Consider the following 144,179-nt stretch of genomic DNA (forward strand, 5'->3'; position numbering starts at 1 on the left):
CTCGACTCTCATTTTCAAGAGGATATAGTATCCGAGGTGGTTTAAAATACAAATCCGTGATCCACAATAGAAAAAGGAGAGAGTGTGGAATCCAATGAGCCAGCTTGTACCTAAGTTACGGTCAGAGCGAAAAAAGATACGTCCTGCACTGCACTCTAGTCCTTCACTCTCACGTTCCTCATCCATGAATCTTTCATCCTCACTCAAATTAATGGGGTAATCGTCGCTTTCTCGGTCCGAATTGCTCTCGCTGCTGGTGTAAACAATAGGGAAATGTGAGGAGCCTTTCAACCTGCGACGTCACGCTACTTCCGGTACAGGCAAGGCTTTTTTTATCAGCGACCAAAAGTTGCGACCTTTATCGTCGATGTTCTCTACTAAATCCTTTCAGCAAAAATATGGTAATATCGCGAAATGATCAAGTATGACACATAGAATGGATCTGCTATCCCCGTTTAAATAAGAACAATTCATTTCAGTAGGCCTTTAAATTGCCTTTCAAATGTCTATTCTTGGTGTTGGGTTTTATCAAATAAATGTCCCCAAAAAATGCGACTTATACTCCAGTGCGACTTATAGTCCGAAAAATACGGTATAAGCATACTAGTTTTAGCTATTTGGCTGTTCTAGTTTTTATTTTTATTTATTTTTTTATTATCTTTTTATTTTTATTTTTTTAATACACTGTAGCACTTTGAGGTTGTTTACTCAATGTAAAGTGCTTTTTACAAATAAAATCTATTATTATTATTATTATAGAGAATACTGTACTTTCTGGGTTATAGAGCGCACCGGTATTCAAGACGCACCTACCAAGTTTTAGAAGAAACACATCTTTTTACTTATACTAGCTGCACCAGACCATACACCGCAGATACACACCCCAACACCCGTGAAGTCACGTTGTGTAAATGGTAAATAAAGAGAGAATACAATGATTTGCAAATCCTTTTCAACTTATTGAATAAACTGCAAAGACAAGATGGACATGTGACTTGAAGATGATCTGTAAAACATCATCTATGCAACATTTGGACCAAAGAACCACCATCACATGTCATGTAGACCACAAGGAAGTCTTTTATATTTAGAAAATAATCATAATATGACCCCTTTAATGCGCCTTTTGTATGAAAATAGACCAGTGCGCCTTATAGTCCGGTGCGCCTTATGGCCCGAAACATATTGTACACTATTTGTGTCTCTGAAGAACCTGTCCTATCATCAAGTGTCAAATTACACCACCGAATACCCTTTTTTGTCTGCTCTTCACGGGGCAGTTTGAAGAGGATTTTTAAGTGTGCTGTCATTCTTGGGCCTTAGGGTGTTTTGACAGAAGCATATCAGACGTGCATTAGGACACGCAGGAAATGTTTTCGTCGGTTAAAAAGTTGCACGGTTTTTGTGGCCTCAGAACACTTCCTCAGCTATTTCCGCTTGCCTGGTTGCCAAGCTGAGTGTCTTCACTTTTTTCACTGTTCCTTACTGTGACTTAGTAAAAAAAAAAAAACACTCAAAATTAACTTACATTTTGTGATGAAAAGCTTACATTTAAAAAAAACAACAACATTTTTTTAGACAGTTCAGCTAAATGTTAAGTTTTATGTACATATATGAATCTAAAGTTCTGCCCTACATCAAACATCTTCTGCCCATGTGCTTACTTAGCCTCAAAGCAAGAGTGTTAAAAAAAGAGCGTGACACAAGAGGAAGTTGAATAATGTAACTACAAATCTTTTTACGCTCGCGTCGCAATTAAGAATGTTAAAAAGTGAGACTTTGTGTTTACTTTGAAATAACTGGGTAACGTTTCTGTTACACCTGTACGGCAGGAAAGTAGGAGAAATAGGGTTTAAAATGTAGTGGCTCTGCGGTTGAGTTTGTCGTGACCCCAGGACGCAGACACGGACGGCGACGTGCAGGTAAAATAGTTTAAATAAACTGGGAAGAATTAAAAAATGTAGCCAACATCAGGCGAGTGCAGAGTGTGCAGTGTCACTCTACAATAGTCTACCGATAAACCAGAAGGAACTTAAATAAGCCTAATCACCAATTAAAAAGAGGCGCGCTGGAGGGAAAGAGAACAGAAAATGGAGAACCCTCTAGCACAGGTGTCAAACTCAAGGCCCAGGGGCTAGATCTGGCCCCTCACATCCCTCTTAATGGCCTGCGAAAACCTAGAAATAATATTTGTCAATAAAGTACTTTTCTTACTACCGTATTTTCCGGACTATAAGGTGCACTTAATATCCTTTTTTCCCCTCAAAACTCGACAGTGCGCCTTACAACCCGATGCGCCTAATGTACGGAATAATTCTGGTTGTGCTTGCCGACCTCGAAGCAATTTTATTTGGTACATGGTGTAATGATAAGTGTGACCAGTAGATGGCAGTCACACATAAGAGATACGTGTAGACTGCAATATGATGGCAATATGACTCAAGTAAACAACACCAACATTTTTTATGTTCCATTGAAAATATAGAACATTACACACGGCACTCAAAAATCTATCAAAATGTTTTAGTACGACTTTGGTACGCTATGACTGGTGGACCACGTTGAATAACATGGCGGACTACACAACATGACGTGGCGGGCCACCATAAATTATGTGGCAGACCACATTTAATGATGTGGCAGACCACATAACGATGCGGCGGGCCACAATAAATGATTTGGCAGACCACAATTAATGTGGCGGACCACATTCAATAACATGGCAGACCACAATAAATGATGTGGCGGCCCACTTTGAAAAACATGGCGGGCCACAATAAATGATGTGGCTGGCCACAATAAATGATTTGGCAGACCACAATTAATGTGGCGGACCACATTCAATAACATGGCGGACCACAATAAATGACGTGGCGGCCCACTTCGAAAAACATGGCGGGCCACATAACATGATGTGGCGGGCCACATAACATGATGTGGCTGGCCACAATAAATTATGTGGCAGGCCACATTAAATTACTGGCGGAGCACATTAAATGATGTGGCGGACCACATAACGACGTGGCGGGCCACAATAAATGATGTGGCGGACCACATTCAATAAAATGTCGGGCCACATTAAATGACTGGCTGACCACAATAAATGATGTGGCGGACCACATTAAAGGACTGGCGGACCACAATCAATTTGATGGCAGACCACATTGAATAACATGGCGGACTACATAACATGGCGGACTACATAACATGACGTGGCGGGGTCATGATAAATGATGTGGCGGACCACATTAAATTACTGGCGGAGCACATTAAATGATGTGGCGGAGCACATTAAATGATGTGGTGGACCACATAACGACGTGGCGGGTCACGTTAAATTACTGGCGTAGCACATTAAATGATGTGGCGGGCCACATAATGACGTGCCACATTAAATTACTGGTGGAGCACATTAAATGATGTGGCGCACCACATAACGACGTGGCGGACCACAATAAATGATTTGGCGGACCACAATTAATGACGTGGCGGCCCACTTTGAAAAACATGGCGGGCCACATAACATGATGTGGCTGGCCACAATAAATGATGTGGCAGGCCACATTAAATTACTGGCGGAGCACATTAAATGATGTGGCGGAGCACATTAAATGATGTGGCGGAGCACATTAAATTATGTGGCGGACCACATAACGACGTGGCGGGCCACGATAAATTATGTGGCGGACCACATTCAATAAAATGTCGGGCCACGTTAAATGACTGGCTGACCACAATAAATGATGTGGCGGACCACATTAAATGACTGGCGGACCACAATCAATGATGTGGCGGACCACATTGAATAACTTGGCGGACTACATAACATAGCGGACTACATAACATGACGTGGCGGGGTCATGATAAATGATGTGGCGGACCACATTAAATTACTGGCGGAGCACATTAAATGATGTGGCGGAGCACATTAAATGATGTGGTGGACCACATAACGACGTGGCGGGTCACGTTAAATTACTGGCGGAGCACATTAAATGATGTGGCGGGTCACATAATGACGTGCCACATTAAATTACTGGTGGAGCACATTAAATGATGTGGCGCACCACATAACGACGTGGCGGACCACAATAAATGATTTGGCAGACCACAATTAATGACGTGGCGGACCACATTCAATAACATGGCGGACCACAATAAATGATTTGGCGGCCCACTTTGAAAAACATGGCGGGCCACATAACATGATGTGGCTGGCCACAATAAATGATGTGGCGGGCATTAAATTACTGGCGTAGCACATTAAATGATGTGGCGGACCACATAACGAGTGACATCATTTATTGTGGCTGGCCACAAATAAATGACGTGGCGGGCATTAAATTACTGGCGGAGCACATTAAATGATGTGGCGGACCACATAACGACGTGACATCATTTATTGTGGCTGGCCACAATAAATTATGTGGCGGGCATTAAATTACTGGCGGAGCACATTAAATGATGTGGCGGACCACATAACGACGTGGCGGGCCACAATAAATTACGTGGCGGGTCATGTTAAATTACTGGCGGAGCACATTAAATGATGTGGCGGACCACATAACGACGTGGCGGGCCACAATAAATTACGTGGCGGGTCATGTTAAATTACTGGCGGAGCACATTAAATGATGTGGCGGGCCACAATAAATTATGTGGCGGGTCACGTTAAATTACTGGCGGAGCACATTAAATGATGTGGCGGGCCACAATAAATTATGTGGCGGGTCACGTTAAATTACTGGCGGAGCACATTAAATGATGTGGCGGACCACATAACGATGCGGCGGGTCACAAAAAACTAATTAGCCAGCAGTTTTCTGCACCAAGTTAATATTATTATTAATAGAGTGAGTTCCCAGGATCTGTCTTTGTCATCCCCAGGGGGATCTTGGAGGTGAGAGGACCCTTCAGAAGAAGTGGACTTCCTTCCTGAAGGCCAGACTGGAATGTCCTGTCCTGGACTCTCAGGTCCCGCACGTGATCCGGGACACGTACCGCTGGTGTGACCCCCGCCAGCCCTGGAAGGAGTGTTTGTTCTTCGCCGTCTTCACGCCACAGTTGTACGTTACTTCTGTGCTGGATGTTCCCTGACAGGAAGTGTGCGCCTCACCCTGCCTTTGTGTGTCCAGCGACACGTCACACCTGTCCGCCGTCTGCGCCTACCGCGTGGCGGACATCACCAAGGTCTTTGCCGAGGGCAAGTTCAAGACGCCGGTTGCCGTGGAGACCTTTATCAAGTGGGTGATGTACAGCGGAGATGTCCCCGTGCCTCGGCCTGGAGCTGTGAGTGTGGCCCCTCCTTAGAAGTCCTGGAAAACCTTTTTGACTTAATCCTTTCCTCCTCATCAGTGCATAGACCATGAGGCTCGCCAGGCAGGCATCACTCAGTCCCTGGACCTCCCAGACCGGACTCTGCAGTTCATCCAGGACAGGCCCCTGATGGACCAGGCCATCAAGCCTGTGGGGGCCAAACCTCTGCTGGTGAGGAGAGGATCCGCCTTCACCTGCATCGTAGTCCAGCAGGTGCAGGCCGCAGACGGCCAGAAGTACCATGTGATGTTCATCGGCACAGGTGTGTCTTCTGTGTAGTTTATATCATGTGTTGTAGTTTATAATGACACTACATGGTGTGTTGTAGTTTATAATGACACTACATGGTGTGTTGTAGTTTATAATGACACTACATGGTGTGTTGTAGTTTATAATGACACTACATGGTGTGTTGTAGTTTATAATGACACTACATGGTGTGTTGTAGTTTATAATGACACTATGTGGTGTGTTGTAGTTTATAATGACACTACAAGGTGTGTTGTAGTTTATAATGACACTACGTGGTGTGTTGTAGTTTATAATGACACTACATGGTGAGTTGTAGTTTATAATGACACTACGTGGTGTGTTGTAGTTTATAATGACACTACGTGGTGTGTTGTAGTTTATAATGACACTACATGATGTGGCGGACCGCATTAAATTACGAGCTGTCCACGATAAATGATGTGGCAAAGAAAACGGCATACATTAGCACCACCATTTTATTGGCCACAGGTTTCAAAGAGTAGGAAAAATGTGGCGTCTTATACTCTGTAATTTACGGTGTTTATTCCCTTGTGACTTTTTCTTGTATAATTACAAGTTTCTTCAAGAACATTGTACACACAACACATGTAGTTGTGTATTTGTGCATACAACACATGTAGTTGTGTACGTGTACATACAACACATATACTTGTGTGTTTGTAAAAAACCCTGTTTCCATATGAGTTGGGAAATTGTGTTAGATGTAAATATAAACGGAATACAATGATTTGCAAATCCTTTTCAAGCCATATTCAGTTGAATGCACTACAAAGACAACATATTTGATGTTCAAACTCATAAACTTTATTTATTTTTTGCAAATAATAATTAACTTAGAATTTCTTGGCTGCAACACGTGCCAAAGTAGTTGGGAAAGGGCATGTTCTCCACTGTGTTACATGGCCTTTCCTTTTAACAACACTCAGTAAAGGTTTGGGAACTGAGGAGACACATTTTTGAAGCTTCTCAGGTGGAATTCTTTCCCATTCTTGCTTGATGTACAGCTTAAGTTGTTCAACAGTCCGGGGGTCTCCCTTGTGTTATTTTAGGCTTCATAATGCGCCACACATTTTCAATGGGAGACAGGTCTGGACTACAGGCAGGCCAGTCTAGTACCCGCACTCTTTTACTATGAAGCCACGTTGATGTAACACGTGGCTTGGCATTGTCTTGCTGAAATAAGCAGGGGCGTCCATGGTAACGTTGCTTGGATGGCAACATATGTTGCTCCAAAACTTGTATGTACCTTTCAGCATTAATGGTGCCTTCACAGATGTGTAAGTTACCCATGTCTTGGGCACTAATACACCCCCATACCATCACACATGCTGGCTTTTACACTTTGCGCCTATAACAATCCGGATGGTTCTTTTCCTCTTTGGTCCGGAGGACACGACGTCCACAGTTTCCAAAAACAATTTGAAATGTGGACTCCTCAGACCACAGAACACTTTTCCACTTTGTATCAGTCCATCTTAGATGAGCTCAGGCCCAGCGAAGCCGACGGCGTTCCTGGGTGTTGTTGATAAACGGTTTTCGCCTTGCATAGGAGAGTTTTAACTTGCACTTACAGATGTAGCGACCAACTGTAGTTGCTGACAGTGGGTTTCTGAAGTGTTCCTGAGCCCATGTGGTGATATCCTTTACACACTGATGTCGCTAGTTGATGCAGTACAGCCTGAGGGATGGAAGGTCACGGGCTTAGCTGCTTACGTGCAGTGATTTCTCCAGATTCTCTGAACCCTTTGATGATATTACGGAGCGTAGATGGTGAAATCCCTAAATTCCTTGCAATAGCTGGTTGAGAAAGGTTTTTCTTAAACTGTTCAACAATTTGCTCACGCATTTGTTGACAAAGTGGTGACCCTCGCCCCATCCTTGTTTGTGAATGACTGAGCATTTCATGGAATCTACTTTTATACCCAATCATGGCACCCACCTGTTCCCAATTTGCCTGTTCACCTGTGGGATGTTCCAAATAAGTGTTTGATGAGCATTCCTCAACTTTATCAGTATTTATTGCCACCTTTCCCAACTTCTTTGTCACGTGTTGCTGGCATCAAATTCTAAAGTTAATGATTATTTGCACAAAAAAAATGTTTATCAGTTTGAACATCAAATATTTTGTCTTTGTAGCATATTCAACTGAATATGGCTTGAAAATGATTTGCAAATCATTGTATTCCGTTTATATTACATCTAACACAATTTCCCAACTCATATGGAAACGGGGTTTGTACATACAACACATGTAGTTGTGTATACAACATGTAGTTGTGTATTTGTACAGAGGATGGCATGCTGCTGAAGGCGGTCAACTACGATGGAGAGATGTTCATCATTGAGCAAGTTCAAATCTTCCCGGCCGCTCACTCTGTTAAGATCCTGAGGTTTTCCGACATGACGGTAATGTTGGGGTACTTGTTGTCACTTGTGTGTGTGTGTGTGACACTGACACAACAATCACACACACGTACAGGATCATCTGTACGCAGGCTCGGACTACGCAGCAGTGCAGGTTCCTGTGGTCACCTGTGGGAGATCCTCCTCCTGTTTGGACTGTGTCCTAGCCCGAGACCCCCACTGTGGTTGGGATGATGTCACCGGGAGTTGCATCACCATTTCCAGTACACAAAGGTAGCTTCTTTTTTTGGTTTTTGTTTTCTCCCCCGTGTGAGGAGCATTATGACCAAGTGACATGATGGTGGTCTTCTTCAGAGGACTAATCCAGAGCGCGAAGGAAGGAGACGCTTCTCTTTGCCCAAAAGCTGGTGAGTTGCACTATACACCTTTTTTTATATTAATCAATATGGATAATTATTGATACTTTTATGACTTATTCAAGCCTGCCAATAAATACAACTTACCAACTTACCATCTTTTTTTTAGTAGTAGCCAGTCAGCTGGGCTGAGGTGATACAATAATTAAAGTAGATCTGAGTGTAGTTGCCGCTTTGAGACACTAGATGGCGGTGCTGCTCAAGCTATTCAACATTACACAGACTGGGAAGCTTCTCATGTCGTCGCACCGTCTGCATTAAAACTTCTGAAACCATGTTGTGATTAGCTATAGTGTTGTAGACTAATCTGGATAATAACTGGACGTAGAAAACTCTTATTTCTCAGTTTAGTCTGGGAGCTCTTTATTTATTTTACCTCTTGTTCGAACACCGGCATTTCCTCTACTTCCGGTTAGCGAAGCGCAATACATCCTGTTACAGCAGTGAGGATACAGACTTTCACAATAATGGTTTAAGCAGCAAACATTACAACCGGGGGTTGATACATGTCGCCTGTACTGTATAAAAATACAAAATAACGAACACTGAGGCTCCAGTTACTTTATTTCGTTTGTTTTCAAGGCCTCCGCTCCACAACAAGTGTCACCACTTCCGCTCTTGGCGCCTTCAAAATAAGAGCTCAAGGCATAGTTATAGGCTCAGTTATATTATAACTGTATAACAGCTTATAACAGGAACTTGACATCACAAAGAGGCAAGTCCATAAAAATAAGTTACACCAACACAACTAAAGACAAGTTTGTGTTATTGAGTTAATGTATCAATATATTATTATTATTAGATGTTTCTCTTGTCACTCCGTGCAGTTAAAAACACAGCTAAACAAAAAGGCGGGGCAACCAAACCCTTTGTCGCCGATACTGTCACGTGATTGGCTGTAAGAGTGTCCCTCCCATTGGTCAGTGTATACTGTCACCTGATTGGCTGTAAGCGTGTCCCTCCCATTGCTCAGTGAATACTGTCACCTGATTGGCTGTAATCGTGTCCCTCCCATTGCTCAGTGAATACTGTCACCTGATTGGCTGTAAGCGTGTCCCTCCCATTGCTCAGTGAATACTGTCTCCTGATTGGCTGTTAGCGGGTCCCTCCCTTTGCTCTGTGACACTTCCTGTTTCCTGTGGTCCCAAAGCGCGAGTGACCTTGTCACGCCAAATTTCTTCCCATTACAAAAACTTTCCTATCCCCAATTTACTTCCGGGGTAATTTCCTCCTACGTCATTTACTCTTACTTACGTCATTGACAACGATCGATAGCACTTCGGCTTTGACTGCCCGTCGCTGGTTTTGAGCCTCATAAAACGAATCTTGCTTCATCATTTCCGGTTTCTGCCTACCAATATTTTGGTACCGGTACCAAAATTATTTCGATGTTTTTCTAAATAAAGGGGACCACAAAAAAAATGCATTATCGTCTTTATTAGAAAAGAAAAATGTTAGTGTACATGAAACATATGTTTATTATTGTAATTTAGTCCTTAAATATAATAGTGAACATACTAGACAACTTGTCTTTTAGTAGTAAGTAAACAAACAAAGTCTCCTAATTAGTCTGCAGTAACATATTGTGTCATTTATACACCTATTATTTTGTACACATTATGAGGGACAAACTGTAAAAATTTATTATTAATCTACTTGTTCATTTACTGTTAATATCTGCTTATTTTCTCTTTTAACATGTTCTATCTGTTCAAATGTAATAATCACTTATTCTTCTCTTCTTTGGTACTTTACATTAGTTTTGGATGATACCACACATGTAGGTATCGATCCGATACCAAGTAGTTACAGGATCATACATTGGTCATAATCAAAGTCCTCATGTGTCCAGGGACATATTTACTGACTTTATAAACATAATATGAATTTGAAAAAAATGAAAGAAGATGTTGTGATGCCAAAAAATATCGACGTAATCATAGTAGTATCGACTAGATACGCTCTTGTACTTGGTATCATTACAGTGGATGTCAGGTGTAGGCGTTTGTTTACATTGTGACGCTGGTGAGCTATTGTATCCTCCTACGGTGTGTAGTAAAGCATGTTTAGCTATTCCTCGTCCTCCGGTGATAATGATACTTGTAAGAAACATACTTTATTTGTTGCCATGGAGACGAGGATTAGTGATTTAGAAGTAGCTAAAGCACCTCTTCCTGAGGGCGTTTCAGTGTTATAACTTCACCTTTATCTTTACTTTTTACACCAAAATGCGTCCGTTCTCCCTTTTCTGTCTACACACTGTGTCTGCTTGTATGTACTCTGTGTGTGTGTGCGCCGCCGAACATGCTCCTCTGCTTGTAAAACCAGCGATGTCACGACGTGATGACGACAACGGGGGGTTTGTGGGGGCCCGGTACTTTTTAGAGGCGGTATAGTACCGAATATCAGTGTGAGAATGTGTGTGTGAATGGGTGAATGAGGAAATAGTGTCAAAGCGCTTTGAGTTCCTTAAAAAAGGTAGAAAAGCGCTATACAAGTACAACCCATTTACCATTTACCATATGATTCATTAGTATCGCGGCACTATACTAATACCGGTATACCGTTCAACCCTAGTCCCAATACTTTTGTCCTTATTGTATAGGTGTTTTTGAGGTTGAATATAGTGAGGAGTCTTCCATTTTGTTCGCAGCCCCTGTTCCAGTGGTGAATCGGTCCATATCCCCCAGCGAGAACGTGAAGCTTCTCTGTGCCTCGCCGTCCGACCTGGCGACCAGCAGCTGGGAGCAGGACGGCCGCCACCTGACCTCCTCGCGCCACCTCCAGCTCCTGCCAGACGGGCTCCTCATCCTCAACGCCACCGAGTCCGACGCGGGGCTCTACCGCTGCGTGTGGGCGGAGCGGTCCAAAGGGGGCGAGTACGCCGTCGCCGTGGTTGAGTACCAGCTGAGCGTGAAAGCCGATTCCGGACCGGCGCCCGAGCCCCGGCGAGCTGGCGCCTCCATGGCGGGATGGCAGACTGCCGTCGGGGTTCTGCTGCTTCTTCTCCTGGCTCTTTTGGCCTGGAACTTTTACAGCGGCCATCTACCGCTGCCCCGGGCGTGCGGCAGGACGAGAGGACGAGAGGACGGGTCACGTGACCACGCGTCCGCCGACCCGGACGCTCTGAGGTCCGGGCGGGGGGAGGACAAGATGCTGGTGCCTGGAAGTCACAACTTCAGGAGTAACAACAACCACACGGATGGAAACGGCGGGGAAGAAGACGACGCCACCAGAGTCACGCTTTCCTCTTTGCAGTTTATCAACGACGAGTCCGAAATTTAGGAAGCTGTGTGGTCATGTGACCTTTTCAGCTGTGTGGTCATGTGACCTTTTCAGAGCCAAAAAAATCAATTGTCGAGGTGTACCCCAACTTGTGACGCACTCTACTCTGTATAGAAAAGGTATAAATAATTATGGGTTCAAACGTTAATATTGAGGAATCTCCATTCTAACTACTTGTAGATATTTACTTTTTTTTTTTTTTTTTTAGCAGGATTGTAGCAAGTGTTACTCCTTACATCCTCACAAGATGTGACTTGCCAAGAATGTGAAGAACATGTGGACGTAGTTCCTCAGTCACACCAAATCTTGCCTCTTCTGAAATACCTGCACTCGGTCACTGCCGACCTTGATTTTTGTCCTTCTTTTGGTTTGCGTTGCATCTCTGGTCATGTCGTGCCTCGCAGTTAAAGTTTGTTGTTTGGTTACTTTTTACACGAAATGCAAAAGTTGCACAGTAAAATGTGTCGATGCAACAATGTCGTATGTGTTTTTGTTTCATTTTATGAGCATGCTCGTGGGTGAATTGTCGTAAGGTTCAAACACTGATGACATCTATTAAACAAGACAAGAAGCAAGGAATTAAACAGAGACAGAATTAAATTTGGCTCAATGAGGAGAGCGCGTACACCTGTACCCTGTTCCACCACGCTCTGACGAAAGATTGTACGCCTCCTCTTTTATTTTGGACTTTCCCCGATTACGTGGCAACAGCTGTTTCTAAGGGAGGGGGGTCGTAAACAGCCATCGCCTTTGTTACAAAACAGTTCAAAGAAAAGGTCGTAGAAACAGTTCAAAGAAAAGGTGCCTGGAGGGGAGTCAGGCCCTGCTTCCTCTACGCTTTGTAAATCTCGGGTCAAGACAAAATTGTCCTGTGGATTACAATAGAAGAAAGAAACTGACGCCTTCATGTCGCTTCCCAACCTTTTTTGAGCCAAGGCACATTTTTTGCGTTGAAAAAATGCGGAGGCACACCACCAGCAGAAATCATTCAATAACGAAACTCAGTTGACAGTAAAAAGTCGTTGTCGCAATTGTTGGATATGACTTTAAACCATATCTAAGCATGCATCACTATAGCTCTTGTCTCAAAGTAGGTGTACTGTCACCACCTGTCACATCACACCCTGACTTATTTGGACTTTTTTGCTGTTTTCCTGTGTGTAGTGTTTTACTTCTTGTCTTGCGCTCCTATTTTGGTGGCTTTTTCTCTTTGTTTGGTATTTTCCTGCAGCAGTTTCATGTCCTCCTTTAAACGATATTTCCCACATCTACTTTGTTTTAGCAATCAAGATTATTTCAGTTGTTTTTTATCCTTCTTTGTGGGGACATTGTTGATTGTCATGTCATGTTCCGATGTACTTTGTGGACGCCGTCTTTGCTCAGCAGTAAGTCTTTGCTGTCGTCCAGCATTCTGTTTTTGTTTACTTTGTTGCCAGTTCAGTTTTAGTTTGGTTCTGCATAGCCTTCCCTAAGCTTCAATGCCTTTTCTTACTCACTCACCTTTTGTTTATTTTTGGTTTAAGCATTAGACACCTTTTTACCTGCACACTGCCTGCCGCTGTTTCCCACATCTACAAAGCAATTAGCTACCGGCTGCCACCTACTGATATGGAAGCGTATTACACGGTTACTCTGCCAAGCTCTAGACAGCACCGACACTCAACAACAACACATCATTTGCAGACTATAATTACTGCTTTGCAAAAAATATTTGTAACCAAATAGGCAAAATTACATAATCTCCCACGGCACACCAGACTGTATCTCACGGCACACTAGTGTGCCGCGGCACAGTGGTTGATCAACACTGGTGTAATCTATCAGAAGATGAAATTAGTAATAATATATTTATCAAATGACAAGATTTTATTAATGTGATTTACTTGTTTTCCTTAACTGATGTATGGTGTGGTTTATTCTGTACATTATGTAGCATTATCTACAACAAAACTTGTGAATTTGGACTCATTTCCTGTATCACACATGAAGTTAGAAGGAGAATATTTTATGTGCGCCCAGGAAATGTGTCCCCAGTCTTAAGTACAATGTGAAATGGTTATCAAAAGCATTTTTTTAGTTTTGAATTTTATAAACCTTTATTTATAAACTGCAACATTTAAAAACAATCGAGAAATAATAATATTCAAAATAAGTACAAAAACTATCGAAAGCATTTATTAGGGGAAGTAAGTAGGTTGTTTCCAAACACGGAAGTGTTTAACACGGCACATAGCTTCCGCCCCCTCTGAGGTCATGCGCGGATACAAAGCATTGTTGCGACACCCAGTGGACACATTTAGAACAGCACTTTTTTTCATTCAAAATGCTCAGCTAATGTTTTATATTCAGCAAACTCATCTCACGGGCCGAATAAAATCTGTTCGCGGGCCGTACATGTGACACTCTTGGCGTAGAAGATGAAGAAAGAAAGGAGAGGATAAATATTTTGGCAGTTTTTACGGCTTATTTTGCTCGGATGTGTGTGGGCGAGCAGTCGACAGGAGTGGTGGAACTTTCACGTGAGTTCCTAGAACATTATTTTCACCTGTTTTCTGCACAGTTGTCGACTATTTATTTAACCACTGTCTGTTTTTGGAGATTAATGATGACGCTTACCTCTTTTTGATGACGTTCTGGTCGGATGAACGCGACCTGAGCGTCCACATTGAGGACTCATCGCCACATTATCCGATTTATCTCCACATACGAAAGAGGCCAGGGTCGGGAAAAAAAAATCGGAATTCCACAGTTTGCATTCCACCAAAATTCCCTTATGTTTTATTTTATTTCTCTATTAATATTATTAATTTTTTTTTTTAAAAGCAAATACTTCGTTTTGGTAGCATTTGTCATTTTATTTTGAAGTCCTGTCTTTTTCCGGTAGTGACGTCGTCTATCTGCGTCTGCTGTTTAGACATGCCGTCGCCCCCCTGGCGCTGTTTTGTACTGTTTTTGTACTTATTTTCCATCCATCCATCTTCTTCCGCTTATCCGAGGTCGGGTCGCGGGGGCAGCAGCTTAAGCAGGGAAGCCCAGACTTCTCTCTCCCCAGCCACTTCGTCCAGCTCCTCCCGGGGGATCCCGAGGCGTTCCCAGGCCAGCCGGGAGACATAGTCTTCCCAACGTGTCCTGGGTCTTCCTCGTGGCCTCCTACCGGTCGGACGTGCCCTAAACACCTCCCTAGGGAGGCGTTCGGGTGGCATCCTGACCAGATGCCCGAACCACCTCATCTGGCTCCTCTCGATGTGGAGGAGCAGCGGCTTTACTTTGAGCTCCCCCCGGATGGCAGAGCTTCTCACCCTATCTCTAAGGGAGAGCCCCGCCACGCGGCGGAGGAAACTCATTTCGGCCGCTTGTACCCGTGATCTTGTCCTTTCGGTCATAACCCAAAGCTCATGACCATAGGTGAGGATGGGAACGTAGATCGACCGGTAAATTGAGAGCTTTGCCTTCCGGCTCAGCTCCTTCTTCACCACAACGGATCGATACAGCGTCCGCATTACTGAAGACGCCGCACCGATCCGCTTGTCGATCTCACGATCCACTCTTCCCTCACTCGTGAACAAGACTCCCAGGTACTTGAACTCCTCCACTTGGGGCAGGGTCTCCTCCGCAACCCGGAGATGGCACTCCACCCTTTTCCGGGCGAGAACCATGGATTCGGACTTGGAGGTGCTGATTCTCATCCCAGTCGCTTCACACTCAGCTGCGAACTGATCCAGCGAGAGCTGAAGATCCTGGCCAGATGAAGCCATCAGGACCACATCATCTGCAAAAAGCAGAGACCTAATCCTGCAGCCACCAAACCAGATCCCCTCAACGCCTTGACTGCGCCTAGAAATTCTGTCCATAAAAGTTATGAACAGAATGGGTGACAAAGGGCAGCCTTGGCGGAGTCCAACCCTCACTGGAAACGTGTCCGACTTACTGCCGGCAATGCGGACCAAACTCTGGCACTGATCATACAGGGAGCGGACCGCCACAATCAGACAGTCCGATACCCCATACTCTCTGAGCACTCCCCACAGGACTTCCCGAGGGACACGGTCGAATGCCTTCTCCAAGTCCACAAAACACATGTAGACTGGTTGGGCAAACTCCCATGCACCCTCAAGGACCCTGCCGAGAGTATAGAGCTGGTCCACAGTTCCACGACCAGGACGAAAACCACACTGTTCCTCCTGAATCCGAGGTTCGACTATCCGGCGTAGCCTCCTCTCCAGCACACCTGAATAGACCTTACCGGGAAGGCTGAGGAGTGTGATCCCACGATAGTTAGAACACACCCTCCGGTTCCCCTTCTTAAAGAGAGGAACCACCACCCCGGTCTGCCAATCCAGAGGTACCGCCCCCGATGTCCACGCGATGCTGCAGAGTCTTGTCAACCAAGACAGCCCCACAGCATCCAGAGCCTTAAGGAACTCTGGGTGGATCTCATCCACCCCCGGGGCCTTGCCACTGAGGAGCTTTTTAACTACCTCAGCAACCTCATCCCCAGAAATAGGAGCGCCCACCACAGATTCCCCAGGCACTGCTTCCTCATAGGAAGACGTGTTGGTGGGATTGAGGAGGTCTTCGAAGTATTCCCTCCACCGATCCACAACATCCGCAGTCGAGGTCAGCAGAACACCATCCTCACCATACACGGTGTTGATAGTGCACTGCTTCCCCTTCCTGAGGCGGCGGATGGTGGTCCAGAATCGCTTCGAAGCCGTCCGGAAGTCGTTTTCCATGGCTTCCCCGAACTCCTCCCATGTCCGAGTTTTTGCCTCCGCGACCGCCGAAGCCGCACACCGCTTGGCCTGTCGGTGCCTGTCCGCTGCCTCAGGAGTCCTATGAGCCAAAAGAACCCGATAGGACTCCTTCTTCAGCTTGACGGCATCCCTCACCGCCGGTGTCCACCAACGGGTTCTAGGATTACCGCCACGACAGGCACCAACTACCTTGCGGCCACAGCTCCAATCAGCCGCCTCGACAATAGAGGTGCGGAACATGGTCCATTCGGACTCAATGTCCAGCACCTCCCTCGTGACATGTTCAAAGTTCTTCCGGAGGTGGGAATTGAAACTCTCTCTGACAGGAGACTCTGCCAGACGTTCCCAGCAAACCCTCACAATGTGTTTGGGCCTGCCAGGTCTGTCCGGCATCCTCCCCCACCATCGCAGCCAACTCACCACCAGGTGGTGATCGGTAGAAAGCTACGCCCCTCTCTTCACCCGAGTGTCCAAAACATGAGGCCGCAAATCCGACGACACAACTACAAAGTCGATCATGGAACTGCGGCCTAGGGTGTCCTGGTGCCAAGTGCACATATGGACACCCTTATGTTTGAACATGGTGTTCGTTATGGACAATCTGTGACGGGCACAAAAGTCCAATAACAAAACACCGCTCGGGTTCAGATCCGGGCAACCATTCTTCCCAATCACGCCTCTCCAGGTTTCACTGTCGCTGCCAACATGAGCATTGAAGTCCCCCAGTAGAACGAGGGAATCACCCGGGGGAGCACTCTCAAGTACTCCCTCGAGTGAATCCAAAAAGGGTGGGTACTCTGAGCTGCGGTTTGGCGCGTAAGCACAAACCGCAGTCAGGACCCGTTCCCCCACCCGAAGGCGGAGGGAAGTTACCCTCTCGTCATCCGGGTTGAACTCCAACATGCAGCCGGGGGGCAACAAGAATTGCCACCCCAGCCCGTAACGCCAGAGTAGAAGAGAGTCCAGCCCCTCTCGAGAGAACTGGTTCCAGGGCCCTTGCTGTGCGTCGAAGTGAGTCCGACTATGTCTAGTCGGAACTTCTCCACCTCGCGCACTAGCTCAGGCTCCTTCCCCCCCCAGCGAGGTGACGTTCCACGTCCCAAGAACTAGCTTCTGTAGCCGAGGATCGGACCGCCAAGTGCCCTGCCTCCGGCTGCCGCCCAGCTCACATCGCACCCGACCTCTATGACTCCTGCTATGGGTGGTGAGCCCATTGGAGGGGGAACCCACGTTGCCTCTTCGGGCTATGCCCGGCCGGGCCCCATGGGGACAGGCCCGGCCACCAGGCGCTCGCCATCGTGCCCCACCTCCGGGCCTGGCTCCAGAGGGGGGCCCCGGTGACCCGCGTCCGGGCGAGGGAAATCTGGGTCCATAGGTTTTATTTTTCATTGAGGTCTTCGAGCTGCTCTTTGTCTGATCCCTCACCTAGGACCAGTTTGTCTTGGTAGACCCTACCAGGGGGCATAAAGCCCCCGGACAACATAGCTCCTAGGATCACTGGGACACGCAAACTCCTCTACCACGGTAAGGTGGCAGCTCAGAGAGGAGTGTACTTATTTTGATTATTATAATTTCTCAATTGTTTGTAAATGTTTCAATTTATAAATAAAAGTTTATAAAATTAAAAAATAAATAAATAAATGAAAGAAGAAGAAAAAAAAGACATGCCGTCGCGAGTTCAGAAACCCTAGCATTTGATTGGTCGCTGCAAAGTCTCTTCTTCTTCTTCTACGCTGATTTTTCATGCAGTGCGCCACTTTTGCCCCCATGGGTCGCTGAGGGGAAATGAATGTCTGTCTTGTTCATTATGACACCTGCTGAATGAAGGAAGCATGCTGAAGGTAAAGATTTGTATTTCTTTTTTGTATTAATGTATTTATTGTTTTGTGAATTTTATAAACCTTTATTTATAAACTGCAACATTTACAAACAATCGAGAAATAATACTAATCAAAATAAGTACAAAAACAGTACAAATCAGCACCAGGGTGTTGTAAACTCAATAAAGTAACTAAAATATAATGCATAATATATATAATAGAATGCATAGTATATATAATTAAAATTTGGAACACAGCATCATCGTTTTCACAGCTTTTTGGCTTTCTGAAGGTAAAGATGTGATGAAAAGTTGACACTTGTCATCATGACAAATGTGCACACTGCCAGCAGCCAGGAAGCAGGAACATCCACTTTTAGGGGTAGTTTAGACCATTAAATTAACACTTAAATACCATTCAATTGTGATTGCCAGCTGCATGCTCTAATAAAGGTGTGTGGAACTTGTTTTCATGGAGGGCCACATGGCAATCATGGCTGCCCTCAGAGGGCCGCTTGTCACAGTGAATGTAAGAATATAAAAGTATAATTATATTATTGCCTGTGCATTTAGTTATTTGATTTGTGTACGTACAAATTGATGGATAACTTGCTTTGAAATGGTAAGTCAAGGAGATATTTGAGTATTTATATTTACTGAACTTGTGTGAGCCTATATGGCTTTGCACTTTGTTTTATATATATATATATATATATATATATATATATATATATATATATATATATATATATATATATATATATATATATATATATATATGTATTAGGGGTGTGGGAAAAAATCGATTCGAATTCAAATCGCCATTCTCACGTTGTACGATTCAGTATCGATTCTCATTTTTCAAAAATCTATTTTTAAAATTTTTTTTCATTTTATTTTTTTATTAATCAATCCAACAAAACAATATTATCAACAACAGTATCAATACTAGTAACAATTTCAACATAGCAGTGATTAAAAATCCCTTATTGGCATTATCATTAGACATTTATAAAAATAATAAAAAAGAACAATAGTGTGACAGTGGCTTACACTTGCATTGCATCTCATAAGGTTGACAACACACTGTGTCCAATATTTTCACAAAGATAAAATAAGTCATATTTTTGGTTCATTTAATAGTTAAAACAAATTTACATTATTGCAATCAGTTGATAAAACATTGTCCTTTACAATTATAAAAGCTTTTTACAAACATCTACTACTCTGCTTGCATGTCAGCCCTTTGAGACACTTGTGATTTAGGGCTATATAAATAAACATTGATTGATTGATTGATTGATTGATTGATTGATTGATTGATAGATCCTGCTGAAATCCTATGTATTGAATGAATAGAGAATTGTTTTGAATCGGAAAAATATCGTTTTTGAATCGAGAATCGTGTTGAATCGAAAAAATCGATTTATAATCGAATCGTGACACCAAGAATCAATATTGAATCGAATCGTGGGACACCCAAAGATTCACAGCCCTAATATATATATATATATATATATATATATATATATATATATATATATATATATATATATATATATATATATATATATATCATTCTATTTTAGTTACTTTATTAAGTTTGCAAGCCCCTGGCGCTGTTTTGTACTTATTTTTAATTATTATTATTAGTTCTCAATTGTTTGTAGATGTTGCAATTTATAAATAAAGGTTTATAAAATTAAAAAAATATTTTTAAAAAAGTATTTATTGTTATTTTTACAAACCATCATACGGTATATAATAATTAAGGGTGCTAAAAAATATTTTTTTTAATCACATTTGAATCCCGATTTTTTTTTGTTGTAATTTTCAAAAATCTAATGTTTTTTTTGACAGATTTATTTGATTTTATTTTTAAACATTTTTTTAGGCCATCTCTATGCTTACTTGGTGCACGTTAGCAACCAAAACGAGGTTTTGTAACCTGTAAGCTGTTTTGTTAAGGTGTTGTTATTATACCAAATAATACATTGCAAAAATCAGTTTGAATCGAGTATCGACTATGAATCAAATACCCACCCAAGAATCGGAATCGAATGGCGAGGTGCCCAAAGATTCACACCAATAACAATTGAATATTTGTGTGTATATATATATATATATATATATATAATATATATATATATATATATATATATATATATATATATATATATATATATATATATATATATATATATATATATACAAATTTATTTTTCTGTCAAAATGGAAACAATGAATAACATTTAGTAAGAAAGATGCACATTATTCCCAGGCTTTCGGTTAAACAATATAGTCATCTAACGTTAGACATTCTCTTAAGATTGTTTTCTTTCTTTCATCATGGAGATCGCTGTTAGGAAAAAGTACAGATTTCGGCCATTTTGCAATTTTTTGCAAGTAATGCACGTAATCTATGAATAAAAGTAGAGTTGTGTTTCCTTCAGTACTCAAAGCACAAGCGAGAGACTGCAGCGACCAATCAAATGAGCTCCCGGGGAGCGGGGGGCGTGGTCACCATAGACATCTTCTAAGGGTGCGCAGCATGGAGCGCTACTGCCTACTGGCGCTGACGAGACGCGGGGCCGCCATCTTGGAGTGGTGATCCGCTCCACTCAGTGCAATTCATTTGGCAGGAGCAATGAACTGTCAGCGCATTTAATTCATTTTACCTCACTGAATACCACTGATTTTCACACGCTTTTTTTTTTGTCATACGTGTAGCTATAATAAAGGACACATGTTTTATTATTCATAGTTTGCTTAACAGTAATATAATATTCTTATATGCTATAAGTGACCAGACGTCCCAGATCATAACTGGGAATATAATCCCAGAGAAGGGGGAAAAAACGGTCAGCTATTTTTATAAATTGAAGAAACAATATGATTAGGTTATATATACATGCTACATAAACAATGTATGAATACATTAGATATCTATATATCTTAAGGACCTATAGACTGTATCAGAGTTTATTCTGTCTTAACACTTTGCATTGATATTTTGTATTACATTCTTCCCTTAAATGATCATGTTTACAGTGATTGTTTTATATGTATTTTTTATGTATTTATATGTACCCTAACCCCCCTACACAATCTGGACTGTGGTCCTAACTTATACCCCTGTTGGCTTTTACAATCTTTATCTTCATCATTTATTTCAACTTTATGATATTCAAGTATGACATTTTTAAATGTAATTAATTTAATTGACAAGCAATTCTATTATGGTCATACTCTTGTTTGCTAGTGGCTACGATTTCTGTACTATTGAAGATCTTTGCTCCTCCTCAACTCTGTGGTAATATTCTTTTCACAAAATACAACCAATAGTACGTTAATGTTAAATCTTACTTGTGAAAAGTAATCCCCAGATTCCTATTTTCAACAGTCCGCTTATTTGAGCAGGAAAACTTTGTTTTCTACCTGTCAACTGTCAGTTGAGGCTGCTCGCCGGCTCCTCATCACCACTTCAAGATGGCGGCCCAATTTCTCGCGTCACAGCAGTCAATGCTGCGTCTACTTATAAGTTGTCTATGGTCTGAACAAGGTACAAAGCTCCGCCCCCGCGGTGGGGGATACCAAATACTTCAGGGATACAGTATTTCCCACGACACCGGCTGATCAAAAACTGTACTCCATCCATTTTCTACCGCTTGTCCCTTGGGGGGTTGCGGGGGGTGCTGGAGCCTATCTCAGCTGCATTCGGGTGGACTCATGATGGGAAAACCGTAGTTGTTGGCAGGTATGGCGGTGGAACTTTAACGTGAGTTCCTAAAAACATTATTTTCACCCGTTTTCTGCTTCGTGGTCAACTATTCATTTTGTAACCGTTGTTGCGTCAACCAGCTCTTCCTCCCTGAGAATCGAAGTTACTGGTCAATCCCAAGTTCTTTCGATGACATATATGCCGAGTAAGAAGGACCATCAAGACAGAATTGGAATATTTTTAAGTTTTACTAAAGCTTTAAGAGGTCAACTTAACCAATACATTCATATCGGCTACTCTAGTTGACCTGGGGCCGTACTTATCAAGCTTCTTAGAATTACTCCTAAGAAGTCTGCTAAGAGTTGACTTAAGAGTAAATAAATTCTTCGCTGAAAGCTGCACTTAAAAGTTAGTTATCAAGCGTCTTACTCACACTTTCAGCGAAGTGTAGGACTGAATCTTAAGTGTCACACTCAGAGCTGAATTACGACATTACTATGTGCCGTAAACGGAATTTTAGGTGACGTCATTTCTGTGTCCATAGAAATGACCAATCACGGAATGGAATCCCTTGTCTAAGAATAAAGAAATAGCTTGGAAATATTTAAGTGGACAATGGGAGTGTATATTTTGACAATAAACTACAAAATAATACAAAACAAACTAGTCCCCGCCGGCACTCACGCTACCGCTCCCTCTCTTTTATCGCCCACACACTCACTGACGTCACTCACCTCACGGCCACACATACGCTACTGTCATAACATTTTCTTTCCAATTCATTAATTAGGCAACTAATTTGAAACTGGTGTGGGTGGCTCTATATATACTAGCCCACTGCAGACACATGCAGAAATCAACAAGGAATCGAAAAGTATTAAATCTGTGACAAAAATAATATCCGCTCTGTCTTAACGATACCGTTTGATCAGCTGCTCGTCATCAAAAAAAACCAAAACATTGTTCCGTTCCCTGAACGTTCGCGCACGTCTCTCTCGCCGCAGTGCCATCCCCTGCTGGCAACTCCTAACCACTTAAGACACCTCTGAAGGTCTCTTAAATATCGTGGAGAGTAGAAGTGATTCTTAGAATTAAGAACGTTGATAAAAAGCTTTTATTCTTAAGTTTGAGAGTAGGACTAAATTTAGAGAAAATCGCAACACTCACTGATAAGGAAGATTTGGGGGTTTGGTTTCACATTCCTGATGGTTTAAGACACTAAACAGACAATCTGAAGACAAAGAGAGACTGGTAGAATATACAAAGGAAAAGTACTAGCTACTCTAAACATGGCTATGTAAAAAGAAAGAACTCTTAAACATATGTGCATCCTCCACACCGTCTATTTTGGTGAATAATTAGGGCGCTCATCTCTTTTTGGTGACGTTCTGGTCGGATGAATGCTACTGGAGCGTCCACATTGAGGACGCATCGCATATACCTGCTCAGTGGGCTAGTGGTTAGAGTGTCTGCCCTGAGATAGGTTGTGAGTTCAAACCCCGGCCGAGTCATACCAAAGACTATAAAAATGGGACCCATTACCTCCCTGCTTGGCACTCAGCATCAAGGGTTGGAATTGGGGGTTAAATCACCAAAAATTATTCCCGTGCGCGGTCACCGCTGCTGCTCACTGCTCCCCTCACCTCCCACGGGGTGAACAAGGGGATGGGTCAAATGCAGAGGACAAATTTCACCACACCTAGTGTGTGTGTGACAATCATTGGTAATTTAACTTAATATATCCGATTTATCTCCGGATATGAAAAATTCAGAATTACACTGTTCACACGGACGTGGAAAATATCCGATACAGGTGGCAGATGGACAAAAAACTGACGTGCGGAGTGAAGAAGATGCTAGTTTAGTCTTGTGGACAAAACAAGAGCAATGGTGAAAAATGACATCTTTAATGAATGTATATTTTTTAGAATTATGTAAGAACTGTACAGCTGCTGTAGAGTGGACCCATACCAAGCGGACTTTTGGAACCGATGACTTCATCTTCTGTAGCGGTACCTCTTGAAGTGGAACCACAGCTGAAAGATGCCGTTGGCAAACTGACAGCGGAAACCGTGTCGGTGCGAGTACTCCCACTCTCGGTTAACGATCTTAAAAGCGATGTCCTCGTACGGCGGCCCGGCGTGGAACCGTAGGATCCCAAAGTCTTTGTTGTCGGGACTGGGTTCCAGGAAGTACTGCGGGGTGGAGCGCTTGTTGATCAGGTCGGGGTAGAAGATGTTGAACTTGTAGCCCTGCACGATCTTGGGGGGCGGGTTGTCGAAGTCGTAATGGGTCTGGTTGTATTTGTTCCACTCGAAGCCGGTGTGGACTCTGTTGAAGAAGCGGGGCTTCCTGGGCCGGTACTTGTCTGCCCACAGGTACATCTTGCCCGTCACGGGGATCTCCACGCTGAACTGGGCCTCGTCGGTGCCCATTCCCTCTTTGGCCCGCCGCACGAAGACGTCCTCGGCGCTCTCGCTGGCGTCGCCTGATTAGAAAGGACAATCAACCGTCGTGGCGATGAGGTTTTGGTGCAAGGCGGCGTCGTACCTGTCACCTGCAGCTGCTGGCGTGCTAACTGCAGCCGGGTGGCGTCCTCCTCGGGGGTGACGGTGTGCGTGTCCAGCGGCAGGTCGGAGGTGGTGAGCAGTGCCGGACTGTAGCGGCCCGAGTCGTACTCGGCCTGGCTCTGCTGGATCAGATCCTCCTCGGTCAACACGGCCTCCGCCTCCTCATCCTTCTTGTCCCCGCCTTCTTCCCCCTGCTTGTCCTCCGCAGTGGACGTGGACGGGCCCTCGTCCTCTCCTGCCGGCCCTTTGTCTACGTTTTGGCTGGACGAGGGCTCTGCTGATGATGCCTCTCCTGATTGGTCTGGTGCTCTGTTGCCATGGTTACAGTGTTCAGGAATGATTGTGAGCGGTTTTTAAAGAGTAGCACAGTCAACCTTCTCAAAAACATGACGCTTTTTTTGTTTGTTTTCTGCTCAACTCCAAACTGAACTAAAAATCTCTTCTTTTTTTTAAAATTACTGAAGCTTTGTAGATTTGAAAAAAATTTCTTAATACACACATATATATATACACATATACATATATATATATATATATATACTGTGTATGTATATATATATATATATATATATATATATATATATATATATATATATATATATATATATATATATATATATATATATATATATATATATATAGACACACATATATCTATGTGTGTGTATATATATATATATATATATATATAATGTCATAACATTTTTCGCATTCAATCAGACTTTATTGTGAGGTTTTGTATTAGTTTTCCTAAAAATAGATATACTGGCCCCCAGATAAATTTTTTTCTCTAAATTTGGTCCCCCGAGTCAAAATATTTGCCCAGGCCTGGTTTAGACTGTCCTAATATTAAAATGGCCAAGCATTTTATGAACGCTTGTACTTACGTGTCCTCGCCTGCCGGCTCCTCCTTAATAATGGGGAACAAAGGTTCGCTGTCCACGCCTTGTTCCTGCTTCAGCTTGAACAGCTTCTGGCGCAACACATCCTGGTGTCGCTCTCTCAGCCTGTCACACAAACACACGTTTAATCAACATCCAGCTGCTACTTATTATGCTACAATTAACGCTTCAAGTAGCTGTGGTTTCCTTAACCCTTGTGTGGTGTTCATATTGTTGTTACTCAGCCAGTATTTGTGGGTCTGATGGACCAGTTGCATTTTGTGGCTTTTAATGCCTCACAATCAAACACTTTTATGTTAAAATACTGACTTATCCCAAAAAACATCTGTAATGAAGTGCTTCGAGAGGCTGGTAAAGGAATACATTGTCTCCAGACTTCCCCCCACATTCGACCCATACCAGTTTGCTTATCGCCCTAGCCCAGGGGTCGGCAACCCGCGGCTCCGGAGCCACATGCGACTCTTTCACCACTCTGATGCGGCTCAGCTGCATACTTGCCGAACCCCGATTTTCCCAGGAGACTTGTGGATCTCAGTGCCTGTCTAAGAAATCTCCAAGGGCAATTATAATCCTATTTTCACTCTAATCACTAAATAAAGGGCATGCCCTAAATGCACTGCAGTAATTGTCCTCTACAGCATGTACTAACAGCGTGCCAACCCGGGCACATGTTGTATGTAGCTTTTACTTGCACACGTATTAGACAGCAAAGCATACTTACTCATCAGCCACACAGCTTACACTGACGGTAGTGTAATACAACACAACCAATACCCAGAATCCCATGCAGCCCTAACTCTTCCGGTCTAGATTATACACCCCCGCTACCACCAAACCCCCCCCACACATCAACCCTCCCCCCCCTCCGTGCGTCGGTTGAGCGGAAGAGTTAGGGCTGCATGGGATTCTGGGTATTTATTGTGTTGTGTTTATGTTGTGTTACAGTGCATATGTTCTCCAGAAATGTGTTTGTCATTCTTTTTTGGTGTGGGTTCAAAGTGTGGCGCATATTTGTAACGTAACAGTGTTAAAGTTGTTTTTGTACGGCTACCGTCAGTGTAAGCTGTGTGGCTGTTGAAGTAGTACCCTTGCTGTCACTTACGTGAGCAAGCTGAAGCTGCATTCTACATGTGGTCGAGCAGGCACACTGTTTTGGCAGACTGTAGAGGGCTCCAAAAGCAGTGCCATCACGCCCTGATATTCGGGAGTCGACCGGAAATAATGAGAGGATTGGCAAGTATGACGCTATCAAACGCCATTCATTCAAAGCTCGTGGACCGCGCTAACATCAAATTTCCATATTAAGGTGCGTGCCGGTGCGTGTGTCTGAGACCCCTGGTTAACATAGCACAAAGCAATTTAAGCTTTGTATGCGTTGTTTTTCATTGTAAATTTAATTTTTTTTTTTGTGGCTCCCATTATTTTCTTTAATTTGTGAAACTTGCCAAAATGGCTCTTTGAGTGGTAAAGGTTGCCGACCCCTGCCCTAGCCGCTCCACAGAGGACGCCATCTCCTCTGCACTCCACCTGAGCTTAGCACATCTGGAAGGAAAGGACACACACGTGCGGATGTTGTTTCTGGACTTCAGCTCAGCATTCAACACCATCAACCCGCAGCACTTGGTGAGCAAACTGGCCCCCCTTGGATTCAGTACCCCCCTATGCAACTGGCTGCTTGACTTCCTCACAGACAGACCCCAGTCTGTGAGAGTGGGCAACAACACCTCCAGTGCCATCTCCCTGAGCACCGGCTCCCCCCAGGGCTGCGTCCTGAGTCCACGTTGATGACCCATGACTGCTGCGCCAGGTCCACTACTAACCACATTGTGAAGTACACAACAGTAGTGGGCCTCATCCGTGACGACAACCACATGGACTACAGGGAGGAGGTGAAACATCTGGTTGACTGGTGCAGAACCAACAACCTGGTCCTGAACGTCGACAAGACCAAGGAGATAATTGTCGACTTCAGGAAGCACCAGTCCAGCCACGCTCCACTCTTCATCGACGGCACAGCGGTGGAGATGGTAAGCAGCACCAAGTTCCTGGGGGTGCAGATAACTGACAATATGACTTGCTCCTACACACCGGAGCTCTTGTAAAAAGAGCTCAGCAGCGCATGCACTTTTTGCGTGGGATGAAAAGAGCACAGCTCCCTCCCCCCATTCTCAGCACATTCTACAGAGGCACTATAGAGAGCCTGCTGACCAACTGCATCTCTGTCTGGACTGGAGCCTGCAGTGCCTCAGACTGGAAGTCTCTCCAGAGAGTGGTGAGGACGGCGGAAAAGATCATCAGGACTCCTCTTCCTCCTATCCAGGAGATCGCAAAAAGCCGCTGCCTGACCAGGGCTCAGAAAATCTGCAGAGACTCCTCCCACCCCCACCAAGGACTGTTTTCACTGCTGGACTCTAGAAAGATGTCCGCAGCCTCCGTAGCAGAACCTCCAGGTTCTGTAACAGCTTCTTTCCTCAGGCCGTAAGACTCTTGAACGCATCATAATAATCCCCTCAATTCCCCCCAAAAATGGATGAACTCGCTGGAATATAAAGACAATATAACATAAACGTAGATGCATATGCAAAAGTGCAATATATTTATCTTTACAGTAATCTATTTATTTATATCTGCACCTTATTGCTTTTTTATCCTGCACTGTCAACCAGCTAATGCAACGAAATTTCGTTCTTATCTGTACTGTAAAGTTCAAATTTGAACGACAATAAAAAGTAAGTCTAAGTCTAAGACCCACAAACGCTGGCTGAGTAACAACAATATGAACGTTGCATGGAAATTTCTCTGCCAGTTTCTGCATCCCACAGGGATTCTTCTTTTGTGTTTCTGCACCTGCGGTTCCCACACAAGGTTGCAACATTGTTTGTCAACACTGTCTGCGCTCATTTTGTCGCACATTTGACCCTCTGATGTTCTGTGTACCTACACTCTGTCCTCCTCCTGTCTAGGCCTGCTGTGTGTGTGTGTGTGTGTGTGTGTGTGTGTGTGTGTGTGTGTGTGTGTGTGTGTGTGTGTGTGTGTGTGTGTGTGTGTGTGTGTGTGTGTGTGTGTGTGTGTGTGGTACACAGAACATCAATTTCCACACTTCTATTAGCCCTGGGTCCAGTGGACCCCGGACATATTATATGTAATAGAAATGTGTAGGGGGTATATGGTGTGTGTTCATTAAATATGTATTCTGATATATGTTCTTCACAGAAAATGAGCCAAAGCCAGTGAGTCTCAGTTTGAAAAATTCATTAATTGTATAATTTTTCTTTAAATAAAAATCGAAAACGGGTCCCACAGACCCGAACACCACACAAGGGTTAAGTCGCCGGGTGGTGTGAGTGACAAAAACAAACCACTAAATGGGTCAAAAAGGATTAACTGCTGCGGCTGTAGGCAACCTCCTGATATGTCATTTTATTTAACATATTTTCCGGACTATAAGATGCTACTTTACCACCACGCTTTGATCCCTGCGGCTTATAAAATGGTGCGAGGAGGCTGTGATATATATCCCCATACAGTTTTGAGGCCATATCTCGCGTCCCTTGTCCCGAGCTGTAATCAGTGTCATACCTTGCTTTTGCCATAAAGACTCGGACCTGCTGCAGCAGACTCTCCCAGTAACCGATGTCCAGGTTGGATCCCCCGGCACGGATCTTGCTCTCGATGTTGAGATGCAGCGCCTGCAGCTGGCTGTACGTCTTCCCTTTGAACACGATCTGCACGTCGCTGCTCACCGCCGTGTTGATGCCGTCACGCCGGTCGCCTGAAGGCCATTTCGACAGACGCTATTGAGCTTCACGGACCCAAGGTAAGTTCTAACACATAGCCGGTGGAATAGGAAGATAAAGGCGGTGGAAATGACGTACCAGGTCCTTTTCCTGTGGCCTCCAGTTTTCTCAACTTGCTGATCTCGTCCTCTGTGATGGTGGTCATGTCTCTCCAGAAGTCCACGTTCTTGCCTTGTTCCAACTCCATGTAGACCTGATGCACAATGACACTCGTGTTAAAACTGAGCATTATTTCTAGGGATGTCCGATAATGGCTTTTTGCCGATATCCGACATTGTCCAACTCTTTAATTACCGATACCGATATCAACCGATACCGATATATACAGTCGTGGAATTAACACATTATTATGCCTAATTTGGACAACCAGGTATGGTGAAGATAAGGTCCTTTTTAAAAATAATAATAAAATAAAATAAGATAAATAAATTGAAAACATTTTCTTGAATAAAAAAGAAAGTAAAACAATATAAAAACAGTTACATAGAAACTAGTAATTAATGAAAAGGAGTAAAATTAAGTGTTAAAGGTTAGTACTATTAGTGGAGCAGCAGCACGCACAATCATGTGTGCTTACGGACTGTATCCCTTGCAAACTGTATTGATATATATTGATATATCATGTAGGAAGCAGAATAGTAATAACAGAAAGAAACAACCCTTTTGTGTGAATGAGTGTAAATGGGGGAGGGAGGTTTTTTGGGTTGGTGCTCTAATTGTAAGTGTATCTTGTGTTTTTTATATTGATTTAATTAAAAAAAAAAAAATTAAAAAAAAAACGATACTGATAATAAAAAAATGATACAATAATTTCCGATATTACATTTTAAAGCATTTATCGGCTGATAATATCGGCAGGCCGATATTATCCGACATCTCTAATTATTACCTCTGCCAGGAGGCTCAACTATTCTGTATGCAGTGTTTCCCATAAACTGCCAAGATACCTGTGGTGGTGGGGGCGTGGTCACCATGACATCATCGAGTAATTTGCATAATTTACTACAAAGATATGATTTTCTCTAAAAGGCTCAAAAAATGTCTTCTTACTAATTAATAATAACAGTTTTGTTTTAAACGTCCATCCATCCATCCATCCATCCATCCATTTTACAATATAATTACAACACTTTATGTACATATTTATATACAGATTTGAACAATAAGTTATTCACTGAAATATATTTATTAATTGTGGTTCTTACAAGAAATATATCTTATAAAATATAAAAGCTAAAATGTCTCTTAAAGCTCTGCCCCTTTAATTAGTGCATACTAAATAATTTAACTTTAGCCTACTACTACAACCATATTATTTACCAGCAACATAAAGTGAAACAGAGGCAGAGGTGTCCTGCCACAGTCAGTAACAAATAAACAGAAAACAGTAGTGGTCAAATACAATTAAGGCAACAAGAGAAGTATCCTACACTTCTCTTTTGTAAAGTAAATCTGAACAGCTTATATGGGCATCTACATCAACTATATGATTTGCCTGAGAAGCTGGACAGGACAACAACAAAAAAATTAAAAAAATTAAAAATTAAAAATGTTTTAATTTTTTTTAAAATTTGTGGCGGACGTAATTCTTTCGTGGCGGGCCGCCACAAATAAATGAATGTGTGGGAAACACTGGTATGTGTATGCCAGAGGCTCTGCCTCGACCCACAAAGGAAGACAAGAGGGTTCACTCTGATATCCAGGCATGTGAGCACCAGGAAAAAATAAGGAAAAAAGAGGAACGTTTCAAATCAAAATGTAAAAAATCAAAACTACCGTAATTTCCGGACTATAAGCCGCACCAGCTAAATTTAGGGGAAAATACAGATTGCTCCATATATAAGCCGCACCCGACTATAAGCCGCAGGGTTTTGATGTGTAATTACCGTAGTATATAGGGGTTCCTGCTACCACGGAGGGGATTGTCGGGACAGAGATGACTGTTTGGGAACGCAAAGCGTCCCATTTATTAACAATAAATCTTTCAATCGTTCAATCAAACTTTCACATCTTTGACATGGCGAACAGCATTCGTGCAGAGTACAAATAATACAACGGTGCAAAGTAATACAAAGTGCTCGCCTGTACGTTATCAAAATAACCAGCCTACCGGTATATGAAAAGTCAGTCTTTAATCATTGTGTCATCGTCTTCCTCCTGCGTACTAAAACCACCGAAATCCTCTTCGTCGGTGTCGGAGAAGAACAGGCCGTAAATAAGCCGCACCCCTGTATAAGCCGCAGGGACCAGAACGAGGGGAAAAAGTAGCGGCTTATAGTCCGGAAATTACGGTACATTTCCTGCAATTGGGTGATCTACATTTTACCTTTTAGATGTATTCTTATCTACCAACCTCTTTTGGCTGTCTTTTTTACATTTACATGTCCCATGTAATGTACCACAGATTTTTAAAGTTATTTTAGTAGATAACTCACTGACATTATTATTAGAGATGTCCGATAATGGCTTTTTTGCCGATATTCGATATTCCGATATTGTCCAACTCTTAATTACCGATCCCGATATCAACCGATACCGATATATACAGTGGTGGAATTAACACATTATTATGCCTAATTTTGTTGTGATGCCCAGCTGGATGCATTAAACAATGTAACAAGGTTTTCCAAAATAAATCAACTCAAGTTATGGCAAAAAAATGCTAACATGGCACTGCCATATTTATTATTGAAGTCACAAAGTGCATTATTGTTTTTAACATGCCTCAAAACAGCAGATTGGTATTTGGGACATGCTCTCCCTGAGCGAGCATGAGGAGGTTGAGGTGGGCGGGGTTGAGGTGTGGGGGGGTAGCGGGGGGTGTATATTGTAGCGTCCCGGAAGAGTTAGTGCTGCGAGGGGTTCTGGGTATTTGTTCTGTTGTGTTTATGTTGTCTTACGGTGCGGATGTTCTCCCGAAATGTGTTTGTCATTCTTGTTTGGTGTGGGTTCACAGTGTGGTGCATATTTGTAACAGTGTTAAAGTTGTTTATACAGCTACCCTCAGTGTGACCTGTATGGCTGTTGACCAAGTGTGGCTTGCATTCACTTGTGTGTGTGAAAAGCAGTAGATATTATGTGGCTGGGCCGGCACGCAAAGCACGCATTGGCGCTCTGTACTTCTCCCTACGTCCGTGTACACAGCAGCGTCTTAAAAAGTCATACTTTCTAAAACCGATACCGATAATTTTGAAACCGATATCACATTTTAAAGAATTTATCATCCGATAATATCGGACATCCCTAATTATTATCATTGTAAATGTCATGTAAAATTCTATAACATGCATGCAAAGAACTCTATCCTGTAGCCACGCCCCCTTGGGTAATATACTTCCGGTGTTGTGCATCAAAAATACACCATCTCGCTGGCTACTAATAAATGCTCCAGAACTACACCTGGTTCGGAACTAATAGTGTTCAGGCTGTACTCATCCAAATAGGATTAGCAGCAAAGTGGACAGCCATCAACGTTGTGGCTCGGAGAGGGAACAGACATCTTATAAGTAGACGCAGCATTGGCTGCTGTGACGCGAGAAATTGGGCCGCCATCTTGAAGTGGTGATGAGGAGCCGGCGAGCAGCCTCAACTGACAGTTGACACAAAGTTTTCCTGCTTAAATGAGCGGACTGTTGAAAATAGGAATTGGGGGATTACTTTTCACAAGTAAGATTTAACATTAACGTACTATTGGTTGTATTTTGTGAAAAGAATATTACCACAGAGTTGAGAAGGAGCAAAGATCCTCAATAGTACTGAAATCGTAGCCGCTAGCAAACAAGAGTATGACCATAACAGAATTGCTTGTCAATGAAATGAATTACATTTAAAAATGTCATACTTGAATAACATAAAGTTGAAATAAATGATGAAGATAAAGATTGTAAAAGCCAACAGGGGTAAAAGTTAGAACCACAGTCCAGAGTGTGTAGGGGGGGTCATATATGTTAGCTAACTAGACAATCAGATGGACAGTTTTATATACATATACATACATATATATATATATATATATATATATATATATATATATATATATATATATATATATATATATATATATATATATATATATATATATATATATATATAAATAGCCTATTATTTGTGTACTATTGACAAGTGATGCACCGAAAATTCGGTCGTCTCAAATTGACTTTGCTCATGGAAACCGGATGTTATGATAATATATCCATTTCCGCTGGCGACTGCGTCTTTCTCGGCGCGCACGAGTGACATATCTCGCCCAAAGATGAAGAAAAAAAAAATCACATTTAGGTCGCATTGCGTTTAGACTGAAGTCACATTTGAAAAAAATTCAGGACTACCTCCTGATGTGGCCTGAGTCTGATGCCAAAAGATCAGATTTGAAGCACTTTGGAGCGTTTAGGCTGGCAACAAAAATCAAATCTGTGTCACTTGAGGACAAAAAAATCTGATTTGGTGTGCAGTGTAAATGAGGCCTTAGTGTTCTTTTTGTATTTATTATTATTATCGTTGTTATTAGGGCAAAATCCTTGACAAAGCTTGTTGTATTGGATCTTATCAGGGTTTGACATATTTATTTGTGAAATTTAACCTAAAATTTTGCCGAGTGGTAGATACATTTTTTATGAAATGCATGGTTGTAGACCACCTACAATTGTGTAATATAGGATAGGATAGTACTTTATTGTCATTGCACAAGTACAACAAAACTATGATTTCAGCACAAACCCGTTCAGTTTAGACAAACAAACAGTGTACAGGGTTACAGAACAGGAACGCTGATGGGTCGCCAAAGGCGTAAAAGATGAGAAAAAGGTAAAACGCTGGGGCAGAAGATGAGTAAAAAAATACAATCTAGACTGGGCTCCTAAGGGGGCCTAGTCTGGAGTGGGAAAAAAACCTCCATGCCATGCACACATAAACATGTTACATATAATCACGACAACTCGCAACAGAGGGGCGGGGAGTTGGGGCCCTGGAGGTCGACTGCTGCTATGAAGCGCTGCCAGCCGTCCATCACCCCGAGGGGAATCAAGCGGTGGTGAAGGCGTGGGGTGGGGGAGGGGTGTGTGTGTGTATATGCCCATTGTCTTGGGTGTGTTGATGTAGTAATATAGTACAGTAGTACCCTGGTTTTCATACTTTTCCAAGGATTTGGTTTTCGGTGAACATTTTCAGACTGTCATCTTACCAATGCAATACATCGAAATCAAGTTTTTTTTACGTGGTAATTTGATTAAATATTTGAAAAATGGCTGCCTTATTAACAGTTTAATTGTGCACAGTTCTCTTATAAAAACAGTCATGAGAAACCCAGCTCTACCGACGCACCTTAATGTCCTCCAGCAGGTCGTCCATGTCTGTGACGGTCAGCCCGTTGAGGAAGGTGTACGGTTCATGCATTTCAACTGCAAGATCATCATCTTCTGCACTGATGTACTTTGCCAGGAGGTCAATAGGCTTTGCACGGCCGTCACGGATTCTAATCTTAGACCTGGACACACACACACAATACATTTTGGTCAAAACAGTCGACTAGAACCACATAATGTTTTCCATACATTCATTAATTTATTCAGGGCAACTCGCCATGAATAGATTGATTGTTTGCCCTTGCTCATACACACATTATGAAGCACCTGCTATGCCCGAGAATAAAACAGAGCAGGTGTGATCATTAGTGTTGCCAATTTTTCTACTTTTTTGCTATATTCAGGGAGTAATCAGAACCCTCTAGATCAGGGGTGTCAAACTTGTTTTCATTGAGCGCCACATGGCAGTTATGGTTGCCCTCAGAGGGCCGCTTTTAACAATGAGTAATTATGAATAAACGTGTAATTGTGTGTGTATATATATAATACATTAACAATATATTTTTTACATAAACTGCAATATAATTATTTAGATTTTACTTTCAAAACTGGCAGCTCAGTCACCAGAATTTTACAGTAAAATCAGTGTTTTTACAGCATATAAAAAATGTTTATAAATGGAATGTAATGGAAAAACAATACTACTGTTTTTAGCGGTAAAATTCAAGCAACAGAGCTGCCAGGTTTTTTTTAAATCGTAAAATCTTGTTGTTTTAATGTTTTTTTGGTTTGTTTTTTAATGTTTTAGTGTCTTTCTGTATATGGGAAAAAAAACAGTACCAAAGTTGATTTTACAGTAAAAAACTCAGTCGGCGGAATTTAACCGTAAAATCTATTGTCAATTTTACAGTCTACAATTTGATTGATATTTTGTTTTGAAATCATAAGTCAAGCAGATATTCAAGTACAGTATTTAGGGCCCGCACGGCCCATGTAAAAGGAATCCCAACGGGAGTCCTTTTGCATTGGGACGAAAGGACCTATTGTTATTGTAAGGTTTATTATTATTATTACTATTATTATTATTATTATTACGCAGCTTTGCGCACTACTTTGCCCCCCTTAACATGCTTCAAAACTCACCAAATTTGACACACACATAAAAAACGCGAACAAAACTCTTTAGTCAAAAAACCTAACCCCAAAAATCAAAATTGCGCTCTAGCAAAAACTTCCTCTAACTCCCAATACGAATGTCGTAGAGACATGAAACTAAATTCTCTTTGTAGGTCTCACTTAGACTTACATTTCATTAATTAATTTTCTCGGGCAAAAATCAACAGGAAGTTGGCAATTCCCCCTTCAAGACAAACATTTTCTAAAAACACTAATTTTTGCCTCTTTCAGCTGTAATTTGACCCCCTTAAAATACTTCAAAACTCACCAAACTTTTTACACACATCAGGACTGGCTGAAATTGCGAGCTAATAAAAAAAACGAACCCCAAAACTCAAAATTGCGCTGTAGCGCCCCCTAGGAATAAAACACAGACAAAACTGCTCCTCGGAGGAAAACACAGACAAAACTGCTTGTAACTTCCGGTAGGAATGTCTTAGAGACATGAAACAAAAACCTCTATGTAGGTCTCACTTAGACCTACATTTCATAGATTGACATGCTAACACTGGACAAAAGTATTGGGACACTTAGGACTACCACTGGACAAAAGTATTGGGACACTTAGGACTAATATTGGACAAAAGTATTGGGACACTTAGGACTAACACTAGACAAAAGTATTGGGACACTCAGGACTACCACTGGACAAAAGTATTGGGACACTTAGGACTAGCACCAGCCAAATATGCGGGCCCGACCAACGCTGCTTGCAGCTTTAATTATCTTTATTTTAACAAAAAATATTTTTGGAATACATTATAATTATAATATTTTGATGATATTTAATTTTAAAATATATGCAATTGCATGCAGAACATGATTTTTAATGTCAAAAGGGAAAGAACAAATATATTTAGTAAGAAAAGATTAAGCATTTTATTAACGCATACTATTTCCAGGCTTTCGCGTGCCACATAAAATAATGTGGCGGGCCAGATTTTATCATCGTAAAAATCCTGATTAAATAAAAACAAAAAAATGTGTGTTCTTGTCTCTCATAATGATTGTGAACAATACGTACAATTCCAAAAAAGTTAGTCAGTTGACTGGCTAAGGAAGCGCTAAAAACTACAACAAAGATGATGGGGAGAGGACACTATCGAAGTGGAGGCACGTAAATAAAACGCTGTACTGCTGAAGAGACGGTCAGGAAGCTTGAAAAGGTCTGTATAACATAATCTTTGTAAAATGTTGACCAAAGACCCACCATTACATGTTATGTAGAGCACAAAAAAGTGTTTAAATGTAGAAAAAACTCATAATGCGCCTTATAATCCGATGCTTTTATATTAAAAAAAGACCCAAATGGACCCGTTAATAGACAGCGCGCTTTATAATCCGATGCTTGTTATGGTCCGAAAAATATAGTAGTAGGTTTAAATAAAAATGTGAAAAAAAACATTCTTATAAGCACAAAAGGTTGAACACCATTGATATCACATAACATCTCAGAGCAGGCAAGTATTTTACCAAGACCTGCTTTTTAAGTCTTAAACAAGTCAAATATGTGTGCAGTACAGTTGTTATGTCATCATCTTGTAAACAGATCCATCACGGTTTCTATTCATTAGTTACAATATAATTATTTGTTTGACATTCATGTGTAGCGCAGAGACCTTTTACATTAGATTTCATATAAAATATACAATATAAATCAATACAATCAATTAGCATGTTAGGTGGGTGTGCATTTAAGCAAAGTGTGTTTTGATGCCACGCAAAGGTGATGGAGTCACGCCAGACGGCGACAGGAGGCCTGTCAGCGGATGCTATCTTGCTTCAGACCAACTTTATGGATTATTATAGAATAGAATCAGCAACACAGTTCGCTCACAATAGACAAACACTTGGGTATTTTTTACATGTGAATAATATAAATACAGTCTATTATACAGCATAATTCACATGTAAATAACATAAATACAGTCTATTATACAACATTATTCACATGTGAATAATATAAATACAGTTTATTATACAGCATTATTCGCATGTGAATAATATAAATACAGTCTATTATACAGCATTATTCACATGTGAATAATATAAATACAGTCTATTATACAACATTATTCACATGTGAATAATATAAATACAGTCTATTATACAGCATTATTTACATGTGAATAACATAAATACAGTCTATTATACATTATTCACATGTCAATAACATAAATACAGTTCATTATACAGCATTATTCACATGTAAATAACATAAATACAGTTCATTATACAGCATTATTCACATGTAAATAACATAAATACAGTCTATTATACAGCATTATTCACATGTGAATAATATAAATACAGTCTATTATACAACATTGCTCACATGTGAATAATATAAATACAGTCTATTATACAGCATTATTCGCATGTGAATAACATAAATACAGTCCATTATACAGCATTATTTGCATGTGAATAACATAAATACAGTCTATTATACAGCATTATTCACATGTGAATAATATAAATACAGTCTATTATACAGCATTATTCACATGTGAATAACAAATACAGTCTATTATACAAGATTATTCACATGTGAATAAAATAAATAGTCTATTATACAGCATTATTCACATGTGAATAACATAAATACAGTCTATTATACAGCATTATTCACATGTGAATAATATAAATACTGTCTATTATAGAGCATTATTTACATGTGAATAATATAAATACAGTCTATTATACAGTATTATTCACATGTGAATAATATAAATACTGTCTATTATACAGCATTATTCACATGTGAATAACATAAATACAGTCTATTATACAGTATTATTCACATGTGAATATTATAAATACATTATACATTTACAGTACATGTACAGTCAAAAGGAACATATGCATTATATATATACATAAAAAATTACTTCAATTTTCACTTTTTTGCCCGAATGCAGCTGAGATAGGCTCCAGCACCCCCCGCGACCCGAAAGGGACAAGCGGTAGAAAATAGATGGATGGACGATTGGATTAATATTGGTTTGTGGATTACTGGATCGCTAGGAAGAAGATTGATGAAGCCAGGTAGTGGTGGTCGTGAGTAAATTGCATTCACCTCAAACTGACTAACTCTTTTGTGTGGTGTTGCTTCCTTATTTGGGATTATTCCAAGCTGCTTATCAGGGCCCACCCGTGTCTTATTTGATGCGTAGTGACGGAACCTGAAATGATTGTGACTGCATGTCATAATAACGACAGCGTGCTGGATTACAAAAACACCAATGGCCGGATCATTTGTCCAGAATCTTAACGGTTCAGACACAATTAGGAACCAGTGCCAAAAAATACCGGTGCTCGGTATACACCCCTAGTGACAGGTACATACCGTAGTTTGGCCTGGTGAAGATGAAAGTTGTCTTCCTGTTCGGCCCAGGTCTTAAAATGCTCCGCCTCTTTTTCTCTCTGCAGCATCTCCAGCTCCGTCTCCCTCATGGCCTTCTCTCGCTCACGCTCCAGACGCAGCTGTTTCACCTACGGCGCAGACACACACGGTGGTTACACACTCAGTGCAATGCTTGTGTACGGACAATAATATTGAAACAAATACGTAATTCCTATAATAAAGTTAAAGTACACTGATAGTCACACACACTAGGTGATACTAGTGATACAGAGAGCCCCAAAAAAGTCTGCAGGCTATAGAGCCTTTTCTATTGGGGCTCCAAGACTCTGGAATGTTCTACCGGTAACAGTTAGAGATGCTACCTCAGTAGAAGCATTTAAGTCCCATCTTAAAACTAATTTGTATACTCTAGCCTTTAAATACACCCCACTTTTAGACCAGTTGATCTGCTGTTTCTTTTCCGCTCTGCCCCCCTCTCCTTCGTGGAGATTCTGTGACCACAGAAGACATGCTAGCTGTCCAAAGTCGGGATCCAGGGTGGATCACTCATCTGTGCATCAGTTGATGACGTCTCTGTGCTGCTGACCTGTCTCCACTCAAGATGATCTCCTGCTGGCCCCACTATGGACTGGACTCTCACACTATTATGTTAGATCCACTATGGACTGGACTCTCACTATTATGTTAGATCCACTATGGACTGGACTCTCACTATTATGTTAGATCCACTATGGACTGGACTCTCACACTATTATGTTAGATGCACTATGGACGGAACTCACACTATTATGTTAGATCCATATGGACTGGACTCTCTCACTATCATGTTAGATCCATTATGGACTGGACTCTCACACTATTATGTTACATCCACTAAAGACTGGACTCTCACTATCATGTTAGATCCACTATGGACTGGACTCTCACACTATTATGTTACACATCCACTATGGACTGGACTATCACTATTGTTAGATCCATATCGACTGGACTCTCACACTATTATGTTACATCCACTATGGACTGGACTCTCACTATTATGTTAGATCCACTATGGACTGGACTCTCACACTATTATGTTAGACCCACTATGGACTGGAGTCTCACTATTATGTTAAATCCACTATGGACTAAACTCTCACACTATTATGTTAGATCCACTATGGACTATCACTATTATGTTAGATCCATATGGACTGGACTATCACTATTATGTTAGATCCATATGGACTGGACTCTTTCACTATTATGTTATATCCACTATGGACTGGACTTTCACTATTATGTTAGATCCACTAAGGACTGGACTCTCACACTATTATGTTGGATCCACTATGGACTGGACTGTCACTATTATGTTAGATCCACTATGGACTGAACTGTCACTATTATGTTAGATCCACTATGGACTGGACTCTCACACTATTATGTTAGATCCACTATGGACTGGACTCTCACTATTATGTTAGATCCACTATGGACTGGACTCTCACTATTATGTTAGATCCACTATGGACTGGACTTTCACACTATTATGTTAGACCCACTATGGACTGGAGTCTCACTATTATGTAAATCCACTATGGACTAAACTCTCACACTATTATGTTAGATCCACTATGGACTATCACTATTATGTTAGATCCATATGGACTGGACTATCACTATTATGTTAGATCCATATGGACTGGACTCTCTCACTATTATGTTAGATCCACTATGGACTGGACTTTCACTATTATGTTAGATCCACTAAGGACTGGACTCTCACACTATTATGTTGGATCCACTATGGACTGGACTCTCACTATTATGTTAGATCCACTATGGACTGAACTGTCACTATTATGTTAGATCCACTATGGACTGGACTCTCACACTATTATGTTAGATCCACTATGGACTGGACTCTCACTATTATGTTAGATCCACTATGGACTGAACTCTCACTATAATGTTAGATCCACTATGGACTGGAATTTCACACTATTATGTTAGACCCACTATGGACTGGAGTCTCACTATTATGTTAAATCCACTATGGACTAAACTCTCACACTATTATGTTAGATCCACTATGGACTATCAGTATTATGTTAGATCCATATGGACTGGACTATCACTATTATGTTAGATCCATATGGACTGGACTCTCTCACTATTATGTTAGATCCACTATGGACTGGACTCTCACACTATTATGTTGGATCCACTATGGACTGGACTCTCACTATTATGTTAGATCCACTATGGACTGAACTCTCACTATTATGTTAGATCCACTATGGACTGGACTCTCACACTATTATGTTAGATCCACTATGGACTGGACTCTCACTATTATGTTAGATCCACTATGGACTGGACTCTCACTATTATGTTAGATCCACTATGAACTCGACTCTCACACTATTATGTTAGATCTACTATGGACTGGACTCTCACTATTATGTTAGATCCACTATGGACTGGACTCTCACACTATTATGTTAGATCCACTATGGACTGGACTCCCACTATTATGTTAGATCCGCTATGGACTGGACTCTCACTATTATGTTAGATCCACTATGGACTGGACTCTCACACTATTATGTTAGATCTACTATGGACTGGACTCTCACTATTATGTTAGATCCACTATGGACTGGACTCTCACTATTATGTTAGATCCACTATGGACTGGACTCTCACTATTATGTTAGATCCACTATGGACTGGACTATCACTATTATGTTAGATCCATATGGACTGGACTCTCTCACTATTATGTTAGATCCACTATGGACTGGACTTTCACTATTATGTTAGATCCACTAAGGACTGGACTCTCACACTATTATGTTAGATCCACTATGGACTGGACTCTCACTATTATGTTAGATCCACTATGGACTGGACTCTCACACTATTATGTTGGATCCACTATGGACTGGACTCTCACTATTATGTTAGATCCACTATGGACTGGACTCTCACTATTATGTTAGATCCACTATGGACTGGACTCTCACTATTATGTTAGATCCACTATGGACTGGACTCTCACACTATTATGTTAGATCCACTATGGACTGACTGATTGATAGGTGTGGTGAAATTGACCTCTGCATTTGACCCATCCCCTTGTTCCACCCCCTGGGAGGTGAGGGGAGCAGTGAGCAGCATCGGTGGCTTCGCTCGGGAATCATTTTGGTGTTTTCACCCCCAATTCCAACCCTTGATGCTGAGTCCCAAGCAGGGAGGTAATGGGCATTTTTATAGTCTTTGGTATGACTGGACCTACCGATCTCAAGGCGGACTCTCTAACCACAAGGCCACTGAGCAGGTGGAACACAGCAAAATGATTAGGGTATTCTGGTAATGTAAAAAAAAAAAAGTATTTTCTGAGATACAAATATGTCATGGCGTCTACCTTCTGCAGCTCTCTGCGATTCTCCTCCTGTATACGTTTGTTCCTGTCCTTCAGCTCCTTCTCTCCAAGATGGCCAATACCTTTCTTATCCAGAGCCTGGCAAGAACCGAAACAACGTTGAGTTGCAATATTTGTAAACAAACTTTTGAAGCGGTGCTCAACGTACCTTTTGCCACTTGAATGTGCCCAGTAAGTTGTTGTCCCCAAAAGGGTTGTCTGCATTGGTGTACCCCATGTACTCTTCACTCCAGCCCATCTTTTCCCTCCTCTTCTTCTCCTTCGTCTCTTTCTTCGTCAACCTCCTGGCCCTCTTCTCTTCTGGCGTTTCCAGAGCCTTCAGCATCTCCTTCTGTTTTTTCTTGTCATCCTTCTCCCTGACCGCACGGCCCCCGCCGTCATCCGAGCTGTCGGAGGAGTCTGCAGAACTGGATGGAGGTCTCTCTCTGTCTCGGCCTCTGTCGCTCCTCCCGCGCTCTCTGTCTTGGCTATTTCTCCTTTTGTCCCTCTCAGATTGTCTTTCTCTCGGTCTGTCCCGCTCCCTCGGTCTCTGTCTGTCCCTCTCTGGACTCCCTCGGCTGAGGCTTTGTTGTCGTCGTCTTCTCTCTCTGTCACAGCTTCCATCCCGAGAGTGTGAAGAAGAGGAAGACCTTCCCTTCCTCCTCTCTTGAGATGTTCCTCTCCGGCTCTGCATGCCAGGTGTTCTCCCGCTCTCTTTATGATCTGAATCAGAACTAAGGGAAAACAAAGGATTACATTTACTTTTTTTTTTTTTTTTACTACCGACCATTGTCATTATTTCAATGTTTCTGTCAAGATGTCCTAACGATGCATTCATTAATGTAGAAAATTACAGACACTGACAGTGCTTATAGACCAGGGGTGTCAAACTTATTTTCATTGAGGGCCACATCGCAGTTATGGGCCGCTTTTGACAATGATTAATATATGAATATAAATGTATAATAGAGATGTCCGATAAATGCTTTAAAATGTAATATCGGAAATTATCGGTATCGGTTTCCAAAAGTAAAATGTATGACTTTTTAAAACGCCGCTGTGTACTCGGACGTAGGGAGAAGTACAGAGCGCCAATAAACCTTAAAGGCACTGCCTTTGCATGCCGACCCAATCACATAATATCTACGGCTTCTCACACACACAAGTGAATGCAAATCATACTTGGTCCACAGCCATACAGGTCACACTGAGGGTGCCCATATAAACAACTTTAACACTGTTACAAATATGCGCCACACTGTGAACCCACACCAAACAAGAATGACAAACACATTTCGGGAGAACATCCGCACCGTAACACAACGTAAACACAACAGGACAAATACCCAGAACCCCTTGCAGCACTAACTCTTCCGGGACGCTACAATATACACCCCCAACCCCACCCACCTCAACCTCCTCATGCTCTCTCAGGGAGAGCATGTCCCAAATTCCAAGCTGCTGTTTTGAGGCATGTTAAAAAAAATAATGCACTTTGTGACTTCAATAATAAATATGGCAGTGCCATGTTGGCATTTTTGTCCATAACTTGAGTTGATTTATTTTGGAAAACCTTGTTACATTGTTTAATGCATCCAGCGGGGCATCACAACAAAATGAGGCCTAATAATGTGTTAATTCCACGACTGTGTATATCGGTATCAGTTGATATCGGCATCTGTAATTAAGAGTTGGACAATATTGGAATATCGGCAAAAAAGCCGTTATCGGACATCTCTAATGTATATCTATAAAACATTACATTTTTTTTTTAATTTTTTTTTACAGAAGCTGCAAAAAAATATTTTAATTTTACTTTAAAAACTGGCAGCTCAGTCACCAGAATTTTACAGTAAAATCAGTGTTGTTGTTTTTTACAGCATATAAACAATTGAATAAATGTAAAAACAATGCCACTCTCTTTAACAGTAACATTCACGCAACAGAGCTGCCACTTTTTTTTTTACCGTAAAATCTTGTTGTTTTAATGGGTTTTTTTTAATGTTTTAATTAGAGATGTCCGATAATATCGGCCTGCCAATATTATCTCTAACAAAAACAGATAAATGCTTTAAAATGTAATATCGGAAATTATCGGTATCGGTTTCAAAATGATCGGAATCGGTTTCAAAAAGTAAAATGTATGACTTTTTAAAACGCTGCTATGGCTTTTCACACACACGAGTGAATGCAAGGCATACTTGGTCAACAGCCATACAGGTCACACAGAGGGTAGCCGTATAAACAACTTTAACACTGTTACAAATATGCGCCACACTGTGAACCCACACCAAACAAGAATGACAAACACATTTCGGGAGAACATCCGCACAGTAACACAACATAAACACAACAGAACAAATACCCAGAACCTCTTGCAGCACTAACTCTTCCGCAACGCTCAGGGAGAGCATGTCCCAAATTCCAAGCTGCTGTTTTGAGGCATGTTAAAAAAAATAATGCAGTGACTATGTTGGCAGAAGCGGGGATCGAACCTGGAACCCTCACGTTGCTGGCACGGCCGCTCTACCAACCGTGCTATGCCGCCCAAACCGAGCGATGCCTCGTTGCAGCATCGTTACCTTGGCGACTTGCTCCTGACACGCAGTAATCTCCGCCTGCTCCCACTCTCCGAGCCACTTCTGGAACTAGAACGGCCGCGAGGTTGATGCTGAGGCCGCCGCTTGTCCGGGGAGCTGCTGTCGGCTCGTTCGCGGCCCCGAGTGGCTCGTTTTGTGTCCGGAAGTTCACGATGCGCCCTTCTCTCTAAAGACCGCGACCTGCTTGTTCTGGGTTGATATCGTCGGCCCCGACTCGGACTTTTGGATCCAGAGCGGGACCGCCGTCTTGATATCGAATCCATGACGAACTCTGCTTTTTCACGCGGGGTCCTTGGACTACTTTGTCGCATAATTAGGATGTAACAGATATATTTTTCAATTGCACAATTCTACACTAACATTGAATGTACTATGAATATACTATATATTAATACAATAATAATAAAACACCTCATTCAAGCAACATGTGGTGATGTACATGTTTTTCTTAACTTTTTTTACTCAGGCTAAAATAAAGACACCTAAAGGGGTACATCGTCTAATTTTGGCTCACAATTACGACGTCACAAAGAGCTTCTTTAATTTATATTAAAATTAAAAATGTAACTGCGCTGGTGTTTTTATATTAATATCCTTCCAAAATCAACAACACTGTTTAGAACAATTAAAAAGTTTTAATTGTGAAACTAGGTCGGCGCGGAAACACAAGCAACGCTCGCGTTGCTGTGGCGTCATGTAAACTGGGTAATGTAGTTCTACATGTTTTTTCTCCTAGTAAAAACATGTCGAACACAAGGCATACCTCACTTGCTTTAACCGGGCTCCATTTTATGATACATAACATGACATTTTCTTGAGGGTTTTACTCGTATTTCTGATTGTTTATTGCCGAAAAGACAATGTTTACAAACATCACGTGGACTACAAGTCCCACTGTGGCACATTGCACAATTGCCTGTTTTCAGGTGGAGAAAGGACTTGTTCAACACTTTTGTTTTAAAGACGTGCTATTTGGATTTACACTGTATAAAAAAATGTTTTAAAATGAATTTTACCTTTGCAACCTCATTATACTATTGGCTAAGTATTATATTCATAAATGTAAGTTTCACAATACTCGACCTGTTTTTGTGCCTTTAAAAAATAATTTGAACTTTACTTTATAACGCTTTCTACCTCTGACAACCAAACAGCTGTGAAAACGATGATGGTGTGCTCCAAATTTGGATTATTTACGGAACTTGTGTGCGCTTCTGGCTTTACACTTTGTTATGTATATATATTTTGCATTGTATTTTAGTTACTTAATTGAGTTTGCAACCCTCTGGCGCTGTTGTGTACTGTTAATGTACTGTTTCTGTACTTGTTTTGATTATTATTATTTCTTTGCTTGTATGTAAATGTTACATAAATAAAGGTTTATAAAAAAAAAAGTTAACTAAATAAGTCACTCCAACATTGAATATACTATAAATATAATAATACACCAATATAAAATACATAATTCAAGCAACGTGTGCTGATTTACATGTTTTTTCTTAACTTGTTTTACTCAGGCTAAAATAAAGACACCTAAAGGGGTACATCGTCTAATTTGGGCTCACAATTACGACGTCACAAAGAGCTTCATCATTTATATTCAAATTAACAATTTATCTGCGCTGGTGTTTTTGTATTAATATCCTTCCAAAATCAAATCAACAACACCCGTTTGGTTTATAACAATCAAAACGTTTTAATTGTGAAACTAGGTCGGCGCGTTGTTGTGACGTCATGTAAACTGGGTAATGTAGTTCTAAATGTTTTTTCTCCTCGTAAAAACATGTCAAACACAAGGCATACCTTACTTGCTTTAACCGGGCTCCATTTTATGATACATAACATGACATTTTCTTGGGGATTTGACCCGTATTTCTGATCGTTTATTGCCGAAAAGACAATGTTTACAAACATCATTTGGACTACAACTCCCACCGTGCAACATTGCACAATTGCCTGTTTTCAGGCGGAGAAAGGACTTATTCAACAACATTCTTCACACAGTCCGCATGACATCACTGCGCCGAACGTTCGTTGTGTACTTTATAATAGTTTAAATTCGGCGTTTCTTTTTAAAACCGGCCACTTGTTCCTGACCAACGGGGCGGTGTAATCTGAGCGCGCCGAGGTAAAGTCGGGCTCCAGCTGGTTCGTTAGCTATCTTATTTTAGCCAGCAGCTAGCAGTAGATTTACGGCTTATATATCCGCGACTTCTTTGCTGCATTGCCAACATGTTTTGGTTAGTTTACGACAGCGAGAGAGTGGCCGCTAAATAATTGATCCCGATTTTTGTCGTGTTTGGCCTGTTTTCATTGTCAGTGTTGTTCGACGAGTGCGTCGAATTTAGCTGCGCTGCTATATATATATATATTTAAAACACAACAACAAAGCCAGCTGTCGATTAAAGCTACCCTCAGGGAGCCAAGTGTCGAGTATGGCGCAGCACGATTGCTCTCATGTCGCCAGTTCACAGAAAGCTCTCATGCTGGAAATGAAAAGTCTTCAGGAAGAACCCGTCGAGGGGTTTAAAATAACACTGGTGGACGAGGCTGATATGTACAACTGGGAAGTGGCCATTTTTGGACCCCCCAACACTCACTACGAGGGCGGCTATTTTAAGGTAAGAATCCATGCACAACAGCAATGACACGCAAATAACTACCAGTTTTGTTCAGGAGAGAACTCAAAGACAAGTTAAAAAGTACCAATGATTGTCACACACACACTAGGTGTGGCGAAATTATTCTCTGCATTTGACCTATTACCCCCTGAGAGGTGAGAGGAGCAGTGAGCAGCAGCGGTGGCCGCGCCCGGGAATCATTTTTGGTGATTTAACCCCCGATTCCAACCCTTGATGCTGAGTGCCAAGCAGGGAGGGATTGGGTCCCATTTTTTATAGTCTTTGGTATGACTCGGCCGGGGTTTGGACTCAACCTACCAATCTCAGGGCCGATACTCTAACCACTAGGCCACTGAGTAGGTTAAAGTAAATAGTTGAAAGCTTCAATAATTACTTTGTAAATATTGGACCAAAATCGGAGGAAAAGATTCCAGACCCAGTTTCAATTAAGGACTATGGAGGTAATGGGTCCCATTTTTTATAGTCTTTGGTATGATTCGCCCGGGGTTTGGACTCACGACCTACCGATCTCAGGGCGGACACTCTAACCACTAGGCCACTGAGTATAAAGGAAGTAGTTGAAAGCTTCAATAATTACTTTGTAAATATTGGACCAAAATTGGAGGAAAGGATTCCAGCCCCAGTTTCATTGAGGACTATGGAGGTAATGGGTGCCATTTTTTATAGTCTTTGGTATGACTCAGCCGGGGTTTGGACTCACGACGTACCGATCTCAGGGCGGACACTCTAACCACTTGGCCACTGAGTAGGTTAAAAGTTAAAGGAAGTAGTTCAAAGCTTCAATAATTACTTGGTAAATATTGGACCAAAATTGGAGGAAAGGATTCCAGACCCAGTTTCAATTGAGGACTATGGAGGTAATGGGTCCCATTTTTTATAGTCTTTGGTATGACTCGGCCGGGGTTTGGACTCACAACCTACCGATCTCAGGGCCGATAATCTAACCACTAGGCCACTGAGTAGGTTAAAGTTTAAAGGAAGTAGTTGAAAGCTTCAATAATTACTTTGTAAATATTGGACCCAATTTGGAGGAAAGGATTCCAGACCCAGTTTCAATTGAGTACTATGGAGGTAATGGGTCCCGTTTTTTTATAGTCTTTGGTATGACTCGGCCAGGGTTTGGACTCACGACCTACCGATCTCAGGGCAGACACTCTAACCACTAGGCCACTGAGTAGGTTAAAGTTTAAAGGAAGTAGTTGAAAGCTTCAATAATTACTTTGTAAATATTGGATGAAAGGATTCCAGACCAAGTTTCAATTGAGGACTATGGAGGTAATGGGTCCCATTTTTTATAGTCTTTGGTATGACTCGGCCGGGGTTTGGACTCACAACCTACCGATCTCAGGGCCGATACTCTTAACCACTAGGCCACTGAGTAGGTTAAAGTTTAAAGGAAGTAGTTGAAAGCTTCAATAATTACTTTGTAAATATTGGACCCAATTTGGAGGAAAGGATTCCAGACCCAGTTTCAATTGAGTACTGTGGAGGTAATGGGTCCCGTTTTTTATAGTCTTTGGTATGACTCGGCCGGGGTTTGGACTCACGACCTACCGATCTCAGGGCAGACACTCTAACCACTAGGCCACTGAGTAGGTTAAAGTTTAAAGGAAGTAGTTGAAAGCTTCAATAATTACTTTGTAAATATTGGATGAAAGGATTCCAGACCCAGTTTCAATTGAGGACTATGGAGGTAATGGGTCCCATTTTTTATAGTCTTTGGTATGACTCGGCCGGGGTTTGGACTCACAACCTACCGATCTCAGGGCCGATACTCTAACCACTAGGCCACTGAGTAGGTTAAAGTTTAAAGGAAGTAGTTGAAAGCTTCAATAATTACTTTGTAAATATTGGACCCAATTTGGAGGAAAGGATTCCAGACCCAGTTTCAATTGAGTACTATGGAGGTAATGGGTCCCGTTTTTTATAGTCTTTGGTATGACTCGGCCGGGGTTTGGACTCACGACCTACCGATCTCAGGGCAGACACTCTAACCACTAGGCCACTGAGTAGGTTAAAGTTTAAAGGAAGTAGTTGAAAGCTTCAATAATTACTTTGTAAATATTGGACCAAAATTGGATGAAAGGATTCCAGACCCAGTTTCAGTTGAGGACTATGGAGGTAATGGGTCCCATTTTTTACAGTCTTTGGTATGACTCGGCCAGGGTTTGGACTCACGACCTACCGATCTCAGGGCCGATACTCTAACCACTAGGCCACTGAGTAGGTTAAAGGAAGTAGTTGAAAGCTTCAATAATTACTTTGTAAATATTGGACCAAAATTGGAGGAAAGGATTCCAGACCCAGTTTCAATTGAGGGCTATGGAGGTAATGGGTCCCATTTTTTATAGTCTTTGGTATGACTCGGCCGGGGTTTGGACTCACAACCTACCGATCTCAGGGCCGATACTCTAACCACTAGGCCACTGAGTAGGTTAAAGTTTAAAGGAAGTAGTTGAAAGATTCAATAATTACTTTGTAAATATTGGACCAAAATTGGAGGAAAGGATTCCAGACCCAGTTTCAATTGAGGACTATGGAGGTAATGGGTCCCATTTTTTATAGTCTTTGGTATGACTGGGCCGGGGTTTGGACTCAACCTACCGATCTCAGGGCCGATACTCTAACCACTAGGCCACTGAGTAGGTTAAAGTTTAAAGGAAGTAGTTGAAAGCTTCAATAATTACTTTGTAAATATTGGACCCAATTTGGAGGAAAGGATTCCAGACCCAGTTTCAATTAAGTACTATAGAGGTAATGGGTCCCGTTTTTTATAGTCTTTGGTATGACTCGGCCAGGGTTTGGACTCACGACCTACCGATCTCAGGGCCGATACTCTAACCACTAGGCCACTGAGTAGGTTAAAGTTTAAAGGAAGTAGTTGAAAGCTTCAATAATTACTTTGTAAATATTGGATGAAAGGATTCCAGACCCAGTTTCAATTGAGGACTATGGAGGTAATGGGTCCCATTTTTTCTAGTCTTTGGTATGACTTGGCCGGGGTTTGGACTCACAACCTACCGATCTCGGGGCCGATACTCTAACCACTAGGCCACTGAGTAGGTTAAAGTAAATAGTTGAAAGCTTCAATAATTACTTTGTAAATATTGGACCCAATTTGGAGGAAAGGATTCCAGACCCAGTTTCAATTGAGGACAATAATGATACCATAGATATAAATCCCAACTCCATGTTCCTCAATAATGTGACACAGGAGGAAATAATCAATATTGTGAAAAAAGGTAAATCCAAGACCTCACCTGATATTGATATGGAAATGATACACAGGTTATTGAAGATATTTCAGAACCTTTAACATATATCAGCAACCTATCATTTCAAACAGGCAAATTCCCAGACAATATGAGAATAGCAAAAGTCGTACCGGTTCATAAGAGTGGAGACAAACACCAGTTTACAAACTACAGAGCTGTTTCTCTACTTCCATAATTTTCTAAAATCATTGAAAAACTGTTTAACAACAGATTGGACAAATTCATAAATAAAAATGAAACTCACAGACAACCAATACGGATACAGAGCCAACATCTCAACATCAATGGCATTCATGGAAATAATGCAAATCTAAGACTTCAACTGATTGTAATGGAATTGATATGGAAACGATAAAAAATGGTTATAGAAGAGATCACAGGACTATTCAATCAATCAATCAATCAATGTTTATTTATATAGCCCTAAATCACAAGTGTCTCAAAGGGCTGTACAAGCCACAACGACATCCTCGGTACAGAGCCCACATACGGGCAAGGAAAACTCACCCCAGTGGGACGTCAATGTGAATGACTATGAGAAACCTTGGAGAGGACCGCATATGTGGGTAACCCCCCCCCTCTAGGGGAGACCGAAAGCAATGGATGTCGAGTGGGTCTGACATAATATTGTGAAAGTCCAACACATCAGCGAGAGTCCAGTCCATAGTGGGGCCAGCAGGAACCATCCCGAGTGGAGACGGGTCAGCAGCGATGAGATGTCCCCATCTGATGAACAGGCTAGCGGTCCACCCCGGGTTTGGAGCAGAGTAGAAAAGAAAAGAAAAGAAACGGCAGATCAACTGGTCTAAAAAGGGAGTCTATTTAAAGGCTAGAGTATACAAATGAGTTTTGAGATGAGACTTAAATGCTTCTACTGAGGTAGCATCTCTAACTTTTACCGGGAGGGCATTCCAGAGTATTGGAGCCCGAATAGAAAACGCTCTATAGCCCGCAGACTTTTTTTGGGCTCTGGGAATCACTAATAAGCCGGAGTTCTTTGAACGCAGATTTCTTGCCGGGACATATGGTACAATACAATCGGCAAGATAGGCAGGAGCTTGACCGTGTAGTATTTTATACGTAAGTAGTAAAACCTTAAAGTCGCATCTTAGGTGCACAGGAAGCCAGTGCAAGTGAGCCAGTATAGGCGTAATATGATCAAACTTTCTTGTTTTTGTCAAAAGTCTAGCAGCCGCAATTTGTACCATCTGTAATCTTTTAATGCTAGACATAGGGAGGCCCGAAAATAAAACGTTACAGTAATCGAGACGAGATGTAACGAACGCATGGATAATGATCTCAGCATCGCTTGTGGACAAAATGGGACGAATTTTAGCGATATTACGGAGATGAAAGAAGGCCGTTTTAGTAACACTCTTAATGTGTGACTCAAACGAGAGAGTTGGGTCGAAGATAATACCCAGATTTTTTACAGAGTCACCTTGTTTAATTGTTTGGTTGTCAAATGTTAAGGTGGTATTTTTAAATAGATGTCGGTGTTGAGCAGGACCGATAATCAGCATTTCCGTTTTCTTAGCGTTGAGTTGCAAAAAGTTAGCGGACATCCATTGTTTAATTTCATTAAGACACGCCTCCAGCTGACTACAATCCGGCGTGTTGGTCAGCTTTAGGGGCATGTAGAGTTGAGTGTCATCAGCATAACAGTGAAAGCTAACACCGTATTTGCGTATGATGTCACCTAGCGGCAGCATGTAAATACTAAAGAGTGCAGGGCCAAGAACCGAACCCTAGGGAACTCCGCACGTTACCTTAACATAGTCCGAGGTCACATTGTTATGGGAGACACACTGCATCCTGTCAGTAAGATAAGAGTTAAACCAAGACAAGGCTAAGTCTGTCATCCCAATACGCGTTTTGATACGCTCTAATAAAATATTATGATCAACAGTATCGAAAGCGGCGCTAAGATCAAGAAGCAGCAACATAGATGAAGCATCAGAATCCATTGTTAGCAATAGATCATTAGTCATTTTTGCGAGGGCTGTCTCCGTAGAGTGATTTGCCCTGAAACCGGATTGAAAAGGTTCACAGAGATTGTTAGACGCTAAGTGTTCATTTAGCTGCTGTGCTACAATTTTTTCGAGGATTTTCGAGATAAACGGAAGGTGGGACACCGGCCGGTAGTTTATCAGGAGATCAGGATCGAGGTTAGGTCTTTTGAGTAGAGGATGAATAACCGCTTTTTTGAATGCTAGGGGAACAGTGCCAGAGGAAAGTGATAAGTTTATAATATTTAATACTGATGGACCTAATAATACAAAAAGCTCCTTGATAAGTTTCCCAGGAAGTGGGTCAAGTAAACATGTTGTTTGTTTTGTCCCATTTACACATTTTGACAATTCCCCCAATGTTATTTCATCAAAGAGAGAGAAACTATTTTGGAGGGCAGTGTCCGTCGTATATACAGTCGTATTTGTGTTAATAGAACCCAGTTGTAGCTGCGATGCATTGTCTTTAATCTCTTTTCTAATGACTTCAATTTTCTTATTAAAGAAATTCATAAAGTCATCTGCTGAGTGGGTGGAGCTACTGGGAGAAGTCCCTTGTTGGGTTAGCGATGCTACTGTACTAAACAGAAATTTAGGATCATTTTTGTTGAGGTGGATGAGATTTGAGTAATATTTAGCTTTAGCTGAGGTAAGCATGCATTTATAAGTTATTAAACTATCACACCATGCTTGATGGAAGACCTCAAGTTTAGTCGCACGCCATTTGCGTTCCAGCTTTCTACATGATAATTTCTGGGCTTTAGTTTCTTCTGTAAACCATGGGGTACGCCTTTTAGGGGCCCTTTTTAGCTTTAGCAGTGCTACAATATCAATGGTGTCGCGCAGGGTGTCATTAAAGTTGTTAGTGAGGTTATCAATAGAGCCCACATAATTTGGGAATGGTGCCATTACCGAAGGCAGTAGGTCAGTAAGAGTCGTCGTTGTGGCAGCATTAATGTTGCGGGTGCTATAGTAGTTATTATTATTATTATTAGTTTGTTGACAATGAGTCAGAACTTCGAATTTTATAAGGTAATGGTCGGACATTACTTTAGTGTACGGGAGTATCGTAACTTTAGAGGTGGTGACACCCCTGACAAGCACTAGATCTATCGTATTACCGTTGCGATGCGTGGGTTCATTTATTATTTGTGTAAGACCACAGCTATCAATTATAGTCTGGAGCGCCACGCATGGAGGGTCCGATGGGGTATTCATATGGATATTAAAGTCCCCCATTATGATTATATTGTCGGCGTGTGTCACTAGATCAGCAACAAACTCTGAGAATTCACTGATGAAGTCCGAATAGGGCCCAGGGGGGCGGTAGATAACAGCCAGGTGGAGAGGCAGCGGTGTGACAAACCTCAAAGTGAGCACCTCAAACGAGTTATATTTATTATTTAGGTTAGGTGTAAGATTATAGTTTTCATTGTATATTAGTGCGACACCCCCTCCCCTTTTAAGAGGTCTGGCAACATGTGTATTGGTATATCCAGGAGGAGATGCTTCATTTAGCGCAAAAAAATCGTCTGGTTTGAGCCAGGTCTCGGCGAGACCAACGACGTCAAGTTTGTTGTCTCTAATGACTTCATTAACTAATAACGTTTTGGAAGATAATGATCTTATGTTTAAAAAGCCCATATTATAGGTAGTGGGCTGTTTTGAGGATTGTTTGTTGAAATTATCCGAAGTAACAATATTAATAATGTTGCGTTTATTATGCGTATTGCACTTTAAATAGTTTCGACCATATCTAGGAATTGATACGACTATTAACATATATTAGCAACGTATCATTTCAAACAGGTAAATTCCCAAACAAAATGAAAATAGCTAAAGTTGCACCAATTTACAAGAATGGAGACAAACACCAATTTACAAATTATACACCTGTTTCTTTACAATTTTCTAAAATCATTGAAAAAACTGTTCAATAACAGATTAGAGTTTCACAAACAAAAATAGAATACTCGCTGAGAACCAATATGGATACAGAGCTAATGTTTCAACTTCGATGGCTTTAATTGAAATTACAGAATAAATTACCAATGCAATAAATAGTACAAAAATGTGCGGCAGCAGTGTTGATGGATCTAACTAAAGCATTTGACACAATTAATCACAATATTTTGACCAAAAAACTAAAACGGTATGTTATCAGAGGTTCGGTCTTAAACTGGATTAGAACCTATTTAACGAACAGGAAACAATACGTGAAGCTAGGCGAACACACGTCTACAACGCTAAATATATCCTGTGGCGTACATCAGAGATCAATACTAGGACCTAAATTATTCAATCTCTATATAAACGACATTTGTAAAGTTAGTAATATTTGCGGATGATACAACTGTGTTTTATTCAGGAGAGAACACACAGAAGCTAATACAAATAATAACAGAAGAAATGAACACATTAAAAAGATGGTTTGACAAAAACAGACTATCTTTGAATCTCAGTAAAACTAAAATAATGCTATTTGGTAACAGTAGAAGAGAAAGTCAAACACAAATACAAATAAACAGAATAGAAATTGAAAGAGTAAATGAAACCAAATTTCTAGGTATAATGATTGATAAATTGAACTGGAAATCTCATATAAAAAATATACAACATAAAATAGCAAGAAGCACGTCAATAATGAATAAAAGCAAAACATGTTCTAGACCAAAAATCACTCAATTCTCTACTGCTCACTAGTGTTACATATCTGAGTTATTGTGTAGAAATATGGGAAATAACTACAAAAGTACACTTCATTCATTAACTGTGTTACAAAAAGATCAGTTATAATAATACATAATGGATATAGAGAACATACAAACCCTTTATTCATTGAATCACTAATACTGAAATTCCACCACATAGTGAATTTGCAAACAGCTAAAATTATACTCAAAGCAAACTATAATCTGCTAGCCAAGAATGTACAACAATTCTTCTCAACAAAAGAGGAGAAATATATCCTTAGAGAGAAATGTAATTTAAAAAATGTGTACGCACGTACAACACTGAACACCTTTAGTATATCAGTATGTGGAATTAAATTAAATTAAGCAAAGAAATCAAACAATGTACTAATATGATCCACTTCAAGAAACTCTTCAAACTTAAAAGTGTCTACAAAGTACAAAGAAGAAGAACCATGATAAACATTCTGAATTCATTTCATCCATTCATTCATTTTATAAATAAATGGGTTATACTTGTATAGCGCTTTTCTACCTTCAAGGTACTCAAAGCGCTTTGACAGTTTTTCCACATTCACCCATTAATTTTCAAGATAATCTTACTCATCTCACCATATGCAATATAACTTACTTCACCAATTATTATTTATTTATTTTGATTGTAATTACTTATGGAGTACATTTTGAATAAATTGAGAACAGGAATTGAACAAAAGTATTAGCAACTGCTATGTAAAGGAAAAGGGGTAGGATTAAATAAGCTCTGCTTCTTCCTACTCCTTTTCCAACATGTTGAATAGAGGAACTGGAAATTGTGATGTATCATGTTGTATGCTTGCATGTTCCAAATAAACTCAAACTCAACTCAACTGTATGTTCTAGGCTCGGATCAAGTTCCCTATGGACTACCCTTATTCCCCACCTTCCTTCAGGTTCCTCACCAAGATGTGGCATCCCAACATATATGAGGTGATTGTGACACTGTTCAAAGCCTGGCCAATATGGCCTAAAACTGAAATCTCTTGATTTTTTTCACATAAAAATTGATTTACGATTTTTTCCCCCTGATTTATTCCCCTACTTTTTAAAGAAACCAATACATACAAATGACAGCCATATTTTGAAACAAGTTTTTTTTTTTATTTATCAAAAACTAGTACAGTGGAACCTCAGTTTGCTAACTTAAATAGTTCTTGAACATCGTTTGTAAACCAAATTGTTTTTTTTGTGAAGAAAAGTTCCCCATAAGAATGTAAACATGAATAATTGGTTCTAGCCTCAACCAAAAGTCACTATTTTAGTAAAAAACTGCACACTTTGAAGACACTACAATTGTGTGTGTGTGTGTGTTTGCGCGTGCATGCGCGTGCGTGCATTATATATATACATACATATATACACACACACATACATACACGTGTGTGTATATATATATATATATATACACACACACATTATGTATACACACCCACACACACACACATTTTATATATATATATATATATATATATATATATATACACACACACATTATATATTTATATATACACACACACATTATATATATATATATATATATATATATATATATACACACACACACATTATATATATATATATATATATATATATATATATATATATATATATATATATATATATATATATATATATATATATATATATATATATATATATATATATATATAATGTGTGTGCGTGCGTATATGCATTATATATACATACATACATACATATATATACACACACATACATACTTATGTGTGTATAAATATGTATATATATATATATACATACACACACACATTATATATATACACACACACACATTATATATATATATATATATATATATATATATATATATATATATATATATATATATATATATATATATATATATATACACACACATACATATGTGTGTGAGCAGTTGGCAGCAGCGGTGGCCGCGCCCGGGAATCATTTTTGGTGATTTAACCCCCAATTCCAACCCTTGATGCTGAGTGCCAAGCAAGGGGGTAATGGCTCCCATTTTTATAGTCTTTGGTATGCCTCGGCCGGGGTTTGAACTCACAACCTACCCATCTCAGGGCGAACACTCTAACCACTAGGCCACTGAGTAGGTTGAGACAGACCACCTAAAAAAACAGAATGGAATTTTAAATGTTTTTACTGAATGAGACGCCTAGAATGTACATGAAAATAAAGAATGTGGGATTTACAATATTAACTATGAACGATAAAACACTGAATATTGACAACGATATTGAGAGGGGGTGTGACGTCACACCCCCTCTCCATCGACATATTTTACAATCAAGTGAAACGCAACGGAAATGCAACAAAAATATGAATGCGAAGGGTAAAAAATAAATCCACCTACAATCTGATACATCACTAAGTTTTAGTACTTTGTTGTAAAAATCTTCCGCGTCTATCCCTGACACCCACATTTCAGGCTCTGGAAACACTCTGTGGAAACGCTCCCCACCCACACTGCTTGGTGCCTCGTCTGAGCTGCTGTGATTTACATTGCCATAGTAACTAATTAGATGACCATAGTAACTAATTAGATGACCATAGTAAGTAATTAGATTACCATAGTAACTAATTATATGACCATAGTAACCAATTAGATGACCATAGTAACTAATTAGATGACCATAGTAACTAATTAAATGACCATAGTAACTAATTAGATGACCAAAGTAACTAATTAGATGACCATAGTAACTGATTAGATGACCATAGTAACTAGTATATCATGCAAAAGTGCAGATTCCAACCATTGAAAGACTTAGTATAGTTGAAGACTTACGGTCATTAGAAAACATCACTGCACATCATAATGGCAGCTACTCTTTACATCTTAAACATCTAAAAAGAATATTTGGGAATGTCCGGCGGGCCAGATTGAAAACTTTACCGGGCCTTAATTTGCCCTGATCTGGTGTAGAAGAAAACCCATGAGTGCATAGTGAAAACATGTCAACTACACACTACATTCATCAATCAATTACACAATACCTCTGTTTCAGAACGGAGACGTGTGCATTTCCATATTGCACCCTCCAGTGGACGACCCGCAAAGTGGAGAACTACCATCAGAGAGATGGAATCCCACCCAGAATGTCCGGTGAGCAGGAATCTTCATGAAGTCTAGCCGTGTACCTCTCTCGACTCGTACATGTATGGCATCACACACCTCCTTTCTCAAGAGGACCACGTTGCTCTGACATCAATCGCTGGAATGTCTCCCAGCCAACGTCTGTGGTTTACCTGCACAATACAGCGAGTGGACCTCAATAAATGACACTGTAGATAGACACCCCAACTCCATGTTCCGCGAAAAAACAAGACAATTTGTTGCAAGGCGCTCCTTTCAAAATAAATGTTCCCATATAGGGGTCGATTATAGAGATGTCCGATAATATTGGCCGATAAATGCTTTAAAATGTAATATCGGAAATAGGGATGTCCGATAATGGCTTTTTGCCGATATCCGATATTCCGATATTGTCCAACTCTTTAATTACCGATACCGATATCAACCGATACCGATATCAACCGATGTATGCAGTCGTGGAATTAACACGTTATTATGCCTAATTTGGACAACCAGGTATGGTGAAGATAAGGTACTTTTTAAAAAAAATAGTAAAATAAGATAAATAAATTAAAAACATTTTCTTGAATAAAAAAGAAAGTACAACCATATAAAAACAGTTACATAGAAACTAGTAATGAATGAAAATTAGTAAAATTAACTGTTAAAGGTTAGTACTATTAGTGGACCAGCAGCACGCACAATCATGTGTGCTTACGGACTGTATCCCTTGCAGACTGTATTGATATATATTGATATATAATGTAGGAACCAGAATATTAATAACAGAAAGAAACAACCCTTTTGTGTGAATGAGTGTAAATGGGGGAGGGAGGTTTTTTGGGTTGGTGCACTAATTGTAAGTGTATCTTGTGTTTTTTATGTTGATTTAATTGAAGAAAAAAAAAAAAAAAACGATACCGATAATTTCCGATATTACATTTTAACGCATATATCGGCCGATAATATCGGCCTGCCGATATTATCGGACATCTCTAATCGGAAATGATCGGTATCGGTTTCAAAAAGTTATTTATTTTTTTATTTTTTTTGTCCTGTCCAGCTTCTCAGACAAATCATATAGTTGATGTAGATGCCCATATCAGCTGTTCAGATTGAGACCAGTTTATAATTCCCTGTTATACAGTATACAAGGCAGTCTTGCACTAAATGAGGACTATATTATTGTTTACTTTATTACTTTAGTATACTCTGGACTGAAGCTGTGTGCCTTCATTGTTTTTGTAGCTGATGTTTTGAGGCATGTTTAAAAAAAAATAATTCACTTTGTGAAAGTCAAAGTATAGTATTTCCCATAGTTGTAGTGGGTATCAGGATTATCTCAGGGAGAGCATGTCCCAAATTCCTAGCTGCTGTTTTGAGGCATGTTAAAAAAAATAATGCACTTTGTGACTTCAATAATAAATATGGCAGTGCCATGTTGGCATTTTTTCCCATAACTTGAGTTGATTTATTTTGGAAAACCTTGTCACATTGTTTAATGCATCCAGCGGGGCATCACAACAAAATTAGGCATAATAATGTGTTCATTCCACGACTGTATATATCGGTATCGGTTGATATCAGAATCGGTAATTAAGAGTTGGACAATATCGGATATCGGCAAAAAAGCCATTATCGAACATCTCTAGTCGATTATAATGGAAATAGTGTGGTCCAGAGTCAAGCCGTCGCAATCTTAAAATCTTTAACTGTTTTATGAAATCAATTTTTGTCAAATTGATTTTTGCACTACTTGGCTGTAGGGTTGCGCCGATCCCAATATTTTAGTACCGGTACCAAAATGTATTTCGATACTTTTCTAAATAAAGGGGACCAAAAAAAATGGCATTATTGGCTTTATTTGAACAAAAAATCTTAGGCTACATTTAACTTTTGTTTATTATTGCAATCAATTTAGGCCTTAAATAAAATAGTGAACATACTAGAGACAACTTGTCTTTTCAATCAATCAATCAATCACTATTTACCTATATAGCCCTAAATCACGAGTGTCTCAAAGGGCTGCACAAGCCACAACGACATCAGATTCCTTTTAGTAGTAAGTAAACAACTAATTAGTCTGCTGACGTATGCAGTAACATATTGTGTCATTTATCATTCTATAATTTGTCAACATTATGAGGGACAAACTGCAAAAATGTATTATTATTATACTTCTTTATTTACTGTTAATATCTGCTTATTTTCTGTTTTAACATGTTCGATCTACACTTCTGTTAAAATGTAATACCGGTAATCACTTATTCTTCTCTTCTTTGATACTTTACATTAGTTTTGGATGATACCACACATTTAGGTATCGATCCGATACCAAGTAGTTACAGTATCATACATTGGTCATATTCAAAGTCCTTAGGTGTCCAGGGACGTATTTCCTGGGTTTATAAACATAATATACATTTTTAAAAAACCAAAGAAGGTTTTGATTTTGGTAATTAAGAGTTGGACAATATCGGATATCGGTAAAAAAGCCATTATCGGACATCTCTAGTCGATTATAATGGAAATAGTGTGTTCCAGAGTCAAGCCGTCGCAATCTTAAAATCTTTAACTGTTTTATGAAATCAATTTGTGTCAAATTGATTTTTGCACTACTTGGCTGTAGGGTTGCTCCAATCCCAATATTTTAGTACCGGTACCAAAATGTATTTCGATACTTTTCTAAATAAAGGGGACCAAAAAAATGGCATTATTGGCTTTATTTGAACAAAAAATCTTAGGCTACATTAAACTTTTGTTTATTATTGCTATCAATTTAGGCCTTAAATAAAATAGTGAACATGCTAGAGACAACTTGTCTTTTCAATCAATCAATCAATCAATCACTATTTACCTATATAGCCCTAAATCACGAGTGTCTCAAAGGGCTGCACAAGCCACAACGCCATCAGATCCCTTTTAGTAGTAAGTAAACAACTAATTAGTCTGCTGACGTATGCCGTAACACAGGGGTGGGCAATTAATTTTTACCGGGGGCCGCATGAGCAACCCGAGCACTGCTGGAGGGCCACATCGACAATATTTCAATTCAATTTTGCTCAATATTATTTTTGATGTATACCGTAAGATAAATAATAATAATAATAATTAATAATAATAGTAATACTTCAACATAGTGTGTGTAACAGCATTCCATGACTAATATAAATAAATTAACATTAATAATAAATGACAGTAAAATAAGCACACGTATGACTGAGGAGTCATAGTGTAACTTTGCGTGGTGTTTGAGTTGTCCGACTTTTTGTGTGGCCATAAACGCACCAGTGGTTTAGGGGTATGCGTGTTGGTGACAGATGACAAGTTGGTTTTGGCCTGGTTTGTACGGCAGAAAAGGACTACTTTTTCGAGATAGTAGTGTTTTACTCATGTTTTTGGTGTGGTTATGTCCGAATATAAACAGTTTTGCTCAATAAAGTGATCGATATAATTCCTGTCCTCGAAGCATCTCGATAGACGTTACAATAATTGAACGGTGTTGACGAACACCGTTAGGGCCGCTTGTTGTCACTGTCACTCAAAGTTGCATTGCAAAATTACATAGAATAAATGTGTTTATTTTGTTTAGAATTCAGATGGGATTTGATTTAGTGCGCGGCATATACTTGCTGCGCGCAGCAGACGCTTAAGCAGTGCGCAATTGCGCAGGCACGCACCTTAGAGGGGACGTTGCTTTGCAGTCCACGTCTTGTTGAAAACACGCCATTCTTCATCAACTTTTCTCTTTTTAGCGTCTCGGGTGTAAACCGTGCATCACTTGTCGCTGCATGTGCACCTTCACTCGCAGGTTACACACTGACACACGCCCATAAATAATAATTTTCAAAATAAAAGCAGCACAGTTGTATTGCGCGCACGACATAGATGTTTTTTCAACTTTATTTTGTAATTAGTGATTGCAGCTGTTCACATTCACTCACAATCACGCACACGCATACGTCCACACGGAAGTAATACAAATAACGCTTTTCAAAACAAAAGCAGCACCATTGTATTGCACACTCGACATAGATACTTTTTGAAATGTATTTTGTAATTTATAATTGGCCTCACGCGGGCCGGACAGGGACGTACAAAGGGCCGGATGCGGCCCGCGGGCCGCAGAATGCCCAGGTCTGCCGTAACATATTGTGTCATTTATCATTCTATGATTTGTCAACATTATGAGGGACAAACTGTAAAAATGTATTATTATTCTACTTCTTTATTTACTGTTAATATCCGCTTATTTTCTGTTTTAACATGTTCTATCTACACTTCTGTTAAAATGTAATAATCACTTATTCTTCTCTTCTTTGATACTTTACATTAGTTTTGGATGATACCACACATTTAGGTATCGATCCGATACCAAGTAGTTACAGTATCATACATTGGTCATATTCAAAGTCCTCAGGTGTCCAGGGACGTATTTCCTGGGTTTATAAACATAATATACATTTTTAAAAAACCAAAGAAGGTTTTGATTTTGGTAATTAAGAGTTGGACAATATTGGAATATCGGATATCGGCATACCGCGGACTGTTGAACAACTTAAGCTGTACATCAAGCAAGAATGGGAAATAATTCCACTTCAAAAATGTGTTTTCTCAGTTCCCAAACCTTTACTGAGTGTTGTTAAAAGGAAAGGCCATGTAACACACTGGTAAAAATGCCTTTTTTGCAATGTGTTGCTGCCATTAAAGGCCTACTGAAATGAATTTTTTTTATTTAAACGGGGATAGCAGATCCATTCTATGTGTCATACTTGATCATTTCGCGATATTGCCATATTTTTGCTGAAAGGATTTAGTAGAGAACATCGACGATAAAGTTCGCAACTTTTGGTCGCTGATAAAAAAAAGCCTTGCCTGTACCGGAAGTAGCGTGACGTCACAGGTTGGAAGGCTCCTCACATTTCCCATTTACACCAGCAGCGAGAGCGATTCGGACCGAGAAAGCGACGATTACCCCATTAATTTGAGCGAGGATGAAAGATTTGTGGATGAGGAATGTGAGAGTGAAGGACTAGAGTGCAGTGCAGGACGTATCTTTTTTCGCTCTGACCGTAACTTAGGTACAAGCTGGCTCATTGGATTCCACACTTTCTCCTTTTTCTATTGTGGATCACGGATTTGTATTTTAAACCACCTCGGATACTATATCCTCTTGAAAATGAGAGTCGAGAACGCGAAATGGACATTCACAGTGACTTTTATCTCCACGACAATACATCGGTGAAGCACTTTAGCTACGGAGCTAACGTGATAGCATCGTGCTTAACTGCATATAGAAACAGACGAAATAAGCCCCTGACTGGAAGGATAGATAGAAGATCAACAATACTACCAAACTCTGGACCTGTAACCACACGGTTAATGCTGTACCGCCTGGCGAAGCCAAGCAATGCTGTTGCTAACGACGCCATTGAAGCTAACTTAGTTACGGGACCTCACAGAGCTATGCTAAAAACATTAGCTATCCACCTACGCCAGCCAGCCCTCATCTGCTCATCAACACCCGTGCTCACCTGCGTTCCAGCGATCGACGGCGCGACGAAGGACTTCACCCGATCATCGATGCGGTCGGCGGCTAGCGTCGGATAGCGCGTCTGCTATCCGACTCAAAGTACTCCTGGTTGTGTTGCTACAGCCAGCCGCTAATCTTTGCAGTCTTCATTGTTCATTAAACAAATTGCAAAAGATTCACCAACACAGATGTCCAGAATACCGTGGAATTTTGAGATGAAAACAGAGCTTTTTTAATTGGATACAATGTGTCCGAATACTTCCGTTCCAACGATTGATGTCACGTGCATACGTCATCATACATAGATGTTTTCAACCGGAAGTTTTGCGGGAAATTTAAAATGTCACTTTATAAGTTAACCCGGCCGTATTGGCATGTGTTGCAATGTTAAGATTTCATCATTGATATATAAACTATCAGACTGCGTGGTCGGTAGTAGTGGCTTTCAGTAGGCCTTTAAATTCTAAGTTCATGATTACTTGCACAAAAAAAAAAGAAGTTTCGGTGGGGGAACATAAAATATCTTGTCTTTGCAGTCTATTCAATTGAATATGAGTTGAAAAGGATTTCCAAATCATTGTGTTCTCTTTTTATTTACCATTTACACAACGTGACAACTTGTGTACCACTGTACTGTCAGCATGTAGCAGCCTCTGATGGTGCCGCCCTCATTTTGTGCTTCCAGAACTATTTTGCTGAGCGTAATCTCGCTGCTGAACGAGCCAAACACCTTCTCTCCTGCCAACGTGGACGCCTCCGTCATGTACCGAAAATGGAGGGACAGCAAGGGCAAAGACCGTGAATACGTGGAGATCATCAGGTAAACGGCGAGACACAGTCGTCATTTCAAATGAACGCACAAAAATGTGAATTCGGTGTCCCAACAAATAATGCCATCCTTCAGAAAACAAGTCGTGGCCACCAAAGCCGAGGCGGAGCGCGACGGCGTGAAGGTGCCCACCACGCTGGCAGAGTACTGCGTCCGCACACGCGCCCCGCCTCCCGACGAGGGCTCCGACCTCTTCTATGACTATTATTACGACGACGACGATGTGGAGGACGGCGACGGCGACTGCTGCTACGACGAAGACGACTCGGGCAACGAGGAGTCATGACATGCCTTTTTTTTTTTTTTTTTTCTTTTTTTTTTTCTCTCCCCTCAGCTCGACCAATCTTTGCTGACACGCGCGATGTCCCTTTTTTTGCTGCCGGGGTCATCGGCAAGTGAGAAATATTTGACGGCTCCCGTTTGTAAACCAATGAAAATGAGCTAATTTGACCTTAGCTTGTGCGCTCTTTGTTAAAGCTAAAATTGATGGGCTGCTGATGTGGATTTTGCACCAGCAAGGAAAATGTCACATGTTCAGTCCAGTTTTTCATTTTCCTCCTGGAACCAGAGGGACTAAACTTCATGTCGCTTCTAATGTCAAAGGTCGTGTGGGGTTGATGCCACGTTGCACTGATGCAAACCCTTACAAACTTTTTCTTCCATTGTAACTTCCCTTCCTGGTTGTGGGTTTTGCTCGCCAGTATTCAGTCTCAGCGACTTCCTGGTGAAGTGGACTAAAACAATACACGGATCGGGACTTTCCCCAGGCGTCGTAGTCTGCATGCCAGAACACCTTGAATTGTTTTTCTTTCTAATTCTGTTTGGAAGCTAATGGTCTGGTCGTACAAAAAGAGGACCGAACGCTCATAACTGGCTGGGTCAAACTGTCTAACAATTTGTATTATCCTGAAAGTATTGCTGTGTCTCCTCTGGTTACTGCTGGGTGTGTTCTTGTCATTTTAATGGTGGAATTAATATTTACATTTGTCAGCACATTAAGAATGTGTGGGGATAATTCATCTAGGAGGAGGGTGTAGTGTTTGCTGATCACAATAGTTTTTACTCAGGTTAAAAGCCTGACTAAACTTAACGGTTTTTTTTATGCCCCCTGAAAAGTATTTTTGTCTTTCCATTTCTGCTTCCTGCAAGCAATATTAGTCTCTTTTTCTTGTGGTTAGACTTAATGCCTGCAGCCTTGCTTGAGAATGTTTTTTTTGTGAGTTTTTTTTTTTAGGTTTGGCATCTTAACAGCCTGTGTAGAAAAGATGATGTTGCAGTGTCAGTCAGAATTATAATGAAAGTCTGGACGTGGGAAAATAACAAAGCCACTATATTTTTATTTTACTGTTTGTGTTAGTGGTAAGCTTACGTATTTTGATATATTTTTTAGTGTTTCTTTGTGTCTATTTTTCATCGGCATCGTTGATTTATTCCATCTGCTCAATTGGATTTCACACTGAATTTCTCAGGATTATTCAATTGCATTCGACTTAGTGGATCTTTCTCCGAGTTACCCCGATTGATGCACATGTAGCTGTATGGATGGTGATCACATGTTTATTTTTTTGATTTTTTTTGGCTATTTAAAAATGGGGAATAAAGATTTATTGGAACAAAATCTAAGTGGAGTAAATAATTAGAATAGTTGTCTTGTTTTCTCTATACCAGTGAACGCATCGACCGATTACCCGACCGGTATCGGAAGACTCGATCAGTCCACACATACACACAACGTCACTTCCTGCTATTTTTTTTCAAATGTATTTTATTTTTTATTTATTCATTGAACAGTGTACATACAAACATATTCTCCATCCGTCCGGCACTTTCAACAAGCCTCAACAATTTCAAACATCCATCAGGTTGAGCAAGTACTGTCTTCCGCAAAACATGTAAAGGAAAGAAAACTAAAGCAAATACAAATAGAATGATAAAATTACAATACAAAAATTGGATACAATTCTAACAGACAAAAAAAGGCTAATTTAAATCACTTTAAATTTCTGCAATATTGAAATCAATTTACGGGCTTTTGTATTTTTTATTATTTTCCAAGATTGATAATTTAAAAATGATTAAGCCAATTAGAAAATGACTTCCTGCTATTTTGTTTTCCGGCAATTATGTCCGTTCTCGTTGTTTTTTTAAATCTTTATTTCAATACCAATGTTATATAAAATATTACGAACAAAACTAGTATCATTTAAGAACACAGTATTTTATTTTGAAACCGCACAGGAACCTGAACGATATGCTTAGCAGCCGCCTCAAATGGCAAATCCAAAAATAATAATAAAAAATAGCATTCAATTCTAACAGACAAAAAAAGGCTGATCTAAATCACTTTAAATTTCTGCAATAACGAAATCAATTTAAGAGCTTTTGTATTTTTAACTATTTCCCAAGATTTAATTGATCATTTTAAATTATTAAGCCAATTAGAAAATGACTTCCTGCTAGTTTGTTTTCCGGCAATTGTGTTTGTTCTCGTTATTTTTTGTGATCTTTATTTCAATAACAATGTTACATAAAATATTACAAACAAAACTACCGTCATTTACGAACACAGTATTTTATTTTGTAAACGCACAGGAACCTGAACGATCCTTAGCAGCAGCCTCAAATGGCAAATCCAAAAATAATAATAAAAAAATAGGATAAAATTCTAACAGATAAAAAAAAGGCTAATCTAAATCACTTTAAATATCTGCAATAACGAAATCAATTTAAGGGCTTTTGTATTTTTAACTATTTTCCAAGATTTAATTGATAATTTAAAATTATTAACCCAATTAGAAAATGACTTCCTGCTAGTTTGTTTTCCGGCAATTGTGTTCGCTTGTGATCTTTATTTCAATAACAATGTCATATAAAATATTACGAACAAAACTACTGTCATTTACGAACACAGTATTTTATTTTGAAACCGCACAGGAACCTGAACGATATGCTTAGCAGCCGCCTCAAATGGCTATTCCATCTTTTTTTAAACTACTTTACATAAATTCACAATATTAATCACAAATACACTTGTTGTTGGACCCCAGATAAGTACTTAAGTGCCTCGTTTAAAAAAAAGAAGCTATATTAAAAAATAAAATAAAATCAAACCACCTTGTGTGGCGCGAAGTGATGACGTCAGTAGGAAGGGACGCTTAAGGGAAAAATAACTGCGGCTTTCGAATACATTTTAGCAAATACATTCCAGAAATAAGTGCAATGTCTGTGAATTATGCTGCTGGTCTCTCTCCGTATGCAGACAAAGGTGTGTGCGGACTTCCAGAGGTAATTATCAGATACTATGCTTCCAGTTAGCTGTCGAACAACCAGTTTTAGCTAGCAAGTTAGCCGATTAGCTACATCACTTTTCTTATTCTGGTTAATTGTTGACTAATTACCCGCACATGCTGGGGGAAACTGAACCAAAACAGTTACAACCTGAAGTTTATTCCGATTTTTAATAAAATCATGCATATTAGCATCTGTTTATTTTTGAACCAATATAATATTGTGCACAAAATAAGTATTTACAGTTTCTAAGGAGCTCTGATTGCCTGTATTACAATGTAGAAATATAGTTCCCAAAACTACACAGAAAATCCCTGTAGAAATGTCAATTGTTATATTCTGTACTGTAGAAATATAGTTCTCAAAACCACACACAGAAAATCCCTGTACACATTTCAATTGTCATATTCTGTACTGTAGAAATATAGTTCCCAAAACCACACAAAAAGTCCATGTACACATTTAAATTGTTATATGCTGTACAGTAGAAATATAGTTCCCAAAACAACACAGGAAATCCCCGTAGAAATTTCAATTGTTATATTCTGTACTGTAGAAATATAGTTCCCAAAACAACACAGAAAATCCCTGTAGAAATTTCAATTGTTATATGCTGTACAGTAGAAATATAGTTCCCAAAACCACACACAAAAAATTCCTGTACAAATTACAATTGTTATATGCTGTACAGTAGAAATATAGTTCCCAAAACCACACACAAAAAATTCCTGTACAAATTTAAATTGTTATATGCTGTACTGTAGAAATATAGTTCCCAAAACTACACTCAAAAAAATTCCTGTACAAATTTCAATTGTTATATGCTGTACAGTAGAAATATAGTTCCCAAAAGCACATACAGAAAATCCCTGTAGACATTTCAATTGTTATATGCTGTACTGTAGACATATAGTTCCCAAAACCACACACAGAAAATCCCTGTACACATTTCAATAGTTTTATGCTGTACAGTAGAAATATAGTTCCCAAAACCACATACAGAAAATCCCTGTAGAAATGTCAATTGTTATATTCTGTACTGTAGAAATTTAGTTCCCAAAACCACACATAGAAATTCCCTGTACAAATGTCACTTGTTTTATGCTGTACAGTAAAAATATGGTTCCCAACGCCACATACAGAAAATACCTGTAGAAATTTCCATTGTTATATTCTGTACTGTAGAAATATAGTTCCCAAAACAGCACAGAAAATCCCTGTAGAAATTTCAATTGTTATATGCTGTACAGTAGAAATTTAGTTCCCAAAACCACACACAAAAAATCCCTGTACAAATTTCAATTGTTATATGCTGTACAGTAGAATTATAGTTCCCAAAAGCACATACAGAAAATCCCTGTAGACATTTCAATTGTTATATGCTGTACTGTAGAAATATAGTTCCCAAAACCACACACAGAAAATCCCTGTACAAATTTCAATAGTTTTATGCTGTACAGTAGAAATATACTTCCCAAAACCACATACAGAAAATCCCTATATAAATGTAAATTGTTATATTCTGTACTGTAGAAATATAGTTCCCAAAACCACACAGAGAAATTCCCTGTACAAATGTCAATTGTTTTATGCTGTACAGTAGAAATATGGTTCCCAACACCACATACAGAAAATCCCTGTAGAAATTTCCATTGTTTTATGCTGTACAGTAGAAATATAGTTCCCAAAACCACATACAGAAAATCCCTGTAGTAATTTCAATTGTTATATTCTGTACTGTAGAAATATAGTTCCCAAAACAACACAGGAAATCCCCGTAGAAATGTCAATTGCTATATTCTGTACTGTAGAAATATAGCTCCCAAAACCACACACAAAAAATTCCTGTACAAATTTCAATTGTTATATTCTGTACAGTAGAAATATAGTTCCCAAAACCACACACAAAAAGTGCCTGTACACATTTAAATTGTTATATGCTGTACAGTAGAAATATAGTTCCCAAAACCACACACAAAAAATCCCTGTACAAATTTAAATTGTTATATGCTGTACTGTAGAAATATAGTTCCCAAAACCACACTCAAAAAAATTCCTGTACAAATTTCAATTGTTATATGCTGTACAGTAGAAATATAGTTCCCAAAAGCACATACAGAAAATCCCTGTAGACATTTCAATTGTTATATGCTGTACTGTAGACATATAGTTCCCAAAACCACACACAGAAAATCCCTGTAGAAATGTCAATTGTTATATTCTGTACTGTAGAAATTTAGTTCCCAAAACCACACATAGAAATTCCCTGTACAAATGTCACTTGTTTTATGCTGTACAGTAAAAATATGGTTCCCAACACCACATACAGAAAATCCCTGTAGAAATTTCCATTGTTATATTCTGTACTGTAGAAATATAGTTCCCAAAACAGCACAGAAAATCCCTGTAGAAATTTCAATTGTTATATGCTGTACAGTAGAAATTTAGTTCCCAAAACCACACACAAAAAATCCCTGTACAAATTTCAATTGTTATATGCTGTACAGTAGAATTATAGTTCCCAAAAGCACATACAGAAAATCCCTGTAGACATTTCAATTGTTATATGCTGTACTGTAGAAATATAGTTCCCAAAACCACACACAGAAAATCCCTGTACAAATTTCAATAGTTTTATGCTGTACAGTAGAAATATAGTTCCCAAAACCACATACAGAAAATCCCTATATAAATGTCAATTGTTATATTCTGTACTGTAGAAATATAGTTCCCAAAACCACACAGAGAAATTCCCTGTACAAATGTCAATTGTTTTATGCTGTACAGTAGAAATATGGTTCCCAACACCACATACAGAAAATCCCTGTAGAAATTTCCATTGTTTTATGCTGTACAGTAGAAATATAGTTCCCAAAACCACATACAGAAAATCCCTGTTGTAATTTCAATTGTTATATTCTGTACTGTAGAAATATAGTTCCCAAAACAACACAGGAAATCCCCGTAGAAATGTCAATTGTTATATTCTGTACTGTACAAATATAGCTCCCAAAACCACACACAAAAAATCCCTGTACAAATTTAAATTGTTATATGCTGTACTGTAGAAATATAGTTCCCAAAACCACACTCAAAAAAATTCCTGTACAAATTTCAATTGTTATATGCTGTACAGTAGAAATATAGTTCCCAAAACCACACACAAAAAGTGCCTGTAGACATTTAATTTGTTATATGCTGTACAGTAGAAATATAGTTCCCAAAACCACACACAAAAAATCCCTGTACAAATTTAAATTGTTATATGCTGTACTGTAGAAATATAGTTCCCAAAACCACACTCAAAAAAATTCCTGTACAAATTTCAATTGTTATATGCTGTACAGTAGAAATATAGTTCCCAAAAGCACATACAGAAAATCCCTGTAGACATTTCAATTGTTATATGCTGTACTGTAGACATATAGTTCCCAAAACCACACACAGAAAATCCCTGTAGAAATGTCAATTGTTTTATGCTGTACAGTGGAAATATAGTTCCCAAAACCACATACAGAAAATCCCTGCAGAAATGTCAATTGTTATATTCTGTACTGTAGAAATATAGTTCCCAAAACCACACAGAGAATTTCCCTGTACAAATGTCAATTGTTTTATGCTGTACAGTAGAAATATGGTTCCCAACACCACATACAGAAAATCCCTGTAGAAATTTCCATTGTTATATTCTGTACTGTAGAAATATAGTTCCCAAAACAGCACAGAAAATCCCTGTACAAATTTCAATTGTTATATGCTGTACAGTAAAAATATAGTTCCCAAAACAACACACAAAAAATCCCTGTACAAATTCCAATTGTTATATGCTGTACAGTAGAACTATAGTTCCCAAAACCACACACAGAAAACCCCTGTACAAATATCCTCCTTGATATTGTCTACCAACAGGTTTTTGAGTGTGAATATTGAATGAAAATATACAGAAAAAACATGATTTAACTTAAGTTATGTTTACGGGCAAATTGCTCCATTTTGAGTGTTATATCGTGTAAGGCTGAAACGACGCATCGACGTAGTCGATGTCATCGGTTACGTAAATACGTCGACGCCGTTTTTGTGCGTCGACGTCATCGGTTACGTAAATACGTCGACGCCGTTTTTGTGCGTCGACGCGTCGCATATTTACGTCACACTACCGTCATGGCGGACCGCAAAGCAGACGATCAAAGCAGACGATGCGAGCGGTGCGAGCGAGGGGGGGAAAGCATGCCAAAAGTGGTCAAAAGTGTGGGAGTATTTCAATAAACGGCCTAATAATGTTGTTGTATGCACACTGTGTCGAGCGGAAATGGCCTATCATAGCAGCACAACGGCTATGAACGAACATTTGAAAAGAAAACCATCAACTAGTCAATCGTCCGCGCGAGCATACGTTGTCATCATTACACAAAAACATGAATGTGTCATTTGTATCTGCTAGGGGTGTAACGGTACGTGTTTTGTATTGAACCGTTTCGGTACGGGGCCTTCGGTTCGGCACGGGGGTGTACCGAACGAGTTTCTAAACTAAAGCTAACTTTAGCTGCTAAAGTCTTAACAAGCTGCTTCGCTCCTCTGCCTCTGTCTCAGCACGCAGCATTGTCCCACCCACACAACCATCTGATTGGTACACACGAAGCATTATCAGCCAATCAGCAGTGTGTATTCAGAGCGCATGTAGTCAGCGCTTCAGCGTGGAGCAGATAGGTGTTTAGCAGGTGAGCATCAGGCAGCGGACTCTCCCCAAATGATAATAAACACCTCCCAGTCAACTACTAGTAACATCACTATGAGCCCGTTGACCTTCTAGAAATATAAACTGCAGCTCAGCTCACTCGCAGTCCTGGCTTGAGGTGAAGGCTAATTACCTCTCAGTTCCAGCCACATCGACCCCTTCTGAGCGCCTATTTTCAGCTGCTGGGAATATTGTAAACAAGAAAAGAACCAAACATGTACACATGCTAACCTTTCTTCATTACAACTGTTAGTCACTCACTGGAATGAGTAGAATTGGTTATTGTGTACTGTGTTGGACTGGATGTTTATTTTGCACATTTTAAAAGCAATACTTAATGTTTACAGTGCTCCAGAATATTTAGATTGGCACTTTTTTGTATTGGATGTTTATCTTTATTTTTGCACATTTTAGCAAATAAGCAATACTTTCACTTTTGTTGAAATGTTTACACTGTTGTTACAGAATATTTCGTTTTGCACTTTTTTGTATTGGATGTTTATCTTTATTTTTGCACATTTTAAAGCAAAATAAGCAATACGTTTACCTTTGAAATGCTTATACTATTGCAGAATATTAAGATTTGCACTGGATGTTGACTTTTATATTTGCACATTAAAAAGCAAATAAGCTACTTTTAATTTTGTTAAATGTTAAAAGTTTTTAATGTTTACATTGTTACAGAATATTTAGTCTTGTTGTTGTCAATGTTGACTGAGTGGCCATACTTCTTTTTTTTTGTAAATAAAAGCCATGCCTTTTGAAAAAACGGGCCTACATCTATTTTATCATCTTCATTTTGAATAAAAAAATAATCGGTAAAAGGAAAAATAATCTATAGATTAATCGAAAAAAATATTCTATAGATTAACCGATTAGTCGAAAAAAATAATCTATAGATTAATCGATAGAAAAATAATCGTTAGCTGCAGCCTTAATATCGTGAGAGCGTCAACACAGTTTGGGATGAGCAGAAAATATGCCCAGGAATGAAACACGACATCATTTTGTCATTACTCTCTTGTAGTTCCGTAACAGTATTCATGTCACCCGATTAGAAGCATCAGTTTTTGAAGCATGTTCTACGATAACAGGTATTTGACAACCCCGAGGAGCTAAAAGCGAAGGTGGAGAGCCTGGCTGAGCTCATAAAAGAGTCCAAACACATGGTGGTGCACTCTGGGGCAGGGATCAGCACTTCAGCAGGCATCCCTGACTTCAGGTAAGACATCTTAACCTTGGATTGTGTCATTCTTTAATGGTTCTTCCCTCCAAATAAACACAGGCGTTGTGGCTTTAATACACGGTGTTCATTCTAAAATGTTTGAAGAGCTCGTTGTGCTTCATTTGTGTTTTGGCAGATTTTATTTGATGCACGGGGTTTTGTGTAGCTGCGTCAACGACACATACGTTTAGTTATTTGAGAGAATGTACAGTACAGGCCAAAAGTTTGGACACACCTTCTCATTCAATGCGTTTTCTTTATTTGCATGACTATTTACATTGTAGATTGTCACATCAAAACTATGAATGTGGAGTTATGTACTTATTAACAAAACAAGGTGAAATAACGGAAAACATGTTTTATATTCTAGTTTCTTCAAAATAGCCACCCTCTGCTCTGTTTACTGCTTTGCACACTCTTGGCATTCTCTCCATGAGCTTCAAGAGGTTCAAGACTGTGGGAAAGCCATTTCAGGTGACCACCTCTTGAAGCTCATTGAGAGAATACCAAGAGTGTGCAAAGCAGTAATCAGTGTGAACTAGGGCTGGGCGATATGGCCTTTTTTTAATATGTCGATATTTTTAGGCCATGTCACGATACACCATATATATTAGGGGTGTGGGAAAAAATCGATTCTCATTTTTAAAACTATTTTTTATTTATTTATTGATTGATTGATTTTTTTTCATTTGTATTTATTTATTTATTTATTTTAATTAATCAATCCAACAAAACAATACACAGCAATACCATAACAATGCAATCCAATTCCAAAAGCAAACCCGACCCAGCAACACTCAGAACTGCAATAAACAGAGCAATTGAGAGGAGACACAAACACGACACAGAACAAACCAAAAGTAGTGAAACAAAAATGAATATTATCAACAACAGTATCAATATTAGTTACAATTTCAACATAGCAGTGATTAAAAATCCCTCATTGACATTATCATTAGACATTTATAAAAAATAAAATAAAAAGAACAATAGTGTGACAGTGGCTTACACTTGCATCGCATCTCATAAGCTTGACAACACACTGTGTCCAATATTTTCACAAACATAAAATAAGTGATATTTTTGGTTCATTTAATAGTTAAAACAAATGTACATTATTGCAATCAGTTGATAAAACTATGTCCTTTACAATTATAAAAGCTTTTTACAAAAATCTACTACTCTGCTTGCATGTCAGCAGACTGGGGTAGATCCTGCTGAAATCTATGTCTTGAAGGAATCGGGAAAAAAAATTGATTTTGAATCGAATCGTGACCCCAAGAATCGATATTGAATCGAATCGTGGGACACCCAAAGATTCGCAGCCCTAATATATATATATATATATATATATATATATATATATATATATATATATATATATATATATATATATATATATATATATATATATATATATATATATATATATATATATATATATATATATATATATATATATTTGCCTTAGCCTTGAATTAACACTTCATGCATATAATCAAAGCAGTATGATGATTCTATGTGTCTACATTAAAACATTCTTCTTCATACTGCATTAATATATGCTACTTTTAAACTTTCATGCAGAGAGGGAAATCACAACTAAAAGTGTATTTATCAAACAGTTATTAAGCAGTGGCACAAACATTCATGTCATTTCCAAAACAGAAAGTGCAAGATTGTCAGAGACATTTTAAAACAAGCTATTAGTGCACTTTTGTGCATGATGTCACTAAGATGACATATCAAAACAACACTAAATTAAAGTGCACTTTTTGTACAGAACGTCCCTACAATAGTTTAAAACAAATAAAGTGCACTTTTGTGCATGATGTCACACAAGATATTTCAATAAGTGTCAAATAAAAATGAGCTTCATAATAGGAAATCAAATAGTGTATGTCCTTCACTATGTGGTAGGCTCCTGTGGACGTTATCTCCTTCTGTTGTTGACTATTTTTTTCATACGGTGTTGATGTGGAAATGGTTGCTTTGGCATTTTGTTGGTGTGGCACCGGCCGAGATGTTGACATGCGGAGTTTCAAGCACTCTTCATTCTCTAGCGGGTCACTTTTCAAATTATGCTACAAATTAACAGTAATGCTACTTTTTTGCCGCATACTTAACATATTACTGTTGTCTGTTCAACATCTTCCCGCTTGAAGCCAAACCACCGCCAGACGATGGACCCCCTGCTGTTTTTCGTGGGAATTAATTATTCCTTCATTTGTTTCCAGATTCGCACCTTCTCTCTCTCGTATTACCACTCGCACCTCTCCGCTAGCATCACAGCGAATGTTACCTGTGCCGCTACATCTCTGCTCTGCGAGGGCGTATACGTATGTGACGTATGTAAGAAGGTGCGCTTGTTTTATGTCTCTGTGAGAAGGAGAGACAAGAAAGTGAGAAGAGCCTGTAGTGTAATGCCCGCAGCTAAAAGCAACTGTGTGAGAATGTATACTCTAATATCACGTATCGGTGAGCTGTGGAGTCCCCCAAGGCAGTATATTGGGACCTTTACTGTTCCTAATATACTTAAAGGACTTGTCATCGGCATGCGACTGTGAATTGTTTTTGTTTGCGGATGACTCTGCCCTGCTGGTATCCGACAAGGACAAGTCACAGGTGGAGAAAATCCTCAGTGCTGGGCTCTGTAGAACTTGCACCTGGCTCGCTGACAACATGCTACCCATACACTTGGGTAAAACGGAATCCATCCTGTTTGGGTCCCACATCAACCTTAAGAAAGTCAATGACTTCACTATAAAAGTGGGTGACATTGTTATCACAAGGAAAGATGAGGTCACCTACCTAGGTTCCATTCTAGAGGCTAACCTTTCCTGTGATAAAATGGCAACCAAGGTAATCAAAAAGGTTAACCAACGAACGAGATTTCTCTACAGAATCTCCTCTCTGGTCAACAAAAGCACCATGAGGATTCTGGCGGGAACTCTCGTTCAACCCTTTTTCGATTACGCATTCACCTCCTGGTACCCTAGCACCTCCAAAACCCTCAAATCTAAACTCCAAACATCCCAGAACAAGCTAGTCAGGTTACTTCTAGACCTCCACCCCAGATCCCACCTCACTCCTACCCACTTCTCCAAAGTAGGCTGGCTCAAGGTGGAGGACAGAGTTAAACAACTTGCACCGAGCCTAGTCTATAAAATCCACTACACCTCCCTGATACCGAAGTACATGTCAAACTACTTCCTTAACGTAAATGATCGCCATAACCACAACACCAGGGGGAGCTCCACTAACCACGTTAAACCCAGATTCCGAACTAACAAAGGTCTTAACTCATTCTCTTTCTATGCCACATCAATGTGGAATGCGCTCCCAACAGGTATAAAAGAAAGGGCATCTCTATCCTCCTTCAAAACCGCAATAAAAGTACACCTCCAGGCAGCTACAACCCTAAACTAACACCCTCCCTGGATTGCTAATAATCAAATGTAAACAATCAAATGTAGATACTTTTTCTTATGCCTTCTGATCTCTCTCTCTCTCTCTCTCTCTCTCTCTCTCTCTCTCTCTCTCTCTCTCTCTCTCTCTCTCTCTCTCTCTCTCTCTCTCTCTCTCTATGTCCACTACTTGCTGTCCATATCCTACCCCCCCCCCACCCCCTCAACACCCCTGATTGTGATTATCTTATGTGATGACTGTATTATGATGATAGTATACATCTGATAGTATATATCTGTATCATGAATCAATTTAAGTGGACCCCGATTGAAACTTGTATTAGTAGATTGCACAGTACAGTACATATTCTGTACAATTGACCACTAAATGGTAACACCCCAGTAAGTTTTTCAACTTGTTTAAGTCGGTGTCCACGTTAATCAATTCATGGTACAAATATATACTATCAGCATAATACAGTCAATAATACATAATACAGTCATGTTTTCAGTTATTTCACATATTTTTGTTATGTATCCTTTACAAAATAAATAAGATAATGCAGTCAGTGCAGAATAAGAGTAATCATTTTTTTTCCCGGCCCCGTGTGATTTTTATATAGTTTGAAGAGTATTCTCCCAAGAGCAGCAATACGTGAAACACATTACGTTTTCAATTCTACAAGACACGTTAAGCATATTTGCACAATGTATCGGATCCGTATCGCCAATGCCAGCCTAAATTTCAATTTCAAATCGGGAAGAAAGTCAGTAGTATCACACAACACTAGTAATGGCAGACATCTTGCTAATTTTACAACTTTATTCAGTTACCCTCTTCCCTCAATTACTGCAGTGATGTTGGTTTACTTTACTGCATAGACTACCGACATTATTGTATAGTGTTTGATGTTATTATGCTTGCGTTGCTATACCAGTAGCTAATATCGTGATACCGTAGGACCTCAACTTACTTGGTTCTGTATCTCAAGTCAATGTTTCCCATTGAAAATAATTTAAGAGCCCCAACCAAAACAGCAGAATTTTAACATGTGCCTTTTAAAAATAAAAAAAACTACCTTTTAGAAGTCTGGTATAAAAACAAAACAACAGAATGGACTACTACAACTACAGTAGTTTTATGAAGTAATGTAATAATGTACAGCATTACCTTAGAGAGTGGTATCTCTTTCCAGATGCTCCTCCGTCAAACACACCATCAGCAGCAGCTTCATATTTTCCTGGATAATAAAACGCCATTGATGTATCATTTTTGGTAGGCGTTCTTGACTTATTCAAGTGTCGTGCGGACAAGTAATCGCTCCACTCAAAGTGCTTCGCCAAGTCTGCTACAAGCTCTGTCATGATTTTGATGATCTCTTTCATTCCGTGAATATGACCTACTACTTATTCGCAGCACCGTCCTTCACATTCCCTTGTTTTCCTCTCCATGGTTGGAAAAACCTAGTTAGGATCTTACATATATTAGGGCAGGGGTCAGGTGTGTGTGAGGCTGGGTCGATCAGGTATTCTGCAAAAAAAGCTTTGCTAAAATAAAATTCAATCTTTTTAAATGTCTTTATTTTTTAACCCCAAATAAGATGGAAAAAATAAGAATTGACAAAAAATAAGTAAATACATGTTTGGGGCTGTGTAGTATATTTTAATTCCACTTGGTGTCGCTGTCGTGTTTCGCCGGCGCACAGAGAACGTCTCCATGCACGGAGAACGTCATTTCCGCTTCTTTTTTCCTGTAATAGCACCACGGCGTTGTTGTTGTTGTTGTTGTTGTAAACATAGTCATAGAAAAAAAACATATATATATAAATGTATTTAATGTAGTGATCATTGTCTGAGGCAACGCAAATAGCACGATGCAAATAAAAAATATTGACGCACGAATGACGGTGCGACCCAATAATTTGTCCGGATTACCGGGGACTGTTATTGCCGACGGACATGTGACTGCTGACTACATTAGGCTGCATTATTTTATTTTTTTTAATTGATTTATACATTTTTTATTGAACAACAAAAATGCATTTATAATTCACACACAAGTCAAGTTAATTTCAACATCACTGAAAGAAAACAAAAGCAAATACAGACAGTATTAAATATAAATAAATGATAATAAAAAATATGAACAAAATAAAACAAAAGACAAAAAGGGCGAACTAAATCCCTTTAAATGTTTTTAACAAATATATCAATTTAATGGCTTTTGTACTCTTAATCGTTCTCCAAGATTTGATTGATAATTGTAAACCATTAAGCCAATTAGAAAATGTAGGCCTTACTTTTATAAATCTACATTTATGTAGAAATTTTTTTGCCTGGAGCATAATAATGTTGTTAAACATTTCTATGTTACAGTCGTCATTAGGCTACATTGTTCATTGTTCAAAATTTGAATATAACTTTTCTTGGGGTTAGAAAAGTTTATTTTGTTAACTCTTCTCTTGCAGTGCCATATTTTTAACAGAGAAGGGAGGTAGCTGTTCAGTACAACTCAGCACACAATCACACACTAGTCATTACTATTCTCAGTCCTTTCTGATTTAAAAAAGTCTGCAATGGCACCAGGCATTGAGTTGACCGTTATTGTTAAATTTTTAATGTTTCTGCACTCATTTATTCATATTTTATCATTTGTCCTCCACCAATACCTGTGAAAATGGATCAATTAATAAATGGGGGTCGAAAATGGACAGATGGTCTGCCAGCTTGTCAGGCAGCATCCTTAAAGCGTTCCATCTCCACATCAGGCTGTCTAATGATAGAGACAGACACACACGCCAGCACAGGGATTCCCAACCTCTGTGACGCGGCACATAATAGATCAGACCTGGGCAAATTAAGGCCAGGGGGCCGCACGCGGCTCGTTAAGCTTTTCAATCTCGTCCGCCGAACATTCCCAAATAATTATTTTTAGATTTTAGGTATTTCAATGGTTGTAATCTGCGCTTTTGCATGATATACTTGTTACAATGGTAATCTAATTAGTTACTTTGGTAATCTAATTAGTTACTTTGGTAATCTAATTAGTTACTATGGTCATCTAATTAGTTACTATGGTCATCTAAGTCACAGCAGCTCATACCAGGCACCAAGCAGTGTGGGCGTGGTTTGTTTCCACAGAGTGTTTTCAGAGCAGACAGCCTGAAACGCGGGTGTCAGGGACAGACACGGAAGGAGATTTTTACAACAAAGTTCTTCAAGAAAAGTGATATTATATCAGATTTTGTGGCCAAACAGCTCAATTTTTGTTTCATCTGACCACAGAACTTTCCTCCAGAAGGTCTTATCTTTGTCCATGTGATGGCAACTACAGCCCTAAACTAACACCCTCCCCCCACCACATCCCCGGATTGTAAATAATCAAATATATATACTGTTCTTATGCTTTCTGAGCTTACTATGTTCACTGCTCACTGTACATATCCTACCAAGTCAGACCTACACTGTTTCAATGTCCATTTCTCAGATGATATTATTGTTGATGACTGAAGTGCTGATATCAACCAAACCTAACCCCCCTCCACCCTAACCCCCTCCACATTCCACCCCCCGGATTGTAAATAATTCAATGTATATACTCTGATGATTAACTTGTGTGATGACTGTATTATGCTGATAGTATAAATTTGTACCATGAGTTGATTAACGTGGACCCCGACTTAAACAAGTTGAAAAAGTTATTCGGGTGTTACTATTTAGTGGTAAATTGTACGGAATATGTACTGTACTGTGCAATCTACTAATACAAGTCTCAATCAATCAATTAAAGTCAGATGAAACAAAAGTTGAGCTGTTTGGCCACAATACCCAGCAATATGTTTGGATGAGAAAAGGTGAGGCCTTTAATCCCAGGGACACCATTCCTACCATCAAGCATGGTAGTGGTAGTATTATGCTCTGGGCCTGTTTTGCTGCCAATGGAACTGGTGCTTTAAATGGGACAATGAAAAAGGAGGATTACCTCCAAATTCTTCAGGACAAGCTAAAATAATCAGCCCGAAGGTTGGGTCTTCGGCGCAGTTGGGTGTTCCAACAGGACAATGACCCCAGACACGCGTCAAAAGTGGTAAAGGAATGGCTAAATCAGGCTAGAATGAAGGTTTTAGAATGGCCTTCCCAAAGTCCTGATTTAAACCCCATTGAGAACATGTGGACAATGCAGAAGAAACAAGTCCATGTCAGAAAACCAACACATTTAGCTGAACTGCACCAATTTTGTCAAGAGGAGTGATCAAAAACTCAAGCAGAAGCTTGCCAGAAGCTTGTGGATGGCTACCAAATGTCATGATCCGTGGTCCGGATCATGTTTTGTGTTTTCTGTTTGTTTTGGACTCCTTTAGTTCCTGTTTGTGCACCTCCTGAGTTTGTTACCATGGCTACTTATGATTTTCACCTGCCTCTGTTGTTCCGGACGCGCACCTGTTGCTCATCAGAGACACTATTTAAGCCTGCGTCCTGGCTTCCGTGTTTGCTTCATGCTCGCGTCACGTGAGTTTTGCTTGTCTCCTAGCCTATGCTAAGTTTAGTTTCGAGTGCGATTGGCACCTTGTTCCGTCGGTTGGTTTTCTGTTTTTGTACCTCTTTGAGCGTTTTTTGAGAATTAAATGATGTTCCTACCAGCAAGTCCTGTCCGGAGTCGTCCGTTTGCATCCCAGGAAAACGAACCGCGCAGTAAGCCGCAACCAAACCGTGACAGAACAAGGGGCCAATTGCACTCGAAACTAAACTTAGCATAGGCTAGGAGACAAGCAAAACTTACGTGACGCGAGCATGAAGCAAACACAGAAGCCAGGACGAGTGACCGTCAAAGGCAGGCTTAAATATACGCAGCTTACGCTGATGTGTTGGATCCACTATGGACTGGACTTTCACAATATTATGCTAGACCCACTCGACATCCATTGCTTTCGGTCTCCCCTAGAGGGGGGGTTACCCACATATGCGGTCCTCTCCAAGGTTTCTCATAGTCATTCACATCGACGTCCCACTGGGGTTAGTTTTTCCTTGCCCTTATGTGGGCTCTGTACCGAGGATGTCGTTGTGGCTTGTGCAGCCCTTTGAGACACTTGTGATTTAGGGCTATATAAATAAACATTGATTGATAAATAGTGTCTCTGATGAGCAACAGTTGCGTCCGGAACAACAGAGGCAGGTGAAAATCATAAGTAGCCATGGTAACAAACTCAAGAGGTTTACAAACAGGAACTATACGAGTCCAAAACAAACAGAAAACACAAAACCTGATCCGGACCCCAGATCATGACATCAAAAGCGCCTTATTGCAGGTAAACTTGCCAAGGGACATGTAAGCAAATATTAACATTGCTGTATGTATACTTTTGACCCAGCACATTTGCTCACATTTTCAGTAGACCCATAATAAATTCATAAAAGAAGCAAACTTCATGAATGTTTTTTGTGACCAACAAGTATGTGCTCCAATCACTATATCACAAAAAAATAAGAGTTGTAGAAATGATTGGAAACTCGAGACAGCCATGACATGATGTTCTTTACAAGTGTATGTACACTTTTGACCACCACTGTATATAATTAACCTGCGTATTCACCTTTTGCCTTTCATGCAACAGAATAGGTCATGACACGCTTGATGGAGTTCCGTGAGATTTTTCCGATGTAAATGATGTGCCTCGGCTCAATAAATGCTTAATAAGCTCCGCTCCAGCAGAGCCTCCCACTAAGCAATTTAGCATCTTTTGAGATTCATATTACTGAAGTCCCCTAATCACATAACTGCAAAAGCCTCACAGCTCCTCATTGTAGCATATCTCCGCTGGTGATAAGCAGTCATGAATAACATCTGCAGAGTTCTGTTTGGAACCTAACAGAGGGAACGGCGTGTCTGCTGAACTTCAAATGCAGTGATGGCTGCATTTTGAGGGTTTGCGTGATGGATTCTCCTTTCTGGTGCATGAAGATAAGATTTGTATTAACACCTTTGTGGACTGTTGGGGTTCAATTTATTAAGTTGAGACACCTATTACTTGCAAGGTGTGAGACAACGTTTAAGTATGTTATAAATTATTGACATATTAGAGCTAAATATTGTTTTTTTTTCTTTATGTTCAGCATTCATAAATCTGAAATATGATTGTGGAAGTCGCTTCCTAGCAGCTCCACTGTAGACACGACACAAGAACCAAGCGTGCAGGTTTAACAAGGTTTTAATGTTTTTGACAAGATCTTTTCAAAATGTTTTTCAGCATGTCGTGACGTTGCAGTCACTCCCAATCCTCTCCCTTCCTCTGCTCCCGGCCGCTTAGTGTTAAAGACAACAGGTGATTAGATTAACACGTACCACCTGTGAAATCTAATCACCTTCCAGCTGTGTCTCGCCGTCAGCACATGCCCCGCCCCTGCCCGCTGGTGCTCGTCCTCAGTACCATGGACAGCGGCGGTGACTTTTGCTCCTGCAGGCGCGCTGATCGCACTTTCCCTCCACAATGATAAATGTCAACTGTGAAAGAAAAACAAATAAATCAAAGCCCATTTGCAGAAAACAAAATATTATTGTCGAACAACACACGGGACGGCGTGGCGCGGCTGGGAGAGTGGCCGTGCCAGCAACCTGAGGGTTCCTGGTTCAATCCCCACCTTCTACCAACTTCGTCACGTCCGTTGTGTCCTTGAGCAAGACACGCCACCTTTGCTCCTGATGGGTGGTGGTTAGGGCCTTGCATGGCAGCTCCCGCCATCAGTGTGTGAATGTGGAAATAGTGTCAAAGCGCTATACAAGTATAACCCATTTATAACAATAGAGATGTAACGGTATCAAAATCTCGCGGTACGATATTATCACGCTATTAAAGTACCAGCAGAGTGGAAAAACAAGTTGCCTCTATATTGAAACTATTATCAATTATATCTGATTTATGACACAGGAAAAACTTGCAGAGTTTGGAAATAACTAGATATGATCAAAATAGTATCAATCTCAAGGAGATTCCCAAGGCATTTTGAGAGTTAATGAGCTAGCCGACCGCGTGATGTAGTGGGAGGTTTGTCTGTTTTTAGCAACATAGCTCAGTTATGGGCTGATTTGTATGACACTTTCAGGAAATATCCAAAAAACAATTACTTTCCTTTACTGCGAACACTTCACTTCCTGCTTACGGCGCTCCGCGCCTCCACCTCGCCGGTCACGCACTTCGCAGAGGATTCTGGGTGATGTAGTTTATTTCAGATCTGGCCAACGCTGAAGCGCCAGAAAAAAACTACAGTCGCCAAGTTTCCGTACGGTCACACACCACGGCATTATTGTGAAGACTTTGAAACCACAATAGCGTTACATCCCCACTGATCAAGTGTACATGATTATTATAAAACTGATTAACAATGGCACTATCCTGATACTGTCGTCATGGGAGGCAAAATGAGATGTTCTTAAAGCACGTTCCTTCTCAGGGGTCCAAAGGGTGTGTGGACGCTGGAAGAAAAAGGCGAGTGCCCTCACTTTAACACCACCTTTGAAGAGGCCCGGCCCAGCCTGACTCACATGGCCCTGCTCGGACTCCAGCGGGCCGGATACCTGAAGTATCTCATCAGCCAGAATGTGGACGGCCTGCATGTGCGGTCCGGCTTCCCAAGGTGACTTTGCTTATCAGCACCACGACACAATGAGCAAACTTTTTGTAATATATTATTTAATAATGAAAAACGACAACTTAAATTGGTCATCACTCCACCACAGTCAAGTTTTGATAATTAGTACAGATGACAAAAAAAACCTCACATTCAGTATCTCTTAAAATGTGATTTTTATTAAAGTTCAACATTGTAAACTACTGGTTCAAGTTCACATCAAATAATTGACTGCAAAAGTTCCATTGGTGTTTTTGCCCTAATGGATCTCCTCAAATCAAACAATTGTTATTCTCATTTATTGAAAATAGTCCCGGGCTAATAAAAGATTTTGCTGATTTTCTATTGTCCCAAAAATTATTGCCGAATATTGTCAGCATTATTTTCAGACCAAATTAAGCACTAATGTACTCATTATATAAAATAATCATAATAATGCAAGTCAATCAGTCAAACTTTACTTGTCATACATACAGTGGGGCAAAAAAGTATTTAGTCAGCCACCAATTGTGCAAGTTCTCCCACTTAAAAAGATGAGAGAGTCCTGTAATGTTCAACATATTTCAACTATGATAGGCAGAATGAGGGGAAAGAATCCAGGAAATCACATTGTAGGATTTTTTATTAATTAATTGGTCAATTCCTCTGTAAAATAAGTACAAACAAGCAACATTTCTGGCTTTCACAGACCTGTAACTTCTTCTTTAAGAGTTTTCTCTGTCCTCCACTCGTTACCTGTATTAATGGCACCTGTTTGGCCTCGTTATCAGTATAAAAGACAACCTCAAACAGTCACACTTCAAACTCCACTATGGCCAAGACTACGGCTAAAGAGCTGTCGAAGGACACTAGAAACAACATTGTAGACCTGCACCAGGCCGGGAAGACTGAATCCGCAATACTGTCTGTAAGCAGCTTGGTGTGAAGAAATCAACCCTGGGAGCAATTATTAGAAAATGGAAGACGTACAAGACCACTGATAATCTCCTTTTGATCTGGGGCTCCACGCAAGATCTCACCCCGTGGGGTCAAAATGATCACAAAAACCCCAGAATCACATGGGGGGGACCTAGTCAATGAGCTGGGACCAAAGTAACCAAGGCTCCCATCAGTTACACACTACGCCATGTCCCCCTGCTTAAGCCAGTACATGTCCAGGCCCGTCTGAAGTTTGGTAGAGAGCATTCGGATGATTCAGAAGACCATAGTTTGCAAATAAATTCTTTAAAAATTTGATTTTCTGGATTTTTTTGTCGTTGTGTACCCATGATGAAAATTACAGGCCTCTCTCATCTTTTTACGTGGGGGAACTTGCACAATTGGTGACTGACTAAACACTTTTTTTGCCCTACTGTATATAATGTAGCACGAAGTGCTTGACATTTACAAACCGCCTTTGCTTTTTACACAGAACCCAGCAACTGTGTGCACTTTTATGCAACACTGTTTGGACGATGCAGTTGCTCCTTCCAAAGGCAGATTGTTGTCAGGACAACTTTGTCTCACCCATTCCGCATCAATGCCGTTAACACACAGCAACGGCACGGGGGAAAAAAACAGTTCAATCTAATCTTTAAAAGCTGAAATAGGGTTTTGACTCACACTTTTTAATGACTTGGCAGTGTTTCCCACGTGGCTATTGGCGTGGTCATCATGACATCATCGAGTAATTTGCATAATTTACTACAATGATATGATTTTCTCTAAAAAGGATCAAAAAATGTATACTTACTAATTAATAATAACAGTTTTGTTTTAAACGTCCATCCATCCATCCATCCATTTTACAATATAATTACAACACTTTATGTACATATTTATATACAGATTTGAACAATAAGTTATTCACTGAAATATATTTATTAATTGTGGTTCTTACAAAAAATATATCTTATAAAATATAAAAGCTAAAATGTTTCTTAAAGCTCTGCCCTTTTAATTAGTGCATACTAAATAATTTAACTTTAGCCTGCTACTACAACCATATTATTTACCAGCAACATAAAGTGAAACAGAGGCAGAGGTGTCCTGCCACAGTCAGTAACAAATAAACAGAAAACAGTAGTGGTGGTAGATAGACACACAGCTTCATCAAACATCTGATCCACTGAACAAAGAGCTCCAAAAATCTTGATCCTACACTTCTCTTTTGTAAAGTAAATCTGAACAGCCGATATGGGCATCTACATCAACTATATGATTTGCCTAAAAAGCTGGACAGGACAAAAAAAAAAAAAAAAATCTATTTGTGGCGGCCTTAATTCTTTCGTGGCGGGCCGCCACAAATAAATGAATGTGTGGGAAACACTGCTTGGTACCTGTTCCTATTAGATTGAGGTTAAAATCCACGCAAAGATAATGCTGTAGACTTGATAAAAACCCGTAAGTCTTTGGTCGAAGCTGGTTTTATTGTAGCAAAATCTGCTTTGTAGAATTATCGGTACCTGGAACTCATTTTTAATTTGGTTCCAATACAGATTGTGCTTTCGGGTGTAATTTAGAAGGAACATGCAGGCTCTTCCTTCGTATGACTCATGTAAAATGAGTGGCAGTTGTTTTATAGGTTTTACAAAGCCAATTCGATTGAACTAGTCAAACCGATCCCAAAAAGTGTGAAAGTGGAAGAAAATATTCCCTGCTACTTTTTTGCCCCGGCAAAGGGCTGACCCCAAGCAGCAAATCCAATTCCCTTCTCAATCCACCCATTCAGCCTGTAATGGAAGACCCGCTCTCCCTGCAAGCACTTCCATACATCTCCGACCTCCGGTCTGTTTTTGTCTTTGTCTTTTCTAATAACACGGCCGTGTCGCGCCGCCAAGAGAATCCCATTGAAACGGGAGAACGGTTGTGGCAATCTGCCAGATGGAGCGCAGTAATGAAACCTGGTGGGCCGTAGAGCATTTATCACAGAGCCAGTCAGCAACAAATAACTTGGCAACTAGAGTTGCCGTGTATACTTTGTACACTGATATCTAAGTGCAGGTTGTCTCTGGTCCTAATAGGGATTTGTTGTCGGAGCTTCATGGAAACATGTTTGTGGAGGAGTGTGAAAAGTGTGGCAGGTACGTTAACACACACATACTCACATTTTTCTCATTGAATAAATTCACTGTTTCTTTGGTTTCTATTACTGATAACAAACAATCCACCATGTTACTTCTGCATAACGCATACTGATAGATAGATAGATAGATGTATTTTTTTTGTACTGTACTATAATAGGCCCTTTTCCACCTAAAGTTCCCTTTTGGTTCTTGGATTTATAGGTTCTTGTAGAAGTGTGTGGTTTGTGTTTCCACCACATTTCACAGTTCAGGTAGTTTACACAAATCAGGCTGATGACGTATGGAGGAGTGGTTTACTATAGTTCATCTACACGGATACCATGTAAATAAACAGACAATGTTAGGCCACAGTTCTTTTACTAACAAGTAAGTAATTGAAATACAAAGCAATCATATACAAAACGAAACGATTTATAAAATGAATTGTACCGAATTGTTTATAAAAAGTCAGGCTTTTGTTTGCAGGGTCCAACAGTCAGAATGTTGTTTTCTCGGTAAATGATGAATTCATGGGGGTCAGGCGATTTCTTGTGGTCCATTTCCGTCGTAAATAACAATATATAAATAACCAATGTCAGTGTTTATCTGTAAATAACAATATATAAATTATAAATGTCAGTGTTTATCTGTAAATAATAATATATAAATAATAAATGTCAGTGTTTATCTGTAAACAGCAATATATCCATAATAAATGTCAGTGTTTATCTGTAAATAACAATATATAAATTATAAATGTCAGTGTTTATCTGTAAATAACAATATATAAATAATAAAGGTCAGTGTTTATCTGTAAATAACAATATATAAATAATAAATGTCAGTGTTTATCTGTAAATAACAATATATAAACAATAGATGTCAGTGTTTATCTGTAAATAACAATATATAAATAATACATGTCAGTGTTTATCTGTAAATAACAATATATAAATAATAAATGTCAGTGATTATCTGTAAAAAAACAATATTTAAAAAATAGATGTCAGTGTTTATCTGTAAATAACAATATATAAATAATAAATGTCAGTGTTTATCTGTAAATAACAATATATAAATAATAAATGTCGGTGTTAATCTGTAAATAACAATATTTGAATAATAAATGTCAGTGATTATCTGTAAAAAACAATATTTAAACAATAGATGTCAGTGTTTATCTGTAAATAACAATATATAAATAATAAATGTCAGTGTTTATCTGTAAATAACAATATATAAATAATAAATGTCAGCGTTTATCTGTAAATAACAACATATAAATAATACATGTCAGTGTTTATCTGTAAATAACAATATATAAATAATACATGTCAGTGTTTATCTGTAAATAACAATATATAAATAATGTCAGTGTTTATCTGTAAATAACAATATATAAATAATGTCAGTGTTTATCTGTAAATAACAATATATAAATAATAAATGTCGGTGTTCATCTGTAAATGACAATATTTAAATAATAAATGTCAGTGATTATCTGTAAAAACAATATTTAAATAATAGATGTCAGTGTTTATCTGTAAATAACAATATTTAAATAATAGAAGTCAGTGTTTATCTGTAAATAACAATATATCAATAATAAATGTCAGTGTTTATCTGTAAATAACAATATATCAATAATAAATGTCAGCGTTTATCTGTAAATAACTATATATGAATAATAAATGTCTGTGTTTATCTGTAAATAACAATATACGAATAATACATGTCAGTGTTTATCTGTAAATAACAATACATCAATAATAAATGTCAGTGTTTATCTGTAAATAATAATACATAAATAATAAATGTCAGTGTTTATCTGTAAATAGCAATGTATCAATAATAAATGTCAGTGTTTATCTGTAAATAACAATATATCAATAATAAATGTCAGTGTTTACCTGTAAATAACAATATATCAATAATAAATGTCAGTGTTTATCTCACGCCGACAACACAAACACATCGTTAGCTTGTTAGCATTAGCATCATGTTGACTGGGGTTGAGGCTAATAACTACACAAATGGAGCGTCATTGACTACTTTTACAACATGTAATAAAGTAAATAGTTAATAATTCATGCCATTTAACGTCATTCCACTCATGTGCTGCCTCCTTTATTTCACATTTATCCAACAAAGTCAGAGTAGTAAGCAGCTGAGTCCGGCTTCATACTCCTTCATAAATACGTTTAAAAGAGTCAGTCTACTTCTCGTAGCTTTGCATATTGAAATGTATTTATTTATTTATTTTTTATCGTGCTCTGTTTTTGTTGTGTTGTGCTTGCTCGTTTCTCTTGTGTTATCTTTTAAACCTGCCCATTGTACAGCACTTTGGCTACCCCTGTGGTAAATTTTAAATGTGCTTTATAACTAAAGTTGATTTGATTTGATTTGATAGCTTATAAAAAATAATAAACAAACTGCATACAGTTTAAAGACTAAGCCTAAGTAAAAATAGTTCCACTGTCAGGTTCAAACACTGATGACATCTATTAAACAAGACAAGAAGCAAAGAATTAAACAGAGACAGAATTCAATTTGGCTAAATTTGAGGAGAGACGCCTGGACACTGTAGCGGAGAGAAGACTGGATCTGCCCAATTTCCAGACGACCTCTTTTTGAACCTCCTTTTTGAACTGGTTTACGAACGTCTTTTTGAACTATTTTACGGACTCCTTTTGAACTGACCTTTTCTGTGAATTGTTTACGACCTTTTCTGTGAACTTTTTGCGACCTTTGTCCTTTGGAAGCAGCGGTGGCCATGTGGTCGGGGAGGGTCCAAAATAAAAGAAGGAGGCGTGCATACTTTTGGCAGAGCGTGCTGAGATACTGTTCAAGGGTACAGTGTACAGACAACTCTCCTGAATATTGAGTCCAAATTGAATTCTGTCTCTGTTTAATTCTTTGCCTCTTGTCTTGTTTAATAGATGTCATCAGTGTTTGAACCTGACAGTGTGTTTAAAAGAGAAGTTTTAGGACAGCCCGCCCTCGAAAAGGTTCTCGGTCGATTGGAAAAGCCCCACCTAGCTAGGAGGAACTCCAAAAGGTTCCTAAAGAACTAAATCTAGTTATCGTAATCTAGGGGGAAGTTCCTGTGGTGGAAAAGGGCCGAATGTGAACAATGGTTGTTTTCTTTAAAAGCAAAAAAATGAGACTGTGTGCTTCCCCAGACAGTATGTCAGGGAAAAGGTGATTGGCGTGATGGGGCTCAAACCAACGGGACGTTATTGCGATGTGGTGCGCTCAAGGGGGCTCAGAGCCTGCAGGTCAGCGTGCACACGGCCATTATTATCTGCATGTTATATGAATGAATCTGTCCACACATTGAAGACTGTGTGTTCTTCTTTAGGGGGAAGTTAATGAGTACTATACTGGACTGGGAGGACGCTCTTCCTGACAGAGATCTGAACAAAGCAGACAGTGCAAGCAGGTAAAGTTTGTTTCCCCTCGATGCATTTCAACTACACTCCACACCAGGAAATACTTTCTGTAAAAAAACCTTTTATGGTTGTAATGGACACATCAGTGCCTTTTAGTGTAGACATTTCCATCTTTTATTCAGATAATGGGTTTTACGGTGTGCTAAGTGGGGACCATGTATGTGTTTGTTCCTTCTTGATGCGCTCACTCGGTGACTCATTACATACCTGGTTACCATTTGGTGTAAATGGCTAAGAACATAACTCACGCCCCAGCAAGTTCATTAAAAAATGTCTTTGTAGTCGCTGTATTGCCTTATGTAACGACAATAGTACCTCAACTTAGGAGCTCAATTGGTTCCACGATAGTTTGTAACTAGAGATGTCCAATAATGGCTTTTTTGCCGATATCCGATATTCCGATATTGTCCAAGTCTTAATTACCGATTCCGATATCAACCGATACCGATATATACAGTCGTGGAATTAACACATTATTATGCCTAATATTGTTGTGATGCCCCGCTGGATGCATTAAACAATGTAACAAGGTTTTCCAAAATAAATCAACTCAAGTTATGGAAAAAAATGCCAACATTGCACTGCCATATTTATTATTGAAGTCACAAAGTGCATTATTTTTTTTTAACGTCCCGGAAGAGATAGTGCTGCAAGGGGTTCTGGGTATTTGTTCTGTTGTGTTTATGTTGTGTTACGGTGCGGATGTTCTCCCGAAATGTGTTTGTCATTCTTGTTTGGTGTGGGTTCACAGTGTGGCGCATATTTGTAACAGTGTTAAAGTTTTTTATACGGCTACCCTCAGTGTGACCTGTATGGCTGTTGACCAAGTATGCATCGCATTCAATTGTGTTTGTGAAAAGCTGTAGATATCATGTGATTGGGCCGGCACGCAAAGGCAGTGCCTTTAAGGTCTGGGTGGAAATCTGTAAAAATTCGGGAAAATGGTTGCCCCGGGAGATTTTCGGGAGGGGCACTGAAATTCGGGAGTCTCCCGGGAAAATCGGGAGGGTTGGCAAGTATGACTGGGAGACGCAACTCAGCAGCGTTTTGAAAAGTCATAAATGTAACTTTTTGAAACCGATACCGATAATTTCCGATATTACATTTTAAAGCATTTATCGGCCGATAATATCGGCAGTCCAATATTATCGGACATCTCTATTTGTAACTCAAAACACACTCAAAAATTAATGATGCCCATTTAAAATCAATTCAACCCGTAGTTGTCACCCGAAACAGCACAATTTTAACACGCCTTTCACAAGAAAAACTGTACTGTACAAGGTCTGCTGTCATTAGGATGCCGACTGCTAGGATGTTCATATATTCCCATTTAGATGAAGAATGTCCCATAAGCCTTGTGAAGAAACTGGGTGGGGTGGGGGAACAAGCGCTTTTAGTGTCGTTCTCGCCAGTTCCAGGTCCGAAACGGCTTTCAAAGTGTCCCAACTTGTCGGAATACCTACTCAGACTTCTTCTGTCCAGGTGAGATGCATTATTTATAGAGATGTCCGATAATATCGGACTGCCGATATTATCGGCCGATAAATGCTTTCAAATGTAATATCGGAAATTATCGGTATCGGTTTCAAAAAGTAAAATGTTTGACTTTTTGAAACGCCGCTGTACGCCGTGGTACACGGACGTAGGGAGAAGTACAGAGCAGTTGCGTCTCCCAGTCATACTTGCCAACCCTCCCCATTTTCCCGGGAGACTCCCGAATTTCAGTGCCCCTCCCGAAAATCTCCCGGGGCAACCATTCTCCCGAATTTCTCCCGGTTTCCACCCAGACAACAATATTGGGGGCGTACCTTAAAGGAACTGCCTTTGAGTGCAAGCCCAATCACATAATATCTACGGCTTTTCACACACACAAGTGAATGCAACGCATACTTGGTCAACAGCCATACAGGTCACACTGAGGGTAGCCGTATAAACAACTTTAACACTGTTACAAATATGCGTCACACTGTGAACCCACACCAAACAAGAATGACAAACACATTTCGGGAGAACATCCGCACCGTAACACAACAGAACAAATACCCAGAACCCTTTGCAGCACTAACTCTTCCGGGACGCTACAATATACACGCCCCCCCCAACCCCGCCCACCTCAACCTCCTCATGTTCTCTCAGGGAGAGCATGTCCCAAATTCCAAGCTGTTAAAAAAAAAGCACTTTGTGACGACTTCAATAATAAACATGGCAGTGCCATGTTGGCATTTTTTTCCATAACTTGAGTTGATTTATTTTGGAAAACCTTGTTACATTGTTTAATGCATCCAGCGGGGCATCACAGCAAAATTAGGCATAATAATGTGTTAATTCCACGACTGTATATATCGGTATCGGTAATTAAGAGTTGGAATATCGGATATCGGCAAAAAAGCCATTAGCGGAAATCTCTAATTACTTATGATCTAAAATAATCTACAGGGAGCAGGGAAGCGAGGAAGCAGCAGACCACTTGATGATGTCAACACAGACACACAGGAAGTGCTCACAGCGCCGCTCTAAATAGTTTGTCTGTGTTAGCACTTATAATAATAATATCACTAATGCTTTGTTATTATTCAAGTCAGCAAATGTAAATGGAGTATTGTTGGCGGTTTTTGAATGGTTATTTATCGGCGTTTGGGTGGAATAGTGGAGCTCCCATTGGCGGACTTTTATTTACGTTTATTTAATATTTAGAATGAAAAAGCAAAGAGGAAGCTAAAATCTCCACATATTCCTAAATTGAGGCACCACTGTATTTTGTTACAAACGAGTTAAATTCCATTTCTTACATGCATATGTTGTGTTTTTTCTTGCTCCAGACTAGCAGACCTGGCACTGACGCTGGGCACCTCCCTGCAGATCAAACCCAGCGGTGACCTTCCACTCCTCACCAAACGTAAAGGCGGGAAAGTGGTCATTGTCAACCTGCAGCCCACCAAGCATGTATGCTCACTCTTGCACACCTTAAATACTAAGACTACGTGGACACATTCAGTAATGATGACGTAGACGTCCAGGTACCTCCACTAGTCTGATTAATGGAAGTCATTTAGTCTAAAGTAGTTGGATGGATGCAAGTGAGCAAAAACAATAATTAGTGCTCCATTCCTTGAAGAAATAGGAGGTTGTTATTGTTGTGCAACATTGAGGGTGATGTAGCACTAAATAAATGCCACTTTTTTTGTTGATCCTTTCTGTCGCTTTAGCAATCGCAGAGTACACTGTAAACTGAAATAGGATTAGTCCAAAAACTGGTGCCGTATCAATCGGTGCGGCTCATAGCTTACCAAAGTCGTACTAAAACATTTTCACCGATTTTTGAGCGCCGTGTGTAATGTTCTATATTTTCAATGTAACATTTAATGTTTCGGTGTTGTTTCCTTGAGTCATTACACCATGTACCAAATAAAGTAGCTTCGAGGTCGCTAAGTACAACCAAAATTATTACGTACATTAGGCGCACCGGGTTATAGGGCGCACTGTCGATTTTTGAGAAAATGAAAGGATTTTAAGTGCGCTTTATAGTCTGAAATACAGTATGTCGCCGTCACATAGCTCACGTCCAGTATTTGTGATGTCACAAATGTTTTTTTCTCGATTAATGGACAATTCCAACAGAAAACACTCCAAAATCTAATTTTAAAGTTTTACCTGAACGATTGAAATTTGGAGACAAGCTATTTCGACATAAATGGATTGCTTACCCAAATCAACTGGAAACGTCCTCGGTCAGCTGGACCAGATGAAAAACTGTCCATGGAGTGAGTCACTTTAATATTGATCATGATACACTCAGCACGTCATGTGTGTTTATTACAACTACAGTACATACACTGTCTGGCTAGCTGTGTACAAACACAACATGAAATAATACTTAACAGATACTGTAATATGATTGTTCATGTTTTTCACTCAGTACAGATTGGTGTTCTATCACAGTGTTGTGTACAAACCCCGTTTCCATATGAGTTGGGACATTGTGTTAGATGTAAATATAAACGGAATACAATGATTTGCAAATCATTTTCAACCCATATTCAGTTGAATATGCTACAAAGACAACATATTTGATGTTCAAACTGATAAACTTTTTTTTTTTTTGCAAATATTCATTAACTTTAGAATTTGATGCCAGCAACACGTGACAAAGAAGTTGGGAAAGGTGGCAATAAATACTGATAAAGTTGAGGAATGCTCATCAAAAACTTATTCGGAACATCCCACAGGTGAACAGGCAAATTGGGAACAGGTGGGTGCCATGATTGGGTATAAAAGTAGATTCCATGAAATGCTCAGTCATTCACAAACAAGGATGGGGCGAGGGTCACCACTTTGTCAACAAATGCGTGAGCAAATTGTTGAACAGTTTAAGAAAAACCTTTCTCAACCAGCTATTGCAAGGAATTCAGGGATTTCACCATCTACGCTCCGTAATATCATCAAAGGGTTCAGAGAATCTGGAGAAATCACTGCACGTAAGCAGCTAAGCCTGTGACCTTCCATCCCTCAGGCTGTACTGCATCAACAAGCGACATCAGTGTGTAAAGGATATCACCACATGGGCTCAGGAACACTTCAGAAACCCACTGTCAGTAACTACAGTTGGTCGCTACATCTGTAAGTGCAAGTTAAAACTCTCCTATGCAAGGCGAAAACCGTTTATCAACAACACCCAGAAACGCCGTCGGCATCGCTGGGCCTGAGCTCATCTAAGATGGACTGATACAAAGTGGAAAAGTGTTCTGTGGTCTGACGAGTCCACATTTCAAATTGTTTTTGGAAACTGTGGACGTCGTGTCCTCCGGACCAAAGAGGAAAATAACCATCCGGATTGTTATAGGCACAAAGTGGAAAAGCCAGCATGTGTGATGGTATGTGGGTGTATTAGTGCCCAAGACATGGGTAACTTACACATCTGTGAAGGTGCCATTAATGCTGAAAGGTACATACAGGTTTTGGAGCAACATATGTTGCCATCCAAGCAACGGTACCATGGACGCCCCTGCTTATTTCAGCAAGACAATGCCAAGCCACGTGTTGCATCAACGTGGCTTCATAGTAAAAGAGTGCGGGTACTAGACTGGCCTGCCTGTAGTCCAGACCTGTCTCCCATTGAAAATGTGTGGCGCATTATGAAGCCTAAAATACCACAACGGCGACCCCCGGACTGTTGAACAACTTAAGCTGTACATCAAGCAAGAATGGGAAAGAATTCCACCTGAGAAGCTTCAAAAATGTGTCTCCTTAGTTCCCAAACCTTTACTGAGTTGGGTTAAAAGGAAAGGCCATGTAACACAGTGGTGAACATGCCCTTTCCCAACTACTTTGGCACGTGTTGCAGCCATGAAATTCTAAGTTAATTATTATTTGAAAAAAAAAAAAAAAGTTTGAACATCAAATATGTTGTCTTTGTAGTGCATTCAACTGAATATGGGTTGAAAAGGATTTGCAAATTATTGTATTCCGTTTATATTTACATCTAACAATTTCCCAACTCATATAAAAACGGGGTTTGTATTATAAACTTAAACGTGTTTCGTGTTGACACAGAAGCTAGCGTTTTTTTCCGTAGTTAGCTTTTACGGCTAATACCGTAGTATGCTAGAAAAAGAGTTCCTCAGTGTTCACTCTTACAATAACAATGTTGCTACAGTTTGGTTATTATCCAGGTTACACAACATAAATGAAGTATTGTTGACACTTTTAGAATGCATTTTTTAAAGTGATTTAGAGGTAGAACTGATTGCTACCATTAGTTGCATTGCTTGCCACCAAGAACGAGACGATTTCTATATGTTAGAATGCAAGAAAACAACAACTTTTGTCTTCCTGTCTCTTATGATTGTGAACGATAGGCAAAATTCCAAAAAAAAAGTGCAGTTCCCCTTTAACAGACGCAATCCAATTTGCACACGTTTAGTAGATCAGTTTTGCATGTGCTATCAGGTTTGCCCGTGTTTTAGCACACACAAACCTTTTAGTACATCTGGCCCAAGTTGTCCAAGCACTTAGACTTGTTACAAAATAAGAGCTCATCACGCTCCAATCGGGTGTCTTGCAGGACAAGTTATAGTCTGAAAAATACAGTATGTTGCCGTCACATAGCTCACGTCCAGCATTTGTGATGTCACAAATGTTTTTTCTCGATAAATGGACAATTCCAACAGAAAACACTCCAAAATGTTATTTGAAAGTTCTACCTGAACGATTGAAATTTGGAGACAAGCTATTTCGACATAAATGGAGTACTTACCAAAATCAACTGGAAACATCCTCAGCCAGCTGAACCAGATGAACAACTGTCCATGGAGTGAGTCACTTTAATATTGATCATGATACACTCAGCACATCATGTGTGTTATTACAACTACAGTACATACTGTCTGGCTAGCTGTGTACAAACAAAACATGAAATAATACTTTACAGATACTGTAATATGATTGTTCATGTTTGTCACTCAGTACAGATTGGTGTTCTATCACAGTGTTGTGTATTGCAAACTCAAACACATTTCATGTTGTCATAGAAGCTAACTCATCTGCTTCCTTAGCTAGCTTTTACGGCTAATGCCGTAGCATGCCGATGTGTTTTAAAAATAGTTCCTCAGTGTTCACTCTTACAATAACAATGTTGCTACATTTTGGCTATTATACAGGTTACAGAACGTAAATGAAGTAATGATGACGGTTTTTGAATGCATTTTAAAGTGATTTACAGGTAGAACTGATTGCTAACATTAGCTGCATTGCTAGCTACCTAGAACGAGATGATTTTTATATGTTAGAATGGAAAAAAAAAAACTTTTGTGTTCTTGTCTCTCATATCGATTGTAAACAATAGGCACAAAAAAGTGCAGTTCCCCTTTAACAGACGCAATCCAATTTGCACACGTTTAGTAGATCAGCTTTGCATGTGCTATCAGGTTTGCCCGTGTTTTAGCACACACAAACCTTTAGTACATCTGGCCCAAGTTGTCCAAGCACTTAGACTTGTTACAAAATAAGAGCTCATCACGCTCCAATCGGGTGTCTTGCAGGACAAGCATGCCCACCTGCTCATCCACGGCTACGTGGACCAGGTCATGGAGCAGCTCATGGACCATCTCGGCTTGGACATCCCAAAGTGGGAGGGGCCAACCGTGTGCGAGAGCTGCACCGATGTCGACGTCAAGCCCGTGCACGCTCTTAGCGCGGATGTGAAGGTCAAAGGTAAACCGAGGAAGAGAGCAGCAGAGTGTGCAGAAGACACCATCAAAGAAGAGACCGTAAAGAAGGAGAGGGCAGAAGACACCATCAAAGAAGAGACCGTAAAGAAGGAGAGGGCAGAAGCTATGTGACAACAAATAGTACTCTCCTCACCAAAACTGCATCCTGCCTTCAAAAACAGCTCTAGATTGATCTCACCTCTTCATTTCCACCGGAGCACCTCGGTGGAATCTTCTTTGTCCCTGAAGAAGACTCAGCCTGAAGCCTCACAAGATGACATTCATGCAAGGCAACAACAACATGGACCACTAGTAGGTTTCTCCTGCCGTGATGCTTGTCAAAATCTACAACGCATGTGTGGAAGTTGCCTCCTCGCAGTCCCACTGTCGTACACGGCACAGGAGCCAAGCGTGCAGGTTTTGACAAGGTTTTAATAATATTGTTTTTAACAAAAGTTTTCTCTCCAGTAGAACGTGACTTTTCAGTCACGTCCGTATCCTCTCTCCCCTCCTGCTCCCGGCCGCATACTGTTAAAGTCAACAGATGATTAGATTAACACGTACCACCTGGGAAATCTAATCACCTGCCAGCTGTGTCTCGCCGTCAGCACTGTCACGCCCCCGTCTGATGGTGCTCTGTCCCCAGCACCATGGACAGAGGCGGTGACCTTTGCTCCTGCAGGCAGCGCTGGCCACATCTCCCTCCACAGCATGGTTATAAATAACGCCTTTTAATAAGGTGACAGCACCTTATTAAAATGTGTATTTGTAACATTGTGTTCTAGTTTTTGTCCCTCTGGTAAAGAAACATCTCCTTGTGTGAAAGACGTACAACAGGAGCCTTAAGGTCAATTCTACTACAATAGAACCTCTCGTTGTAAATAGATTATTGTTACTAAATGACTTTTTTAAATCTCAGGAACAATGCTTTTTTTTTTTATACTTGTCTTTTGGTAATAAATCCAAGCACAGCCTATGTAGTATGAATTTTTTGTACAATCTGCGGTGAGTACTGGCCTACTTTCCATTGAAAGGCAACATAAAAGAAATTATAATGATATGATTTCTATTCCTGTGTTTGCCATGGGACCTCATTAACTTCTCTCGGGTTCAGCGCTGACATGCTCTTTATGCGCATGACAATAGTCTCATTATGCCGCGCAATCAAAAGCATCCCTGTTGGGTTTTGGGTGTTAATGCGAGGCGGCCCAATCACAAATGCTTAGATGGGCTCATCCAAGATGTGTAGCTGCAACTCCAATCACCTACCTGTCTACAGTGCACATAAAATGGGTAATTGCACACGTTGGCATCTGTGAATGCGTTAACTGTGCTGCGGTTGTCTGCAACAAGGGGAGTGAAAGATGAACATTAAGTTAGACTTAGACTTAGTGTCAGGTTCAAACACTGATGACATCTATTAAACAAGACAAGAAGCAAAGAATCAAACAGGCAGAATTCAATTGTGCTCAATTGAGGAGAAACGTGTCGACCTGTAACCTCTTACAGTGTCACCCACGCTCTGACGGAAAAGGTTTACGTCTCCTCCTTTATTTGGACACTCCCTGTTTACACAACAACATCTGCTTCCAAAGGAATGGGGAGTATGTAAACAGTCATTGTTTTCGGTCACATTAACACAAAAGAAAAAGATGCCTCGGGCTTGGGCTGGGCCTGGCTTCAGCCTGGGCAGGTCTTCGATGACAATAGATAACCCCCTCCCGTCTCCACCCTTCATACACGATGAAATTTTCCAAGCCTTTGCTTGGTGCAACAAAGACAGCCTCTTGACTGTTCATTGGGAACTCTAATAATTTACATACAATTTTTCTGACACTTAGACTTAGACAAACTTTGTTGATTCACAAGGGAAATTGTTCCACACAGTAGCTCAGTTACAAATGATAATGCAGGTATAAAGTAGACTAAAAATGTACCGTAGTAACAATATAAAATATAACATGTATGTAAAACGCCTCCAACTGCGTGCCAGTAGTTTGGCCGGCTTTCCGGATCAGTTTGTCAATCCGGTTTGAGTCCCTTCTGCTGGTGCTGCTCCCCCAACAAAGCACTGCAAAGTACAGGGCACTGGCCACAACAGACTGATAAAAGATCTCCAACATCGTGCTGCACACATTAAAGGACCTAAGCTTCCTCAGGAAGAAGAGTCTGCTCATTAGGGATGAAGTTTGTTAAGAATATATCGATTTCGATGCCATTATCGAATCCTCTTATCGAACGGATTCCTTATCGAATCCAGATAGGTTGTTGTATGTGGAAAAAAAAAACACAATACTTGGTTTAACAAAAGCTCACTTTTATTTTTAAAGAAAAAAATCAAATAAACAGAGCAAACACTGCCCTGGTCACTCTGGCTGTCATGAATGTCATCATCTGAAATAGGATAACGTTAACATTATCTTCATTCACATCTTGCAAGCACTAGTTTAGTAGACAGACCTGCAAACTCTGGAGTGGTGTAGGCTACAAGATACCGTTAACGTTATCAGACACATACAAAAAAGGTTAACGTTACCGTTAGCCACTGACTATGCTTAGGTAACGTTAGTCGAGCTGACATAACTGCAGTCCTGGTTGACATAAGAGGTAACGTTATTTTAGCCTAAAGGCTACAAGTGAGCAGATATGGAAATGAACCGGGAACAGTTAACGTTAGTTACTCACCGGCACTATCACTGGGACTGCAGGTTGAAGCAGATGAAGAGGGCGTGCTTCGTCATCTCTGTCGCTGTTTCTCTAACCTTCAGGTTATGTACGGCCTCGACATGTTTATTGTACTGCTCCCCTTACAGGAAAGCGAAGCCTGTCAATAATTGCAGTTAGCCGTTTCCTCGTTGTATTTCTTAGTAAAGTGAAGCCGTGCCTTGGAGCGTTTTTTTTTTCCGGTCCATTGTTGTTGCTGCTTCTGTATCTGCCGCCCAATGACTGAGCTACGTCATTCCCTGTGACGTGCCACAGGACATTTCCTGTGACACAGGATTTTAATAAGGAACCTGTGATGTTCACCAGAACGTAAGGTATTTTATTTTGAAGTCCCGTTGCTAGACAGGAAGTACGCGGAGTCAAGTTGCTACTTGACTATGGATGTATGCCAGTTATGAGATGCCGCCGATGCGTGGTTATTAAAGTTACGAGTTCAAGGAACCAACTCTCATTATTTCTGCAGTCACCATAATGCAAGAACATTAAAGAACCAAATCTTTTTCTTTACTATAGTGGCTTCGATAACGGGAACCGTTTTTTCAAAAAGGGATTTGAATCCATGGAATCGGTTCTTTTCTTATCAAACAATCGGGAGAACCAGTTTTCGCTACTGCTCATGACCTTCTTGTAAACAGCTTTGCTGTTGTCCTTCCAGTCCAGTCTGCTGTTCAAGTGGACTCCCAGTTACTTGTACTGCCCCACTAGTGCCAGCTCCCGGCCCTAGATCTTGATGTGCTCCACAGGGGTTATTTTCTTCATGAAGTCGATGACCAGCTCCTTGGTCTTGTCCACATTAAGGAGCAGATGGTTCGCCTGAGACCGCGCCACAAAGTCAGCGATCAGTGTCCTGTACTCCAATTCCTGTCCCTCTCCGATACACCCGACCACAGCAGAGTCGTCAGAGTATTTCTGCAGGTGGCAGGACCTGGAACTATACTGGAAGTCTGAGGTGTACAGGGTGAGTAGACTTTTATTTCCATTTTTGTAGCAAATAACTTCACTGTGTCTTTTATTGAATATATGTTCAGTATATTTTTAAATTGAACATATATTTTATAACATTTTTAATTTAAATTTTTTAATTTAAGTATAACAGACAGTGTTTTTTTACCAGTTGTGATCACCTGACCACTAACGTAACCAGTGTTGGTTGTGTAACATTTGATTTGGTATGTTATTCTTATTTATGTATGGAAAGTAATTTGTTAGGCAGGAATTGTTATTTACTTATTATTGAGTCACATTACTGTTATTTCCAAGTAACACATTTCACGTCCTCGACTGGAAGGGTCGCCAGGCACGCGGCACTCCTTCCCCCAAGGGTCCGTCGCGTGTCCGGCAACAACCGCTCCGTCACGACAAGCAGGTTCGCTCAAATCCAAGATCTTGTCAATTCTGTTGAGGCCAGTTAATTAGTTCCAATGTTTAGATTTAGAGAGCAAGACAAGACAAAGAAGCAAGCAGGAGAGGAAAGGGGAGCGTCCGCCCTCGATGAGTGCCAGTGAGAAGGCACTCCAAGTACCACCACAATGACCTACATGAAAAAAAACAGTAGCATAGTAGGCCTAAATATTTATTAAAAACATGGCAGAGGTTTTACTTGACAAATACCATAAATATTAAATATAACATTACCAATTATCAATCCCCATATGTGTTTTAGAGCCACATACGTGTGTTTTAAGTTATCTGATGAGGTGGCGACTTGTCCAGGGTGTACCCCGCCCGCCGCCCGAATGCAGCTGAGATAGGCTCCAGCACCCCCCGCGACCCGAAAGGGACAAGCGGTAGAAAATGGATGGATAGATGTCTGTCCCTAATGAGAAAGAAGCCCTCGATAGGCTGTCTGCTAGTGTTGTCCCGATACCAACATTTTGGTACCGGTACCAAAATTATTTTGATACTTTCCGGTAATTTTCGGTACTTTTCTAAATAAAGGGGACCACAAAAAAATGCATTATTGTCTTTATTTGAACCAAAAATCTTAGGGTACATTAAACATATGTTTGTTATTGTAATTTAGTCATTAAATAAAATAGTGAACATACTAGACAACTTGTCTTTTAGTAGTAAGTAAACAAACAAAGACTCCTAATTAGTCTGCAGTAACATATTGTGTCATTTATCCACCTATTATTTTGTACACATTATGAGGGACAAACTGTAAAAAAATATTATTAATCTACTTGTTCATTTACTGTTAATAACTGCTTACTTTCTGTTTTAACATGTTCTATCTACACTTCTGTTAAAATGTAATAATCACTTATTCTTCTCTTCTTTGATACTTTACATTAGTTTTGGGTGATACCACACATTTAGGTATCGATCCGATACCAAGTAGTTACAGGATCATACATTGGTCATATTCAAAGTCCTCATGTGTCCAGGGACGTATTTACTGACTTTATAAACATAATATACATTTTTAAAAAACCAAAGATGTTGCGATGCCAAAAAATATCGATGAAATCATAGTAGTATCGACTAGATACGCTACTGTACTTTGTATCATTACAGTGGATGTCAGGTGTAGATCCACCAATGGCGTTTGTTTACATTGTGACGCCGGTGAGCTATGGTGTGTAGTGAAGCATGTTTAGCTATTCCTCGTCCTCCAGTGATAATGATACTTGTAAGAAACGTACTTTATTTGTCGCCATGGAGGCCAGGATTAGTGATTTAGAAGTAGCTAAAACACTGCGGATGGACGTTAGCCGCTAGCTAGCTAGCCACGTTTTAAAGCACCTCTTCCTGAGGGTGTTTCAGTGTTATAACTTCACCTTTATCTTGGGGGGAGGGTTAAGGTGGGCGGGGGCGGGGTCGGCGGGGTTAAGGGGGAGGAGTATATTTATAGCTAGAATTGACTGAAATTCAAGTATTTCTTATATATATATACTGTATATATATACATATAAGAATTACTTGAATTTCAAGTATTTCTTATATGTGTACATATATATATATACATATAAGAAATACTTGAATTTCAGTGTTCATTTATTTACACATACACACACACATAAATGTCTGATCTACAAAATGTGCAGGCACTATACCCCTTCCCCTTCGAGCTGTCCTGGATGAACTGAAATTAATTTTTTCCAATCATTTTGGAACTTGCAAGCGTACTTCTTCTTCTTACTCGTCGTCGCCATGTCTCTTCTTTGTTCTTCTGCTTCGCCTCTGTTATGTTTTTGGACATTACTACTGCCGGCTGGAATAAACACACGCTGAGAAATAGCTCCGTGCCTGCCTACTTTATGGGTTATAGATAAACCTATGGATAACAGAGGCATATTTAAAAAGATATAGATATAGATTTATTGGTCCCCTTGGGGAAATTCATTTTCACTGGCGTACATTTGAACAATAGACATTACACATCACAAAAATAACAAAAAGACATCCTACATGACCAACAAACATTTACAGGCTTGTCAGACAGGTCGGCCGGGCCTGCTGTTAAGGGCGGCTATAGCTGCACTGATAAGGCTTTTCCTGAGGCGGGCCCTCCGGAATTTGCTGGTGTAGTGGGTGAGTGATATCCTGGACTATTGTTTTTGCCAGTCGAGTGATGGACCTGTGGTTTAAGTCTGAAATGTTGGGTGTGGGTAGGCCGATGATTTTAGCTGCTATGTTTGTAATGCGTGTGAGTTTGGTCCGGTTGGTTACAGAAAGCATGGTGAAAAAACATGTGGAACAGTACATATGGATGGGTTGAACAATGCTAATAGTCTCCTTTTCAGGTGAGAGAGGACGCTAAAGACAGTGCCTTTAAAAGCCTACTGAAATGAATTTTTTTATTCAAACGGGGATAGCAGATCTATTCTATGTGTCATACTTGATCATTTCGCGATATTGCCATATTTTTGCTGAAAGGATTTAGTAGAGAACGACGACGATAAAGATCGCAACTTTTGGTATCTGACAAAAAAAAGCCTTGCCCCTACCGGAAGTAGCGTGACGTAGTCAGTTGAACATTTCCGCAAAGTTCCCTATTGTTTACAGTGATGGCGGCCAGAAGTAAGAGTCATTCGGACAGAGAAAGCGACAATTTCCCCATTCATTTGAGCGAGGATGAAAGATTTGTGGATGAGGAAAGTGCAAGTAAAGGACTTGTGGGCAGTGGAAGCAATTCAGATAGGGAAGATGTGGGACCTGATATTCAGCTGGGAATGACTACAACAGTAAATAAACACAAGACATATATATACTCTATTAGCCACAACACAACCAGGCTTATATTTAATATGCCACAAATTAATCCCGCATAACAAACACCTAGCTAGCTCCTAGCTACTAGCTACTAGCTCCTAGCTCCCGTCCATATAACCCGCCAATACAATTCAAACACCTGCACAACACACCCACTCACTCAGCCCAAAGGACCGTTCACCTAACCCAAGGTTCATAAAGCTTATATATTTAACCAAAGTTACGTACCTGACACGCACGTACGGGCAAGCGATCAAATGCTTGGAAGCGCAGCTGCGTACTCACGGTACCGCGTCTGCGTCTGTGTATCCAAATCAAAGTAATCCTGGTAAGAGTCTGTGTTGTCCCAGTTCTCTACAGGCGTCTGTGTATCGAAGTCAAAAGTCCTCCTGGTAAGAGTCTCTGTTGTCCGAGTTCTTTGATCTTGACTGCATCTTTCGGGAATGTAAACAATGAAACACCGGCTGTGTTGTGTTGCTGACTTCCCTCGCAAAATACTCCGCTTCGCACCGACAACTTTCTTCTTTGCTTGCTCAGCTTCTTTCTCCATAATGCAATGAACAAATTGCAACAGATTCACCAACACAGATGTCCAGAATACTGTGGAATTATGAGATGAAAACAGCTATTTCGTATTGGCTTCAATGGGGTACCAATACTTCTGTTTCACTGGCTACGTCACACGCATACGTCATCATCCAAAGGCGTTTTCAACCGGAAGTTTAGCGGGAAATTTAAAATTGCACTTTATAAGTTAACCCGGCCGTATTGGCATGTGTTGCAATGTTAAGATTTCATCATTGATATATAAACTATCAGACTGCGTGGTCACTAGTAGTGGCTTTCAGTAGGCCTTTAAGGCACGCCCCCAATATTGTTGTCCGGGTGGAAATCGGGAGAAATTCGGGGGAATGGTTGCCCCGGGAGATTTTCGGGAGGGGCACTGAAATTCGGGAGTCTCCCGGGAAAATCGGGAGGGTTGGCAAGTATGGCCCACGCACGCGTCGTAAGAGTGCGTAGGAATATGCAACTTTTCGGCGTAGAATTTTTCCGTAAATGGCAACGTTTTGTCAAGTTGTGTAAGCACATTTCACCCCTGCTCAAGGCCCAAGGTCGCAAGGCAATTCCGATTTGTTTGCCAAAGTCCTGGAAGGTTTGACAAGAGCAGAGAGACAGTCGAGAGTTCATGCACCAGAGTTGGTGTTCAGTCAAGGACATCAAACATTTCCACGGTCTGCCAGGAGACAGGCGCCGCTCGTTAAGTATTTAACAGCGCCGCCCCGCTTCGTGGTGTTTGCGAGGGCTTTGCTAGCAGCACGTCGCCAAATAGACAAAGTTGACTTGAACCAACAAGGTCAAAAACAACCTGCTGTGAAGTCAGGCGCAGCGCTCGATGGAGGGGGGGGGGGGGGGGGGGGGGATTAGTTTCTTTTCAAAACTAATCTTCTCTGTGTTCTTCTAGTCCTGCATGACATCATTGCTGTGTCGTGTATCTTCTCTGTACGGCCTCAACACACATGCATGACATCATTGCTGTGCCATCTATCTTCTCTGTGGTCTTCTAGTCCTGCATGACATCATTGCTGTGTCGTGTATCTTCTCTGTGATCTTCTCGTCCTGCATGACATCATTGCTGTGCCGTCTATCTTCTCTGTGATCTTCTAGTCCTGCATGACATCATTGCTGTGTCGTCTATCTTCTCTGTGATCTTCTAGTCCTGCATGACATCATTGCTGTGTCGTCTATCTTCTCTGTGGTCTTCTAGTCCTGCATGACATCATTGCTGTGCCGTCTATCTTCTCTGTGGTCTTCTAGTCCTGCATGACATCATTGCTGTGCCGTGTATCTTCTCTGTGATCTTCTAGTCCTGCATGACATCATTGCTGTGTCGTGTATCTTCTCTGTGGTCTTCTAGTCCTGCATGACATCATTGCTGTGCTGTCTATCTTCTCTGTGGTCTTCTAGTCCTGCATGACATCATTGCTGTGCCGTCTATCTTCTCTGTGATCTTCTAGTCCTGCATGACATCATTGCTGTGTCGTCTATCTTCTCTGTGATCTTCTAGTCCTGCATGACATCATTGCTGTGTCGTGTATCTTCTCTGTGATCTTCTAGTCCTGCATGACATCATTGCTGTGTCGTGTATCTTCTCTGTGATCTTCTAGTCCTGCATGACATCATTGCTGTGTCGTCTATCTTCTCTGTGATCTTCTAGTCCTGCATGACATCATTGCTGTGTCGTGTATCTTCTCTGTGATCTTCTCGTCCTGCATGACATCATTGCTGTGCCGTCTATCTTCTCTGTGATCTTCTAGTCCTGCATGACATCATTGCTGTGTCGTCTATCTTCTCTGTGGTCTTCTAGTCCTGCATGACATCATTGCTGTGTCGTGTATCTTCTCTGTGGTCTTCTAGTCCTGCATGACATCATTGCTGTGCCGTCTATCTTCTCTGTGATCTTCTAGTCCTGCATGACATCATTGCTGTGTCGTGTATCTTCTCTGTGGTCTTCTAGTCCTGCATGACATCATTGCTGTGCCGTCTATCTTCTCTGTGGTCTTCTAGTCCTGCATGACATCATTGCTGTGCCGTCTATCTTCTCTGTGATCTTCTAGTCCTGCATGACATCATTGCTGTGTCGTCTATCTTCTCTGTGGTCTTCTAGTCCTGCATGACATCATTGCTGTGTCGTGTATCTTCTCTGTGGTCTTCTAGTCCTGCATGACATCATTGCTGTGTCGTCTATCTTCTCTGTGATCTTCTAGTCCTGCATGACATCATTGCTGTGTCGTCTATCTTCTCTGTGGTCTTCTAGTCCTGCATGACATCATTGCTGTGTCGTGTATCTTCTCTGTGGTCTTCTAGTCCTGCATGACATCATTGCTGTGCTGTCTATCTTCTCTGTGGTCTTCTAGTCCTGCATGACATCATTGCTGTGCCGTCTATCTTCTCTGTGATCTTCTAGTCCTGCATGACATCATTGCTGTGTCGTCTATCTTCTCTGTGATCTTCTAGTCCTGCATGACATCATTGCTGTGTCGTGTATCTTCTCTGTGATCTTCTAGTCCTGCATGACATCATTGCTGTGTCGTGTATCTTCTCTGTGATCTTCTAGTCCTGCATGACATCATTGCTGTGTCGTCTATCTTCTCTGTGATCTTCTAGTCCTGCATGACATCATTGCTGTGTCGTGTATCTTCTCTGTGATCTTCTCGTCCTGCATGACATCATTGCTGTGCCGTCTATCTTCTCTGTGATCTTCTAGTCCTGCATGACATCATTGCTGTGTCGTCTATCTTCTCTGTGGTCTTCTAGTCCTGCATGACATCATTGCTGTGTCGTGTATCTTCTCTGTGGTCTTCTAGTCCTGCATGACATCATTGCTGTGCCGTCTATCTTCTCTGTGATCTTCTAGTCCTGCATGACATCATTGCTGTGTCGTGTATCTTCTCTGTGGTCTTCTAGTCCTGCATGACATCATTGCTGTGCCGTCTATCTTCTCTGTGGTCTTCTAGTCCTGCATGACATCATTGCTGTGCCGTCTATCTTCTCTGTGATCTTCTAGTCCTGCATGACATCATTGCTGTGTCGTCTATCTTCTCTGTGGTCTTCTAGTCCTGCATGACATCATTGCTGTGTCGTGTATCTTCTCTGTGGTCTTCTAGTCCTGCATGACATCATTGCTGTGTCGTCTATCTTCTCTGTGATCTTCTAGTCCTGCATGACATCATTGCTGTGTCGTCTATCTTCTCTGTGATCTTCTAGTCCTGCATGACATCATTGCTGTGTCGTGTATCTTCTCTGTACGGCCTCAACACACATGCATGACATCATTGCTGTGCCATCTATCTTCTCTGTGGTCTTCTAGTCCTGCATGACATCATTGCTGTGTCGTGTATCTTCTCTGTGATCTTCTCGTCCTGCATGACATCATTGCTGTGCCGTCTATCTTCTCTGTGATCTTCTAGTCCTGCATGACATCATTGCTGTGTCGTCTATCTTCTCTGTGATCTTCTAGTCCTGCATGACATCATTGCTGTGTCGTCTATCTTCTCTGTGGTCTTCTAGTCCTGCATGACATCATTGCTGTGCCGTCTATCTTCTCTGTGGTCTTCTAGTCCTGCATGACATCATTGCTGTGCCGTGTATCTTCTCTGTGATCTTCTAGTCCTGCATGACATCATTGCTGTGTCGTGTATCTTCTCTGTGGTCTTCTAGTCCTGCATGACATCATTGCTGTGCTGTCTATCTTCTCTGTGGTCTTCTAGTCCTGCATGACATCATTGCTGTGCCGTCTATCTTCTCTGTGATCTTCTAGTCCTGCATGACATCATTGCTGTGTCGTCTATCTTCTCTGTGATCTTCTAGTCCTGCATGACATCATTGCTGTGTCGTGTATCTTCTCTGTGATCTTCTAGTCCTGCATGACATCATTGCTGTGTCGTGTATCTTCTCTGTGATCTTCTAGTCCTGCATGACATCATTGCTGTGTCGTCTATCTTCTCTGTGATCTTCTAGTCCTGCATGACATCATTGCTGTGTCGTGTATCTTCTCTGTGATCTTCTCGTCCTGCATGACATCATTGCTGTGCCGTCTATCTTCTCTGTGATCTTCTAGTCCTGCATGACATCATTGCTGTGTCGTCTATCTTCTCTGTGGTCTTCTAGTCCTGCATGACATCATTGCTGTGTCGTGTATCTTCTCTGTGGTCTTCTAGTCCTGCATGACATCATTGCTGTGCCGTCTATCTTCTCTGTGATCTTCTAGTCCTGCATGACATCATTGCTGTGTCGTGTATCTTCTCTGTGGTCTTCTAGTCCTGCATGACATCATTGCTGTGCCGTCTATCTTCTCTGTGGTCTTCTAGTCCTGCATGACATCATTGCTGTGCCGTCTATCTTCTCTGTGATCTTCTAGTCCTGCATGACATCATTGCTGTGTCGTCTATCTTCTCTGTGGTCTTCTAGTCCTGCATGACATCATTGCTGTGTCGTGTATCTTCTCTGTGGTCTTCTAGTCCTGCATGACATCATTGCTGTGTCGTCTATCTTCTCTGTGATCTTCTAGTCCTGCATGACATCATTGCTGTGTCGTCTATCTTCTCTGTGGTCTTCTAGTCCTGCATGACATCATTGCTGTGTCGTGTATCTTCTCTGTGGTCTTCTAGTCCTGCATGACATCATTGCTGTGCTGTCTATCTTCTCTGTGGTCTTCTAGTCCTGCATGACATCATTGCTGTGCCGTCTATCTTCTCTGTGATCTTCTAGTCCTGCATGACATCATTGCTGTGTCGTCTATCTTCTCTGTGATCTTCTAGTCCTGCATGACATCATTGCTGTGTCGTGTATCTTCTCTGTGATCTTCTAGTCCTGCATGACATCATTGCTGTGTCGTGTATCTTCTCTGTGATCTTCTAGTCCTGCATGACATCATTGCTGTGTCGTCTATCTTCTCTGTGATCTTCTAGTCCTGCATGACATCATTGCTGTGTCGTGTATCTTCTCTGTGATCTTCTCGTCCTGCATGACATCATTGCTGTGCCGTCTATCTTCTCTGTGATCTTCTAGTCCTGCATGACATCATTGCTGTGTCGTCTATCTTCTCTGTGGTCTTCTAGTCCTGCATGACATCATTGCTGTGTCGTGTATCTTCTCTGTGGTCTTCTAGTCCTGCATGACATCATTGCTGTGCCGTCTATCTTCTCTGTGATCTTCTAGTCCTGCATGACATCATTGCTGTGTCGTGTATCTTCTCTGTGATCTTCTCGTCCTGCATGACATCATTGCTGTGCCGTCTATCTTCTCTGTGATCTTCTAGTCCTGTATGACATCATTGCTCTGTCGTCTATCTTCTCTGTGATCTTCTAGTCCTGCATGACATCATTGCTGTGTCGTCTATCTTCTCTGTGGTCTTCTAGTCCTGCATGACATCATTGCTGTGCCGTCTATCTTCTCTGTGGTCTTCTAGTCCTGCATGACATCATTGCTGTGTCGTGTATCTTCTCTGTGGTCTTCTAGTCCTGCATGACATCATTGCTGTGTCGTCTATCTTCTCTGTGATCTTCTAGTCCTGCATGACATCATTGCTGTGACGTCTATCTTCTCTGTGATCTTCTAGTCCTGCATGACATCATTGCTGTGTCGTCTATCTTCTCTGTGATCTTCTAGTCTTGCATGACATCATTGCTGTGTCGTCTATCTTCTCTGTGATCTTCTAGTCCTGCATGACATCATTGCTGTGTCGTCTATCTTCTCTGTGATCTTCTAGTCCTGCATGACATCATTGCTGTGTCGTCTATCTTCTCTGTGATCTTCTAGTCCTGCATGACATCATTGCTGTGTCGTCTATCTTCTCTGTGATCTTCTAGTCCTGCATGACATCATTGCTGTGTCGTCTATCTTCTCTGTGATCTTCTAGTCCTGCATGACATCATTGCTGTGTCGTCTATCTTCTCTGTGATCTTCTAGTCTTGCATGACATCATTGCTGTGTCGTGTATCTTCTCTGTGATCTTCTAGTCCTGCATGACGTGTATCTTCTTCATCATTCAGATCTTGCTTCAGTCTCTCATCCTTCTGTCAGTTTTCCCTGTGGATCCTCCACATCTAAGTGGACTTCATCAAAGATCATCTATGGCCTCGCATATAATTGGCAGCAGTCACTTCCTGTATATTTTCCACCCGTGTTTCAGAAATGACCTTGGAGAAGAAAACCCTGTCCTATTATTTATCATGCTATCTAATTGTGCTGCGCCCACCTCGCGTGTCAATCAAGACATTTGCATTCATCGCCACAACTGGGGAGGGGGCGGGGCTTATTCTCTCGCTGAGAGCATGTGTTCTCCTTGCTAATGTGACCTACATCTCACTCCTGTTGGCTCTCTTTACAATACCTCCGCATCGGTGATGTGCCGATCCATACTGAAATATTGATACCAGCTCATTATGCTGTAATATCGATTCTCAAATCGATGCTTTTCATACTCGAGTTCAAGGGTGTCCAAACTTTTTCCGCCAAGGGCCGCATACTGAAAGGTCAAAGTATGCTGGGACCATTTGGATGTGTTTTTATTTAAAAATATGCTAAAACCGATGTTGTGTCAGCTTTGTGTTATAGGTGACTAAGTATATTGTTGATAATTATTAGTTACAATATTTCAACTTTGTCTCATTACATACCGATTTTTTTGCTCTTTTTTTCTTACATTGTACATTTTTTTTCTTACAATGTAATTTTTGCCCCTGCAAGAATAGAATTAAAAAATTAAATAATAATAATTTTGTATTATTATTATTATTAATATTATTATTATTGTTATTATTAGTACTAAATAAAAATAATAGTAATACAATTCTGCCTGTAATTAAATATCAATGTGCAGGTACATATTTAACAGTGTTTGTTATTGTTGTAATTTTTCAAATTAGTTAGTATTATTTTTTTAATTAACTAACAATCTAAACTTTGTTTTCTTTAATGTATATTATATTTTTATTTTGAGAGCTTCTAATATTTTAGATCCGGGGTGTCCAAACTTTTTCCACCAAGGGCCACATACTGAAAAGTCAAAGTATGCTGGGACCATTTTGATGTTTATTTTTGTTATGTAAAAAAAAAAAAATGCTATAAACAGATATTGTGTCAGCTTTGTATTATAGATGACTAAGTATAATATTAATAATTAGTAGTTGGAATATTTCAACTTTGTCTCATTACATACTGATTTTTTTTCTTTTTTTTCTGACATTGTAATTTTTTTTTCTTACATTGTAATTTTTGCCCCTGCAAGAATAGAATAAAAAAATAAAATAATAATACACTTGTGTTATTATTATTATTATTAGTAGTAGTAGTAGTAGTAGTAAATAAAATTAATAGTAATACAATTCTGCCTGTAATTAAATATCAATGTGCAGTTACATATTTAACAGTGTTTGTTATTGTTGTCATTTTTCAAATTAGTTAGTATTTTTTTTATCAACTAACAATCTAAACTATTCTTTAATGTATATTTTATTTTTATTTTGAGAGCTTCTAATATTTTAGATCCGGGGTGTCCAAACTTTTTCCACCAAGAGCCACATACTGAAAGGTCAAAGTATGCTGGGACCATTTTCATATGTTTAAAAAAAATGTTTAAAAAAAAAATGCTATAAACAGATATTGTGTCAGCTTTGTATTATAGGTTACTAAGTATAATATTAATAATTAGTAGTTGGAACATGTAAACTTTGTCTCATTACATACTGATTTTTTTATCCTTTTTTTTCTTACATTGCAATTTTTCCCCCTGCAAAAATAGAATAAAAAAAATATATATAATAATACACTTGTGTTATTATTAAGTAGTAAATACATATAATAGTATTAAAAATACAATTCTGATTGTAATTAAATATCAATATGCAGTTACATATTTAACACTGTTTGGTGTTGTTGTCCTTTTTCAAATTAATTCATGAGTTAATGTTTTTTTTTAAATTAACTAACAAACTAAACTTTGTTTATATTTAAAGTATATTTAATTTTATTTCTATTATGAGAGCTTCTAATATTTTAAAACTTTTGCCACCAAGGGCCACATACTGAAAAGTCAAAGTATGCAGGGGCCATTTTGATATTTGTTTTATTTAAAAAATGCTACAAAAAAACTTCTTTAAAGACACAACTTTGTGTTATAGGTGACTAAGTATATTATTAATATTAATTATTAGTTTTCAAAAAATCCACTTTTTTCCATTGCATTCTGATTTTTTGCTCTTTTTTTCCTTACATTTTTACTGTTGTTTTTTATTCTATTTATTCATTCTAATAGTAGTTATTTCAAAGTAATTATTTTTAGTACTTTTATTATTACTTATTTCCTTTTTTTATGGTTTAAAAATATGATTTTGTCCTGTTTTTACTGTAGTATAAATACTGTATATATATATGTATGTATGTATGTATGTATGTATGTATATATATATATATATATATATATATATATATATATATATATATATATATATATATATATATATATATATATATATATATATATATATATATATATATATATATATATATATATCATACCATTCCATACCATACCAACTTTATTCAGGCCACTACCTCATACTTTAGAGCTTAAAATAAATAAATAACTCTGTATTTAATTCTTTGTGTAATGAGATGTTATTTAAAATACACAACGTTTTAAATATTAGCAGGCACTTTAGGTATATTGAATGATTATGGGGATGATTTTACTGTTTTTTAATGTATTTATGATACTGTTTTGTATGAATGTCTCTCACTGTGAGCCAAATTAACTTGTGGGTACAAACGATACCAGCCTGAATTTCTCTTGGTATCGTATTGGAAAGAAAATCGGTGGTATCGCACATCACTCTTCAGCCTCCCTTTAAAAAAAAAAGATGTTAACTATTTCTCCTTCAGCTGTTTTGACACGAGGTCTGCTGATTGTGAGTTTTTAGTGCGAGAGCATGGCGGACGTGCTCTCCTGCGGGTGTTGTTGACTTTGCAAAGTGCAGTTTTACTTTTCCCTTCGTCTTTCCTCCAGTGCGAGTTTTTGTCGTGGCCACACTGGAGTGGCGAATGTGTGTATGTCCCTCCACTTTGCTGTTGTCACACAAGTTAGACATGTCAGCGCCGACTTAAAGAGCACTTACACCGGCCTCTTTTTCATTGTGCACACGGAATAGCTCTTCTGTAGTTGCCATGGTGACCCCGGACTGCCTCTTTTCCTGGGCAATATTGTGCGGTTTTTCAGTCCATCTGACGTCTAAATGGGTCCAACCTGTATTAACTTTTTCCACATTTTCGTTATGTTACAGCCTTATTCCTAAATCTTAGTCCTCAAAATTCTGAAAAGTGTTTTTTTTTAAATTGCAAATTTATTGAATATAAAAACTAAAAAAAAACACATGTACATAAGTATTGACAGCCTTTGCTCAACACTTTGCACTTTGGCAGCAATTACAGCCTCAAGTCTTTTTGAATACGATGCCATATGCTTTGCACACCTATCTTTGGGCACTTTCTCTCTTTCCTCAACGCAATATAGCATTCTTGGAAAGCCACTTCAAAGTCAGTAATCCTTGCCTGCATTGTGGCAAAGAAACTCTGATTCTTGCAAGTAGCATTATCACTGGAGGACAAATAATAGTCAAACATGCTACACTACACCCCGTAGGGCAATGTACTAACCACAGTCTAAAGCTTCTAAATGTAAACAAAGGTGAGCGGATCGATACAACCATGAACAGCAACAATACCAAGTAGTATATTATCAGGTCGATACCAGTGATTGTTAAATCGATGTACTTCCATATCAAAAAATATTTAGTCGTTTTTATTCTTGTGTACAAACTCAGGAAATAAGCAAATAAATCGGAGCAAATAGTAAGACATTAGGGTTGTATGGTATACCAGTACTAGTATAGTATCGCGGTACTAATGAATCAAAAACGGTACTATACTCTGTTTGAAAAGTACCGGTTCCCCATATTTTTAATTTTTTTTATATAATGTAGTAACAGATACCTTCATAACAAAATGTAATATGTACAATATACACACTGCAAGTATATATATAATGTAGTAACAGACACCTTCATAACAATATGTAATATGTACAATATACACACTGCAAGTATATATATAATGTAGTAACAGACACCATAACAATATGTCATATGTACAATATACACACTGCAAGTATATATATAATGTAGTAACAGACACCTTCATAACAATATGTCATATGTACAATATTTACCATATTTTGCTCATTTTATGCATAGCCGGAACTAATACTTCTGCGCATTTTTTTCTGTTTCCATAGCAGCACACTTCCCACTTCCTGCAACAAATGTGTTCCTACTCCCGGAATCAAACGCGAGTGTGTGTTCTAATCATGGCAGACTATTTTTGGACAAATGAGAATTCACAATCTTATGATTTTGAAGCTGAATGTACTGAGGATGAAAAATAGGTCCTCAGTGTTCACTCTTACAATAACAATGTTGCTACAGTTTGTTATTATACAGGATACAGAACGTAAATGAAGTATTGTTGACAGTTTTTGAATGTATTTTTAAAGTGATTTAGAGGTAGAACTGATTGCTACCATTAGCTGCATTGCTAGCCACCAAGAACGAGACGATTTTTATATGTTAGAAAGCGGAAAGAAACAAAAAACTTTTGTCTTCTTGTCTCTCATAATGATTGTTGAAAGATAGGCAAAATTCCCCCCAAAAAGTGCAGTTCCCCTTTATATTTTTTAGACTATAAAGCACACTCAAAATCCTTTTATTTTCTCAAAAATTGACAGTGCGCCTTATAACCCGGCGCGCCTATTGTACGGATTAATTCTGGCTGTGCTTACCGACACCGAAGCAATTTTATTCAGTACATGGTGTAATGATAAGTGTGACCAGTAGACGGCAGTCACACATAATAAAATATGTGTGGATTGCAGGATGTTGCCTGTTCAATAAAAGACGCTAGCAAGTACCTGTAGACAAGCAACACCAAAACTTTGATATTTCATTAAGATTGTAGAACATTACCCACAGTGCTCAGAAATCTGTCAAAATGTTTTAGTATGACTTTGGTAAGCTTCGGAGCCACACCTCTGGATGGATTGTCGGCGCATTACAGCTACCATAGTCAGACGTACTGTGCTTCAACATACAGTATTATTATGATGTGTGTATAAGGACCCCAAAATGGCAACTGTTGGGAGACATTTTCTGGCGTTTTGTGTCGCAATATTACGCAAAACCAACTTTTGGTACATGCTGATGTGTATTTGGGATCTGCATAAGTCCCGAAATTGGCCATTGTAGTCCGTGCCGTAGTCAGTAAGCTCCTTCTTTTTTCTCTATCTTCTTGTTATGGAACATTCATCCTCTGCTGTTGACATTTCTAACACAAAGTAGCGTACAGTTCTAACTTATATCTGTGAGTGGAAGCGCTAAAAATCACCGGTACAACAAAAATGAGAAGACGCTGTCGAAGTGGAGGCACGTAAATAAGACCCGCCCACAAAACGGCGCATCCTGAAGAAGAGAGTCAGAAAGCGGCCTGAAGATGATGTGTAAAACATCATCTATGCAACATTTTGAGCAAAGTACCACCATCACATGTTATGTAGACCACAAGGAAGTCTTTTAAATGTAGAAAATAAAATCATAATATGACTCCTTTAATGTGCCCTATAATCCGGGGCTCCATATTGTTAGGTTCAAACACTGATGACATCTAATAAACAAGACAAGAAGCAAAGAATCAAACAGAGACAGAATTCAATTTGGCTCAGTGAGGAGAAACGTGTACATCTGTACCCTTGCACAGTGTCATTATGCTCTGGCGAAAAATGGTACGCCTCCTCTTTTATCTGGACTTTCCCTGATTACATGGCAACAGCTGTTTCTAAGGGACAGGGGTCGTAAACAGCCATCGCCGTTGATTAAAACAGTTCATAGAAAAGGTCGTAAAACAGTTCAAAGAAGAGGTCATAAAACAGTTCAAAGAAAAAGTCGCTTGGAGGGGAGTCTGGTCCTGCTTCCTCTCCGCTTTTGTAGTTCTTGGGTCAAGACAAAATCTTTCGGTTGATTACAATACATGAAAGAAACGGAACACCTTCATGTTGCTTCCCATCCTACACAGTGGAGTTTTACAAGCCTTCTTCTTGGTAGGTTCAAAGACAGCCTTTGTCTTCTCGCCGGGAACTCAATGTAACACAAAGGTTTTGTGATAACTTAGATACAATTATTGTAACACATATGGTCCGAAAAATGTGGTCAATAATTTACTCAACGTAAAGCGCTAATTATAATTCAACATCACAAATAGCTTTCTTTTTCACGCTACATTTATATTTTCACAGGACAGAAATATTCGCAGACCTCTTGCCTGTAGTCCAGATGCCTGAGGTACAGTGAATGGTGTTTTATTAGAAGAGTGATAGTAGGCAGGTCAGGTCAAACAATGGGATGCAGTTTTGTTGGACCCAAAATCTGAATTAAGAATAAAAAATCCCATTTCATGAAGCGTTCAATTCTGCATTGACTGGGTTAGGAAAAAAACAGCAAGTCAGACACAATTTAGAGTGAAAAGCAAATTTTATTTCCACTCGCATACAAAACATTCTAACTTGGATTGTTTCCCTGGCGTGGAGACTCTACCGAAGGACAGTGCAGCGAAGACACAACAAACTCCCTTCCTGTCTCTCATGGACACACACCAGTTGTTGTTGACTTTGGACTAGCGACTGCACAGACATCAAGGCCGCGGAACCGAGACACACTACGGGCTTACACACACACTTGCAACCACAAAAATATACGCCACACATACACACCCCACCCTCAACCCAACGCCCTCGACGCAAATCCCATGGGGGTGATGAATGGATGGTCAGCGCCTGAGAGCTGCGGCCTACCATCATGACCTCGCACTCCCTTCCCTCTGTTGCTAGATATCTGGAAATGTACGTTGTAATATGTGTATGTGCTTTGCTTTGGAGGTTTTTTCCCTCTCCAGACTGGGTCCTCTTAGGAGCCCAGTCTAGATTGTATTTTTTTACTCATCCTTCCCCAGCGTTTTACCTTTTTCCCCATCTTTTACGGGGCGCCTTGTGGCGACCCATCAGCGTTCCTGTTCTGTAACCCTGCACACTGTTTGTTTTGTCTCATCTTGAACGGGTTTGTGCTGAAAACAAAAGACCTATCCTATCCCTATCCTATCCTACGCGTTGTTTGATGAAGACTATTTATATTTACAAGCATGGGGGAACAACACAAACACAGTGGAAACAAATGTTCATTGTAGGGCTCAGCAATTGTCCAAAAAGTCAAACAAAAGTCGGGAGTCCAAACTGTCATCACGCATGCATCGCACTACAGGGTTGTTGTTTTTTTACTTTTTAACATTTCAAAATGAATATCATTGCCGCAGTACCGGTGAGAAGCAAGATAATAACCGTAGAAGCAGGAAGTAACGTGAGTAATACTCTACCGTTTTATAATAGTTACATACACAAAATATCTAACCAAGCAGATGCTAACGTAAAAAGCTAATGGCCTTTCGAAAAACGTGGCGGGCCGCATAAAATGACTTGGTGGGCCAGATCTGGCCCCTGGGCCTTGAGTTTGACCCCTGTGCTGTATAGTATTGTTACATTACTCCTGCACCTGTTAGTAGTAGACCATTTTATTGCGAAGCTTCTCCGTCTAGTGCAGGGTTGTCAAACTCAAATACAGAGTGGGACAAAATGTAAAACTGAACAAAGCCGCTGGTCAAGTTTGAACAAATTAACCTTTAATAGGGACCCAAACAAGTTTTGCATTGAATATTGAACAAGCAAGGCTTATATAACTTTATAGTGACATGCAAAAGCGAGTTTCAAATAATAATAATAATAATTAAAAAATATCAATGGCATATCAAATACAGTTTAAATAAAAATTGAATGCCTCTTTTCTATTTGCAGCCTTCTGAGGTAAATATCAACATTAACTTTTTCCACAGGCTAATAAATTTGAAAATAAAATAATGAATAAACCAACCATTCAGGACTTTAAACTGCTCAGTTTGCAACACACTGATCTAATCTGATGTGCCCAAGCCAGATACCTGCCATCTTTTCTTGGATGCTAGTTCATTAATGTCGGGGCTCAGGCTTTGAGCTGAGGCAACCTTCATTATCCAACGAAGGTGTTCATCAGTCATTATATCTCGTAGTCCACCCGGACCACAGTCTTGGGGGCGTGCCTTAAAGGCACTGCCTTTAACGTACTCTACGAGCTATCGTCACGTCCGCTTTTCATCCACTTTAACATCGTTCAGACCCAGTCACAAGATATGTGCGGCTTCTGTACGCACACACACGTGAATGCAACGCATACTTCATCAACAGCGATACAGGTTACACTGAGGGTGCCAGTATAAAAAACCTTGACACTGTTAGAAATATACGCCACACTGTGAACCCACACCAAAGAAGAATGACAAACACATTTCGGGAGAACATCCGCACCGTAACACAACATAAACACAACAGAACAAATACCCAGAATCCTTTGCAGCACTAACTCTTCCGGGACGCTATAAAATTAACCCCCGCTACCACCAAACCTCCCCCCACACACACACACCATGTAGCGTCCCGGAAGAATTAGTGCTGCAAAGGGTTCTGGGTATTTGTTCTGTTGTGTTTATGTTGTGTTACGGTGCGGATGTTCTCCCGAAATATGTTTGTCATTCTTCTTTGGTGTGGATTCACAGTGTGGCGTATATTTCTGACAGTGTTAAAGTTTTTTATTCGGCAACCCTCAGTGTGACCTGTATGGCTGTTGATGAAGTATGCGTTGCATTCACTTGTGTGTGCGTGCAGAAGCCGGACATGTTATGTGACTGGGCCAGCACTCGTTAGACTGGCTGAAAAGCAGACGTGACGATTTTCGGGAGGGGCGCTGAAGTTTGGAAGACTCCCGGGAGGGTTGGCAAGTATGAGAATTAGCGGTGAATGCGGTGTTACCACAGCACCGCCGCTGAATATAATCGGCGGGCCAGCTCTAGTGTTAATTTGATATCACCTCAAGGGCCAAGTGAAATTACACGGCGGGCCAAATTTGGCCCGCGGGCCAGAGTTTGACACCCATGCTCTAGTGGTATGCCAAATAAACACAGTGTTACTGTTCAATCTGTGTGTGAAGTGATAGACACCAACAAATTCAATATATTAAATAAAACCTCTGCCTTGTTTCTAATGAATACTTAGGCCTACTACGCTACTGTATTCTAATCTTGGAAAGCCACGTTTTTTCTGAAGTGGTTTTTCTTGTTTTTCTACCGTGTTGTTTATTTGAGAGAAAAGTCACGTTAAAATGTTGCTACTTGGGAGGGCGGCGGGGAAACTCTATTCCAAAGGAAGACGTTGATTTGAGATACAAGTGTTTTGAGTTAAGAGCTTGGTCACAGAACCGATTAAGTTCATAAGTTGAGGTACGACTGCATGCAACGTGTTTTGAAAGGACAACTTCAGCATCTTTGAACAGAGATGTTCATTGTTGGAGGTTCCACTGCACTTGAAGTACCACCCAGATCCGAGTAAAACCAATATGGCTGAAGTCACGCGTCGTCTTTGTGTGTCGTCCCCAAAGTGGGCGGGGCTACCTCCACTCTCCGCCCCCTCTGGGCGTGTGCGAAAAGGTTCTGGACGGAGCGAGAAACCCGCAGAAGGAGCTCCTTGAGTCCGGTGCGGTACTCCTGGCGGATGAGGCAGTAGAGGACCGGGTTGAGGCAGCTGTTGGCCTGCGCCAGGCACACGGTCAGGGGGAAGGCGTAGGCCTGGGCGTTGTAAAAAGCTTTGCTGAAGGGCACCAGGTCAAACTTGATCAGCACCCCCCACAAAGTCAGGGCCTGGTTGGGCAGCCAGCACAGGAAGAAGGACAAAACCACGATGGTGACGGAGCGAGTGACTTTGGAGCGGCGGCGGTGGCGTCCTCGCTCGCCTTCGGACCTCTCTGCGGCAGCCCCGCCCATCGTGCTACCCACCACTCGCCGGCTCAGGATGAACCTCAGGAGGAGGAGGTAGCACACGCTGATGATGATCAAAGGAACCACAAATCCCAGGAGCACTTTTTGCATTTGGTAGAGTCCGAGGAGAACTTGGGGATCCCAGCGACCAGAATCGGATTCGGAGAACCTGACGAGGCAGAGCTCGTCATCGGCAGACACCTGGGAACACGAGAGGGCTTGGTCACCTGAGTCTCAAAGAAGGTACAACAATCTGTTCTCAGTTCTCCATGAAGAATACTTCGGTCTGGTCTGCTGCGGTTTCCAAAATGAAAAGGGTAGGAATCGGTGTTTACGATAAACTGTGATGGTAAGTATTGCGGTTTAAAATGGAATGAGCGTAAAACCGTGATTGATAACCGGCTGAGATAGGCTCCAGCACCCCCCGCAATCCTGAAAGGGACAAGCGGTAGAAAATGGATAGATGGATGGATGATAACCGCAAGTCGATAAACTCACAAACTAGTGATACGGCTCATTTCCTGGTCACTAGCTAGCCACTAGTGCCGCCAATTTCTAACTAGCATCTGGCATTGTTAATCACTAGCTATCAGCTAGAGTTGATAATTGCTAAGTAGCATTTGGCATTGCTAATCGTTAGCTAGCAGCTTCCATCCATCCATCTTCTTCCGCTTACCCGAGGTCGGGTCGCAGCCTAAGAAGGGAAACCCAGACTTCCCTCTCCCCAGCCACTTTGTCCAGCTCCTACCCGGGGGATCCCGAGGCGTTCCCAGGCCAGCCGGGAGACACAGTCTTCCCAACGTGTCCTGGATCTTTTCCCGTGGCCTCCCACTGGTCGGACATCTCCCCAGCAGGGTGTCCGGGTGGCATCCTAACCAGATGCCGGAACCACCTCATCTGGCTCTTCTCGATGTGGAGGAGCAGCGGCTTTACTTAAGTTAAGTTAAAGTTAAAGTAGCAATGATTGTCACACACACACTAGGTGTGGTGAAATTTGTCCTCTGCATTTGACCCATCCCTTGCTCACCCCTGGGAGGTGAGGGGAGCAGAGAGCAGCAGCGGCGCCGCGCCCGGGAATCATTTTTGGTGATTTAACCCCAAATTCCAACCCTTGATGCTGAGTGCCAAGCAGGGAGGTAATGGCTCCCATTTTTATAGTCTTTGGTATGACTCGGCCGGGGTTTGAACTCACAACATACCCATCTCAGGGCGGACACTCTAACCACTAGGCCACTGAGTAGGTACTTTGAGCTCCTCTTGAATGGCAGAGCTTCTCACCCTATCTCTAAGGGAGAGCCCCGCCACCCGGCAGAGGAAACTCATTTGGGCCGCTTGTACCCGTGATCTTGTCCTTTCGGTCATGACCCAAAGCTCATGACCATAGGTGAGGATGGGAACGTAGATAGACCGGTAAATTGAGAGCTTTGCCTTCCGGCTCAGCTCCTTCTTCACCACGACGGATCGATACAGCGTCCGCATTACTGAAGACGCCGCACCGATCCGCCTGTCGATCTCACCATCCACTCTTCCCTCACTTGTGAACAAGACTCCCAGGTACTTGAACTCCTCCACTTGGGGCAAAATCTCCTCCCCAACCCGAAGATGGCACTCCACCCTTTTCTGGGCGAGCACTCTAACAGCTGGCATTGTTAATTGCTAGCTAGCAACCGGCGTCACTAATTGAAAGCTATCAGCTAGAGACGCTAATTGCAAACTAGCATTTGGCACTGTTAATCACAAGCTCGCAGCTGGCATGTTAATCGATAGCTAAAAGCTTTCATTCTTAATCGCTGGCTAACAGCTCGTATTGGTAATTGCTAGCTAGCAACCGGCATCAATAATTGCTAGCTAACAGCTTGAGCCACTAATTGCTAACTAGCATCTGGCACCGTATCACTGGAGGACGAAGAATAGCTAAACATGCTTCACTACACACCGTAGCTCACCGGCATCAAAATGTAAACAAAGCCACTGGCGGATCTACACCTGACATCCACTGTAATGATACCAAGTACAGTAGGGTATCTAGTCGATACTACTATGATTACGTCGATATTTTTTGGCATCACAACATCTTCTTTGTTTTGTTTTTTAAATTTATACTATGTTTCTAAAGTCAGTAAATACGTCCCTGGACACATGAGGACTTTGAATATGACCAATGTATGATCCTGTAACTACTTGGTATCGGATCGATACTTAAATGTGTGGTATCATCCAAAACTAATGTCAAGTATCAAAGAAGAGAAGAATAAGTGATTATTACATTTTAACAGAAGTGTAGATAGAACATGTTAAAACAGAAAATAAGCAGATATTAACAGTGAATGAACAAGTGGATTAATAATCAATTTTTTACAGTTTGTCCCTCATAATGTAGACAAAATAATAGGTAGATAAATGACACAATATGTTACTGCAGAATAATTAGGAGTCTTTGTTTACTTACTACTAAAAGACAAGTTGTCTAGTATGTTCACTATTTTATTTAAGGACTAAATTACAATAATAAACATATGTTTCATGTACGCTAAGATGTTTTGTTCAAATAAAGACAATAATTAAATTTTTTGTGGTACCCTTTATTTAGAAAAGTATCAAAGTACTGAAAAGTATCGAAATACTACTAGTGTTGTCCCAATTGGTATTGGGACAACACTAACTGGGACTTGATCCGAACTGTCCCGATTATTTTGTCGGAGTGTTATTAATTGCCGTGATTAATCACCTCTGACATACCTGACTGGACTCGAGATAGAGAAGATGGAAGCGGTCCACAAACCTGCACTGTGGTGGAGTAGATGGAGTGGGGCAGTGTGGCCACCAGTGACACCACCCAAATGGCCACGCTGGCCCACCTGGCCCGAGCGGCCGCCGTCCTGGGACTGGCCGCCTTCAGGGAGGTGACCAGCGAGTGGTAGCGGGTGACGCTCATGGCGGTGAGGAAGAAGACGCTGGCGTACATGTTCATGGTGCTGACCGAGCTCACCATCTTGCACATGGCCCTGCCGAAGGGCCAGCGGAAGTCCAGCGCCGTGTCCACCGCCCAGAAGGGCAGGGTGAGGACGAACTGGAGGTCGGTGAGCGCCAGGCTCATCACCAAAAAGTCCACGGAGGAGTGGCGCTGGCCGCGGCGGCGGAGGCGGAGCAGGGAGAGCGCCAGGAGGTTGCCCACCAGACCGAGGACACACATCACCAGGTAGACCAAGGCCATGAGGACTCGTACCTGCAACGTCACACAAACACACCACTTGTCGAACCATTGATTTTCTTGCAGATCCCATACCGAGTTCAGTCCAGTTCAGTTTCAGTTTATGTGGAACATGCATACGATACCAAAAATAAACCGTGTACCCCAGGAAGTCCTGTGGGGAGTGCTCAGAGAGTATGGGGTATGGGACTGTCTGATTGTGGCGGTCCGCTCCCTGTATGATCAGTGTCAGAGCTTGGTCCGCATTGCCAGCAGTAAGTCGGACACGTTTCCAGTGAGGGTTGGACTCTGCCAAGGCTGCCCTTTGTCACCTATTCTGTTCTTTTATGGACATAATTTCTAGGCGCAGTCAGGGCGTTGAGGGGATCTGGTTTGGTGGCTGCAGGATTAGGTCTCTGCTTTTTACAGATGATGTGGTCCTGATGGCTTCATCTGGCCAGGATCTTCAGCTCTCACTGGATCGGTTCGCAGCCGAGTGTGAAGCGACTGGGATGGGAATCAGCACCTCCAAGTCCAAGTCCATGGTTCTCGCCCGGAAAAGAGTGGAGTGCCATCTCCGGGTTGGGGAGGAGATCTTGCCCCAAGTGGAGGAGTTCAAGTACCTGGGAGTCTTGTTCACGAGTGAGGGAAGAGTGGATGGTGAGATCGACAGGCGGATCTGTGCGGCGTCTTCAGTAATGCGGACGCTGTATCGATCCCTTGTGGTGAAGAAGAAGCTGAGTCGGAAGGCAAAGGTCTCAATTTACCGGTCGATCTACGTTCCCATCCTCACCTATGGTCATGAGCTTTGGGATATGAGCGAAAGGACAAGATCACGGGTACAAGCGGCCAAAATGAGTTTCCTCCGCCGGGTGGTGGGTCTCTCCCTTAGAGATAGCATACTTGCCAACCTTGAGACCTCCGATTCCGGGAGGTGGGGGGTGGGGTGGTTGGGGGTGGAGCGGGGCGGGTTGTGGTTGGGGGCGTGGGGCGTGGTTAAGAGGGGAGGAGTATATTTACAGCTAGAATTCACCAACTCGAGTATTTTATATATATTTCATATATATATATATATATATATATATATATATATATATATATATATATATATATATATATATATATATATATATATATATATATATGAAATACTTGACTTTCAGTGAATTCTAGCTATATATATATATATATATATATATATATATATATATATATATATATATATATATATATATATATATATATATATATATATATATATATATAAATATATATATATATATATATATATATATTTATTTATTTATTGTATTATACGTATAAATAAAAGAAATACTTGAATTTCAGTGTTCCGGAGGCTATCCAGTAGATGGCAATATTGTCCTGTTTAAGAGTGTCACAACATTGCTGTTTACGGCAGACGAACTGCTTTACGGTAGACGAAAACGTGACTGCTGTTGTTGTGTCTTGTTACCGCGCTGGGAGGACGTTAATGAAACTGCCTAACAATAAACCCACATAAGAAACCAAGAACTCGCCCTCGGTCATTCTACAGTTATAACGTGATTGGGCAGGCGCTGTTTATATCGTGGGAAAGCGGACGTGAAAACAGACTGTCGCCGCTGTCCCCACTCAGGTCCGCATGGAGCTGGAGGGGGCGTGGCCTCCAGCTCCGGCTGAATTCCGGGAGATTTTCGGGAGAACATTTCTTCCGGGAGGTTTTCGGGAGAGGCGGTGAATTCCGGGAGTCTCCCGGAAAATCAGGGAGGGTTGGCAAGTATGGAGATAGGGTGAGAAGCTCTGCCATCCGGGAGGAGCTCAAAGTAAAGCCGCTGCTCCTCCACATGGAGAGGAGCCAGATGAGGTGGTTCGGGCATCTGGTCAGGATGCCACCCGAACGCCTCCCTAGGGAGGTGTTTAGGGCACGTCCGACCGGTAGGAGGCCACGGGGAAGACCCAGGACACGTTGGGAAGACTATGTCTCCCGGCTGGCCTGGGAACGCCTCGGGATCCCCCGGGAGGAGCTGGACCAAGTGGCTGGGGAGAGGGAAGTCTGGGCTTCTCTGCTTAGGCTGCTGCCCCCGCGACCCCACCTTGGCTAAGCGGAAGAAGATGGATGGATGGATGGATGGACCACAGTAAGCATACAAATATTAAATACATAAATAATCTTTGTCTCAATAAAAAAAGGGAAAAAAGGGTTTAAGATGTTGATCATAATTGTTGTTGTGTGTATTTAGTGAACACTTGTAGTTTGAACAGTCTCTTAATGGGAATCATATTGCTGCTTTGATGCATTTCTTTACTTAATCCATTGCATCATTTAATTCCACATACTGATATACTAAAGGTTTTAAGTGTTGTACGTGTATACAAATGTTTTAAATTAGATTTTTCTCTAAGATTATATTTCTCCTTTTTTGTTGAGAAGAATTGTTGTACATTCTTGACCAGCAGGTTATAGTTTGCATCATTTTAGATGTTTGCAAATGCACCAAATCGTTGAATTTCAATATTTGTGATTTAATAAATAAAGTGTTTGTATGTTCTCTATATCCAACATTATGTATTATTATAATTGATCTTTTTGTAACACAGTTAGTGAATGAAGTGTACTTTTGTACTTATTACCCATATTTCTACACAATAAGTCAGATATGTAACACTAGTGAGCAGGAGAGAATATGAAGTTATTTTTGGTCTAGAACATGTTTAGTTTTATTCTGTAGAGGTTGCACTCTAGTGGGTTCTTGGGACCACCACACACTGCCAGGAGAGCCAGGAATTTCAGGGTATAGCACTGTTTTGTTTTCATAACAAGGTGCAGAGGCTTTTGCTTTTCAGCAAAGTGTCTTTGTCTGCCGCGTCCGCTCAGCATCACCTCCAACCCCGACTACTCGTCTCATCACTGCTGCTGCTAATAAAGGCGACAGGTGATTAGATAACAAGGCCCACCTGGGCCATATACGCACCTGTCGCTGTCTTCGAGGCCGGTCCTGGCGACACCCCGTTCCGAGGCAGGCCCGCAGGCCACGCCCCCCTCCACATATTAATTTCGATGTGTTTCTTGCTACATTATGTTGTATATTTTTTACATGAGATTTTTAGTTTATTTTATCATCTATTATTACAGCCAAAAATGTGTTTTCTTTTACCCTTTCAATGTCTACTCCGTCTATTTGTATTTGTGTCTGATGCTAGTTTCTACTGTTACCAAATAACATTAATTTACTTTTACTGAGGTTCAAAGATAGTCTGTTTTTGTCAAATCATCTTTTTAATTTGATAATTTCTTCTGTTATTATTTGTATTATCTTCTGTGTGTTCTCTCCTGAACGAAACACAGTTGTATCATCTGCAAATAATACTAACTTTAAAATCCTTTGTAACTTTACAAATGTCGTTTATATAAAGATTGAACAATTTTGACATTATGAAGTGATTTTTGGTCCAGAACATGTTTCGCTTTATTCATTATTGACGTGCTTCTTGCTACTTTATGTTGTATATTTTTGAGTTTGTTGGTGTTTTTCCATGTATAATGTTGAGTTCCGGTTCTGCACACTTATTTTGTAGTTCCACTTCCTTGTTGAGTGTCCTACAGCAGCTTTATTTTGTATATTTTTTACAAGAGGTTTCCAGTTCATTTTATCATCTATTATTACACCCAAAAGTGTGTTTTCTTTTACCCTTTCAATGTCTACTCCATCTATTTGTATTTGTGTCCGACTTTCCTTTCTCCTAAATATCATTATTTTAGTTTTACTGAGATTCAAAGATAGTCTGTTTTTGTCAAACCATCTTTTTAATCTGTTCATTTCTTCTGTTATTATTTGTATTATCTTCTGTGTGAACAAAACACAGTTGTATCATCTGCAAATATTACTAACTTTAAATCCTTTGAAACTTTACAAATGTCGTTTATATAAAAATGCAACAATTTTTTTGAGTTTGAAGTGATTTTTGGTCTAGAACATATTTAGTTTTATTCATTATTGACGTGCTTCTTGCTACTTTATGTCTTATATTTTTTACATGATGTTTCCAGTTCATTTTATCATCTATTATTACACCCAAAAATGTGTTTTCTTGTACCCTTTCAATGTCTACTCTGTCTATTTGTATTTGTGTTTGACTTTCTCTTATACCGTTACCAAATAGCATTATTTTACTTTTACTGAGATTCAAAGATAGTCTGTGTTTGTCAAACCATCTTTTTAATTTGTTATTATTTGTATTATCTTTGTGTGAACGAAACACAATTGTATCATCTGCAAATAATACTAACTTTAAGTCTTTCGTAACTTTACAAATGTCGTTTGTATAAAGATTGAACAATTTTGAGAGTATGAAGTGATTTTTGGTCCAGAACATGTTTCGCTTTATTCATTATTGACGTGCTTCTTGCTATTTTATGTTGTATATTTTTGAGTTTGTTGGTGTTTTTCCATGTATAATGTTGAGTTCCGGTTCTGCACACCTATTTTGTAGTTCCACTTCCTTGTTGAGTGTGCTGCAGCAGCTTTATTTTGTACATTTTTACAAGAGGTTTCCAGTTCATTTTATCACCTAGGCCAGTGGTCCCCAACCTTTTTGTAGCTGGGGACCGGTCAACGCTTGAAAATTTGTCCCACGGACCGGGGGGGTTAATATTTTTTTTTTTTTTTTTTTTTCATAAAGAAATACAATCATGTGTGCTTACAGACTGTATCCCTGCAGACTGTATTGTTCTATATTGATATATAATGTATATATTGTGTTTTTTATGTTGATTTAATTTAAAAAAAAAAAAATAATAATTTATATATTTTTTTTTTAATTAAATTTCTTGCGCGGCCCTGTACCAATCGGTCCGCGGACCGGTACCAGGCCGCGGCCCGGTGGTTGGGGACCACTGACCTAGGCTATTAATACACCCAAAAATGTGTTTTATTTTACCCTTTCAATGTTTACTCCGTCTATTTGTATTTGTGTTTGACTTTCCCTTCTATTGTTACCAGATTATACATTTTGCAGCAATCTAAACTAGAAAATGCAATCACTTCATACTCTTTACTGCTCAGTAGTGTTACATATCTGAGTTATTGTGCAGAAATACGGGAAATAACTACAAAAATGCGCTTCGTTCACTAACAGTTGTCACTGCTGGTTAAACCATTTGGAGTTTGTTGGTGTTTTTCCGTGTATAATGTTGAGTTCCGGTTCAGCACACTTATTTTGTAGTTCCACTTCCTTTATGAGTGTCCAAAAGCCGCTTGATTTAGTTTGGAGTTGAGTCGCGCTAATTAAATCCAGCTGGTCCTTGTTGGCGTGTTATTGTCAGTATGGATGCTGTTGAATGAAGGTCACTCTCCAGAAGTTTCCACGTAAGTTTGTGCCAGCATAGTTCGAGTGTTTTTGTGCGTTAGTGTTTGGTTTAGCTCGCACCTCGCTGCACATGCGCCCTGGTGTTTTTGTCTTTTAATTAAAGGTGTGGTACCAAAATGCTGTCAATCACAATCTTCGCCATCATGCGACCCGAGCGTCATTAACTGTGTTACAAAAAAGGTCAGTTATAATAATACATAATGTTGGGTGTAGAGAACATACAAACACTTTATTTATTTAGTCAATCACAAATATTGAAATTCAATGATTTGGTGCATTTGCAAACATCTTGGAATTTTCAACATTTGTATGCACGTACAACACTTAAAGGGAAACTGCACTTTAAAAAAAAAAAAAAAAAAAAAAGTGCCTATCGTTCACAATCATGAGAAACAAGAACACACGTCTTTTTTTTTTTTTTTTAGGATTTTAAAGATGATTAAAAAAAATGCTTGCAAGATGCAGCTAATATAAGTTAGCATTGTAGCCTTCAAAGCCTCTAACAACTTCAAAACTCTTCGTTTTATATACACACTGCAAGTATCTATATAATGTAGTAACAGACACCTTCGTAACAAAATGTAATATGTACAATATACACACTGCAAGTATATATATAATGTAGTAACAGACACATTCATAACAATATGTAATATGTACAATATACACACTGCAAGTATATATATAATGTAGTAACAGACACCTTCATAACAATATGTAATATGTACAATATACACACTGCAGGTATATATGTATAATGTAGTAAGTATAATGTAGTAACAGACACCTTCATAACAATATGTAATATGTACAATATACACACTGCAAGTATATATGTATAATGTAGTAACAGACACCTTCATAACAATATGTAATATGTACAATATACACACTGCAAGTATCTATATAATGTAGAACCGGACACCTTCATAACAATATGTAATATGTACAATATACACACTGCAAGTATATATATAATGTAGTAACAAACACCTTCATAACAATATGAAATATGTACAATATACACACTGCAAGTATATATATATATATAATGTAGTAACAGACACCTTCATAACAATATGTAATATGTACAATATACACACTGCAAGTATATATATAATGTAGTAACAGACACATTCATAACAATATGTAATATGTACAATATACACACTGCAAGTATATATATATAATGTAGTAACAGACACATTCATAACAATATGTAATATGTACAATATACACACTGCAGGTATATATGTATAATGTAGTAAGTATAATGTAGTAACAGACACCTTCATAACAATATGTAATATGTACAATATACACACTGCAAGTATATATGTATAATGTAGTAACAGACACCTTCATAACAATATGTAATATGTACAATATACACACTGCAAGTATATATATAATGTAGTAATAGACACATTCATAACAATATGTAATATGTACAATATACACACTGCAAGTATATATATATAATGTAGTAACAGACACATTCATAACAATATGTAATATGTACAATATACACACTGCAGGTATATATGTATAATGTAGTAAGTATAATGTAGTAACAGACACATTCATAACAATATGTAATATGTACAATATACACACTGCAAGTATATATGTATAATGTAGTAACAGACACCTTCATAACAATATGTAATATGTACAATATACACACTGCAAGTATCTATATAATGTAGAACCGGACACCTTCATAACAATATGTAATATGTACAATATACACACTGCAAGTATATATATAATGTAGTAACAAACACCTTCATAACAATATGAAATATGTACAATATACACACTGCAAGTATATATATATATATAATGTAGTAACAGACACCTTCATAACAATATGTAATATGTACAATATACACACTGCAAGTATATATATAATGTAGTAACAGACACCTTCATAACAATATGTAATATGTACAATATACACACTGCAAGTATATATATAATGTAGTAACAGACACCTTCATAACAATATGTAATATGTACAATATACACACTGCAAGTATATATACAATGTAGTAACAGACACCTTCATAACAATATGTAATGTACAATATACACACTGCAAGTATATATATAATGTAGTAACAGACACACCTTCATTACAATATGTAATATGTACAATATACACACTGCAAGTATATATATAATGTAGTAACAGACACCTTCATAACAATATGTAATATGTACAATATACACACTGCAAGTGTATATATAATGTAGTAACAGACACCTTCATAACAATATGTAATATGTACAACATATTTATATTTAACATCCAGTGACATAAAAGACACAAGATATGTCAGAAATGAAGTGTTGAACAATAAAGTGATGCATCAAATACAACATTGTGTTCAGACAGTAACAGGACATCCTATAAAATAGCACATTCAACTCATTTTGATTTGTTGTAATTATTAAGGTCGATTATGTTTCAATCTGACTGTTTTGACATATTAAATATGTCAGACTCGGGGGTCCCCAAACCTTCTCCACTGAGGGCCGCACACTGAAAAATCCAAGCATGCGGGGGCCATTTGGATATTTTTCATTTTCATAAATATTACAATATATAGATTTCTTAAACCTTTAGGGCTCCCCTCAAGTTTGGTCTTGGGCACTTGGAAGGGTCTCAGTCTTAAAAATGGTAAAAAAATAAGTCTTTTTAAAATATTTTATCCCCAACGTCTCTAGATCAACTTCAGATCTATGCGTCGATTGGGTCAAGGTTATTGGGTTTTTTTTTATGTTTTATGCCCTTTTTGTTAAAGAAACTCCAGTTTTTGTTTTTTTATAGTTAAAACTCAAAACATGCAATGTTTCCCCCCAAAAAGTGGAATATTTGATGTGAAGTAATTGGAGCCTTCAATAGATGAATACTTCATAACAACATTGATTTGGATTCATTATTGTTTCATAAGAAATGACAGATTCCAAAAAAATCCCATTTAAATTCTCACGGATCCAAAAGTCCCCACTCAAGTCTTCAAAATAATTTTTTTTTAGATCAGTTTTAACATTTTTATTTGTTTTGTTTGTCGTAGAGAACGTTGTTTTTATGGCAAACACAAAGCACGCAATATTTTCCTCCCAAAATGTTTTTTTGGAGCAGTTACGGCTTCAAAGAAAGAAACTATTTTGAGTTTCCTGGTAATTTTCTGGGTGTAGTTTTAGTTCCTGTCTTCCGCTCTTATTTTGTGGTTTTTCACTTCCTGTTTCCCCCTTTCCTGCAGCAGCTTTATGCCTGCATTTGAGCACATTTCCCCTCACCTGTTTTCTGTTTGTAATCAGCACTACATAAGTGACTGTTGATTCTTTCCATGTCGTGCTCAAGTACGCGCGTACTTTGTGGACGCCATCTGCTCCACATTCTCTGTAAGTGTTTTTGCTGTGTTGCAGCATTTCGTTTTTGCTTCTTTTCCCTGTTGTTCTCGCTTAAATAACCAAAATAAAGAGAGAAGGAACAAAAAACATCCAATCGTTTTATCTAGATTTAATCCTGATTTCACATTCTTATTGGACATTTTAGACATTTATGCCTGAAAAAATACAATTGGACTAATTACATAAAACATCAAACTTAACTTGATTGATATTAGTTCCTGTCTTGCGTTCTTATTTTGTGGTTTTTCACTTCCTGTTTTCCCCTTTCCTGCAGCAGCTTTACGCCTGCATTTGAGCACTTTTCCCCTCACCTGTTTTGTGTTTGTAATCAGCACTACATAAGTGACTGTTGATTCTTTCCATGCCGCGCTCAAGTACGCGCGTACTTTGTGGACGCCATCTGCTCCACATTCTTTGTAAGTGTTTTTGCTGTGTTGCAGCATTTCGTTTTTGCTTCTTTTCCCTGTTGTTCTCGCTTAAATAACCAAAATAAAGAGAGAAGGAACAAAAACATCCAATCGTTTTATCTAGATTTAATCCTGATTTCCACATTCTTATTGGACATTTTAGACATTTGTGCCTGAAAAAATACAATTGGACTAATTACATAAAACATCAAACTTAACTTGATTGATATTAGTTCCTGTCTTCCACTCTTATTTTGTGGTTTTTCACTTCCTGTTTCCCCCTTTCCTGCAGCAGCTTTACGCCTGCATTTGAGCACATTTCCCCTCACCTGTTTTCTGTTTGTAATCAGCACTACATAAGTGACTGTTGATTCTTTCCATGTCGTGCTCAAGTACGCGCGTACTTTGTGGACGCCATCTGCTCCACATTCTTTGTAAGTGTTTTTGCTGTGTTGCAGCATTTCGTTTTTGCTTCTTTTCCCTGTTGTTCTCGCTTAAATAACCAAAATAAAGAGAGAAGGAACAAAAACATCCAATCGTTTTATCTAGATTTAATCCTGATTTCCACATTCTTATTGGACATTTTAGACATTTATGCCTGAAAAAATGCAATAGGACTAATGACATAATACATGAAACTTAACTTGATTGATATTAGTTCCTGTCTTGCGCTCTTATGTTGTGGTTTTTCCACTTCCTGTTTCCCCTTTCCTGCAGCAGCTTTACGCCTGCATTTGAGCACTTTTCCCCTCACCTGTTTTCTGTTTGTAATCAGCAATGCATAAGTGACTGTTGATTCTTTCCATGTCGCGCTCAAGTACGCCCGTACTTTGTGGACGCCATCTGCTCCACATTCTTTGTAAGTGTTTTTGCTGTGTTGCAGCATTTCGTTTTTGCTTCTTTTCCCTGTTGCTCTCGCTTAAATAACCAAAATAAAGAGAGAAGGAACAAAAACATCCAATCATTTTATCTCGATTTAATCCTGATTTCCACATTCTTATTGGACATTTTAGACATTTATGCCTGGAAAAATGCAATTGGACTTATGACATAAAACATCAAACTTAACTTGATTGATATTAGTTCCTGTCTTGCGCTCTTATTTTGTGGTTTTTCACTTCCTGTTTCCCCCTTTCCTGCAGCAGCTTTACGCCTGCATTTGAGCACTTTTCCCCTCACCTGTTTTCTGTTTGTAATCAGCACTACATAAGTTGCGCTCGTGACACCATTTGGCTGTCGGGACATGATTCACTGGTGACTGTTGATGAATCTTTCCATGCCGCGCTCAAGTACGTGCGTACTTTGTGGACACCATCTGCTCCACATTCTCTGTAAGTGTTTTTGCTGTGTTCCAGCATTTCGTTTTTGCTTCTTTTCCCTGTTGCTCTTGCTTAAATAACCAAAATGAAGAGAGAAGGAACAAAAACATCCAATCAGTTTATCTAGATTTAATCCTGATTTCACATTCTTATTGGACATTTTAGACATTTATGCCTGGAAAAAATGCAATTGGACTAATGACATCCAACTTACCGCCATGTTGGCATTGTCTCCATGCAGGTCCACAGAGGACTCCTTGGACAAGATGTGCAGCCAGCAGTTGAGGGACAGGTTCAAGGCGGCCAGGTTGGACGCCGCCCCGCCGGGGTGGAGCAGTTTGGAGAGTTCCCGCTCGTCCTCCTCCCCTCCGCACACGCTCAGAGCACCCATGGGTGCTGAAGAGCTGCTGTTGCTCTGCATGGCTCGGGTGAGAAACTTTTACCACAGCTTGACGTCCGCCTCCTCATCAACTCTGTGCGACAAAATCTCCATTATGGAAAACAATTTAGTGCTCCTTTTAAAATCTATTGAAATGGCAAAAGTAAGGTTGATTTGACTCCAAGAAGCGGAAGATTGTGTGTCGTGCTGCAGACGTCTCCTCTGTCAACGATGCAGACTCCATCCTCTGCCTTTTATACTCACTCTCTTACACTTTTATCCACTTGAGGGCGCAATACTCCAGAATGTGGCCTTTTGGATGCACTACAGCAGTGTTTTATCAACCACTGTGTAGTCTGGTGTGCCGTGGGAGATGATCTAATTTCACCTATTTGGGGTAAAACATATAGTTTGCAAACCAGTAAGTATAGTCTGCAAATGATGTGTTGTTGTTGTGTCGGTGCTGTCTAGAGCTCGGCAGAGTAACCGTGTAATACTCTTCCATATCAGTAGGTGGCAGCGTGCTTTGTAGATGTCGGAAACATGCAGGTAAAAAGGTATCTAATGCTTTAACAAAAAAATAAACAAAAAGGTAAGTGCCCCTAAGAAAAGGGAAGGCTATGCAGAACCAACTGAACTGGCTGCAAGTAAACAAAAACAGAATGCTGGACGACAGCAAAGACTTACTCTGGAGCAATGCACAATGTACATCCAAACATGACGTGACAATCGACAATGTCCCCACGAAGAAGGATAAAAACAACGGGAATATTCTTGATTGGTAAAACAAAGTAGATGCGGGAAATATCGCTCAAAGGAAGACATGAAACTGCTACAGGAAAATACCAAAAAAAGAGAAAAAGCTCGGCAGAGTAACCGTGTAATACTCTTCCATATCAGTAGGTGGCAGCCGGTAGCTAATTGCTTTGTAGATGTTGGAAACCGCGGGAGGCTGTGTGCAGGTAAAAAGGTGTTTAATGTTTAAACCAAAAATAAACAAAAGGTGAGTGCCCCTAAGAAAAGGCATTGAAGCTTAGGGAAGGCTATGCAGAACCAAACTAAAACTGAACTGGCTACAAAGTAAACAAAAACAGAATGCTGGACGACAGCAAAGACTTACTCTGGAGCAAAGGCGGCGTCCACAATGTACATCCGAACATGACATGGCAATCAACAATGTCCCCACGAAGAAGGATAAAAACAAAGTAGAAATAAGACATGAAACTGCTACTGGAAAATACCCAAAAAAAGACAAAAAGCCACCAAAATAGGAGCGCAAGACAAGAAGTAAAACACTACACACAGGAAAACAGCAAAAAAGTCCAAATAAGTCAGGGTGTGATGTGACAGGTGGTGACAGTACACCTACTTTGAGACAAGAGCTATAGTGATGCATGCTTGGTTATGCTTTAAAGTCGTATCCGACAATTGCGACGACGACTTTTTACTGTCAAGTGTGACCTACACACTCCCCCGAACAACCAGCAGAGGGCACTGCAGCCAGAGCGGTCTGGGTCACAGACACGGTCAGACACTGGCGAGCCAATCAGAGGCACACTAGGGAGGGTCATATTACGTCATGACTTTTGGGATGATTTGACACACATTGCACTGATAAGAGATCAGTATCTACATCGGGAAAATGTCATTAAACGACTTTGATACGACTTTTTACTGTCAACTGCGTTTCGTTTTTTTAATGGTTTCTGCTGGTGGTGTGCCTCCGCGTTTTTTCAACGCAAAAAATGTGCCTTGGCTCAAAAAAGGTTGAAAAACACTGCACTACAGTCTCACATAACAGATGCAATTTAGATCTAACTGAACGTTAGCATCTACTATTCTATCGATTGTCAGGTTCTTTTTTTATTTATTTTTTTTATTTTTTATAATGTCCTGCCCAGCTTCTCGGGCAAATCATATAGCAGATGTAGATGCCCATATCGGCTGTTCAGATTTACTTTACAAAAGAGAAGTGTAGGATACTTCTCTTGTTGCCTTACTTGTATTTTGACTTTATTAAATGTATTTATATTATCATTTGGTGCAGCCGGGCCGGAGCAGGAGGGGATAGAAAGAGAGAAAAAGGAAGACAGAGGCGGGAATTGTGGGGACAAGAGGGGGATTAGACAGAGAGACAAAAACAACAGCAAACACAACAACAACAGAGCAACATCAGCAAATACGACATGTACAAATATGATGGTAAATGTAATAGCAAATAAGCAGTTAGCGAAAATTTAAAAAAAATACAGAAATGACGATGAGCATTATTACACTAAAAATGGAGCAATATGAATACCAATAGAAATAGTGCTATTGATAATAAACAATACCAATACTTTACCTTTATTATCAACAATACAATTGTTCAAATGCAACAATACATATACGTAATGATAACTTCAGATACGAAAGAATGCAGAAAAATGGAGGGGAAGAAAGAGAAGCAACCTACATTAACCTTGTAGATTGTTATAGTAACAATAGGTTAAGCTTTGTCTGTCATGTCTGTTGATCATGTTTTTGTTTGGCCATGTGCTGTTTGTTTTGTGGACTCCTTTAGTTCCTGGTGTCACTTCCTTGTTTGGTTTGGTTTCCATGGTCACCCATTAGTTTTCACCTGTCATGTCACGCACCTGTTTCACGTTTTGAGTCACGCACCTGTTGTTAATCATGTCTGTGTTATTTAAGTCTTTCCTTCTGTTCACTCGTTCTGCGTTCATTGTCTTTATGTCACACCAGTTCAGGTATCATTCTGACCAAGTAAGTTTTCATAGTCCATGTCATAGTTTCTGTTAATTAGCAGCTTCATTTGTGTTTTAGGCACGCTTGCCTTTTTTGTTGTATTTTTGTGGTTATGGTAGTGATTTATTTATGTTAAATAAATCCAAGCCTACCTTCACGCTGTCGTCCGGAGCCGTCAGACAAAGAAGAATACCACTTCCGCACAATTGACAATAATTATAGCAACGGTCCTTAAAGGCCTACTGAAATGAATTTTTTTTATTTAAACGGGGACAGCAGATCCATTCTATGTGTCATACTTGATCCTTTTGTGATATTGCCATATTTTTGCTGAAAGGATTTAGTAGAGAACATCGACGATAAAGTTGCAACTTTTGCTCGCTGATAAAAAAAAAGCCTTGCCTGTACCGGAAGTAGCGTGACGTCGCAGGTTGAAAGGCTCCTCACATTTCCCCATTGTTTACACCAGCAGCGAGAGCGATTCGGACCGAGAAAGCGACGATTACTCCATTAATTTGAGCGAAGATGAAAGATTCGTGGATGAGGAACGTGAGAGTGAAAGACTAGAGTGCAGTGCAGGATGTATCTTTTTTCACTCTGACCGTAACTTAGGTACAAGCTGGCTCATTGGATTCCACACTTTCTCCTTTTTCTATTGTGGATCACGGATTTGTATTTTAAACCACCTCGGATACTATATCCTCTTGAAAATGAGAGTCGAGAACGCGAAATGCACATTCACAGTGACTTTTATCTCCACGACAATACATCGGTGAAGCACTTTAGCTACGGAGCTAACGTGATAGCATCGTGCTTAACTGCAGATAGAAACAAAAGAAATAAGCCCCTGACTGGAAGGATAGACAGAAGATCAACAATACTACTATCAGGAGACACCGAACCAAACACTGGACCTGTAACTACACGGTTATTGCTGTGCCGCCTGTCGAAGCCTAGCAATGCTGTTGCTAACGACGCCATTGAAGCTAACTTAGCTACGGGACCTCGTCAGAGCTACGATAAAAACATTAGCGCTCCACCTACACCAGCCAGCCCTCATCTGCTCATCAACACCCGTGCTCACCTGCGTTCCAGCGATCGACGGCGCGATGAAGGACTTCACCCGATCATCGATGCGGTCGGCGGCTAGCGTCGGATAGCGCGTCTGCTATCCAAGTCAAAGTCCTCCTGGTTGTGTTGCTGCAGCCAGCCGCTAATACACCGATCCCACTTACAGCTTTCTTCTTTGCAGTCGTCATTGTTCATTAAACAAATTGCAAAAGATTCACCAACACAGATGTCCAGAATACTGTGGAATTTTGAGATGAAAAAAGAGCTGTTTGTATTGGGATACAATGTGTCCGAATACTTCCGTTTCAACCATTGACGTCACGCGCATACGTCATCATACATAGACGTTTTCAACCGGAAGTTTAGCGGGAAATTTAAAATTGCACTTTATAAGTTAACCCGGCCGAATTGGCATGTGTTGCAATGTTAAGATTTCATCATTGATATATAAACTATCAGACTGCGTGGTCGCTAGTAGTGGCTTTCAGTAGGTCTTTAAGTATAAAAATTGTGATAATATATACATAATTATTCTAACATTTATTAAATGATCATTATGAGGCATCTTGATTGATATATATTCCTTCAGGTGGCTGCCAAGTACTTTTAAATACATTTGCTTTGCTTTCGCAATTACTGCTTAATTTTAGTTGGAACTGTCAGAAAGGTAGAAACATTTAACTTTTAACATTTAATACTTCACTTTTTCCATATTTTGTTATTTTACAACCTTATGAAATGGAAAACATAATTTTTTTGTCCTCAAAATTCTACACACAATACCCCATAATAACAATGTGAAACGTTTTTTTTAAATTTATTGCCAATTTATTAAAAATAAAAAATAAAAAACGCCACATGTACGTAAGTATTCACAGCCTTTACTCAGAGTCATTACGCTCTGGCGAAAGATTGTACGCCACCTATTTTATTTGGACGTTCCCTGATTACATGGCAACAGCTGTTTCTAAGGTACGGGGGTCGTAAACAGCCTTATAAAATGGAAAACATTTATTTTTGTCCTCAAAATTCTCCACACAATACCCCATAATAACAATGTGAAAGTTTTTTATTTTTTATTGCCAATTTATTAAAAATTAAAAATAAAAACGCCACATGTACGTAAGTATTCACAGCCTTTACTCAATACTTTGTTGATGCACTTTTTTGAATACTTTGGGCACTTTGGCCTATTCCTTTTTTGCAGTGGCGGGCCGTGCGTTTCCCACCTAGGCCTTCAGGGATGTCCGACTTCAATGATGACCTCTCAAAATACCATCATTGATGTCACCATTGCTGGAGAAATACTATTGTCAGGTTCAAACACTGATGACATCTATTAAACAGGACAAGAAGCAAAGAATCAAACAGAGACAGAATTCAATTTGGCTCAGTGAGGAGAAACGTGTACATCTGTACCCTCGAACAGTGTCATTACGCTCTGGCGAAAGATTGTGCGCCACCTATTTTATTTGGATGTTCCCTGATTACATGGCAACAGCTGTTTCTAAGGGACGGGGGTCGTAAACAGTCTTATAAAATGGAAAACATTAATTTTTGTCCTCATAATTCTACACACAATACCCCATAATAACAATGTGAAAGGTTTTTTCAATTTATTTTTTATTGCCAATTTATTAAAAATAAAAAATAAAAATGCCACATGTACGTAAGTATTCACAGCCTTTACTCAATACTTTGTTGATGCACTTTTTTGAATACTTTGGGCAGTTTGGCCTAGTCGTTTTTGAAGTGGCGGGCCGTACGTTTCCCACCTAGGCCTTCAGTGATGTCTGACTTCAATGATGACTTCTCGAAATACCATCATTGATGTCACCACATGACCATTGCTGGAGAAATACTATTGTCAGGTTCAAACACTGATGACATCTATTAAACAGGACACGAAGCAAATAATCAAACAGAGACAGAATTCAATTTGGTTCAGTGAGGAGAAACATGTACATCTATACCCTTGTACAGTGTCATTACGCTCCGGCGAAAGATTGTACGCCACCTCTTTTATTTGGACTTTCCCTGATTACATGGCAACAGCTGTTTCTAAGGGACGGGGGTCGTAAACAGCCATCGCCTTTGATTACAAACAGTTCAAAGAAAAGGTTGGTTCAAAGAAAATGTGAAAGAGTTCAAAGAAGCAGTGCCTGGAGGGGCGTCTGGTCCTGCTTCCTCTCTGATTTTGTAGTTCTTGGGTCAAGACAAAATATTTCTGTGGATTACAATACATGAAAGAAACAGAACACCTTCATGTTGCTTCCCATCTTACACAGTGGAGTTTTACAAGCCTTCTTCTTGGTAGGCTCAAAGACAGCTTTGAACTCAATGTAACACAAAGTTTTGTGATAACTTGGATACAATTATTCTAACAACTATACAGAAACATATTCACGCACTTCCGGACAGTGTACAAAATGGGTGATTTTCTGGCGCATTTAAAAATCAATAAACGCGCATCAGCAATTAAAACATATCTTATGTGGTGCTGTCAAAATTAAAATTTGCAAAAAAAAAATTTTTAAACGTGAAAAAGTAAAGGAATAAAATATCTGAACTCGCGTTTCATCGATGGTCTCACAAGATGTAGTTTCTCTTTAAATATCCTTCTTGAAAATGGCCTTGCAAATATATGTGTTGTCTTGTCTAATCATAAAAGATGCAGACGAGGCGTGTTTGCTGACTTCTTCAAGTTTACTCTACAGCGTGCTCTTCAAAAACATCCCGGCCGGCATGTCTACATTCAACAACCTAAACAGGGCTACTGCGCATGCTCTTCACCACTGTGGCATGCTGGGTAATGTAGTTCTTATGTTACCTGGCTCATAACATCTGCCTTAGGCCAGCTAGAAGGCCTTAATGACAACAACGCTATTGCAACTGTCTATCAACTGTATGTGCCCGTTCACTTACAGTGCACAGGCATTGTTGATTCTGAAGGCAGATTTGGTACAGCATGGCAACATAAATTAGCTGAATTCTGATTGGATAAAAACTCTATAACCTAAAAACAACAGCATTGGAAGGAGACAGAGTGACCGTGGTCTTGGTCGCCTCCCTGACTAGACTGAGATGAATGCAGCGATGTACAGAGACATCCTGGATGAAAACCAACACTTCCCATCCAACCTGATGGAGCTGGAGAGGTGCTGCAAAGAGAGAAAGTGCCCAAAGATAGGTGTGCCAAGTTTGTGGCATCGTATTGAAAAATACTTGAGGCTGTAATTGCCGCCAAAGGTGCATCAACAAAGTATTGAGCAAAGGCTGTCCATACTTATGTTTTTTTTATTTTTAATACATTTGCCATTTTTCACGTTGTCATAATGGGGTATTGTTGTAGAATTTTGAGGACAAACATGGAAGGCTGTCAATACTTATGTACATGTGTTTGTTTGTTTTTTGAATACATTTGCAATTTTTTACGTTGTCATAATGGGGTATTGTTTGTAGAATTTTGAGGACAAACATGGAAGGCTGTCAATACTTATGTTTTTTTATTTTAATACATTTGCCATTTTTCACATGTCATAATGGGGTATTGTTTATAGAATTTTGAGGACAAAAATGGAAGGTTGTCCATACTTACGTACATGTGTTTTTTTAATTTT

General features: G+C 40.0%; 5 protein-coding genes across 5 annotated transcripts in view; 3 read left to right on the plus strand and 2 right to left on the minus strand.

Annotated features, from left to right (window-relative positions):
* Positions 1 to 12,119, plus strand: part of sema4e (semaphorin 4e) — a 45,316-nt gene extending 33,197 nt beyond the window's left edge. The window contains exons 9-15 of the mRNA XM_062022180.1: positions 4,888 to 5,066; positions 5,136 to 5,289; positions 5,356 to 5,578; positions 7,880 to 7,995; positions 8,069 to 8,226; positions 8,308 to 8,360; positions 11,023 to 12,119. Coding sequence (XP_061878164.1) covers positions 4,888 to 5,066; positions 5,136 to 5,289; positions 5,356 to 5,578; positions 7,880 to 7,995; positions 8,069 to 8,226; positions 8,308 to 8,360; positions 11,023 to 11,654 — 1,515 coding nt within the window. The 3' untranslated portion in view covers positions 11,655 to 12,119. The remainder of the gene's footprint in view (positions 1 to 4,887; positions 5,067 to 5,135; positions 5,290 to 5,355; positions 5,579 to 7,879; positions 7,996 to 8,068; positions 8,227 to 8,307; positions 8,361 to 11,022) is intronic.
* Positions 12,120 to 23,793: 11,674 nt separating this feature from the next.
* Positions 23,794 to 45,384, minus strand: cactin. The gene is made up of 10 exons (XM_062022181.1): positions 45,055 to 45,384; positions 42,642 to 43,206; positions 42,476 to 42,571; positions 39,043 to 39,188; positions 34,537 to 34,699; positions 29,296 to 29,410; positions 29,000 to 29,192; positions 25,406 to 25,525; positions 24,499 to 24,827; positions 23,794 to 24,436 (listed from the first exon to the last, which is right to left on the minus strand). The coding sequence occupies exons 1-10, from the start codon at positions 45,381 to 45,383 to the stop codon at positions 23,946 to 23,948; spliced, it is 2,547 nt and encodes an 848-aa protein (XP_061878165.1). The 5' UTR covers position 45,384; the 3' UTR covers positions 23,794 to 23,945.
* Positions 45,385 to 47,030: 1,646 nt separating this feature from the next.
* On the plus strand, positions 47,031 to 66,795 carry cdc34b (cell division cycle 34 homolog (S. cerevisiae) b). Its single transcript, XM_062022182.1, has 5 exons — positions 47,031 to 47,693; positions 56,574 to 56,660; positions 58,754 to 58,851; positions 65,040 to 65,174; positions 65,259 to 66,795. The coding sequence occupies exons 1-5, from the start codon at positions 47,508 to 47,510 to the stop codon at positions 65,467 to 65,469; spliced, it is 717 nt and encodes a 238-aa protein (XP_061878166.1). The 5' UTR covers positions 47,031 to 47,507; the 3' UTR covers positions 65,470 to 66,795.
* A 1,462-nt stretch (positions 66,796 to 68,257) lies between these two features.
* On the plus strand, positions 68,258 to 100,141 carry sirt6 (sirtuin 6). Its single transcript, XM_062023446.1, has 8 exons — positions 68,258 to 68,468; positions 74,301 to 74,428; positions 85,285 to 85,467; positions 88,464 to 88,523; positions 91,688 to 91,783; positions 91,867 to 91,947; positions 94,780 to 94,903; positions 98,998 to 100,141. The coding sequence occupies exons 1-8, from the start codon at positions 68,403 to 68,405 to the stop codon at positions 99,295 to 99,297; spliced, it is 1,038 nt and encodes a 345-aa protein (XP_061879430.1). The 5' UTR covers positions 68,258 to 68,402; the 3' UTR covers positions 99,298 to 100,141.
* A 21,394-nt stretch (positions 100,142 to 121,535) lies between these two features.
* Positions 121,536 to 136,785, minus strand: LOC133631272 (relaxin-3 receptor 1-like). The gene is made up of 3 exons (XM_062023447.1): positions 136,579 to 136,785; positions 125,441 to 125,884; positions 121,536 to 122,859 (listed from the first exon to the last, which is right to left on the minus strand). The coding sequence occupies exons 1-3, from the start codon at positions 136,783 to 136,785 to the stop codon at positions 122,251 to 122,253; spliced, it is 1,260 nt and encodes a 419-aa protein (XP_061879431.1). The 3' UTR covers positions 121,536 to 122,250.
* Positions 136,786 to 144,179: the final 7,394 nt, after the last annotated feature.

This window comes from Entelurus aequoreus, linkage group LG16 (genome assembly GCF_033978785.1).
Source record: "Entelurus aequoreus isolate RoL-2023_Sb linkage group LG16, RoL_Eaeq_v1.1, whole genome shotgun sequence".
Classification (NCBI taxonomy): Eukaryota; Metazoa; Chordata; class Actinopteri; order Syngnathiformes; family Syngnathidae; genus Entelurus; species Entelurus aequoreus.

Coding starts and splice junctions, on each gene's coding strand:
- cactin (XM_062022181.1), bottom strand. CDS start 45,383: ATGCGACAAAGTAGTCCAAGGACCCCGCGTGAAAAAGCAGAGTTCGTC. Junction 42,572..42,641: donor GCACATTCAAGTGGCAAAAG/GTACGTTGAGCA, acceptor GGTTCTTGCCAG/GCTCTGGATAAGAAAGGTAT. Junction 39,189..42,475: donor ATCGCAGAGAGCTGCAGAAG/GTAGACGCCATG, acceptor TCTGCGCCGTAG/GTGAAACAGCTGCGTCTGGA.
- cdc34b (XM_062022182.1), top strand. CDS start 47,508: ATGGCGCAGCACGATTGCTCTCATGTCGCCAGTTCACAGAAAGCTCTC. Junction 56,661..58,753: donor GGCATCCCAACATATATGAG/GTGATTGTGACA, acceptor CCTCTGTTTCAG/AACGGAGACGTGTGCATTTC. Junction 65,175..65,258: donor GAATACGTGGAGATCATCAG/GTAAACGGCGAG, acceptor GCCATCCTTCAG/AAAACAAGTCGTGGCCACCA.
- sirt6 (XM_062023446.1), top strand. CDS start 68,403: ATGTCTGTGAATTATGCTGCTGGTCTCTCTCCGTATGCAGACAAAGGT. Junction 68,469..74,300: donor GTGTGTGCGGACTTCCAGAG/GTAATTATCAGA, acceptor CTACGATAACAG/GTATTTGACAACCCCGAGGA. Junction 94,904..98,997: donor ACCTGCAGCCCACCAAGCAT/GTATGCTCACTC, acceptor GGTGTCTTGCAG/GACAAGCATGCCCACCTGCT.
- LOC133631272 (XM_062023447.1), bottom strand. CDS start 136,785: ATGCAGAGCAACAGCAGCTCTTCAGCACCCATGGGTGCTCTGAGCGTG. Junction 125,885..136,578: donor GAGACAATGCCAACATGGCG/GTAAGTTGGATG, acceptor GTGACGTTGCAG/GTACGAGTCCTCATGGCCTT. Junction 122,860..125,440: donor TCTACTCCACCACAGTGCAG/GTTTGTGGACCG, acceptor TCGTGTTCCCAG/GTGTCTGCCGATGACGAGCT.